The following is a 129,440-nucleotide window of genomic DNA, read 5'->3' on the forward strand; positions in this document are numbered from 1 at the left end:
AGGATTTCATCGCCACCTTCCAGGCCAAGCGCCCGGCCGCCTGGGTGGACCTGACCATCGCCTTCGAGGCCCGCAAGCGAGCGGCCACGCCCTCCCCGCGCCACCCCCCTCAACATCTCGCTGCCCTTCTCCTTCGTCGACTTCTACCGCCGCCAGCGCGGGCCACAACGTGGAGACGGCGCTCAAGCGGAGCAGGTGACTTGAGGCGCGCGCCCCCCCCCCCATGACTCCCCCGGCAGCGGGGGCGGGACCGGGGGCCAGTTCCCGTGGAAGGTAACAGTCTACTACTGGTGCCTGCCGACGGAGCCTCGCCCGGAGCTGGAACTCGCCGCGGCTCTGGGCTTAGCGCACAGCGGGCCCGTCCGGGGGGCGGGGCGGTGCCCAGGCCGGTACTCAGGGGATTCACCTTCTTGCCCCCCCCCAGCTGGCTGCTTGGGGCACAGGGGCGGCGCGGGGGGCAGGGAGCGGGGTAGGATGCAGCGGCCGGGGCCCAGAGCCAGCCAGAGGGGGCGGAGCTGGCGCTGGGGGGCCCCAATGCAGGGCCACCAGCCATGAGCCGATGGCGCGGCAGGGGCCTGATCCGGGGCCTTGCGGGACAGACTCCGGGTCCCCGGCCGCCCCAGCCCGCCCGGGCGAGGACGCAGCCGGCTCCCCCGTTGCTCTGGGTGCAGGTGTGAGCGGGGCGGCCCGGGGGCCCCAGAGAGTCACCCCCCTCCGCTCTTGTGCCCCCAGCGTGAATTTTGTGAAGTGGTCCTCCCAGGGGATGCTGCGGATGTCGGCGAGGCCATGAACGAACCTGTTCCAGCCGACCGTCAGCCAGATCATCCGGCACATCGGTGGGTCCCCGGCCCTGCTGCGCCCCCCTCCCCCGGGCCCTGCTGCGCCCCTCCCCCGGCCCCTGCTGCGCCCCTTCCCGCGGGGCCCGATGCAGCCCGGGGCCACAGAGGCCCCTCCCCCGGCCTTGCTGCGCCCCTCCCCCAGCCCTGCTGAACCCCTTCCCGCAGGGCCCGATGCAGCCCGGGGCCACAGAAGCCCCTCCCCCGACCCTGCTGCCACCCCTCCCCCAGCCCTGCTGAACCCCTTCCCGTGGGGCTCAATACAGCCTGGGGCCACAGAGGCCCCTCCCTTGGCCCCCGCTGCGCCCCTCCCCCGGCCCTGCTGAACCCTTTCCCACGGGGCCCCGATACAGCCTGGGGCCACAGAGGCTCCTCCCCCAGCCCTGCTGAACCCCTTCCCGCGGGGCCCGATACAGCCTGGGGCCACAGAGGCCCCTCCCCCGGCCTTGCTGCGCCCCTCCCCCCAGCCCCTGCTGCACCCCTTCCCCGCGGGGCCCGATACAGCCCGGGGCCACAGAGGCCCTGACCCCCGCTGCGCCCCTCCCCCGACCCTGCTGCGTCCCTTCCCCCCGGGGCCCAGTACAGCCCGGGGCCACAGAAGCCCCTCCCCCGGCCCTGCTGCACCCCTCCCCCAGCCCTGCTGCGCCCCTTCCTGCGGGGCCCAATACAGCCTGGGGCCACAGAGGCCCCTCCCCCGGCCCTGCTGCGTCCCTTCCCCCGGGGCCCAGTATAGCCCGGGGGCCACAGAGGCCCCTCCCTCGGCCCCACTGCGCCCCTCCCCAGGGCCTGATCCAGCCTGGGGCCACAGAAGCCCCTCCCCCGGCCCTGCTGCACCCCTTCCTGAGGGGCCTGATAAGCCCCTCCCCCGGCCCTGCTGCGCCCCTTCCTGCGGGGCCTGATAAGCCCCTCCCCCGGCCCTGCTGCGCCCCCTTCCCGCGGGGCCCCATCCAGTCCCTCGCCCCCACTCCATGGATTCAGGGGGCCTTTTTGCCTCCTTCCCCCTCCCCCAGCTCCTCCACGGGCAGCAGTAGCGGATCCCCCCCCCCGTCCTGCCCCCCTGCCCATGGAGACGTTCCAGCCCCCCCTCTCTCCCCTGCAGACGCCCTCCTGAAGAAGCCGGAAGTCCAGGGCATCAAGTTCCTGTTCCTGGTGGGGGGCTTCGCCGAGTCGGCCATGCTGCAGCACGCTGTGCAGTCGGCCTTCGGCAGCCTGTGCCGCGTCATCATCCCCCAGGACGTGGGGCTGACCATCCTCAAGGGGGCCGTGCTCTTCGGCCTGGACCCCACCATCGTGCGGGTCCGGCGCTCGCCCCTCACCTACGGCGGTGGGGGTGCTCAACAAGTTTGTGGAGGGCAAGCACCCCCCGGAGAAGCTGCTGGTGAAAGGAGGGGAAGCACTGGTGCACGGACGTCTTCGAGAAGTTCGTCGGCGTGGACCAGTCCGTGGCCCTGGGCGAGGTGGTGCAGCGCAGCTACTGCCCGGCCCGGCTCGGCCAGCGCAAGATCATCATCAACATCTACTGCTGCGCCACGGACGACGTGGTCTACATCACCGACCCGGGCGTGCGCAAGTGCGGCACCGTCAGCCTGGAGCTGGACGAGCCGGACGAGCCGAGCCGCCGGCGGGAGATCCGGGCCAGCATGCAGTTCGGGGACACGGAGATCAAGGTGGCGGCGATGGACGTCAGGACCTCCAAGACGGTCCGAGCGGCCATCGATTTCCTCTCCAACTGAGGCCCCGAGGGACAGCTCCGAGGCTGGGAGGGGGTGGGCGTGTCCCCTGCAGCCATCGGTCCCTCGCCGCCGACCGGCCGGTTCCACGCCACACGACGCAGCCACTTGGCCCCCTCGGTAACAGCCACACCGGAGGCGGAGAAGCTGTAGGTGGCCAGGGAGCGATGGGTCATGGCCTCACAAGCCTAATCCAGCCGTGGGGACTCCATGGTCTTCACTGGGACCTCGGCTCAGGGGCCCGGCCGTGCGTTTAACGACCCTGCCCCACACGTACTCCACCAGACGTGTCCTGAATTCGCTCGGTGGTGCCACAGCCCCGCCCTCTGCCACTGCACCGCGAGGCAGAAACTCTGTCCTGCAGGGACACCCCGAGGCAGTGGGGACCCCGAGAACCACTGAGCGGCCAGACTGGGTCAGATCAAAGGTCCGTCCGGCCCAGTCTGGTCTGCCGCTCGCGGCCAACGCTCCGGGGGAGTGAACAGAACAATTGCTGAGTAATCCACCCCGAGTTTCCAGCAACTCTCAGCCAGTGGCACCCCACTACCGCTGGCCAGTGTCCCCCATGGAAGTGTCACCCTCTGTGTCCACGGAGTCACGAGCCCCCAGCCTCTGGGGGAAGGACGCGCCGAGAGGAGGCCTCCGGCCACACCCGTCTGGAGCTTCCACGTCGACCCTGCACCCGGAGCTGGAGATCAGCTGCGCCGCTGGCCTCGCCGATTCCACGTCCGTTTTGAAATAACCCGCAATTCCGAGAAGGCCCCAGGGTCCCGGAGAGGGCGGAGCAGCATGGAAAGATGGGGCAGGCGGTCCAGACGCGGAAGAGCGGGCTCCCGAAATCGTGCCGCAGCGGAGACGAAGCCAGCCGGGGCCTGTTCTTGGCTAGTGTTAGCGTGGGGACGCGCCCTCGGCCCGCGAGGGATCTCCGAGTCTGTGGCCGCCCGCCGGGTGCTCCTTAGCAGGACGCCAACCTGGGCAAGGAGAGGCAGAGCCAGGCTGGGCGGCCGGCTGGTGGGCTCTTGGGGACCTCTGCTGTGGCCCAGCTTTGGAGCCATCTCTTCCGTGCCAGACCCCCGGGGCGTCCCTCTTCCTCCAGGGGAGCCGGCAGCTTCTCCCCCTCCTTACGCTGAACCTGTGAGCCTGCCGCGCCCCTCCACCCGGCAGGGCCCACCGAGAGAGGCTGGAGCCACCGCTGCGCCCGAGGCTCTGGCTGACTTCTGTGCTCGTCCGGCGCCACCCGGGGACAGCCACGGAGCGCGGGGACAGCAGGGCTCTTGGGCCACTGGCAGAGCACAGGGCGCCCCGGGGTACGGTTTAGCGCAGCCCGGCCTCGCCAGCCTGGGGGCCCGGCCCTTCGTGAGCCCAGTTCAGGTGGGGCCTTGTCTCCGCCCGCAGCCAACACAAGCGCCCCCATGGCCCCTCTCCCGGCCTCTCTTCCCCAGCGGGGCCAACCCGCCCCGCTCGGCTGCCTGCCGGGGGGCCCTCCGTGGGCCCTGGCTGCTAGGGCTCAGTGTGCGTGGATTTGCAGGGGCCGTGCCTGGCGCTCCCTTCACGTGGGCCCTCAGCGGCTGGTGCCATTCACATCCACGTCCTCTGCAGCCAGAGAGCTGTTCCCCCCCCCCCCCCCAACACTGCAGCACACGGGGGAAACTGAGGCACGCAGCTCCTGCCAAAACACCTGAACCGGCGAATGAACATTCTGCGAGCCAGCAAGTTCCCCCCCCCCACAAGGCCAAGGGCAGGCACCGCTTTCCTGGGCAGCCGCAGCCCCAGCCAGGCTCCCTGGGGGCAGAAGGGGGAGGTGCCAGGCTGATACAAATTCATCTCAACGTTACTGGGGCGGGGGGCAGCTGGGCAGGGAGGAAACGTCTTGATAAATTTCTCCGTGTTTTGTACCCGCAAATGTTTATTTTTGTATAGTGCGTGTAACCCCCCTGCCCCGGCGTGAGAGCCGCGTGCTCTGTCCCCCCCCGAGAGCCGCGCGCTCTGCCCCCCCCGGAGAGCCGCACGCTCTGTCCCCCCCCGAGAGCCGCGCGCTCTGCCCCCCCAAGAGCCACGCGCTCTGCCCCCCCGAGAGCCGCGCGCTCTGTCCCCGCCCCCGAGAGCTGCGCGCTCTGTCCCCCCCGAGAGCCGCGCGCTCTGTCCCCCCCCGAGAGCCGCGCGCTCTGCCCCCCCCAAGAGCCACGCGCTCTGCCCCCCCCGAGAGCCGCGCGCTCTGTCCCCCCCCGAGAGCCGCGCGCTCTGTCCCCCCCCCGAGAGCCGCGCGCTCTGCCCCCCCGAGAGCCACGTGCTCTGCCCCCCCGAGAGCCGCGTGCTCTGCCCCCCCGAGAGCCGCGCGCTCTGTCCCCCCCCAAGAGCCGCGCGCTCTGTCCCCGCCCCCGAGAGCCGCGCGCTCTGTCCCCCCCCGAGAGCCGCCGCTCTGTCCGCCCCCCCGAGAGCCGCCGCTCTGTCCGCCCCCCCGAGAGCCACGCGCTCTGCCCCCCCCGAGAGCCGCATGCTCTGTCCGCCCCCCCGAGAGCCGCGCGCTCTGTCCGCCCCCCGAGAGCCGCGCGCTCTGTCCCCCCCGAGAGCCGCGCGCTCTGTCCCCCCCCGAGAGCCGCGCGCTCTGTCCCCCCCCCGAGAGCCGCGCGCTCTGTCCGCCCGAGAGCCGCGCGCTCTGTCCCCCCCCCGAGAGCCGCGCGCTCTGTCCCCCCCCGAGAGCCGCGCGCTCTGTCCGCCCCCCCCCGAGAGCCACGCGCTCTGTCCGCCCCCCGAGAGCCGCGCGCTCTGTCCGCCCCCCCGAGAGCCGCGCGCTCTGTCCGCCCCCCCGAGAGCCGCGCGCTCTGTCCCCCCCCCGAGAGCCGCGCGCTCTGTCCGCCCCCCGAGAGCCGCGCGCTCTGTCCGCCCCCCCCGAGAGCCGCGCGCTCTGTCCGCCCCCCCCGAGAGCCGCGTGCTCTGTCCCCCCCCGAGAGCCGCGCGCTCTGTCCCCCCCCCCCGAGAGCCGCGCGCTCTGTCCGCCCCCCCGAGAGCCGCGTGCTCTGTCCCCCCCCGAGAGCCGCGCGCTCTGTCCCCCCCCCCGAGAGCCGCGCGCTCTGTCCGCCCCCCCGAGAGCCGCGCGCTCTGTCCCCCCCCGAGAGCCGCGCGCTCTGTCCGCCCCCCCGAGAGCCGCGCGCTCTGTCCGCCCCCCCGAGAGCCGCGCGCTCTGTCCGCCCCCCCCGAGAGCCGCGCGCTCTGTCCCCCCCGAGAGCCGCGTGCTCTGTCCGCCCCCCCGAGAGCCGCGTACTCTGTCCGCCCCCCCCGAGAGCCGCGTACTCTGTCCCCCCCGAGAGCCGCGCGCTCTGTCCCCCCCCGAGAGCCGCGCGCTCTGTCCCCCCCCGAGAGCCGCGCGCTCTGTCCCCCCCCCGAGAGCCGCGCGCTCTGTCCCCCCCGAGAGCCGCGCGCTCTGTCCCCCCCCGAGAGCCGCGCGCTCTGTCCCCCCCCGAGAGCCGCGCGCTCTGTCCGCCCCCCAAGAGCCGCGCGCTCTGTCCGCCCCCCGAGAGCCGCGCGCTCTGTCCGCCCCCCCGAGAGCCGCGCGCTCTGTCCGCCCCCCCCGAGAGCCGCGCGCTCTGTTCCCCCCCGAGAGCCGCGTGCTCTGTCCGCCCCCCGAGAGCCGCGCGCTGTCCCCCCCCCCGAGAGCCGCGCGCTCTGTCCCCCCCCCCCCGAGAGCCGCGCGCTCTGTCCGCCCCCCCGAGAGCCGCGCGCTCTGTCCGCCCCCCGAGAGCAGCGCGCTCTGTCCCCCCCGAGAGCCGCGCGCTCTGTCCGCCCCCCGAGAGCCGCGCGCTCTGTCCCCCCCCCCCGAGAGCCGCGCGCTCTGTCCCCCCCCGAGAGCCGCGTGCTCTGTCCGCCCCCCCGAGAGCCCCGCGCTCCGTCCCCCCCCCCGAGAGCCGCGCGCTCTGTCCCCCCCCGAGAGCCGCGCGCTCTGTCCCCCCCGAGAGCCGCGCGCTCTCTCCGCCCCCCCGAGAGCCGCGCGCTCTGTCTGCCCCCCCCGAGAGCCGCGCGCTCTGTCCCCTCCTGAGAGCCGCGCGCTCTGTCCCCCCCCGAGAGCCGCACGCTCTGTCCCCCCCCTAGAGCCGCGCGCTCTGTCCCCCCCGAGAGCCGCGCGCTCTGTCCCCCCCCGAGAGCCGCGTGCTCTGTCCGCCCCCCCGAGAGCCGCGCGCTCTGTCCGCCCCCCGAGAGCCGCGCGCTCTGTCCCCCCCGAGAGCCGCGCGCTCTGTCCCCCCCAAGAGCCGCGCGCTCCGTCCGCCCCCCGAGAGCCGCGCGCTCCGTCCCCCCCCGAGAGCCGCGCGCTCCGTCCGCCCCCCGAGAGCCGCGCGCTCCGTCCCCCCCGAGAGCCGCGCGCTCCGTCCCCCCCCCGAGAGCCCGCGCGCTCCGTCCGCCCCCCGAGAGCCGCGCGCTCCGTCCGCCCCCCGAGAGCCGCGCGCTCTGTCCATGCCGTGAGGCCGGGTGCGGCCGCCGTAGCGGGTGTAAGTGCCATGCGGCTCAGGCGGGGAGTGCGGGGGCCAGGACTGATGGGGGTGGGCGGGGCTTGGCTCCAGGGGCGGGGCCTCAGGCAGAAGGGGCGGGGCTGGGGCGTGCCTTCTCCAGCTGGGCTTTCACCCGCCACCCATGCCCTCTTCCCGCCTGCTTCGCGCCAGGGCAAAGGGGCCCCAGCCAGAGCCTCTGCGCTAAGCCAGGCTGAACGGTGGCCCCCGCCGTGGGCCCTTCCCCTGCAGCGGGGCAGAGGGCAGAAGGATCGGCCCGGGCGGGGGCCAAAGAGGAGCCACCCCCGTCTGGAGGGGGCGCGACGGGAGGCGGGCTGGAGCGGGCCCCTGCCGGCTGTTGGGAAAGGCCGATCCGGGTTGCTACAGGACAGGCCCGAGGAGAGGAAAGGGCAGCCCCGGGGGGGGGGGGGCAGTTCGGGGGCCCACTGAGCTCTTCCCTTGGGCTGGGCCGGGTCCCCTGCTCTCACCGTCTCCTGCCCCGTGTTCCCAGCGGGAAAGGCGGGTCCCATAGGAGTCCTCTCCCAGCCCCCCAAGGGCCATCCCGTGCAGAGCGGTGCCCACGGCAAACCGCCGGGCGGTCCCAGGGCCCAAGGCAGCGACCCAGCTCTGGCTGCGTAGGGCGACAGGGCCCCGGCGGGCGGACTCGGCCCCTAGCCGGGAGCAGGAGCAGGGCAGGAAACCTTCCCTCCCTCTCCTGCCCGGAGCGGAGCCACGTGGAGTAGCCTGCAGGTTTGTGCTGGTAAGGGCCTCCCGCCAGAGCCTGCCTCTAGCACCCCGGCCCCTCCCTTCCCCAACCCTCTGCCCCCTCCCGCACCCATACCCCCTCCCCGATCTGGCACCCCAATCTCCTGCCCCAGATCACAATCCCCTCCTACCTCAGTCCCATCCCAAAACCCCAGTCCCCTGCCCTAGGCCACAACCGCCTCCTTCACCCAAACTCCCTCCCAGACCCCACACTCCCTCCTGCACCCCAAGCTCCCTCCTGCCCCCCATCCCAGACCCTGGAGTTCTAAAATCCTGGAGTGGCCCCCCCATCCAAAATGACTGCCCACCCCCGCTCTAGTGAAAGCAGACCCATGAGCAGCAGGACAAACGAACCCTGGAGAAAGTTTTACTCCGAACAGACCAACTATTGTTTTCTTTTTCAAACGGAAGTTTATTATTTTCTTTTATAGTTTTTTTTTTGTACTTAAAAAACCCACACGAACACTCACATATATAGGCACAGAAATCTTTCTGTTGCTTTCAGAACTGAACCACCGGTCCTGGTCCTGGTACCATGTGTCTGAAAAAACCCAAACCCGCTAGACAACATCTAAGGAGTGAGCACTCCGACTGGGCTTTTCCAAGGGAGCCTCCGACGCTCCTTGGGCCAGCCCAGGGTCAAGGCAAAATTCTGCCTTCGGACACGTGTGCGCAACCCCGCTGCGTTACGCAGGGTGCAGCCGGCGAGGCGGAAGGCAGAATTCGCCCTGACGGGACAGATTCTGCTCTCAGTCGGCAGGGGTGCGAACTTGGAGTTAACTCCACCGAAACCAACGGAGGCGAGCTGGAGTCTCCCACTGCGGGAAGGTGGAGTTAACTCCGGATTTGCCACTGCGAGCAGGATCAAGCCCCGGCCGTTTGCACGTCCCTCCTAAAAGATGACGGAGAATAAAACTGAATTGCAGCGGCGGCAGCAGAAAGAGAGAAGACACGGTATGGCTTGCGACGAGCGATTGCTCCTGGACCTCAGGAAGGCAACAGCGTCTGGAAACTCTCCTGAGACTCAAACAAACGAAACAGACAAAGCGGGTGGGACGCTCCAGTGTATTTAGCAGCCCTGGCACTGGGGAGCGGGGAAAGGATCAGCTGTTTGGTTTTTAAGTGGCAGCTGCAGAACCTGGGAGCAAGGCCAGAGGTGGCGATGGGATCATTGAAGAGAAGAAAAAATAACCAAGGTCTTAGGCGAAGGAAGAATATTCTGATCTGACAGACGGCCAGTAGGTGCCACTTTGCACAGGAGGCTGGACATGCATCGCTGGCCAGCATGTACAGACACACACACACACACACACACACACACACACACACACACACGAGTTTTAACACACACACACACACACACGAGTTTTAAGGCTGAAAAGATGACGAGAAACCCCACCCTGATCCATGACAGCCTTGGCTTTGCTCTCAGCTCTTCGCCCGAGCCATGACCCCACCCCACCCGCCCTTCCCACAACCCTTTGCAACGAGTGGCCTATGATTTGGTTGGCTCTTCGGGGAACGGGGGGGGATAAAAGCACAGCGCCCAGACCTCACAAGACAAGCTCCATTGGTAACCACAAAACCAGCGCGCTCAGGACCCTGCAGCCAGCGAACCATTTGCTTTTCGTCAACGTCAAGCTGAAATTTACAAAACGAAAAGGAGGGCGCGGCCTGCGGCAGCTAGTCAAACCCTTGCCACTCGCTCTGCTCCGAGTCGTACTCCAGCTCCGCCCCGATGCAGCGCACTCCTTCCAGCAGCATGGGGGTGCCGTGGTGGCGATCTGCAAGACAGAATGGCCTCCGTTTACACCGCGCACAGGCCGGATGCTCCCTTACAGCCGGACCCACCGGCCTCGGCACAGATCACGGCAATCGGGGGGGGGGGGGTAGGTGTGCAAATCAGCTTCCCAGGGGGGGTGGGACAGAGTCTCCCAGGGAGGCTGCTGCCGCGAACGTTCACAAGCATCTTCCTGTCGTTTTAGGGACAAGGGGAAAAGACATCTCCCTTTATTTGTGAATCGACGGGGCCTCCGCGTTGGGCCCCTCGGTGCTGTGCATTTTGCCTAGCAAGAGACAGTCCTGACCCCACGTGCTCACAGTTCCACCCCTGGAGATACCGACGAGCAGGTTAGACATTGGTCAGATGCAGATGGTGCTCGGCCCTGCCTGACCAATAGGGTTTGTTGGCATTAGACTAGCACGGAGGGGGAGGGGGGCAAATACCGGCCCACAGGCTGGAGCTGGTCCGCCAGGGTTAGCCCCTCCGCTAAATTTACCTGCATGGCTGCAGGTACCGGCGATCACAGCTCCCGGCGGCGGCGGATCGCCGTTCCCAGCCAATGGGAGCTGTCCTGGTCCGCGACACTTCCCACGGCTCCCATTGGGCGGGAACGGTGATCGCCAGTACCTGGGGCCGTGCCGGTAAATCTAGCAGCCGAAGCCCACCCGGAGCTAACCTGGGACCCCCCCCCGTGTTACTGCCCGCCCCGGACTAGCGCCTGTGGTTCTGGAGGGAGTTTCAAATGGTTTGTGCTACCCCCGTGTAATGAATCCGGCCCCGATTCGGGAAGGCCCACGTGAGCAGGTTATAACCGTACGTAGTTCTGGTCAAGTCCGGGGGCCGACGCGCATGCTTAGAGGGAGGCCCCTGCCTGTGTCACCCCCTGAATCAGGGCCCTACGTGGCAGGGAAGCAGCGCCCGATCATGCCACAGGGTCCGGACACTTTAGGGGCCTCATCTTTTATGCGGGTTTCCCCCCATTACCATTTCCAATCAACAAAACCGACCCAGACCAAGCCCTCTCGTTTCCCTAATTGCCAATTAATATTGAATTGCACACGCTAGGTCAGAACGAAACCACGGTTACGGGGCCTGCCTGGCTTTCTTACAAATGCGCTGCGTGGAATGCAACCTCACCGGAACGAAGGGAGGAGTCGTTTGGACACAGAGGTGAACGTAGCGAGCTCTATGGGATACGGGGAGATCTCTGAGCATTGCATCGGATCCGTTCTTCTCAAGTCTGAGACATGCACGGGAATTGAACGGCAGAGAAATTACTGTCGATCCGCAGGCTATTATTTGTTTCGACGACGTGCTGGTCAGGCCTCAGCTGGAGTCTTGTGTCCAGTTCTGGGCGCCACGTTTCAGGAAAGATGTGGAGAAATTGGAAAAAGTCCAGAGAAGAGCAACACAAACAAGGAAAGGTCTAGAGAACATGAGCTATGAGAGAAGGCTGAAAGAACTGGGTCTGTTTAGTTTGGAAAAGAGAAGACTGAGGGGACACGAGAGCAGCTTTCAAGCACTTCAATGGGTGTTACAAGGAAGAGAGAGAAAAATCGTTCCCCTCGGCCTCTGAAGACAGGACAAGAAGCAATGGGCTTAAACTGCAGCAAGGGAGGTTTAAGTTGGAAATTAGGAAAATCTTCCTTCCTGTCAAGGTGGTTACACACTGGAATATGTTACCTAGGGAGGAGAAATCTTCATCTCTGGAGAGATTTAAGAGCAGGAAGGCAAACACCTGGAAGGAGTGGTCTAACCATTACTTAGCGCTGCCATGAGCCCAGGGGACGGGACTAGATGACTTTCTGATGTTCTATCCAGTCCTATGGGTCTGACTCAAGGAAGCCAATTAAAATGCTAATTACATTTCTAGGAGAGCTGTAAAGCGAGGACCAAGGTTCTATTAAAACCCATTCTAACTGACATTTCCAAATTAGCCAACAAAAAAAATCATTGTACAGAATCCCACCGTCCCTCAAACGGCTACGCGCCGGGAGAGAGGCCGGCGTCAAGGTTCACGCGGCTCAGACTTACGTGGGATTTCGTTGAAAGGATCTTATTCACGACCTGGAAAATGGGGCGAGCCGCATGGTGGCAAAACCCAGCCATGAGACGATGTGAGTTAGAGACATAGATTCCAAGGCCAGACGGGCCCGCGGGGCTCCTCCAGGCCGCCCCGTCACACACACCTGCCTCCAAATGAGTCCTAGAGCAGGACTTGTAGAAACACGTCCAGTCTTCACAGGAGAGCTGTAAGTGGGAGAGGACCCAACGCAAGCCCTGGGCCATTACCCCAGGGGTTCGTTACTCTCACCATTAAGCCTTCGTGCCGTTTAGGGTACAGAGCAGAGAAAACGAAGGGTGGAACCTGGCTGGGTGAGGGCGAAACGCAATGGAAGAGCAAATGCAAACTAGGACGTGCCCAGCGCTGGCACTGGAAGGAACAATGTGAACCACTCAGGCACCAAAGCCAGCTGCACTCACTCAGCGAAAGGCCCAGGGTGTCCGTGCGGACGGCTGGCTGGCCAGAGCTGTGCAAACAGCGATGACGCAGGGGTTTGGAACGGGTCCCATATGAGGAGAGGTTAAAGCGACTGGGACTTTTCAGTTTAGAAAAGAGGAGACTGAGGGGGGATAGGATAGAGGTCTATAAAATCATGAGTGGTGTGGAGAGGGCTGATAAAGAAAAGTTATTTATTAGTTCCCTAAATAGAAGAACTAGAGGACACCAAATGAAATTAATGGGGAGCGGGTTTAAAACTAATAAAAGAAAGTTCTTCTTCACACAGCGTGTAGTCAACCTGTGGAACTCCTTGCCAGAGGAGGCTGTGAAGGCTAGGACTAGAACAGAGTTTAAAGAGAAGCTAGATAATTTCATGGAGGCTAGGTCCATAAAAGGCTATTAGCCAGGGGATAAAATGGTGTCCCTGGCCTCTGTTTGTCAGAGGCTGGAGAGGGATGGCAGGAGACAAATCGCTTGATCATTGTCTTCGGTCCACCCCCTCCGGGGCACCTGGTGCTGGCCACTGTCGGCAGACAGGATACTGGGCTAGATGGACCTTTGGTCTGACCCAGTACGGCCGTTCTTATGTTAGAACCTCCAAGTGATGGATACCAGAGCTGGTCAGGCCAAGCAGGTGTGCGCACAATCGGACACAACCAGGCAGCAGTAGAGCCAAAATTGCCCTCATGCTGTTCAGTACAGGACGGCGTGAGGGATAAGTTACTGCAGCGCTAAAGGGAAAGGTTCCAGAATGGTTTGCCAAGGTGCGGGAGCTGTCGCCGGTTTCATTTACACGGCGAGGGCCAAAAGCAGCGTTTGCCTTCTGCGCTGCCAAGTTTCAAAGCTGCGTGACGGCAATGTGCGGTGGTCAGCTTTAGGAAGGGCGACCGTACTGTTTGGTTCAGCGTTAGGAACACCCCCCATTCCCGAGGTGTTCGTAACTCTGAGGTTCTACGGCATTGCAATTCACCGGCCGTTTTTAACCGTCCAAACCACGCATTTCGGGCGGAACAAATTATTCCATTGCCATTTCAACCACTGACACGTTTTCAATGTACAGAGACCATGAAAAGTCGTTTCAAACTGAAAACATTGAAGAGACCGGTTGGACCTCCAAAAACTGGGGCTCGCTTGGCCATCAGGACCACAGCTGTTCCTGGACCACGGAGTCCTGGCTGGGGGCACCGGGGGCAAGCGGGCTGGCGCCCCGGTAGTGGCCCCGGGGATGTAGCAGTCCCAGTAGCAGAGGTGGGGCTGGGGACACGACAGCCCCATTAGCAGGGCTGGGGCTGTAGCAGCACAGCAGCCTGGTGGCGGGGGGAGGGGGAGGGGTTAGGGCTGGCAGTGGGGAGGGGAGGTGGGCTGGGGGGGCCGGTAGCGGGGTGGTTGGCTGCGGAAAGGTCTGTGTGGAGCGGAGTGGGCCACGGGCCAGAGAGTTTGAACCAAGAGGGGATGTGACAGAGGGGACAGAATAGAGGCGGGCCCAAGGGGAAGTGACCGTTCAGTGTTACACGAGAGGGGATGTCAATTCTGCTTTGGGGCACAAGCCAAATGCTGTCCAATAGGCCAGGTCTTCTTTGGGGGGGGGGGATCCTTGAGCTCGCTGGAACACCCCTTTTCTGCCACTGGAAACGCAGCCATGGGCCGGAGGAAGAGGGGAAAACTTTCTTCCAGCACTGCCCACCAGGGGGCGCTCCGCACCTCTCTGGGACGCCGCGGCCCCAGCCCGGCTGGGCGACGTACCGGCAGAGGAGAGCTGGGCAGCAGCCGCACACGCAGACCAGACACGCGAAGGACGTACGCACACGTGTGTCTGAACTAACAGGCCCGCAGCAGCCCGACTGGATCAGCTGGCTAGGCCGTTCACGGATCACCCGCCCCCAGCCCCCACGGGCTAATTCCGGCCCTGCCCCTCCCGTCACACAGGGCGGATAACACTCAGTCATCTGGGGAGGGGGCAATTCGGGGGCTGGGTTAAATCCGATTTACGTCTTCACATTGTAAGACATTTTTCTTTGTACAGACACAGCTGTTGGAAAGGAAATCTGAACATCTGAGTGTTAAGGGACCCAGCCTATTAGCATCTCTTCCACTATTCAACTCCAAATATCACCGCGTAACCGCGAGCCTCTATCAGAAAGCGAGCGCCGACGGGAGCTTGGCCACATAACGAATCCGGGAACACATCAAACTTCTCAGGCCACGCTCTGTGACTATGACACATTCGCTCAGGTACTGCGCTCGGGGCTTGATTTAATAACAATCAGTCTTAGAGGCTGGTCTGTGTTTAATTAAAGTCCAATTACCATCCGAACGCAGCTTGACACAAATCAGAGCCAGTAAGTTAATTCTGGAGTAAGTAAGCATCATGTCATTCGCCGTTTTCCAGCGCCCTCGAAATGGACAAGGAATTCATACCAATCTGAAACTGCTAGGCTGTGTGGTTGCTTCAATAGATGTATACGGGTATAATGCGCCCTTCTAGGTAACAAATATATCTACACACACACGCCAATCTAGTGGAAAGACTCTTTAGCTGTAAATGAAGATGTTTAACGGTTTATCAGCCAATACGGATGTTTCTTTAGGAAATAGCTGGCGTACCAACAGAAACGTTGATGAAAATTGATCCTTTAACTCAAGACTTCCATCTGGGTGATTCAAAGCACCTGGATTTAAATCAATTGCCCCTGCATTTAGGATGCACCCAAAAAGTTTGGGGGCCTGGCTTGTCTCCCGGGCCTGAGGGCTGTGGGGCTGCCCCACTTCCCACCCCAACGGGCAGCTCTAGGAGGCAAGGGCCGTTTTTGACTTTCTGGAGGCGAAACGGGTCAGCTGACAGGTGGCCGGGGCTAAGTCAGGCCCATCTCTGTGCTTCTGGGAACGTTCCCTCCTGTCCCGCAATTCTCTGCTCCCCGTGCCAACCTGCTGCCCAACCGTGCCAGGGCTAGCTGGGTGGCTGGTCGTTCCCCCGCAGCAAGATCTGCCCCGAAGCTGCAGGACTCCGGTTTGCATGGGGGCTTTGCAGTTTTATGGAAACCTGCCTCCCTGTGGATCTGCTCCCATCTGCGGAGCGAGGGCCTGGCTGCTGGGAGATGGCAGCCCCCGGCCCCCTCACCTCGCTGTGGCTCATGAACCCCGGAGCCACTGGCTTGCAGGCGCCTGAGCAAATGAATTTCCGGGGCCCTGCGCGATGTGGCCACAGGCCGGATATGGAGTCGGGGGCTGCAAAGGAGGCTCCATATTGGATCCTCTGCAAGGGACCCTCCCCCTGGCTCAGCCCGGATTGCACCGAGCCCCGGCTTCGCGCTACGCTGGCGCTGGACTGGGGCCACGGCCTCCCGCTGCGATGCCACTCGCCCGGTGCCTTGGGCCGGGTCTCAGAGACGCTGCAGCCGATGGGACTCAGAGCAGAGCCTGGCTGGGCTGGTTCGCAGGCTGGGGAAGGACCTTGCAGGGCTCCCTCCACAGCCTTGTCATCTCCTTCAGGAGCCATGCCGAGCAGGCAGCGATTTGCCCCCGGGGTCCCAAACCAGAGCCACCTTGCTGCCACTTCCTGGAGACTCAGGGGGGATAGGACAGAGGTCTATACAATCATGACTGATGTGGAGAAAGTGAATAAGGAAACGTGATTTACTCGTTCTCATAATACAAGAACTAGGGGTCCAAATGAAATGAATAGGCAGCAGGATTCAAACAAACCAAAGGAAGTTTTTCTTTACTCAGTGCACAGTCAACCTGTGGAACTCCTTGCCACAGGATGTTGTGAAGACCAGCACTTTAACAGGGTTCCAAAAAGAGATGGATAGATTCATGGGGGTTAGGTCCATCAATGGCTATTAGCCAGGATGGGTAGGAATGGGGTCCCTGGCCTCTGTCTGGAAATGGGTGACAGGGGAGGGATCACGTAAAGATTCCCTGTTCTGTTCCCTCCCTCTGGGGCACCCGGCGTTGGCCCCTGTGGGCAGACAGGACCCGGGGCTGGATGGATGGTTGGTCTGACCCTGTCTGGCCGCTCTGATGTTCTGATGCTAACGAGCCGCACGTCCCTTTGCCGCAGCATTACAGCCCAGGCAGGCAGCCCTGACGCTCAAGGCGCTGCAAATCCAGGGGAAGAACGCGGCCAAGGGTCCAGACGCCCCCAGCCTTCGTGGGGCTGGAGCCAGACACTCGGCCCCCGGAAAGGCACCGCGGCAGAGAGCAGGTCCGGGCAGAGTGTCCCACCACCAGCAGCCCTGGGGGCCCCTGGACAGGGTCTGCCCCACAGGCTGGGGGGCCGCAGAGGCTCACATGGATTTTCACAGGAGCAGCAGGCGGGTGGGAGCAGCATGGGGCCGTTAATAGGATGCTTCCAAAGCTGGGTAATGACTCTGAGGGAAAGGAGCGATTGCACTGGATCGGCGCCCGGCTGCATGATAACGAGCTTAAGGAGAGAGCAGCGCTAATTACACCAGGGAGACTGAAAGGGGAATCTGGGACAGAGCCAGCAGGTGGCAGCACAGAACCGGGACAGGTAGGAGACCCCATCGGAGGGGGCTGCTAGGGCAGGGAGCCCGCCTCACACTAACTACCCGCCCCCCTCCTCGTGCACGCCCATCCCCCTGGCCTCTGGGCGCCTCACGCAAGCTGGAGAGGAAACGTGTAGCTGTGGTGGGCACGGATGGCTGAACGAGTCCTCGTCTGGCCGCAAAAAGCCAAGCGGGTAAGTACGCGCCCCGCCTTCCAGATGGGGAAACTGAGGCACGGGCTGGTTTCCCACTGACCCAGTGCACCAGCGGCAGAGCCACGGACAAACCCCAAGTCTGACTCCTGGTTCTCTGAAGCCTGGCTCGCGCCATCGCCCCCGCTCACACCAGTCTGGAGTATTTTAGCGCCAGGTTCGGTGCTTGGGATTCCTTGGGCGAGCCCCGGGTGCGGTGCAGGGAGCGACTCACAGGGCCGACAGGCTGCTGGGATTGTTCCTGAGTTGATGAGGCAACATGGAAGTCACACGCGCACCACGGGGACGGGCCAGAAAAGCAACCGAGAGACAAGGCAGCAGGTCTCCAGGGCCAGACCGCCTGGCCCCGGTTCCCACCCCTTGCCACTCCCTCGGCGCATGACACACACTCCCTGAATGCAGAGTGACCTCCTTTCCCTCTGCTCGAGCCACAGCTGGCTTCCATCACTGCAGTGTCAACACAGCCTGCCACTCCAGAGTCACTCCGGAGTCACACCAGTTCAACCAAGATGCCAACATGCTGGGCGTGATAGCGCCCGGGGGCCTACTTACACCACAGGTACAACCCGCACCTTCACCGAAGTCACTGCTGGCTGACCTCTGTCACTGTGGTGTAAACACAGCCTGCAACTCTGGAGTCACTCCGGATTCACACCAGTTCAACCAAGATGCCACCATGCTGGGCGTGATAGCGCTTGGGGGCCTACTTACACCACAGTTACAACCCGCACCTTCACCAAAGTCACTGCTGGCTGACCTCTGTCACTGTGGTGTAAACACAGCCTGCAACTCTGGAGTCACTCCGGATTCACACCAGTTCAACCAAGATGCCAACATGCTGGGCGTGATAGCGCCTGGGGGCCTACTTACACCACAGGTACAACCCGCACCTTCACCGAAGTCACTGCTGGCTGACCTCTGTCACTGTGGTGTAAACACAACCTGCCACTCCGGAGTCACTCCGGATTCACACCGGTTCAACCAGATGCCCACAGGCTCGTCGTGATAGCGCCCGGGTACCCGCTGACCCCTCAGGGAAATCCTCACCTTCACTGAAGTCTCTGCTGGCTGACCTCTGTCACTGTGGTGTAAACCTACCCTGCCACTCCGGAGTCACTCCGGATTCACACCAGTTCAATCAGATGCCCATGGGCTTGTCGTGATAGCGCCCGGGTACCCGCTGACCCCTCAGGGAAATCCTCACCTTCACTGAAGTCTCTGCTGGCTGACCTCTGTCACTGTGGTGTAAACCTACCCTGCCACTCCGGAGTCACTCCGGATTCACACCAGTTCAATCAGATGCCCATGGGCTTGTCGTGATAGCTCCCGGGTACCCGCTGACCCCTCAGGGAAATCCTCACCTTCACTGAAGTCGCTGCTGGCTTTGGCCTCACAAGTGCTGCTAGCTCAGCTCTTTGAGAGGCTGGCGGAGGCGATTTGAAGCAGCCCGGTCCATCTCCATCAGTTCCAGCACAACACGCGGCCAGTCCCACTGCAGCTGCCCCCTCTGCGCCTGTCAGCGAACGGCAGAGACGTCGCGGCCTGTGGAACGCCCCTGCGGGTCTCCTCGCGGCACGGCGCATGGCAGGCCTGCGTCTGCGCTGGAAACCAGCTGTTTCCCCTGAAACCGGCCGCTCAGCTCTCCTCCCTGCAGATCGAAATCGCCCGGGCGCCCCAGCAAGCCTGGCGCTGCCTCCCCGTGTTGCAGATCCAGCCCTTCCAAGCCACGCAGGTCCGCTGTAGGGCTCTGACCCAGAGGCTGCTGCAGTCAACGGACCAGTCCCCAGACGCCCTGGCTCGCCATTCTTGCCCCGTTGGCGGCCGCACCCGGCCGTGATGCCAAGCGTCAGTGGCAGGCCCCAGAGCTGGAGAGCTGCCCTGCCCGCTGCTTCTTCAAGCCTCGTTTTCACAGCGACGGCTTGCAACCGAGTGTTACCGGGGGCGGTGGCGCCGGCGCCGCTGGGGCGGAGGTGAAACCCCATAACCCGCAGTGGGGCTGAAACCTCCTCGGGAATTCAAGAGGCGCTGCCGGGTCAAACACGCTCTGGTGCTAACAGCTTGGCCCTGGTAACCTCGGGGAGACGCTTTTAAACGCCCGGCCCCGTGCAGCAAGCCCGTTGGCACGTGCGTCAGCCGCATCGGGGCAGTGTGGGGGCGGGGAGCCGTGCCTGTCTGACACCTTCGTTTATTTCGGCACATGGCTCAGCTTGGGCAGCACAGTCGGGCCGGGCAGTTTCCCCTGCTCCAAGGGCCCATGTGGGGCGGGGGGACACAGAAAGGCCCCCATATGACTGGCCAAAAGCATTTCCATCCCGTGCCCGGCTCAGGAGGCCGGTGCGCACAGCAACAGCATACTGCTCGAGAATGCAGGGGAGCCATCGGGAAGGCAAAAACACAATTGGAATTGCAGCTGGCAAGGGATGTGAAGGGGAACAAGAAAGGTTTCTACAGGCCTGTTAGCAAGAAGGGTGATCTGGGAGGGCGAGGGGCCCTTACTGGACGAGGGAGGTACCCTAGTGACAGATGATGTGGGGTGTGACGCAGTGGGGGTACCTTGCTAGGGCTGTGGGCGACCTCTGCTGTCTGGAGCAAGACCCAGCAGGGAAAGGGGGAGTCATTATGCAAAGGGGGCTCCAAACTGGTCGGACCAGCCACCCCCCATGGGGAGAAACAAAGGAAGGTGGATGCTGCCCTGGCTGGGGGGCAGGGCTGGAGGAGAGTGAGTTAGTTTCTGTCTGGGAGCATGGAGGAAGCAGCCTCAGCTACAGGCTGGGGGGTTTAGAAGCCGAGACCCCCTTCCCTATATCAAGGGGGGCTGAGGCATCCTAGGCCTGCCCTGTAGCCTGATGACATCTGTGCTGTGCTGTATCCTGGAGAAGCAATAAACCACCTCTATTCTACTGGCTGGGGGAGTCTGTTCGTGCCATTCCGGGGGTGCAGGAGGCGGGGGACCCCAACGCGCCGTCACATGGGGAAAGCTGAAGTACTCGATGCTTTCTTTGCCTCTGTATTCACGGACAAGGTGGGCTCCCAGACAAACGCACTAAACGCAGTATGGGAAGGAGGGGGGCAGCCCTCGGTGGGGAAAGAACAGGTCAGGAACTATTAAACGTACACAAATCCATGGGCCCGGACTTAATGCACCCGAGGGTGCTGAGGGAGCTGGCAAATGTCATTGAGGAGCCTTTGGCCATTAGCTTTGAAAACTCGTGGAGATCGGGAGAGATCCCGGATGACTGGAAAAAGGCAAATGTAGGGCCCATCTTCAAAAAAGGGAAGAAGGATGAGCCAGGGAACTACGGACCAGTCAGCCTCACCTCAGTCCCTGGAAAAATCCTGGAGGGATCCTCGCGGAATCCATATTGAAGCACTTGGAAGAGGGGAAAGTGACCAGGAATAGTCACATGGATTCTCCAAGGGCAAGTGGTGCCTGACCAACCTGATTAGCTTCTGTGCTGAGGTGACTGGCTCTGTGGCCGTGGGGAAGTCGGTGGATGTGATAGACCTCGACTTTAGCAAGGCTTTTCATATAGTCTCCTGCACGGGGGCCCCGGCCGATCTCTGGCTCTGCTGAGGACCCCTGGCCAGGCCGCGGTCGCTCGCGGGGCCCCGCGATACCTACCCATGACCCGGGCTTGGACGACCACTTTGACACAGGCCCCGTCGTGGGTCTCGCTGGACAGCTGCATCTCCTCTCTCAGGACCCCCTCCTTGTGCGCGGTGTACTCGCACTTCACGCTGTAGCCTGCAAGCAGAGGGAACCAAAGCCAAGAGTCAGTAGCCAAGCCCCCGGGAGGCAGCGTCGCGCAGGGGTTAGAGCCGAGACCTGGTTACTCCGGACTTTGCCGTTGGTCCCGGTAGGGCCCCCTCTGGATGTCCCCCTCCATGCGTACCTTGCCCGCCGTGCGACAGGGCGCTGTGGCCCTCACACTGTGGTGCCTTTCCCCATGTGGGGGCCGCCGGGCCTGGGGCAGGCAAGCGGGAACTGGGAGGCAGTGCTGCCCAGTGGGTAGAGCATGGCCTGGGAGCTCAGCAGACCTGGGCTCTACCACTGGATCGCTGAAGGGACTTTCCCAAGTCACCCGGTGCCTCAGTTTCCCCAGCTATGAAACGGGGCTGGAGATGCCAGGTCTCTAGTACAGCGCTTGGCGAGCCAGGGGCGCTCTCTAGGCAGCAGCACGGGGAAGGAGCTGGGGGTGCAGAAGCTACAGGTCCCCCTGCCTGCTCTCAGACTGCCCCCAGCCGAGCTCAGCGCCACCCGCCCCAGAGCGCAGGAGCTCTGCAGTGACACCGGGCTGCGGGGAGGGAGAAGCTCTGCAGGGTGCCCTGCAGCCGGGCCCAGGAAGCCTCCCTCTAGTGCCTGGGCAGGCGCAGCCCATCCCCCCCAGCGCCTCCCATGAGCGGGGTGCTACAAACAGACCCACCTCCTTCTGCCTTTCCCAAACCTGCCTGGTCCACCTCCCTGCCCCCAGGAGCCTGGGGTCACCCATGTCCACACCCCGTGGACCCACAGCCCCCCGAATCACCAGACAGTGGCACGGAGCAGCCTCTCTCTTCCTCCCGTCTGCTGCCGCCTCCTGCTGGCCCCGTGGCAAAGCTCTGGGCATAGGGGAGAGGGGCAGGGTGGGGCAGGCCTAGCATGGGGGCTGTACCCAACTACAGAGCCCCCCAACCTCCATCTCCTTGTATTTCCTGATGCCAAGAGCCATTGATGGACCTAACCTCTATGAATATATCTTGGTCTCTTTTTAGCCCTGTTCAAGTCCTGGTCTTCACAGCATCCTGTGGCAAGGAGTTCCACAGGTTGGCTGTGCGCTGAGTGAAGAAAAACTTCCATTGGTTTGTCTGAAACCTGCTGCCTCTTCGCTTCGTGGTGACCCTAGTTCTGAAGTTCTGGGACCAGGCAGTGAGACACACACTGACGTAAGGCAGCTTCCGGACCAGGCCGAAGATATGGAACCTGAGGCGCTGGTTCTGCAAACTTTTCAGCACAGCCCCGCACACGACCGACACGCCGAAAGCCACCATTGCTCAGCGCGGTTCCCAAGCCCGACACCTCCTACCTGGGGAGGTGAGCTACGGCCCCGCTCTATTCACACAGGCAATTGCTACCTTTCAGAGCACTCTGAAAACTGAGCGGGGGCGGAGGAGGGGGGTTGTCAGCCCAGTGGGTGCTCCTTTCTTGTAGTCTGGAGAAAAATACAAGCCAGGAGCAAAACCCACTAACCCTTTTCATCCGAAGAAAGGCATTAGTCAAATCCCCGCTCACGAGAAACAAAGGAAAGCTGGAAGCCGAAAACGTGATCCTCTACAGGCAGTAATCTTTGCGAGGGACTCCGAGAACACTGACATTTCGGGAGGGGAAACCTACAATAAAAGCACATTCCCCGGGACTTCATCTGCGGAACAGAGCTCCAAAGCTCTGGCACTTCGGCTCATTGTCCTAGTGGGTTCAACTTTTCTATGCAACCATTTCAGCCTCGCGAAGCATCTAAATGGTTGCTGGGGGCAGGCGAAGAGACGGCGAGGAGATACCCAGCAGGCATGGGAACAGCCGCCATCGCCCCGGTGACGCGTTCGGGCGAGTGATTCGTAGCTCTGCCTGCATCTGGCAGCGTGTCCGACCCTCCGGCACACCCAGCTTAGGGGGAAACGCGCCTTTGGCTCCAGATGAATGAGGGTTAGAGCAACAGGCGGCTTTTCGTCAACGCGCTTTGCAAAAGGCTTTCCAGAGGCCCCCTACGTTGTGCGAGGTGTCAGATAAACACAGGGCAAGTCCCTGCCCCAGAGAGCTTGCAGTGGCAGGCACAGTGGGGCTGCCCCGAGCCGTGCACCGGGGAAGCCGGGAGTCCCCAGCTTTGGGCAGTGCATCCGGCGGGGCTGCCCCGAGCGGTGGACCTGCTATCCCCCGGTGAGCCAGCAAGAAAGCAGGGAGGTTTCGGTTGGATCCCTGGCCCTACTTGGCCCTCACCAAGCTGGAGAGGTTTCTGAAAAACCCCTCGGACTCCACGGCCACTAATCTCCGTCCGGGGAGATGTTCCAACCAGCCCTCCGGCAGCGCTCCCTGTGCGCTGGGCGCTTGTGCGGCCACTCAGGAGAGATTCAAATGCCACCCCACTCATTAGCAGAGCGCCCCCAGACAGGTTTTCCTTTCTATTGGTGGTGCACATACACACTTGTCTTGGTGCACATAGAAAATTTTATTCCGCACATGGATGAGAAAAGATTAGAGGGAACACGGCTCTGGCAACCCAGGCACCCAGCACTTCCAGACCTTCCCTCCCAAGCCCTGCATGAGGTGGGAGACCCCAGCCCACGACAGAGCTCCCCCAGGCCAGAACACAGAGCTCAGCAACAGGCCAGCTGTGGCCCATGCCACCCCGACTCCCTGGAGGGGCCAGTGCCGGGTTGGAGTTCCCACTGCTCCACGGGACTGGCCCTCCCCCCCCCCCCCCGAGAGCGCGACCGCCCACCCCAGCCCCGTCCTACCGGACAAGGGAGCCATTCTCCTCCAAGGGTGGGCATGGGGATGCAGGAAACAGCGCCAGGGGCAGCCAGCCTCCTTCTGAGCTGTGCAAGTCCCACTTTCCTCCCAGCCCACCCACAAGAACCCCACGAGGGAGCAGTGACTCCCCTTCCCCGCAGGCTGGAGACGAGACGGCCTCCCCGGGGACCGCAGACCTGCGGCAGGGATCCTGCGCCGATACGATGGGCACAGCATCGGCAATCCGGGAGCTTCCTTCCCGACGTGCCCCGCAAGAGCTACGGCTTGGGAGAACCTGGATCTGCAAGCCAATCGAAGGGGCCCAAAGCAAACCCTCCGGCCATGCTTCCAAGGAGCCTGTGGTTTCCTTCCAAGCCAGGCCGATCCCTTTCAGCCGCCCTCTGCTGCTATCTCCTGCACACAGAAAAATCAGCAGGACCGAAGGAAGATTCGGGATCCAGCTCTATTAAAATGAAAGCAGCCTCCGCCTCGGGTTTGAGGTGCAGAAGGGACTTGACCAGGGTTCCCGCTAAGCTGAGCGCTTGGGCAGGAGATTCAAATGCTGCCCAGTTGAGTAGCAGAGTGCCCACAGCCAGAAGCAGTCAGCAGCGTGTGTTTCTACTGGTGGTGCACATCCCCACATGCCTAGGTGCACAGAACAAAATTTATTCCGCACATGAATGGAAACATTAGCGGGAACATTGGACTTAACTAACCCAATGGAGCTGAAACTCGCCCAGCCCAATGGTGCTGTGGTTTTCTGGTTGTTATTGTAGCTGCAAATGTTTGACCCGTCGCTTTTCAAAAGGCACAACCCTTCCTGGGAGACAAGTGTCAGTGTGCGCACAAGTGTCCTGAGAAGAGCTGTGCGCTGTGCGTGTGCGCTCATCGGTCAGGGAGCACAGCTGGACGCACCACAGCTACAGCCCCCGGCTCAGGGCTCAGAATCACAGACGGACAGGCCTGGAGGGACCCTGCTGGGTCATCTGGTCCGGTCCCCTCCCCGCCCCCGACTGGGACGTGTCCCACATGCGCTTAAAAATCTCCAGCGATGGAGCTTTCGCAACCTTCTCCCAGCAGTTGGTTTCACGGCTTCACCTCTGGCAGGACACTGTTCAGTGCAAGGCGGGCGACGCCGTCTGGGGGCCAACACACAGAGGTTCTGCATTCGGCAGCTGTCCCCCCGCAACGGCCCTTCTCCCCGGCAGCCCGGCAGCGCACCGGCCAAGTCCACCCAGGCGCTGCCAGGAGGGCGGAGGCCAGACCCCGCGGCCGCACCTGCGCTCGGGTTCGCGGCGCGGCCCTGGAGGACTCTTGCTTGGTCGTCTGGCTGCAGCGCGAGGTGCTGAGCTGCAACCCAGGAATTCCACGGCCAGATCCCCACCACCGGCGCCCTAACTGCTCTGCAAAGGGGAGCGCCCGAGAGACCCCCAAGCCCTGTGCTGCTCTACAGGCCCTGGCCCCCGGGTCGCAGGAGGAGGAGGTGTCCCAGGGCTTTGCCCTCTCCACGGGATCTTTTCTCAGGGTGTCCCGAGGCCTGCGCGGGAGCCCTGAGACCTTGATCCTAGCTCGGTCGCAGCATTCGTTCTGCTGCTCTTTCCTCCGGCAGCCTGCGCGGACGTCAGGGGCGCGCTCTGGCCGCAATTGATACATTAGGAGCATTAGCAGGGGTGTGGTGAGCAAGACCTGACAAGTCATTCTTCCGCTCTGCTCTGCGCTGGTTAGGACTCAGTTGGAGTCTTGTGTCCAGTTCTGGGCACCGCATTTCGGGCAAGATTTGGAGACGGTCCAGAGAAGAGCAACAAAACCCATTCAAGGTCTAGAAAACACGAGCTAGGAGAGAAGACGGAAAGAACTGGACTTGTTTAGTTTGGAAAAGAGACGACTGAGCAGGGCCTGAGAGCGGTTTTCGGGTGTCACAGGAAGAGGGAGGAAAATTGTTCCCTTTGCCCTCTGGGACAGGACAAGGAGCAATGGGCCTAAACTTCAGCAGGGGAGGTTGAGGTTGGACATAAGGAAAAACTTCCTGCCTGTCTGGTTGGTGAAACGCTGGAATCAATTGCCTAGGGGGGTTGTGGAGTCTCTATTACTAGAGATACGTCAGAGCCGGTTGGACAGACGCCTGCCAGGGATGGGCTAGGTGGCAGGGGACTGGACTGGAGGGTCTCGCGAGGCCCCTTCCAGTCCTGGGGTTCTAGGACACTTCGCTCTCACCCACCTGCTCTGCAAAGGGCAAATCTAATTCCTCCCATTTGCATTGACGCAAAGGCCAGGAAGCAGCAATCTAACCCTCCGGTCTGGCCTGTGCAACGCTGGCCAATTTCCACCAGCAATTCCTGCCTCAGATCCGACAGCTTGTGGCTGCGTGAGCACGTCTCCCCCCAGCCCCCGGCCTGCCCAGCGAGCTGTTCCGCTCCTGAACTCCCCGGCTGCTAAAAGCTGGGACGTAGTCCCAGGGCAATGCTGCTGTCTCCAACGTCCGGCCAACGGCTCGGTCTTGTGCCTTCGCGGGGTAGAGTAAGAGCCCTCGAGGGTGGGCGGGTTCCACAGGAACCGGAGGAGCAGCAGCGTTTCGGCAGGGTGAGGGGAGCGTGGGCGAGAGACTTGGCCAACAGGGGCCCAGCCTGTCCCTGCCTGTTCACTCTCAGTGTCGCCTCTCCAAGCCAACAGCACCTCGGCAGGGCCTACCCGCTGGGCCCCGCACGCCCCAGGGCAGGGCTTATGGGAAAGCAGCGAGGGGCTGGGCGGGCCAGGGCCGGGGCGTCTCAGAACGTAGGTTCTCCTCCCGGCTGCGCACGGGGCCCCGCGGGGGATGGGCTGAACGCAGAACCCTTCGCTAATCCCTTCACACTTCGCAAACGAGGTTTAGAGAACGACAAACGCGGGCTTGGGGGGAGGGCTAATCCCGCTTACCGGCACTGGCGGCTCACCGCTTTCCTTCCCAAACGGCAGACCTGCAAGCGGCCTGTAAGGAGGCCTGTGACGGTGTCACCTCCCGCCCCGTATGAAATTGACCTATGGACACGAATACGCGTAACCCGAAGATGCTTTGGCCCAAATCCCTCATGCGCCCCGTCCGTGTTAACGCCCAGCCTGCTGGCTCGGGAGGTCTGATCACAGTGCCTGTATCGTTCTTGTGGGCAGCATTGGGGACATGGCGAACGGGAGGGTTTATGGTTGAAACGTGCCAACCGAAGCCATCCAGGGGGTTTCCCTCCCCGTCGGGGCATCACCGGCAAACAGCCTCTTTTGTCCTGTGAGTCTCAGCAGCGGCTGGCCTGAGGAAGTCACATGACCACCCCACCTGGTGAGGTCTGACCAGGTAACTGTCCATAGGACTGTCCAAGGTCCTGCCCAAAGGGGAATCTATTAAAGGACAGGCCGCTGCTGTCCCTGGGTCTGTGGAGGGCGCGTCGGCCCCCAGGGAAGGGACCAGAGCCCCCGGTTTCTGTTCTTTGGAATCTCTAACCTACTTTGCTCCACCTGTTTTCACCGGCAGCCGCTTCAGTCCCATCGCTGGGGCTTAACAGGGTCACTGTGATTTACCACCCAGCCCAGGGTAAAGGGGGGCACGTTCCCCTGTTCTGTGCTACGGGGGCTCACCCGAATGATTCCTTTGGGCTCTGATCCCAGTGGGGACACGGTTTCCTCGGCAGTGGGGCCCCCAACTGCACTCTCCTCGGATCTGAACAGGGTCAGCGTCTGTGCTGCTTGTCGGGGTGGCTCCACCCGGCAGGAGATGCAGGATGCGGCCCCCCAGCTTATGCCGGCGTCTGCCGAAGAGCGAGCGCGGGGCCAGTCGGCGGCAAGGGAAGCACGCGCCTCTGCGCTTTGCTGGAGCGGGGCCGGAGTTCTGAGCCTTGACGTGCAGCACTAACCCCAGTCCCCGGAGCATGTGCTCGCCGCACGGCGGGGTGATGAACCGTGCGGTGAAGCAAAGGGGAGAAAGGCTCAGATGCTAGCTAAGGCACAACGAGGCTTTTCCTCCCAGGGCAGATGCTGCGGAGGAGAAAGCTCTTGCCCCCGAGCCCAGACCACGCGGAGGATGGAGAGAAAGCCAGTGCCGGTGAGAGGGGAAGAGGAGAACAAGAATGAATTGGGAGAGAAATGTGGCCAAGGCACGTAGGTGACATACAGGACGTGGAGAACTCAGAGCCCTGGATGGGTTTCTCTGCACAGCCATACAGGGCAGCGCGACTGTCCCAGGTTACAACTAAAGCATAGGACTAAGGGACTTGACTAAGGTCACCTGGGAAGCCTGTGGCAGAACAGGATTTAAACCCAGATCTCCCAAGCGATAGGGAAATCGTGACAAACGAGGGAGCTGGCTGAGAACAGGGTGTCTGTGCCTGACGCATGCAGACCCCCTCCTCCCAGGCCTGGGACTCACCGTTTTCCATTGCACCTCACTGCTGAGCTCACCAGCGGTTCGCCCTTAACTTCAGGGACGACGCTCACCAGAGACGAGTGGGAGGGGTTTGGACTGGCCCGCACCGGCCCAGCTGCTCTGTTCCGTGCTCGCCAAGCTAGGAGCGCTCCCAAGTGGTTGGAGCAGCTGACCCCCGAGGTGGGGAACCAGCTCCCATGGGGACAAAGGACCATCACAAGCCTCTCGTTCTGCGCCGCAGGCAGGTGGCTTTTCTCCAGCCCCACGGCCAAGTGCACGGCTGGCCGGGAGCAGGGTAAGAATCTCAGCAGAGCCCAGTGACAGAGCATCCAGCTCTCCTAAGCCCCGTCCCACCCCTCTGCCTCGCACTGCTACTGCTGGGGGTGGCTTTCCTGCAAGCGACCCTGCGCGGTCCAAGGCAGCTCGGCTGCACGCCCCCGTGGAGGTGGCCTCGGGCCGGGAGCCAAGAGGCTGGAGTTCTGGGGACGGAAGTGCTGTGTTTCCACCACCGCCCGTGCCTCGGTTTCCCCAGCCGTACGATCGGCTCACAATGACCTGCCTTGATAAGCACTTCCAAGCGATACGGGGCACGGCCCTGCTAGCAGAGCCGATGAGCTGGACTGGCAATGGGAAGTCCAGGAGGGCTCCGTGCCACTTGTTCAAAGCAAGAGGCGGGAAATAACCGACGTCCAGTTCTGCGGCTCTCGACGCCCCTTCTCGGCGATCAGCACGGGCCCGGCGGGTTCGCTGGGTGGCCTGCGAGACATTCTGGTTACCGTCGCCCACGCCCAGGGATGCCAGATTCGGCTGGTTTCTGACCGTCCTACCGGTACTGCTAACGCGACACAGCCAGGGCCGGGGAGGGAGGCGTGTGCGGATTGCACACAACATGGAGAGAGCCAGGCGCTCCCTCCGAGCCAATCCCAGCGCTACCACGATGCAATCTCCCCCTCCCCCCTGCACATTCGAGGCACACGAGCACCGTCGGCAACACCCATCCCGGGAGCCGGCTCGGACACAACAATCTGGCAGCCCCCTGAGGTGAAGGAGGGTCACTTAGAAGCCTTGGTTGCCCCTCTCTGGTTTTCGTTCTGACCCACGGCCAGGTCATAAGAGCAGAGTAACGGCCAGGCTGGGTCAGACCGTGTCCAGCCGGCCCAGGGTCCTGTCTGCCGACTGTGGCCAACGCCAGGTGCCCAGAGGGAGTGAACCGAACGGGGAACCATCACGTGGTCCCTCCCCTGTCCCCCACCTCCAGACAAACCGAGGCCAGGGACACTGTCCCTACCCATCCTGGCTAATAGCCAGGGCTCCACAAACAGTGTAATCTGCCCGTGGCGAGTAGATTACACCCGGAAGAGCTGGTGCGGCGCGATCTGCGCATGCGCAGAGCACAGAACCGCGCAGCTGGCAAGCCCTGCTAAGAGCCATTGACAGACCTAACCTCCATGAATCTATCCAGCTTTTTTTTTAGCCCTATTCAAGTCCGGGTCTTCACCACATCCTCTGGCAAGGAGTTCCACAGGTTGACTGTGCGCTGCGTGAAGAAACACTTCCTTTGGTTAGTTTTAAACCTGCTGCCTATTCATTCCATTGGGTGACCCCTAGTTCTTATATTGTGGGAACAAGTAAAGAACTTTTCCTTAGTCACTTTTTCCACACGTTTTATAGCCTGCTATCCTAGCCCCACTTAGTTTCCTCTTTCCTAAGATGAAAAAAGTCCCCGTCTTTTTAATCTCTCCTCATATGGGACCCGTTCCAAATTCCTCCTCATTTGTGTTGCCCTTTATCAGTATTCATTGTCAACATCAGCAAAACTCGATGTTCCTCTTTCTGCGCCCACGCCCCGCAGAGTTTGCAGCTGTACAAACTGCCTTTAGATGTAGAAACCCCTCTGCCTGTCAAAACCCAGGCGATTTACCAATTAACTGTGCAGACACTCGGTCCCCCGGCCTGCCTGTGCCAGCTTCAAAACCTCCCCTTCTCCTGCCCCAGCCATCAAAGCCCGGCTGGGGCCAGCCGCTCGCGCTCTGCAGCCTACGCAAGCCCTCGGCTGCTTGTTAACGATCCCCTCTCCCCCCAGCTCATCTCCGATTCCCTCAGACGCCGGCGGCGGCACAGCAGGCGCCCACGCCTGGGCTGCGGGGGTACGACGGAGCGCCCAGCAGCACCACGGTTCAGCGCAGCGGGAGCAGCCGTCCCCCGACGGGCTTTAGGGTTTGCTCCCAGGCGTTTCCCGCGGCCGCGTCCTCTGAGGGGCCGGGACCGAGCTGAGGCTACGCGACAGGGCCCCGCACGTCAAGGGAGGCGCTCCGCCTTGTCCGCTCCTGGGTGGCGGCCTACGGAGCAGTGCGGAGCCAGGCCGTCGTGCTGCTCCCCCCCCAGCGGGCTCCCACAAGGCCTGAGGGGCGAGAGGGGCCCGGCTGACCCACGGCGAGTCTGCGTCGGCACGGCGTCTGGGCCGTCCCCGGGCCGGCGGCTCACGGAGCCAAGGCGGCCAGACATGGGTCTCCCTGCAGTCCTCTCGAGCCCGAACCGCCGGGCAGGTTGGCTTTTGGGGGGGGGAGTCAAGCAGGGCCAGGCCTGCAACCGGGCCTGGCCCCGGCCTGGGCTCCGTGGGAGCATGGGCTGGGTGGCCAAAAGGGGCCTGTGGAGCCTGGAGCGCACAGCCTCCCACAGGGGGACAGGTAAGGGCCCCCCCATGAACAAACAGACCCCCCCAGCCAAGCAGACCGCATGGGCTACTCTCCCCAGCAACCCACGTGGAAGGCCTGGGGCCAAAGAGCTCACCTGGCAGCTGCCCCCAGCACGAGTGGGCAGAGCCGAGCCGGCGAGAGACCAGCCCAGGCCTGGCAGGACGGAGGGACAGGCACGGCCGGGTGGGGATGAGGGTTTCCTTTTGCATGCACCCTCCGGCATCCCTCCATGCCCGTGCAACCGACGCCAGCCACAACTGCTCAGCGGCTTCTCCCACACCGTGCCAGGGCAGCACGCTGACAGCAGGGAAGCCACAAGTCCCTGGGATGCAGGAACAGCTCCCTTTGAAGGGCACAGTCTGAGGATCCTTTCGGGTTAGTCCTAAGCCCGGCCTGACTGAGTGAGACAACGGTCCCTCCAGCCCCGTGTCCTGTCTGCCCACAGAGGCCAACGCCAGGGGCCCCAGCGGGAGTGAACCGAACAGGGCAACCGTCGACTGATCCATCCCCTCTTGTCCTGTCCCAGATTCTAGAAGCTGTAGGTTTAAGGACAGCCAGCACATGAGGTTACATCCCTGACAATCTTAGCGAGTAGCCAACGACGGACCTACCCTCCATAAACTTCTCTAATTCTTTTTTGAACCCTGTTATACTTTTGATCTGCCCAACATCCTCCGGCAAGGAGTTCCACAGGTTGGCTGTGCGTGGTGTGCAGAAATACTTGCTTCTGTTTGTTTGAAACCTGTCGCTTATTAATTTCATTGGGTGACCCTTAGCTCTTGTGTTACGGGAAGGGGTAAATAAGACTTCCTTATTCACTGTCACCACATCAGTCATGATTTTATAGACCTTGATAACCCCCTGAGCCATCTCTTTTCTAAGAGGAACAGCCTTTGTAATATTTTCTCATGTGGAAGCTGTTCCATGCCCCTAGTGACTTTTGTTGCCTTTCTTGGTACATCCTCCAATTCGAATATATCTTCTTGGGGATTGGGAGAACCGGAATTGCAGGCAGTGTTCAAGGCATGGGAGTGCTGTGGACTTGTACAGACACTATATATTTTCTGCCTTATCTACCCCTTTCCTAATGATGTCTAACCTCTGACAGCTGCTGCACACTGAGTGGATGTTTTCAGAGAACTGTCCACAATGACGCCAAGATCTCTTTCCTGCGTGACAACAGCTAATTTAGACCCCATCATTTTGTACGGCTAGTGTGCATGACTTTACATTGATCAGCATCACATTTCTTCTGCTCTTTTGTTTCTCAGTCCCTCGGTTCTGTGAGTTCTCTTGGTAACCCTTGGCAGTCAGCTTTGGATTTAAACGTCTGGAGCAGTTTTGATACGTCTGCAAATTCGGCCACCTGGCTGTTCACCACTTTTTCCAGATCAGTTACGGATATGGGGAATAGGATTGGTCCCCGCATGGCCCTCCTGGGGACGCCACTAGTCACCTCCTTCCAAAAACCGACCATTTATTCCTACCCTTTGTTTCCTGTCTTTTAACCAGTTACTGACCCATGAATGGATCTTCCCTCTTCTCCCCAGCTTCCTTTGCTTAAGAGCTTGTGGTGAGGGACCTAGTCAAAGGCTTCCTGGAAACCCACGTCCTTTGGATCTCCCGTGTCCACATGGACTCACTGACAACTTCCAAGAATTCTACTGCAAGCTCTGGTTTCACAACCGCCGCAATCTACTAGCCGGGCAGATGACACCCTTCCCCGGCTGGCCGAGCAAGCCTATTCCTACCCCAGGCATGTGCAGGCTGATGCCCCCTTACTCGAGGAAGTCATCCTCTTGCCCCAGCCCCTCCTCTCGAGCCTAGGAGACAGCTCCGGCCAGACGTATATGGGTGTGTCTACACTGCGTTCCTCTTTCGAGAGAGGAATGCAAATGCAGCCGTGTGAAATTGCAAATGAAGCACGGCTTTGAATTTCCCGCCCTTCATTTGCATAACTGCGTCCGGGTGCTATTTCGAAATACCCTATTTCGGAAAAAGAAACGCTGTGTAGACACGGTGATGTGGAAGGAAAACCCTCCTTTCCAAATTACCCTTACTCCTTATAAATTGAGGTTTAAGGGTAATTTCGAAAGAAAGGTTTGCTTTCAAAAGAACCGTGTCTCGACCGTTTCTTTTTTCGAAATAGGGTGCCCGGACGCAGTTATGCAAATGAAGCGCGGGAAATTCAAATCTGCACTTCACTTGCAATTTCACTCGGCTGCATTTGCATTCCTCTCGAAAGGGGAACGCAGCGTAGACACACCCATAGAGACCACGCCCCAGTGCGGAAGGCAGGCAGGTGCCTTTTCCTCTGCCACCGCTCCCAGACGTGCCTCTGCCGGCCCCCACTTGCCCGGCCCCACCTCCCAATCAGGCACCAGGACAGCAGAGAGGCGTTCAGGGCAGCTGGGAATCACAGGGTCTTGGAGTCGCCAGGCTTGCCCTTGGGGCCCCCAGGGCCGGCCAGGGAGAAGGGGGGCAGTGCGGGGGGGCACTTACCTTCAGACACCGGGGTGACGCTGAGCACTTTAAGGTTCAGGTTGGGAAGCGGGACGGCGCAGACGTCCTTCCCCAGCCTCTGCACGGGGGGCAGAAGAAAGGTGATTTCGTATTTGTGCAGGATCTTCAGGAACCCCACCTGGAAGGGGGAGAAAGCAGGAGAGTTGGAGGGACACCCTGCCATCGCCCAGGGCGCTTCGCAGCACGGCCCACGGCAGGACGGAGGTAACCCGGCACCCGCAAGAGAGGGACGGGACCCACGGGAGGGGGGAGGGGGGGACGACTGTAGGCCTATGTATTACAGCAGCCAACTGAGATCAGGCCCTCACGTGTCCGGTGCTGTACAAACACCCAGTGAGCGACAGGGCATTTCATTTGGTGACCCCTAGTGCTTATAGTGTGGGAAGCTTGGGGGGAATGGGAGAGCTCAGTGGTTTGAGCATTACCTTGCTAAACCCAGGGTTGTGAGTTCAATCCCTGAGGGGGCCATTTAGGGATCTGGGGCAAATCTGTCAGGGATGGTGCTTGGTCCTGCTGTGAGGGCAGGGGACTGGACTCAATGACCTCTCAAAGTCCCTTCTAGCTCTAGGAGATGGGTGCATATCCCAGCCTTGGAGACTCTGCAGCTCTCAACAGGAACATAAGAACAGTCAGTCCATGTCAGTCCATCTAGCTCAGTGTCCTGTTTACCGACAGTGGCCAATGCCAGATGCCCCAGAGGGAAGAGAACAGGAAACCATCATGTCATCCTTCTCCTGTCACCCATTTCCAGACAAACAGAGGCTTGGACACCGTTCCTACCCAACCTGGCATTAGCCACTGATAGACCTAACCTCTAGGAATCTATCTAGCTCCTTTTTTAACCCTGGTCTTCACCACATCCTCTAGCAAGGAGTTCCACAGGTTGTGCACTGGCTGAAGAAAAACTTCCTTTGGTTTGTTTTAAGCCTGCTGCCTATTCATTTTATTTGGTGAGCCCGGGTTCCTATATTGTGGGACTAAGTAAATAACTTTTCCTTATTCGCTTGGAGAAAGGAATACAGTGGAGAAAGGAAGGATTATTACTGCTATCGCACCAAAAGGAAACTGAGGTACAGAGTCCCACAGCAGAAATAGAAGTCAGATCTCCAGCCACCCAGTCCAGTGCCTTAACCATGAGACCACCCAAAACACATAGAACAGGGGACCAGGAGTTTTCACCCCCTTTCATCCATCAACTCAGCGTGGCCTTTGTTGCCTTAGTTTCCCCCTCTGTGGGCGCAGGGCTCTGAGGGCTACCCCGTTAGTGGACTAGCTCCATGGACGTCCATACGGTTTCTTTTGAAATTTCTGGAATTCCCACCGCATGCAACTGACGAGGTGGGTCTTTGCCCACGAACACTTATGCTCCAATAAATCTGTTAGTCTATAAGGTGCCACCAGACTCCTCCTCGTTCTAATTACAACTCAGTTCACCCTGCCAAACCAACTGCACTTTGGAGAGCGGAGGGGTGATGGAAACTTGGGTCTCTACAGAAAAGTCTTTGACCACCATGAAGAAAAAAAGGGGCTTTTCTTGGGATTTTTTTCCCTGTCACCAAAAAGTTTCCCAAGCAGCAGCAGGGGAGGAGGGAGAGGGGGTGGAGTCTCCATCCCTAGAGGTGTTTAAGTCCCGGCTGGACCAAGCCCTGGCTGGGCTGATTGAGTTGGGGTTGGTCCTGCTCTGGGCAGGGAGCTGGACTGGATGACTGCTGAGGTCTCTGGGGCTCTAGGATATTTTATAGCCCTCGACCTCGTCCCCCTAGTCCTCTCCTTTACAAGATGAGCAGCCCCAGAGGAGCGATCTCTTCTCACGCGGAAGCGGTTCCCGGCTCTGGCTGATTGAGTTGTCCTTTTCCAGCTCTCATCTCTCTTCCTGGAAAGGGCTGCTCAGACCTGCTCCCAGTTGCCGAGACGGGCGCACCAGGGACTCAGACAGGGGCATTCTGATATTTTCTGCCTTGCTCTCTATTCCTTCCTTAGCGGTTCCCAAGCGCCTGGCCTCTCCTCTGGCGGGCGCTGCACACGGAGGGGATGTTTTCAGGGAAGGAGCTGCAGTCGCGCCGGGATCTCTGTGTGGAGTGGGAGCAGCTAATTGAGAGCCCGTTGTCTGCGTGTGCAGCTGGATTCTGTTGCCAATGTGCGTTTCCTTGCACTTACCAACAGTCACTTTCATCTGCCAGCGTGTTGCCCAAGCACCCAGCTGCAAGGTCCTTCTTGTAGCTTTTCCCAGTCTGCTGTGGACTTAACTATCTCCAGTAACTTTGCGTCAGCTGCAGATTTTGCCACCTAGTTCTTTAGCTTCTCTTCCAGATCCTTTACGGCCGTGGTGTCCAACCAGCTCTGAAACAGCAGCCACTGGACCCCCCGTGTCCGCCTGTCGGCTGGCACACTCAGAGAATTCTCAGACAGGTCAAACCTCTCTGGTCTGGCAGCATTTGTGGTCCAGCAGGACCAGGGATGTCACTGGACCATTGGCACCCCAGACCAGAAAGCCCCAGCAGACTTCAGCTGGGAGTCCGGGGCAGAGGGCGGGTGGCTAGCAGCCCTGGAGACAGGGAGCAGAGTCCAGCTGTCAGAACCTGGCCAGCAGCCACCAGGGCCAGGAGCGGGGCTGGGCCACCAGCCAGGAGGGGAGCTGGCCCGGATACCAGAGCTCTGACCTCCCCTGGTCCAGCAAACTCCCTTGCTCAGGACCGGTCCGGTCCCAAGGGTGCCAGACCACGGAGGTCCAACTTGTGGCCCGGTGAGGCACGATTTGCCTTTGCTAAAGCTGCGTTCACTCTTCTCCCAACGAAGCGCGTTCGTCCAGGTGTACGATAAACCCCCCGGTTCCACCAATCTGCTGGGTACGGCATTTCAGCTCGAGGGCCTGTCACTAGCAGGATCGGCTCTGGAGCCTTTTTTAGAAGTAGTCCTTCCTTAGCGACCCTACACTTAAATCCGGGCGGAGGCGGATGTAAGTGGCAGGTTCCACACCCAGGCGGTAGCTCTGCCATTTCACGTCTGCACTGTCAGAACTCCGGGGCGAGTCCCCTCTGGGCCTGGTGCCACATTCCCGTGAAACAGATCGGTCTGGCCCAAAACCTCCTCCGCTGGCACCTCAGCATGAGATGCCCCTCAGACGGCTCGCCTAAGTCAGTGGTCCCCAACGCGGTCCCTGTGGGTGCCATGGCGCCACCGGGGCATTTATGTGCGCCCGCCGAATGATTTGGGCTGGCCCCACCCCTGGTGCATGCACGGTGCCGGCCCTGGGCACGTGGCACGTGGGCGGCCTCTGCCCTGGGCGCGCGGCGCATGCGCGGCCCTGCCCCCGGACGCCTGGCGTGTGAGCAGCCCCACCCCGGGCGCCCGGCAGCCCCGAAAGGTTGGGGACCACTGACCTAAGTGGACGGCTGAAGTGTGGGGCTCTTCTCACGCCCCCTGCAGGGAATTCAACTCGCTTCTCCGAAACAGCCTTGTTCTCCTTCAGGGCCACGTTAGCACCTGGGCTGCCCAGGGAGGCAGGGCCTACCGGGCGGATTTCCGGCTTCTGAAGCACTTCGGAAAACCTTTGCCGTTAATCTGTGTCGTCGGCTTGTCGCCTGCACAGTCTCGTTCGGGCGGCCTCCGATTTCTCCGCCCGACATGCCAGCGTTTGCGCTCCTATTTTCCTCACTAGGGACTGACTTCCCGTTCGCCCAGGATGCCCGGCTACCGCTACAGCTAGAGCGGGAAGCTACATGCCCCTGGTGGGACCGTGTCTGGGGACCCAACCGGGGCTGAGGAAAGCACCTCCCTTCCCCCGTGTGCACAAACCACCCAGCATCTCACGCCAGGGACCCTCTAAGCCACGTGGCCACGCAGCTGCCTCGTAAGCCCCACGCCGGGGACCAGGCCCACTGGGCACGGAACTGCCATGGCCTCCTCTCCTCGAGCGTGGCAGCTCCTTCCCACATCATCTCCACACTGGTGCACGTGACAAAATTCATTCCGCACAGGGGCATACAAAATGAAAGGGAACACTGACCCGCTCCAGACTCAGCACCAAAACCCAGGCCTGCCCCAACTCCAAACCGTGCTCCTCGAGGCAGATAAGAGTCGGAATCAAACCATCGAGCCCACAGTGCCATTGCCAACAAGGCCTCATGCACACTAAACCCCTCTCCACACTCCCGGGCCAGGAGCCTGCTAGCCAAAGGCTTCTGAAGATGTGCCAAGGGGAAACTGAGTCAGGTTAGGAAGGAGGACAGCCGAGCAACCAGCAGCTGCAGAACAGCCCCGCCAGGGCAAGCTGGAAGAGGAGGCCTGCACATTGCAGAGGGCACTGACTCCATGCCCCGTACTCAGAGAGCTCCTTCCCCTCTGCTACGCTCCCCGGGCTGAGCCTGTCACTCGGCCGTGGGTTCCTTGCTGCAGAGAGACGGGGAGACCAATCGCTGCGGGTCTCAGCAGGCAGCGGGGAAACAAGTGAGACTTCAGGATGACACAGGCCGGGGAATCTCCCAGGATTTCAGCAGCAAGCCCCAGCTCCGGGCTGGGCTGCCGCAGGGCTTCTAGAAAGTCACTGGAAGATCAGGGCCGCGATCAACTACCCACAGCTCAAAATCCTGTCTCCTCTCCAGCGCAAGCCTGGCTGGCTTCCGCCTCCAGCTGCTCCCCCTTTCCCAGGCGGGTCAGAGCCACTGCCAATCAGAGGCTCTTTAGAGAAGCTGGACACGCACGAGTCCAGAGGGCCGGATCGGGGGCGGAGTTGGCTGATGTCACTGCAGAGCCTTTGGCTATTATCTTTGAAAACTCATGGGCTGTGTCTAGACTGCACCCCTTTTCCGTAAAAGGGATGCAGATTAGACACAGCGCAATTGCAAATGAAGCAGGGATTTAAATCCCCTCCGCTTCATTTGCATAAAAATGGCTGCCGCTTTTTTCCGGCTCGGAGCTTTGCCGGAAAAAAGCGCCAGTCTAGACATGGATCTTTCAGAAAATAAAGCCTTTTCCGAAAGATCCCTTATTCCTAATGGCGCTTTTTTCCGGCAAAGCTCCGAGCCGGAAAAAAGCGGCAGCCATTTTTATGCAAATGAAGTGGGGGGATTTAAATCCCCACTTCATTTGCAATTGTGATGTGTCTAATTTGCATCCCTTTTACGGAAAAGGGATGCAGTCTAGACACAGCCATGGAGCTGGGGAGAGATCCCGGATGACTGGAAAAAGGCAAATGTAGGGCCCATCTTTAAGAAAGGGAAGAAGGACGAGCCAGGGAACTACGGACCAGTCAGCCTCACCTCAGTCCCCAGAAAAATCATGGAGGAATCCATTGTGAAGCACTTGGAAGAGGGGAAAGTGACCAGGAATAGTCACATGGATTCACAAAGGGCAAGTCGTGCCTGACCAATCTGATTAGCTTCTGTGATGAGGTGACTGGCTCTGCGGACATGGGGAAGTCAGTGGATGTGATAGACCTTGACTTTAGCAAGGCTTTTGATACGGTCTCCCACAATATTCTTGCCAGTAAGTTAAGGGATTGTGGATGGGATACATGGACGGTAAGATGGATAGAAAGCTGGATAGACTGTCGGGCCCAATGGGCAGTGATCGATGTCTGGTTGGCAGTCGATATCAAGCAGGGTGCCCCAAGGGTTGGTTCTGGGACCAGTTTTGTTCAACATCTTTATGAATGACCTGGAGGAGGGGATGGATTGCACCCTCGGCAAGTTTGCAGATGGCACTAAGCTGGGAGGAGAGGTAGAAACGCTGGAAGGCAGAGATCAGGTCCGGAGTGACCTGGACACATTGGAGGTTTGGGCCAAAAGTAATCTGATGAGGTTCAACAAGGAGAAGTGCAGAGTCCTGCCCTTGGGACGGAAGAATCCCAAGTATTGGTACAGGCTGGGGACCGACTGGCTAGGAAGTTCTGCAGAAAAGGCCCTGGGGGTTACAGTGGATGAGAAGCTGGAGATGAGTCAACAGGCGCCCTTGTAGCCAAGCAGGCTAATGGCATATTAGGGGGCATTAGGAGGAGCATTGCCAGCAGATCCAGAGATGTCATCATTCCCCTTTATTCAGATGTGGCCTCACCAATGCTGGGGTCTTGTGTCCAGTTCCCCCACTACAGAAAGGATGTGGACGCATTGGGGAGGGGCCAGCGGAGGCAACCAAAATGATTAGGGGGCTGGAGCACATGACCGACAAGGAGAGGCTGAGGGACTTGGGTCTATTCAGTCTGCAGAAGAGAAGAGTGAGGGGGGATTTGAGAGCAGCCGGCAGCTGCCTGAAGGGGGGTTCCAAGAGGCTGGCGAGAGGCTGTTCTCAGTGGGGCGGATGCAGAACAAGGAGCAATGGGCTCAAGTTGCAGTGGGGGAGGTCTACACTTTTCCCTAACATCCAACCATTTCCCTAGGAGGGTGGTGAAGCCCTGGAAGAGGTTCCCTGGGGGGGGGGGGAATCTCCATCCCTAGGGGTGTTTCAGTCCCGGCTGGACCAAGCCCTGGCTGGGCTGATTGAGTTGGGGTTGGTCCTGCTTTGGGCAGGGGGTTGGACTCCGTGACTCTTCCAGCCCTAGGATCATGACTCCTGATGGAGGCACTTGACTGCAATCCAGCCACTTAGAAATCTTCTCTCAGAGCAACTCGAGAAGCTGTTTCAGGAAAGCACAGAAGCCAACCCACACCCTGTTCCTCGCTTCTCTTCGCAGGCTGCAGGGTGTGAAACGCAGACAATGTAACATCCCCCCCGGGAACGCCCAGCCAATACCTCTCTGCCGTGCCGAACTGGGGCCAGATCCACAACGGGCGTTGATCGGTGCCTATGTGCTCAGCCGAGGGCCTGGCCCGAAGGGCACGTGCGTGTCTTTCCAAACACAGGGAGGCTGCTCTGTGGTTCAGTGCCACGTGCACCAGCCGGCACCTGAAACGGCCTCGCCGGACACGCGCATGGCCCAGTTACCCACAGGAAGAGCCAGTCTAGAGGAGATCAAATGCCCTTTGAGGGAATGGAAAAAGCCTTCCGGTCAGCCTTTCGTGCCCGGAGGGGAACAGAGGGGAGTGAAGAGCGTGCGGGAAACACAAAGGCAGCGAGCGCCTTTCCCTTTCCACCCTGCGGAGCTGATGCTTAACGAGAGCGGCATCAATAATACAAGACAGAACAAGAGCAGCAATCAAGCCATTCCCGGCCCCAAACTTGGATAATTGGTTTGCATTTCCCTCATCTGAACGCGCCGCAAGCAGCCGTGCCGTGGGCACCAAGAGATAAATACGCATTCGCCGAGCGCCCCGGCAAAGCCTTCTGCCGCTGGCAAAGGGGGCAGACCCGGTGCGCCCCAAATCTTCCCCGAGAAGTGAACCAGAACACAAAGCTCGTCTCAGCGGACAGCCGAGGGGGGAGAGGCAGCGGGGCAGAGAACAGCCGCAGCAAACGGGGGAGGGCGCATGCGGCACTTTGGGGAGGAAGTGAGAGGCGGAAACACCACAAACAGAGTTTAAATTTAGGCCAATGATCCCCCCTCCCCCAAACAAACCACCCCAACCCCTGGACGAATACAAGCAACAGCGGCAGGAGTCCAGCGGCAGAGGGGCTGGCGAGTTCACTGCACCGAATGCAGCACGCACGACCCCGGCCTCAAGGCCGGGCGGCCAGGTGGGAACGCAGCCCACGCGGCTCACGGCTCGGTCACACCTTGTGGTCCCTGGTGGCGCGAAGGGCGGCTGAGGGGGGCAGGGAGGAGACTCTCAGGGACACGGCAGAGAAGCCCCCCCCCCAGTCTGACAGCGTCTGTGCTGCTGAGCAGGGTGCAAAGCTCGGCAGGCGACCACCTGGCTGGAACGGAGAAACGCGCAATCGGCAGAGCCCGCAGGCTCCAGGCACATGAGCGCAGGGAGCGAAGCTGCCCAGCCCCGGGAGAGCATCTCGCTTGGCCGTGGCCCTGAGAGACGGGCGGCCGCTCCCCAGCCGCGGCCCCACCCGGCTCCTTTCACTCACGGTGGGAGACACAAATCGGCACCCGGCTCCGCTCCGCCGTACTTGCCCCAGTGTCCCTCCCCTGCCAGCGCCCTCGCACAGCCGCCTCCTTGCCTGCATGATCGCCGTGCGCGCAGCCCTGCCCTGCCCGCGCTGCAGCCCCTCCTGCCAACAGAATCCCGGGGACTGGTGTACGCGGAGCATTGCTGCCCCTTCTCCGCCTGTCCCCCCGCCGCGAGCATCACTTCCAGGGTCTGGGAGACCCCGAGTACCCGGCAGGCCCGGCCAGCTGTAACTCAACCCATAACTGAGAGAAACACCGGCAACTCCGCCAGGCGGGCGCGCCTTGGAACGCTGGCACAAAGCGGGACATTCCGCACGGCGCTGACGCCGCTCCGCAAAGGCAGGGATTAAGGAGAGCTGGCACAGGCAGCCGCTGGCTCACAGCCCTCACCCCCTGTTACGGCTGGAAAACCGGAAGACCGTCCGTCGTATTTCGAGGAGCGAGTGAATCTTCCCAGTTCTCGTCTCTGCAGACTAGAAAACGGGCTTTGGCCTGCTGTTAGCAAGGGAAATTCCCAGCCCGCTCGCTCGCTAGAGACAGGCCGTGCCCAGTGGGGGGGTGAGCTCACGGCATAGCTTAGATAAACTTCGGGGTGGCCGCGCCTGCTTTTGGCTTGCTTGGCTTTCTTCTTTAGCACAGAGTTCGTTGCTGCTTCTAGGATTTTGTGCACAGGCGAGGTATGGCTTAACATTGCCAGCGCCTTTTGGACTTCCCGAAGGACCGGGAACTGTACAGAGATGCCTCGGACATGGCGGGAGCCCATCCCTTGTGAGCCGGAGTCCCCGCAAGCCAAAGGGATGCTGAAAGCCTTCTCTTGCCTTCTCTTTCTATATCCTCTAATAACCCTTGTATTTATTCGCATTCAGCGACGTGTGTCGTCTTGGTTCCCCTCCGAACCTGAGAGCAGAGTCTGGCTGGCCCAGCCTCTGAAGTAAAACACCCCCAGACCAATCTGGGGGGTGGACCGTGCCAGAGGGAACCCACTGCTCCCCTTCGACTGGCCGGGGGCGCCGAGGGCAGCCTGTGAGCTCGGAGCGCTGTCGGGGCAGCAGGCCTGGCCCGAATAAAGGTCAGTTCGTACCCAGCCGCCCTGAGAGGGAATGCAAGCAAGCCCACGGAAACCTCGTAGCAGGAAGCTGCAGACGCTGGGTCGCAGGCTCAGCCCTGCCACGTAGAACGCCTCATTGCTCAGAGCCGGCCTCTCCGCTCCCCGGCCCCACGCCATGTTGTCAGCTCAGGAAACACCTGACACCGTCTCCCTGGCGGGGTCACGGGCTCCCCCATGCCAGCGGTCTCTAAAAAGAACCCGAAACCCTTAAACACAGGCAGCCCCGTGGCACCTTGGAGCCGGGCACATCTCTAGAGTCCCACGCGCTTTCGCCAGCGAACCCCACTTCAGAGGAGACGATCTGGAGTGGAGAAAAAAAGAGGGGGCTCTCAGAAGCTCCTGGAAGCCATAGGGTGTCCTATGGGCGCCCCAAGTACCTCAGGAGTTGAAGGAGACAGACATTTATCTAGGAGGCCAACACCGACCACACCCAAATGGATCGCGCTTCGCGTCAGTGTGACATTCCCCTTTGGGCAACACACACAGGCCCGTGGGGTGCGTCCACCCACAGGCCTGCTCGCGGCCGGGAGGGGTGACTTTCCCTTCAGTGAGCACATCAGTCGCTGGGGACTGGAGCCGCACAGACAGAGCCACAAAACTCAAGCACAGCCAGATCCTTTCATTACCGAGTCCTCATGATTGATGGTGAATTCAGTGAGTCTGGGGGGACCTCCAGCCATCAGACAGGCTGCCCGACGAAGATGGGGAAAATGGCTTTTACATACACACACACTCCCTAGTGCTTGCAATCCAAAAAGCCCATGTCCCAGATCCCCAGGCCAGAAGGGACCCTGACCACCAGCCTGGCCTCCTCCCCATCACAGGACAGCACGCGCCCGCTTACCCCGCAGGGAACCCAACAACACGCTGTGGCGGTGCGTCAGGGTCCCCCGTAGCGGCACGGACAGACTCCCCCAGCCAGTAGAACAGAGGGAGTTTATTGCTTCTCCAGGATACAGCACAGCACAGATGTTATCCGGTTCCAGGGCAGGCCTAGGATGCCTCAGCCCCCCTTGAGATGGGGGAGACTGGGCCCCTAAATCCCAGCCTGTAGCTTAAGCTGCCTCCTCCATGATCCCAGACAGACACTACCTAACTAACTTCCAGCCCTGCCCCCAGCCAGGGCTCCACTCCCCTTCTTCCCATTGTTCCGCTCCCTGGGAGATAACTGGTCGGACAGGTTCGAAGCCCCCTTGCATAATGACTCATCCCCTGCCCTGCTGGGCCGTGCTGCAGACAGCAGCCAGTGGAGGTCACCCACAACCCACTGCCCAGCATAGCAACCAGCAAAGTACCCCCCACTACGTCACACACACGTTTGGCCAAACAGACTTCCCGAAGGGCTGCCGGTCTGGGTGTGACGACTGGAGAACTGGCGGGTTGCTTGCGTGGTTAATCGCCCTCCCACCCCCGGGACAGACCTCTGCCTTAGTGCAGACCTGAGGCTGTCTGGCCTGGACTTCCAGCCGGCGGTGCGGGCTCCGAAGAGCCCTTTGGAGTCTGGGCTTTTCCGCCTGTGACGGCCCACGCGGTGTGAGCAAGACACCGCTCCGGTTTCTTTTCGCATGGCTACACAGGCGGTGCTCCTCCCGCCTCTCGCTAAGGACCCTGCGTCCATTTCTCCTCTTTGCTATTTTGCAGACAGAGGCACAGAAGGGGACGTGACTCCGGGGTGAGCCAAGCCCAGCTCTTCCCTCTCCACCCCTCACCCTACACACCAGCCCCCGCCCTTCTCCCTGCTCTGCACCGCCCCTTGTTCTCCTGCCAGCAGATCCTTGTGAAACCTGCCTGACGAAGGCGGCTGCAGATCCCGTCTGTTCAACCGGGAGGTGAGAAAGAACAATCAGATGTTGGGGTTGCCTCTGCCAGACAGACAGAGACAGACAGACAGACAGCCGCCTGCCTCTGCGTGACCTCAGCCAGAAAACTGCCAGGCTCCAAGTACGTGCCTGCTGATTCCTCCCCAGCCCCAAGACCACTCCATGCCACCTGAACCCTGAGCCTGCCAGCTGAAAGCAGCTCCTGGCGAGGTTCTAGAGAGGCAAGTAACTGAGCCAGCCAGTTTATCACAGATCCCTGAACAGAAATCAAACCCCCGCCAGAGAAAAACCCAGACCACGCAGACCGCTCCGCCCCAGTCTGGCCACCGGAGGATGCTGCGCCAGACGTCTTAACACTGGGCACCAAAAGTGGCCAGGTTTCGCCAGGAGCAAAACAGTTTTCCCCTGCAAAGAACGGCGCTAGTACCAGGGCATTGTCTGCCGGAGCTACAGCACAAAAGCCCTTTTAGAACCAAGGGAACAGAAAGGCGGCGGGGTCAGAGAGAGGAGAGAGACGGCAGAAATAGCACGAGGATAAACCACATCTTGCCGCGCGACTCCGTGGGCCTCAAACGCAGCAGACAGTCTATTTTCACCTACTCGGTCTGCTCACAGCATCTCATTATGGGAGCACTGGCAATATGCGGGGACTTCTCCTGTCAACCCAGCTGTCTGGAGAGAAGAAAAAGGAGGAAGAAAGTTGAGCAAGACACTAGAATTAGCCCCCCTACGCCTTGGAAACGGTTGTGGGGCCAGAAAACCAGCACAGGCCGGAGGTGCAGACTGGGAAGCTCTGGGTTCAAGGTCCCATCTCTGCCCCCGATACCCTGCGTGGCCCTGGGCAAGTCACTTCAGCTCTGTGCGGGAGCGTCCATTAGACAGCGGGGATAGTGCTGATCTGCCTTATTCTCCAGGCCACCCTGATGCTCGTGAGATCTCAGCGGCTCTGGCAAGGGAGGCCACACCGGGGCAGCCCACACGGCGCACGAAACCCAGGCTCTGCCTCCCAGCCGCACGCGAGCCAGTCTCATTCCGGACCAAGGACAGTGCTAGCGGGCCGGGTCATTGGCAGGGTGGGCACAGCTCAAGCAGCGGCCCCATGTCAGACGCACGGTGCTGTGTGGACACAACAGGGGTCCCACACCCGCAATGCAGGAGCGCGATGCAGCGTGGGCGCCCAAGGGCAGGCTGGGAGCCCCGGATCTGCAGGGCAGCGTGGGCGTAGCCAGGGGAACCTGCGTAAACGAGGCAGCTGTCACCGAACAGACCTGGAAACAGCCGGAGACGAGACTGTGACCATGGGGCCTCTCCCCAGTGCTGGCCCCTCCCCCCAGCCCAGCTGGCTCTCCGATTCCGGCTTCTCACACAAGGGGGCAAGAGAGACGGGGCAGCCCCCGAGGGCGTCTATCACACGCACCGAGCTAGTGCCTAAATCCCTTGGACTCCCACCGGGCCTTGGGCTGAAGGCGCTTTTGAGAACGTTACCTATTAGCCGTGCCCTGCCAGTAACCGCAGCAGCGTCGCTAGCAGCCGACAGTCCTAGCCCCCCGGGGCACTGCGAGCTAGAGCTCCAGTCTGGGGTACCCTGGGGATGAGGAGCCCTGGACGGTGTTTCTAACTTCTCCACATGCTGCTCCCAAAGCAGAGCCAGCTGGCCAGTCTCGTTCCCCAGGCCCCCCCCCCCCCCCCCACTTCCGCTCCCAAAATAACCCCGGCGTTTAGTTAGGTCTTGATGACACCGAGCAGCAAGGGAGAGACTCAGGGCCCCTGCGATTGTTTTCCAGCTCTGGCCCTGAAATCACTGTGTGGCCTTGGGAAAGACATTGGTGCCTCAGTTTCCCCTCTCAACCAAGTGCATTAATTTCGATGGAAGAAATGGATCCAGCAAGTGAAACCATTTACATGTCGACTGCTTTTAACCAAGAACCAGGATTCGGTTTCTAAGGACCTCAGCCCACTCACTACCACGGTGAACACACCAGTGACGTGTTTAACCCTTCACTAACGCGACAGACAAGGAGGGGAACCAGGCAGAGTGTGTGCCAGGCAAAGTGAGTCAGGCTTTCATTTTCCCGCCGCGCCTTGTCCCCTTTCGCTACCGTGGGTCTTTGGCAGGAAAACGCCCCCCTGCCATACACTCCCCGGCACTGAAAACAGGGACCGGCCTTCCGGGGCCAGGAGACACATGCAGCAGCACTGGGCGGGGCTGTTCAAGTCCAGACTTGCCAAAGAGGCACAAGAGAGGAGGGAAAAGAGCAGCAAAGACAGACGAGGCAGCTGCTTCTGCCTCGGGCCCAGCACAATTTTCGGCCAGTCCCAAACCTGCCAAGCAGCGGGCGGCTGGTACAGGCATTGCTTTCAGCTGCCTCTTCGGTGCACAGCAAGGATGCAAATCACGGAGCCGTGGCCGGCTAAGCCAGGCTCGGACTACCCAGAAGGCAGGAGGAGAGGGGTGTCTCAAGTCTGGTGCCCCAACGCACACAGGCAGGGCCCGAGAGTCAGGAACGGTTTTGCATAACAATGCAGATTACGCCTGGGACACGAGACCCCGTCAAGACACGGACCAAGCGGCCTTGTACTGGGACGTGTTTCTGATCAGCGAAAAGTACAGCTGCAGCCATGGAACCGTCAACCGCACACACAGCAGCAATCCCTGAGCAGCAGGATAGACCCCAGATAGGATATTGGGCATTTGACGTGTCCTGCCCAATACAGAATCCATTGGTAAATCGCATTAGAACGACCACGTCTCGCTTTGCCATGAATTGGGCTTAGTAAGAACAATCGGTGGGAGGGAACGGGCAGGGTCGACTCGCAGGTCCTGCTCGATGTGACTAGAAGTGATGAGGCCCGTCACACCGGCGGCCCCGTGCGTGGGAAGAAACGGAGCCACGCCCCCCTGCCTGGCACGGTGGGTAGCATACGGGTGAAGTGTAAGTGAATTGGGCTTTATTATTGTACGTAGCAGATCTTTTAGTAAGTGCTTTTGCATGGCTTTGCTGCATTCACTGCTTTCGAGGGGATCGTATGGAAGGTTTCAATTGTGTCGTAATTGTGCTAAAGGCTTGTCAGACTAAGTTAAACAACCGTATGAACGGCTTCCGTCAGAAAGCGGTTCAGTAGCCCTGGCGTGTCCTGGTTTCCCGTGGATCTAAAATCAATCGCCCCCCACCACAACGTCCACACTGCAGAAGGCCGACCCACGGCAGCTGCAGACTCAGGCGTGCACCCCGGGGCTGACGGCAGGCGTGTCAAGCCCTGCACGGATACAAACGTTAGATCCACCCCCAACCCACAAGCACAGGCCATGGAGATGGGTTTGCAGCCCTGCCAGCTGGGGCGTTTCCTGCGGCGCTGACGTACCCGTTCGGGGTGGGGAGACACCTCTCGGCCCGGGGATGGCTGGGCTTTCCCCAGAGCCGGCAGATGTGGCAGTGAGCCCTGGTCCCTCACCCTGCCCCGGTCACGGCGTCTCTCAGGACCAGGACAATTCCCAAAGGCGGCAGCGGCCGGATGCCGGGGACCAGCACGGGGAGGGGGGTTGGAGCTCGCTCCTTCCTGCTCTCCTCTCTTTCGGCCAGACTCCTCCGCCACAAATTTGTCTCCTCTCGTTTTTTGTTCAGGCCTGTAATGGAATCGGCAGCCCCACCCTGAGCACCGACACGGGGAGGAAACCGTCTCCCGGCTGCGACCACGCAGCCAGTCCTGGAGGCAGCAGCCAGCTAGCAACATGGCCACAACCCTGCCCCAAGCTGCTTCCAACAAAACCGCCGGGAGACTCAAGGGGCCGGCAAGCCCCAAAGTGAAGGGCTGTCAGGGTTAATGAGAACATCAGAACGGCCAGACGGAGTCAGACCAAAGGCCCCACTAGCCCAGTGTCCTGTCTGCTCACAGGGGCCAATGCCAGGTGCCCCCGAGAGAGGGAACAGCACGGGGAATCATCCAGTGATCCCTCCCCTGTCGCCCGTTCCCAGCCTCTGACAAACAGAGACTAGGGAAACCATCCCTGCCCATCCTGGCTAACAGCCATTGACGGGCCTAGCCTCCATGAATCTATCTAGTTCTTTTTTGAAGCCTGTTAAAGTCCCAGTCTTCACAACATCCTCTGGCGAGGAGTTCCACAGGTTGAAAGTGAACTGCAGGTTGAAAGTGAACACTTACTTCGGTTTGTTCTAAACCAGCTGCCTATTCATTTCATTTGGTGACCCCTAGTTCTGGGGTTAGGGGAACAAGTAAATAACTTTTCCTTATTCACTTTCTCCACAGCGGCCATGATTTTATAGACCTCTAGCATATCCCCTTTAATCGTCTCTTTTCCAAGCTGAAAAGTCCCAGGTTTTATTAATCTGTCTTCACATGGCAGCCCCCTCCCCCCCGCATGTAAATGTGTAACCACTAGAATTTCCAGAGGTTACACATTTACACTGTTACTCCTCCTGCAATGAGGTATAACAGTTAAGGACTTAGTTCGGATTAACTTTAAACTGCCGCGTGTAGCCGCGGGCAGTTCGTTCAAACTAAGGAGGATTTAAAAATGGCGGCTGGACGGGAAAATGCAAATAAAGCTCGGGATATTTAAATCCTGGGCTTCATTTGCAACTCCGGTTGCCTGATTTGCCTACCTAGCTCGAATTAACGAGCTAGTGCGGACATGCCCTAAGTGATCCAAGGGGGAAGAGTGAAAAGTTGTGAACTTCCAAGGAGAGGACCAATAGCAAGGGGCTCAAACTGCAGCAAGGGAGGTTGAGGTTGGACAGTAGGAAAAACTCCCTGCCTGTCAGGGTGGTTAAACACTGGAATCAATTGCCTAGGGGGGTTGTAGAATCCCCATCCCTGGAGAAACCCGTCAGGGTGGTCTAGCTCTATTATGTGGCCCTGCCACGAGGGCAGGGGACTCGACCTCTCGAGGTCCCTCCCAGTCCTACAGTTCTATGACGACATGGGCATTCGTTGACCCAGCCCCTAAGCTCTTGGGAGAACCCCCGGGGGGTTTATTACGGGGAGGAAGGGGCTCGTGCTCCCGCCGGCTGGTGACACGCACCGAGCGCCGGACTTGGCCAAGGCGGGGAGAGGACGCGCAGAGAAGCTACAGGTCTCTGCGGCTGCAGCGAAGCGTTGGCTCGGCGGCGGCTGGAAGTCACCATCACGCTGCCACACAACCCCCGAGAGGCTCCTCGTCTGGACGCGCTCCAGGAGTCAAGGGCAGAGGGAGTCAGGCCAGTAGCTCGCCGAGCTAGAAACAGCAGCTGCCTCTTCCCGACTCCCCGGCCGCGCCAACGCTCGTTTCAGAGCGCTCACGCTACGGCCACCTCCGGCGGGGCAGCTGGTTTCTGCCGGCCCCGGGAGGCGCGTCGGGCCGGGGGCTCGCTCCCCGGCGACTCAGAAGCAGAGCCCCCAACGGCTGCCAGAGCGAAGGCTTTGGAGGGCACGTGTACAGCAGCGGGCACACGGCACAGCCGGGCACCAGCCCGTTTCCAGAGACGACAAAATGATTCAGCTGCCCCCACCCCAACAGCAGCCTCTTCCCCTTGGCTCTGCCGGCGTCCGGGGGGCTCTCAGCCCTGACCTCGGGGGGGCAAGAAACCTCTCGCGGGCCGGATCCAGCCCACGGACACCCTGCCGGGACCCTCGGGCAGGCAGCAGCCGCTGGTTTAAGCGCAGGGCTGCTCCGTGCGCCTGAGGCTTCCTGTGATCTGCCTGCTCCCAGCCCAACCCTCAGCCCCTACGGGCTGGAAACAACCAGCCAATCGGAGCGGAGAGATTGGCCTGGGGGTGGGGGGGGCGAAGGGGCTGAGAGCCACGTGGAGGGGGCAGCCTGCAGTCTCAAGTGAGCCCGCCTGCCTTGGGGTGCTGCAAGGCTGCTGGCCAGGAGACACTTAGGTATCCCCCTCCCCCCCAGCCAGAGCCTGCCTCTGGCCCCCCGCCCCTCCTGAACCCCAACTCCCTCCCCCAGGTCACCCTCCAAACCCTCTGCACCCCCCGCCCCAGGCCCTGTACCCCCTCCCATGCCCCTCCCCCAGGCCAGGGTCCGCTCCTGCACCCCCACACCCTTCCAGAGCCTGCACCCCAATCCCCTACCCCAGAGCACAGCCCCCCTCACCCAAACCCCCTTCCAGACCCCACACCTTCTCCTGCACCCCCACACCCTTCCAGAGCCTGCACCCCAATCCCCTACACCAGAGCACAGCCCCCCTCACCCAAACCCCCTTCCAGACCCCACGCCTTCTGCTGCACCCCCACACCCTTCCAGAGCCTGCACCCCAATCCCCTACCCCAGAGCACAACCCCCCCCTCACCCAAACCCCCTTCCAAACCCCACACCTTCTCCTGCACCCCCACACCCTTCCAGAGCCTGCACCCCAATCCCCTACCCCAGAGCACAGCCCCCCTCACCCAAACCCCCTTCCAGACCCCACACCTTCTGCTGCACCCCCACACCCTTCCAGAGCCTGCACCCCAATCCCCTACCCCAGAGCACAACCCCCCCCTCACCCAAACCCCCTTCCAAACCCCACACCTTCTCCTGCACCCCCACACCCTTCCAGAGCCTGCACCCCAATCCCCTACCCCAGAGCACAACCCCCCTCACCCAAACCCCCTTCCAGACCCCACACCTTCTGCTGCACCCCCACACCCTTCCAGAGCCTGCACCCCAATCCCCTACACCAGAGCACAGCCCCCCTCACCCAAACCCCCTTCCAGACCCCACACCTTCTCCTGCACCCCCACACCCTTCCAGAGCCTGCACCCCAATCCCCTACCCCAGAGCACAACCCCCCTCACCCAAACCCCCTTCCAGACCCCACACCTTCTCCTGCACCCCCACACCCTTCCAGAGCCTGCACCCCAATCCCCTACCCCAGAGCACAACCCCCCCCTCACCCAAACCCCCTTCCAGACCCCACGCCTTCTCCTGCACCCCCACACCCTTCCAGAGCCTGCACCCCAATCCCCTACCCCAGAGCACAGCCCCCCTCACCCAAACCCCCTTCCAGACCCCACGCCGTCTCCTGCAGCCCCGGCCCTTCCCCCGTGCGCCCTTCCGCACCATCCCAGACCCCGCCCGCCCCCGAAGAGCTGCCCTTGCCCGCTTTCCAAAGCCTCGGCGTGGCCCCCCCCCGCCCTACCTTGACCAAGAAGTCGCCGTCCTTCTCCTGGGTGACCATGACCACGGAGTCGTGGAGCTTCTCGTCGAAGTGCACGTGGGAGTGCGCCCCTTCCACCGTCTGGCTGGCGGCGAAGCGGACCCCGCCCGCTTTCGGCTTCGTGCCTGCCGGGGAGAGGACCGAGCAACGGGTTAGCCCGGGGCGGCCACAGGGCGGCCGCGAGACCGAGGCACCCTCCAGGCGACGACCTGGGCCGGGAGCTCCTCCGGCACCGGGCTCCGAGTCTCGGACGGGGACCGCAGGCTCCGGCTTCCTAGGACAGTGACACCGTGGCCCCGCAAGTCCTGCAGGATCGCTGCGGCAGGGCGAGTCTAGCGCCGCGCTAGGGCCAAGTGGGGACCCTGAAAGGGGACGATTTTTCTTGCTGCAACTCCTCTCGGCCTCAGCGGGGGGGGGGGGTTCAGCATCTGACTCATCCCAAATTGATGCCATGCACCCCCTTCCCCCAACCACCATGAGAAACAGGCTCTTCATATGCCCCCCAGGTTCTCCTCTGCTCCCACCACCACCATCCCAAGCAACCTCCCACCTTGCTAGGCACAAGGCCACGTCCCCCTCCCTCGGAACCACTGCTTAACCCAGCCGGGCAGACTCCGCGCCGAGTCCTTCCGTGCCAGCTCCGCCCGCATGCCAACGCCAACAGCTTCCTGCAGCTCCCCCGCCCTGGAGGTGCCCACCCCCGGCCTGCAAAAAGGGCAACCTCCATGTCCCCCGCTTCCTCGGCATACCGCCCCTGCAGACGCAGCCCTGACCTGCAGCCATGGGCAGAGACGGTCGCTGGTCAGCCTGTGACCCATCTCAGTTGCACCCAGCTCTGGGGAAGCTGCCCCGTATCAGCGAACAGCCGGCGGCACAGCCGGGCTGCACCCGTAGCCGTGCGAGCAGATCACTAGTGCAATGACCCAGGGCACAGAGCGGGTCACGAGAAGACCGGTCGAAGGGCTGGTGCCGTTTACACCAGCGCGGGGGGAGCGGTGCCAAGCTGCTCACGGCCACATGGGTCGCTGCAGAAATCCGGGGGGAGGCGGGAAGGAAGGGCTCCCAGGCCTGTGCCGGGCAGGTCAGAACGGTCCCTTCGTGCCCCCAAATCCCCAGTCTCCGTCGCTCCCGCTGGGAGGCAGAGCGGGCGCGAGTCTGAGCGGCACACGAGAAAACCGACACTTGCCACGAGCCCGTCCAATCGCAGCCCTGCCCCGCGCGCCCCGTGGTGCTCCTGCCACAGAGTCACAAAGGCCCCGCCACGCCGAGCGCCCGCGCAGCAGGCCCAGCGCTATTAGCGGCTAATCCACCAGCGCCTGTGCCAAGCGCAGCCCCCACGCCCAGGCTGGCCAGGAGGCCCCGCGGTGTCATCGCCAGCTGTAAAAATAAGCCTTTGTTCGGTTAACTACGCATCCCGGCGAGGCCGCGAGCACAAAAGGCCACGGGGCCCAGGAACAGAGCCCTGCGCGGCTGGGCCAAGAGAGCTGCGTGGATTGCCCCGGTGGGGGAGGAGGGCGCCAACGCGGAATCACGCAACCGAAAAACCAGCCCCGCGCCAGCAGCTGAGACACGCAGGGGGAGCGCTCGGACGCTGCATGGAGCCTGCCCAGGACCCGGGGCCTCAGAACAGCTCCCCGCCCAGACGGACTTTCCTGCCTAGGGATTGGCACTGTCATGGCTGCACGTCCACCCAGCTCCAGCTCCAGCCTCTCCCAGCGCCAACAGGGCTACCAGGCCTGCCGTCCCTGTGCCTCCCGGGGCCCAGCCCACCGCTTCACCCAGCACCGTCCAGATCCGGAGGGAACGGCGATCGGGCATGAGCAGCCTAATACCAGACATTACTGGTCACCACCAACCAGGCAGGGCCTAAAGCAGGGGGCTGGCCAACCCCGAGACACTGCCAACGAATGATCCCAGCCTATCCCGTCCCCCGCTTGGCCCCCTCAGCTCCCCAGCATACTGGGTACGGCTGGTGGGATGTGTACACATGAATAGGGGTCCGGGATAGTGGTAAGGGGTCTGGTAGAGCAGTAAGGGGTCTGGTGGAGCAGTAAGGGGTCCGGGATCGCAGTAAGGGGTCCAGTAGAGCAGTAAGGGGTCCGGGATCACAGTAAGGGGTCTGGTGGAGCAGTAAGGGGTCCAGGATCGCAGTAAGGGGTCCGGTGGAGCAGTAAGGGGTCTGGTGGAGCAGTAAGGGGTCCGGAATCGCAGTAAGGGGTCCGGTAGAGCAGTAAGGGGTCTGGTGGAGCAGTAAGGGGTCCGGGATCGCAGTAAGGGGTCTGGTGGAGCAGTAAGGGTTCCGGGATCGCAGTAAGGGGTCTGGTGGAGCAGTAAGGGGTCCGGGATTGCAGTAAGGGGTCCGGGATCGCAGTAAGGGGTCTGGTGGAGCAGTAAGGAGTCCGGGATCGCAGTAAGGGGTCTGGTGGAGCAGTAAGGGGTCTGGTGGAGCAGTAAGGGGTCCGGGATCGCAGTAAGGGGTCCGGGATCGCAGTAAGGGGTCTGGTGGAGCAGTAAGGGGTCCGGGATTGCAGTAAGGGGTCTGGTGGAGCAGTAAGGGGTCCGGGATCGCAGTAAGGGGCCTGGTAGAGCAGTAAGGGGTCCAGGATCACAGTAAGGGGTCTGGTGGAGCAGTAAGGAGTCCGGGATCGCAGTAAGGGGCCTGGTAGAGCAGTAAGGGGTCCGGGATCGCAGTAAGGGGTCTGGTAGAGAAGTAAGGGGTCCGGGATCGCAGTAAGGGGTCTGGTAGAGCAGTAAGGGGTCTGGTGGAGCAGTAAGGGGTCCGGGATCGCAGTAAGGGGTCTGGTGGAGCAGTAAGGGGTCCGGGATCGCAGTAAGGGGTCTGGTGGAGCAGTAAGGGGTCCGGGATCGCAGTAAGGGGTCTGGTGGAGCAGTAAGGGGTCCGGGATCGCAGTAAGGGGTCTGGTGGAGCAGTAAGGGGTCTGGTAGAGCAGTAAGGGGTCCGGGATCGCAGTAAGGGGTCTGGTGGAGCAGTAAGGGGTCCGGGATCGCAGTAAGGGGTCTGGTGGAGCAGTAAGGGGTCTGGGATCACAGTAAGGGGTCCGGGATCACAGTAAGGGGTCTGGTGGAGCAGTAAGGGGTCTGGTGGAGCAGTAAGGGGTCTGGGATCACAGTAAGGGGTCCGGGATCGCAGTAAGGGGTCTGGTGGAGCAGTAAGGGGCCGGCCACAGCAGGCGCTGCCCTTGAAGCGTGTTTCCCCCTTTGTCCTCCAGCCTAGAAAGATGGTCGCACTGAGCGGCGTTGGAACGTCTCACTTGCTCTGCGGGAATATTTGCAGGGGCCGCGCTCTCCCCCTCCCCGTGCGCGGCTGAGGAAGACAGCGGGTAAAGCTGATTCAGCCAAACCCCAGGAAACACGGGCGGGGATAATTGTGTTCAACACCTGCTCATTCGTATTCACGGCCTGGGAGTTCACTTTGCTACACGAGGGTTTCTGTAGAGCAGCGAGAGACACGTGAATTAACGTTGTCACGGGGGCCAAGCCCCGGCCGCTGGGAACGGTGCGTTGGGGTCCGAGGGGAACGTGCGTGGGCGGGATAAGGCAGGGTCGTGCAAACGCCTCCTCCGCCCGCCCACAGAACCCCCAGCCCACGCTAACGGGGGGCACGGTCGTGCAAACGCCTCCTCCGCCCGCAGAACCCCCAGCCCACGCTAACGGGGGCACGGTCGTGCAAACGCCTCCTCCACCCGCAGAACCCCCAGCCCACGCTAACGGGGGCACGGTCGTGCAAACGCCTCCTCCGCCAGCAGAACCCCCAGCCCACGCTAACGGGGGCACGCTCGTGCAAACGCCTCCTCCGCCCGCCAGCAGAACCCCCAGCCCACGCTAACGGGGGCACGGTCGTGCAAACGCCTCCTCCGCCCGCAGAACCCCCAGCCCACGCTAACGGGGGCACGGTCGTGCAAACGCCTCCTCCGCCAGCAGAACCCCCAGCCCACGCTAACGGGGGGCACGGTCGTGCAAACGCCTCTTCCGCCAGCAGAACCCCCAGCCCACGCTAACGGGGGGCACGGTCGTGCAAACGCCTCCTCCGCCCGCAGAACCCCCAGCCCACGCTAACGGGGGCACGGTCGTGCAAACGCCTCCTCCACCCGCAGAACCCCCAGCCCACGCTAACGGGGGCAGGGTCGTGCAAACGCCTCCTCCGCCAGCAGAACCCCCAGCCCACGCTAACGGGGGCACGCTCGTGCAAACGCCTCCTCCGCCCGCCAGCAGAACCCCCAGCCCACGCTAACGGGGGCACGGTCGTGCAAACGCCTCCTCCGCCCGCAGAACCCCCAGCCCACGCTAACGGGGGCACGGTCGTGCAAACGCCTCCTCCGCCAGCAGAACCCCCAGCCCACGCTAACGGGGGGCACGGTCGTGCAAACGCCTCTTCCGCCAGCAGAACCCCCAGCCCACGCTAACGGGGGGCACGCTCGTGCAAATGCCTCTTCCGCCAGCAGAACCCCCAGCCCACGCTAACGGGAGGCATGGTCGTGCAAACGCCTCTTCCGCCAGCAGAACCCCCAGCCCACGCTAATGGGGGGCACGCTCGTGCAAACGCCTCCTCCTCCGCCCGCAGAACCCCCAGCCCACGCTAACGGGGGCCACGGTCGTGCAAACGCCTCCTCCGCCAGCAGAACCCCCAGCCCACGCTAACGGGGGGCACGGTCGTGCAAACGCCTCCTCCACCAGCAGAACCCCCAGCCCACGCTAATGGGGGGCACGCTCGTGCAAACGCCTCCTCCACCCGCAGAACCCCCAGCCCACGCTAACGGGGGGAACGCTCGTGCAAACGCCTCCTCCGCCAGCAGAACCCCCAGCCCACGCTAACGGGGGGCAGGGTCGTGCAAACGCCTCCTCCGCCCGCAGAACCCCCAGCCCACGCTAACGGGGGGCAGGGTCGTGCAAACGCCTCCGCCGCCCGCAGAACCCCCAGCCCACGCTAACGGGGGCACGCTCGTGCAAACGCCGCCTCCGCCAGCAGAACCCCCAGCCCACGCTAACGGGGGGCACCGTCGTACAAACGCCTCTTCCGCCAGCAGAACCCCCAGCCCACGCTAACGGGGGGAACGCTCGTGCAAACGCCTCCTCCGCCCGCAGAACCCCCAGCCCACGCTAACGGGGGGCACGCTCGTGCAAACGCCTCTTCCGCCAGCAGAACCCCCAGCCCACGCTAACGGGGGGAACGCTCGTGCAAACGCCTCCTCCGCCCGCAGAACCCCCAGCCCACGCTAACGGGGGCCACGGTCGTGCAAACGCCTCCTCCGCCAGCAGAACCCCCAGCCCACGCTAACGGGGGGAACGCTCGTGCAAACGCCTCCTCCGCCAGCAGAACCCCCAGCCCACGCTAACGGGGGGCACGGTCGTGCAAACGCCTCCGCCCGCCCGCAGAACCCCCAGCCCACGCTAACGGGGGGCACGCTCGTGCAAACGCCTCTTCCGCCCACCAGCAGAACCCCCAGCCCACGCTAATGGGGGGCAGGGTCGTGCAAACGCCTCCTCCGCCAGCAGAACCCCCAGCCCACGCTAACGGGGGCACGCTCGTGCAAACGCCTCCTCCGCCCGCCAGCAGAACCCCCAGCCCACGCTAACGGGGGCACGGTCGTGCAAACGCCTCCTCCGCCCGCAGAACCCCCAGCCCACGCTAACGGGGGGCACGGTCGTGCAAACGCCTCCTCCGCCCGCCAGCAGAACCCCCAGCCCACGCTAACGGGGGCACGCTCGTGCAAACGCCTCCTCCACCCGCAGAACCCCCAGCCCACGCTAACGGGGGGCACGGTCGTGCAAACGCCTCCTCCGCCCGCAGAACCCCCAGCCCACGCTAACGGGGGCACGGTCGTGCAAACGCCTCCTCCGCCCGCAGAACCCCCAGCCCACGCTAACGGGGGCACGGTCGTGCAAACGCCTCCTCCGCCCGCAGAACCCCCAGCCCACGCTAACGGGGGGCACGGTCGTGCAAACGCCTCCTCCGCCAGCAGAACCCCCAGCCCACGCTAACGGGGGGCACGCTCGTGCAAATGCCTCTTCTGCCAGCAGAACCCCCAGCCCACGCTAACGGGAGGCATGGTCGTGCAAACGCCTCTTCCGCCAGCAGAACCCCCAGCCCACGCTAATGGGGGGAACGCTCGTGCAAACGCCTCCTCCTCCGCCCGCAGAACCCCCAGCCCACGCTAACGGGGGCCACGGTCGTGCAAACGCCTCCTCCGCCCGCAGAACCCCCAGCCCACGCTAACGGGGGGCACGGTCGTGCAAACGCCTCCTCCGCCCGCAGAACCCCCAGCCCACGCTAATGGGGGGCACGCTCGTGCAAACGCCTCCTCCACCCGCAGAACCCCCAGCCCACGCTAACGGGGGGAACGCTCGTGCAAACGCCTCCTCCGCCAGCAGAACCCCCAGCCCACGCTAACGGGGGGCAGGGTCGTGCAAACGCCTCCTCCGCCCGCAGAACCCCCAGCCCACGCTAACGGGGGGCAGGGTCGTGCAAACGCCTCCGCCGCCCGCAGAACCCCCAGCCCACGCTAACGGGGGCACGCTCGTGCAAACGCCGCCTCCGCCAGCAGAACCCCCAGCCCACGCTAACGGGGGGCACCGTCGTACAAACGCCTCTTCCGCCAGCAGAACCCCCAGCCCACGCTAACGGGGGGCACGCTCGTGCAAACGCCTCTTCCGCCAGCAGAACCCCCAGCCCACGCTAACGGGGGGAACGCTCGTGCAAACGCCTCCTCCGCCCGCAGAACCCCCAGCCCACGCTAACGGGGGCCACGGTCGTGCAAACGCCTCCTCCGCCAGCAGAACCCCCAGCCCACGCTAACGGGGGGCACGGTCGTGCAAACGCCTCCGCCCGCCCGCAGAACCCCCAGCCCACGCTAACGGGGGGCACGCTCGTGCAAACGCCTCTTCCGCCCACCAGCAGAACCCCCAGCCCACGCTAATGGGGGGCAGGGTCGTGCAAACGCCTCCTCCGCCAGCAGAACCCCCAGCCCACGCTAACGGGGGCACGCTCGTGCAAACGCCTCCTCCGCCCGCCAGCAGAACCCCCAGCCCACGCTAACGGGGGCACGGTCGTGCAAACGCCTCCTCCGCCCGCAGAACCCCCAGCCCACGCTAACGGGGGGCACGGTCGTGCAAACGCCTCCTCCGCCCGCCAGCAGAACCCCCAGCCCACGCTAACGGGGGCACGGTCGTGCAAACGCCTCCTCCGCCCGCAGAACCCCCAGCCCACGCTAACGGGGGGCAGGGTCGTGCAAACGCCTCCTCCGCCCGCCAGCAGAACCCCCAGCCCACGCTAATGGGGGGCAGGGTCGTGCAAACGCCTCCTCCGCCAGCAGAACCCCCAGCCCACGCTAACGGGGGCACGGTCGTGCAAACGCCTCCTCCGCCAGCAGAACCCCCAGCCCACGCTAACGGGGGGCACGCTCGTGCAAACGCCTCCTCCGCCCGCCAGCAGAACCCCCAGCCCACGCTAACGGGGGCACGGTCGTGCAAACGCCTCCTCCGCCCGCAGAACCCCCAGCCCACGCTAACGGGGGCACGGTCGTGCAAACGCCTCCTCCGCCCGCAGAACCCCCAGCCCACGCTAACGGGGGGCACGCTCGTGCAAACGCCTCCTCCGCCCGCCAGCAGAACCCCCAGCCCACGCTAACGGGGGCACGGTCGTGCAAACGCCTCCTCCATCCGCAGAACCCCCAGCCCACGCTAACGGGGGGCACGGTCGTGCAAACGCCTCCTCCGCCCGCAGAACCCCCAGCCCACGCTAACGGGGGGCACGCTCGTGCAAACGCCTCCTCCGCCCGCAGAACCCCCAGCCCACGCTAACGGGGGGCACGGTCGTGCAAACGCCTCCTCCGCCCGCAGAACCCCCAGCCCACGCTAACGGGGGGCACGCTCGTGCAAACGCCTCCTCCGCCCGCAGAACCCCCAGCCCACGCTAACGGGGGGCAGGGTCGTGCAAACGCCTCCTCCGCCCGCCAGCAGAACCCCCAGCCCACGCTAACGGGGGGCAGGGTCGTGCAAACGCCTCCTCCGCCCGCCAGCAGAACCCCCAGCCCACGCTAACGGGGGCACGGTCGTGCAAACGCCTCCTCCGCCAGCAGAACCCCCAGCCCACGCTAACGGGGGCACGGTCGTGCAAACGCCTCCGCCCGCAGAACCCCCAGCCCACGCTAACGGGAGGCAGGGTCGTGCAAACGCCTCCTCCGCCCACAGAACCCCCAGCCCACGCTAACGGGGGGCAGGGTCGTGCAAACGCCTCCGCCGCCCGCAGAACCCCCAGCCCACGCTAACGGGGGCACGCTCGTGCAAACGCCGCCTCCGCCAGCAGAACCCCCAGCCCACGCTAACGGGGGGCACCGTCGTACAAACGCCTCTTCCGCCAGCAGAACCCCCAGCCCACGCTAACGGGGGGAACGCTCGTGCAAACGCCTCCTCCGCCCGCAGAACCCCCAGCCCACGCTAACGGGGGGCACGCTCGTGCAAACGCCTCTTCCGCCAGCAGAACCCCCAGCCCACGCTAACGGGGGGAACGCTCGTGCAAACGCCTCCTCCGCCCGCAGAACCCCCAGCCCACGCTAACGGGGGCCACGGTCGTGCAAACGCCTCCTCCGCCAGCAGAACCCCCAGCCCACGCTAACGGGGGGAACGCTCGTGCAAACGCCTCCTCCGCCAGCAGAACCCCCAGCCCACGCTAACGGGGGGCACGGTCGTGCAAACGCCTCCGCCCGCCCGCAGAACCCCCAGCCCACGCTAACGGGGGGCACGCTCGTGCAAACGCCTCTTCCGCCCACCAGCAGAACCCCCAGCCCACGCTAATGGGGGGCAGGGTCGTGCAAACGCCTCCTCCGCCAGCAGAACCCCCAGCCCACGCTAACGGGGGCACGCTCGTGCAAACGCCTCCTCCGCCCGCCAGCAGAACCCCCAGCCCACGCTAACGGGGGCACGGTCGTGCAAACGCCTCCTCCGCCCGCAGAACCCCCAGCCCACGCTAACGGGGGGCACGGTCGTGCAAACGCCTCCTCCGCCCGCCAGCAGAACCCCCAGCCCACGCTAACGGGGGCACGCTCGTGCAAACGCCTCCTCCACCCGCAGAACCCCCAGCCCACGCTAACGGGGGGCACGGTCGTGCAAACGCCTCCTCCGCCCGCAGAACCCCCAGCCCACGCTAACGGGGGCACGGTCGTGCAAACGCCTCCTCCGCCCGCAGAACCCCCAGCCCACGCTAACGGGGGCACGGTCGTGCAAACGCCTCCTCCGCCCGCAGAACCCCCAGCCCACGCTAACGGGGGGCACGGTCGTGCAAACGCCTCCTCCGCCAGCAGAACCCCCAGCCCACGCTAACGGGGGGCACGCTCGTGCAAATGCCTCTTCTGCCAGCAGAACCCCCAGCCCACGCTAACGGGAGGCATGGTCGTGCAAACGCCTCTTCCGCCAGCAGAACCCCCAGCCCACGCTAATGGGGGGAACGCTCGTGCAAACGCCTCCTCCTCCGCCCGCAGAACCCCCAGCCCACGCTAACGGGGGCCACGGTCGTGCAAACGCCTCCTCCGCCCGCAGAACCCCCAGCCCACGCTAACGGGGGGCACGGTCGTGCAAACGCCTCCTCCGCCCGCAGAACCCCCAGCCCACGCTAATGGGGGGCACGCTCGTGCAAACGCCTCCTCCACCCGCAGAACCCCCAGCCCACGCTAACGGGGGGAACGCTCGTGCAAACGCCTCCTCCGCCAGCAGAACCCCCAGCCCACGCTAACGGGGGGCAGGGTCGTGCAAACGCCTCCTCCGCCCGCAGAACCCCCAGCCCACGCTAACGGGGGGCAGGGTCGTGCAAACGCCTCCGCCGCCCGCAGAACCCCCAGCCCACGCTAACGGGGGCACGCTCGTGCAAACGCCGCCTCCGCCAGCAGAACCCCCAGCCCACGCTAACGGGGGGCACCGTCGTACAAACGCCTCTTCCGCCAGCAGAACCCCCAGCCCACGCTAACGGGGGGCACGCTCGTGCAAACGCCTCTTCCGCCAGCAGAACCCCCAGCCCACGCTAACGGGGGGAACGCTCGTGCAAACGCCTCCTCCGCCCGCAGAACCCCCAGCCCACGCTAACGGGGGCCACGGTCGTGCAAACGCCTCCTCCGCCAGCAGAACCCCCAGCCCACGCTAACGGGGGGCACGGTCGTGCAAACGCCTCCGCCCGCCCGCAGAACCCCCAGCCCACGCTAACGGGGGGCACGCTCGTGCAAACGCCTCTTCCGCCCACCAGCAGAACCCCCAGCCCACGCTAATGGGGGGCAGGGTCGTGCAAACGCCTCCTCCGCCAGCAGAACCCCCAGCCCACGCTAACGGGGGCACGCTCGTGCAAACGCCTCCTCCGCCCGCCAGCAGAACCCCCAGCCCACGCTAACGGGGGCACGGTCGTGCAAACGCCTCCTCCGCCCGCAGAACCCCCAGCCCACGCTAACGGGGGGCACGGTCGTGCAAACGCCTCCTCCGCCCGCCAGCAGAACCCCCAGCCCACGCTAACGGGGGCACGGTCGTGCAAACGCCTCCTCCGCCCGCAGAACCCCCAGCCCACGCTAACGGGGGGCAGGGTCGTGCAAACGCCTCCTCCGCCCGCCAGCAGAACCCCCAGCCCACGCTAATGGGGGGCAGGGTCGTGCAAACGCCTCCTCCGCCAGCAGAACCCCCAGCCCACGCTAACGGGGGCACGGTCGTGCAAACGCCTCCTCCGCCAGCAGAACCCCCAGCCCACGCTAACGGGGGGCACGCTCGTGCAAACGCCTCCTCCGCCCGCCAGCAGAACCCCCAGCCCACGCTAACGGGGGCACGGTCGTGCAAACGCCTCCTCCGCCCGCAGAACCCCCAGCCCACGCTAACGGGGGCACGGTCGTGCAAACGCCTCCTCCGCCCGCAGAACCCCCAGCCCACGCTAACGGGGGGCACGCTCGTGCAAACGCCTCCTCCGCCCGCCAGCAGAACCCCCAGCCCACGCTAACGGGGGCACGGTCGTGCAAACGCCTCCTCCATCCGCAGAACCCCCAGCCCACGCTAACGGGGGGCACGGTCGTGCAAACGCCTCCTCCGCCCGCAGAACCCCCAGCCCACGCTAACGGGGGGCACGCTCGTGCAAACGCCTCCTCCGCCCGCAGAACCCCCAGCCCACGCTAACGGGGGGCACGGTCGTGCAAACGCCTCCTCCGCCCGCAGAACCCCCAGCCCACGCTAACGGGGGGCACGCTCGTGCAAACGCCTCCTCCGCCCGCAGAACCCCCAGCCCACGCTAACGGGGGGCAGGGTCGTGCAAACGCCTCCTCCGCCCGCCAGCAGAACCCCCAGCCCACGCTAACGGGGGGCAGGGTCGTGCAAACGCCTCCTCCGCCCGCCAGCAGAACCCCCAGCCCACGCTAACGGGGGCACGGTCGTGCAAACGCCTCCTCCGCCAGCAGAACCCCCAGCCCACGCTAACGGGGGCACGGTCGTGCAAACGCCTCCGCCCGCAGAACCCCCAGCCCACGCTAACGGGAGGCAGGGTCGTGCAAACGCCTCCTCCGCCCACAGAACCCCCAGCCCACGCTAACGGGGGCACGGTCGTGCAAACGCCTCCTCCGCCCACAGAACCCCCAGCCCACGCTAACGGGGGCACGGTCGTGCAAACGCCTCCTCCGCCCACAGAACCCCCAGCCCACGCTAACGGGGGCACGGTCGTGCAAACGCCTCCTCCGCCCGCAGAACCCCCAGCCCACGCTAACGGGGAGCAGGGTCGTGCAAACGCCTCCTCTGCCAGCAGAACCCCCAGCCCACGCTAACGGGGGGCAGGGTCGTGCAAACGCCTCCTCCCCCCGCCAGCAGAACCCCCAGCCCACGCTAACGGGGGGCTGGGTCGTGCAAACGCCTCCTCCCCCCGCCAGCAGAACCCCCAGCCCACGCTAACGGGGGGCAGGGTCGTGCAAACGCCTCCTCCTCCGCCAGCAGAACCCCCAGCCCACGCTAACGGGGGCACGGAGCAGCCGTCTCAGAGGTGCTGGGAGCAGCCCGGACTGGCCATGCAGGAGTCCCACGAGGCTGTAGATGCCCCGCTCCTTGGCCCCCCAAGCTCGGACTCTCAGTCGTCTCCGGCCTGGGCTCTGCTCCTCGGACCTGCTGTCGGGGAAGGGGCAGCCACTGCCCCACGGAGGCCACTTTCTACCAACAGCAGCTGAGATATTTTGGTGGCGGCAGGAGCAGCCACTGAAGCCTCCTCCCCCCAACACTTTGCCCAGGCCAGAAGCACGTGGAGCAGCCTGGGACTGCAGCCTTCAGGCTCCTGCAGGGCTGCTGGCTGGGAGCTGCCTAGGTAAGCGCCTCCCAGCCAGAGCCTGCCTCTGGCACCCCCCCACTACCTGCCCCAGGCCACCACCCAAATCCTCGGCACCCCTTTCCCCCAGGTCACAACCCGCCCCCCGACCCTGCCCCCCCCCTAGAGCCCCTCCCTCAGGCCAGAATCCTCTCCGGCACCCAGACCCCCTCCTGGACTCTGCACCCCAAGCCTCTGCCCCAGATCACACCCCCCCTTCACCCAAACTCCCTTTCGGACTCCACGCCCCCTTCCGCACCCCAGAATCTCGGAGTAGCCCCCCCATTCAAAATTATTCCCACCCCTGGTCTAGGCCTCCACTTGGATGCCCTGCAGACGCGGCTCTAGTGTACAAAGCCCGGATGCTGCGAACATCTCGGGTGGCCAGGAAACGCCGTCCCCTCCTGGTGGACAAGGACCTGGCCTCAGGCCGGGGTCCCCTCGCAGACGGACTCCCCGGCGATACGGTCACCCCAAGGGCTGCTTGGTGCCCCGCGGCAAAGGGCTCGCTACCCCTCACCCCGACTACCTCTCCACACAGCTGTCGTGACCCTCCTCTGTCAGTGCCAGGAAGGGCTCCAGGGAGAGCCGGCCATTCACTGCGCGCTGAGCGCTCGGTCTCGCCGCCACCGAAGGAACGAAGGGCACTTTCCGGCACGGTGCTGTACAGTCGGTAACCAGAGGGACGCCCAGATAACACAGAGGTCCACTTGCTCCCGGCGCCTAGCATGACTGGAGCGCGACGACGTCAAACAAGGGACGGTTCAGTGGCATCGGAGCGAAACCCGAGGCGCAAACGGCCACGAGGCCGGGACGTCGGCACGGCCGGGCGGAGGAGCGAACGGACAGTAAGCGCGGCGGGTGTCAGGAGAAGCCAGACGAGCTGTTGGTTTCCCCACCCCGAGGGAGCAAAGGGCAGTGTTCACCACGGTCCGTGAAGGCCGGCTCCTCGGAAGTGGCCTTCGACAAAGATTGTAACCGAGGACCCGTCCCTCCCCAGAAAGCTTGTTAAACTGGTTTCGTTTTGACCAGTTTGGGTCTCTCTTCTCTCTGCTTCTCCCGCTCAGCTCTCTGGCCTTTGCCAACAAACTCGTCTCAGTTCTGCCTGCTCATCTAGTCGAGGGATGCGGGCACCGCCAGCTGAGCTGGTGAGGAATCTGCCTCTTTGGAGACAGTGGAGGTGGCATTCCCGTGGGCTGGATGTCGCGCGGGGGGCTTGTCTGGGGAACGCGGGCACCGACATACCCCACGGGTGGCCCCCCAAGGCCGTGCCTGGACTGGCAGAACCCGAAGGGCTTGCTTGGCTGGTGGCAGACGGGAGCGGCGGGCAGCTGCCGCACAGTTTAGCACCAATGAATTCCAACCGGGCTAAGGCAGAGCGGGAACAGGGACAACCTGCAGAACCAGCTGGGCACAAAGCCTGCAGCGGCTCGGAACGCCGGGTCCCACGGAACAGCCTGTGCGCCTGGGTTCCTACAGAACACTCACTCGACGCCAAGGTGTGGGGCCTGGGGATCTAACAGAGCCTGCTCTGGGATGATGATCACGGTTGATGCGTTTGCCCCTCTACCCACGGGGCGCTCGCCACAGCAAGGGGAAGGCAGGTGTGACGGCGCGTTGGGGGTCCCCCGTCTCCTGCACCCCGAACTGGCACAAACAGGCTGCACCAGCCGGTGGAATAGAGGAAGTTTATTGCCTCTCCAGGATACAGCACAGCACAGATGGAATCTGGTCACAGAGCTGGGCTAGGATGCCTCAGGCCCCCTTGAGATGGGGGAGACTGGGCCCCTAAACTCCAGCTCCTCTCCCTAGGCTGTCTCCTCCATGCTCCCAGACAGAAACTAACTAACTCCCTTCCAGCCCTGCCCCCCAGCCAGGGCAGCCTCCACCTTCCTTTGTTCCTCTCCATGGGGGGTGTCTGGCCACTGGTTTGCATAGTGACTCATCCTGTTTTGCTGGGTCGTGGTACCCACGGCAGCCAGTGGGGGTTACCCCAGAGCCAGCAGCATAGAAACCAGCCAGGTACCCCCACTACGTCACAGCAGGTCAGTGGAGGAGACGGAACTTTCTCGCGGGCTGGCTGGGCCGAGGCAGGGAAACGAACGAAGGGCCCTCGCTACCCTCCACACTTCTCCAGGTCTCTTCCCTCCACACAGAGCAATGCACATATCAAAGGAGACATGCAAAGTGCTCCCCTTAGGCAGGAACAATCCGTGTCACACACGCAGAACGGGAAGCAGCTGTCTAGGAAGGATACGGCAGAAAGGGATCTAGGGCTCCGAGTGGACCACAGGCTAAATATGAGTCAGCGTGTGATGCTGCTGCAAAAAAAGCAAATATGATTCTGGGAGGCATGAACAGGAGTGTGGTGAGCAAGACCCGAGGAGTCGTTCTTCCGCTCTGCTCTGCGCTGGTTAGGCCTCAGCTGGAGTCTTGTGTCCAGTCCTGGGCACCACATCTCAAGAAAGATGTGGAGAAATTGGAGAAGGCCCAGCAAAGAGCAACTCAAATGACAAAAGGTCTAGAAAATGCGAGCTAGGAGGGAAGACTGAAAGAATTGGGCTTGTTTAGTTTGGAAGGAGAAGACAGAGGGGGCATGAGAGCAGCTTTCAAGTACCTAAAAGGGTGTCACAAGGAGGAGGAAGAAAATTGTTCCCCTTGGCCTCTGAGGACAGGACAAGAAGCAAGGGGCTTAAACTGCAGCCAGGGAGGTTTAGGACAGTTGGAAAAACTTCCTGCCTGTCAGTGATGAAACACTGGAATCAATTGCCCAGGGGGGTTGTGGAATCTCCATCGCTGGGGCTACTGAAGAGCAGGTGGGACAGACACCTGCCAGGGATGGGCTAGCCGGTGCTTGGTCCTGCCGTGAGGGTGGAGACTGGACTCAGTGACTCTCGAGGTCCCTTCCAGTCCTGGGGTTCTATGAAAGCAAGAGCCTAGTGCCACAAAACACGCCGTGACTCACTCAGCTCCCCGGGGAGCGAGGAGAGGCGAGCGTGAGCCATGTGTAATTCACGTCAGTCTCTTGCCGTAACGCACGCCGATAGTATGGTGATGAGGCTGGTACGAGAACCTTCCGAGCTCCGCTCCTCTCTCAAGATAGCTCAGTCGTGACTCTAGCCACCAGCTCAGCCGCAGCGAATTACTGCGGAAACAAGAGCCCACAACTTCCTGCCTTCCTCTCCCCCGTCACGAGGGGGGGGGGGGCTTCCGTTGCTAGGGCAGACCTCTGCCCGCCGCCCCTCTGCTCGCGAGCGCCCCGCTCTCCGATCAGTGGCGTCCCAGCCGGCACCTCTCCTCAGCCACCAGCCCGTCGCAGGCCAGGCAGTGTTTGGAGGAGATGCGGCCACGCCAGCGAGTCCCACGGCGAAGCAGAGCAAACTGCGTACGGCTGGCTGCGCTCCGCGGCCTCCAGGCCTCGTCAGGCCCAGCACTGAAGAGAATCCGGCCGGCCCTTCCCCATTTGCTCGCTTGTGTCCTTCCACACCACAAGGGCACTGCTGCCGTCACCTTCCGCCCAGAGGAGCCCGACTCAGCAGCAGCTCTGACCTGACTGCCGAGCCCCGGATGCCCGCAGCGCAGAGTCCAGATGGGCCCGGCATCTGCAAAGCCTTGGGCCACTGCCAGCTGCCCCCGCGTCAGGCCTGCTCTGCAGGCACAGCACTGGGCAGCGCCTCAGAAACAGCTGGCTGACAGGGTGTGGGGAAGGCTAGCTCAGTGGTTTGAGCATCGGCCTGCTAAACCCAGAGTTAGGAGTTCAATCCTTGAGGAGGCCATTTAGGGATATGGGGCAGAATTGGTCAGGGATGGTACTTGGTCCTGCTGTGAAGGTTGGCACTGGACTCAATGACCTTTCAAGGTCCCTTCCAGCTCTAGGAGACAGGCAGCTCCAGTCACGTAACCCTGAGCTGCCAGAGGCAGCAATGAAACTATTTGGCCCTCCCGGGGTCTCAAGCACAGCAGCCGCCAGGATACTGTGAAACCGAGGTGCTTTCAGACCCTCTGGGTCATGGCTCCGGCTCTCCAGCTGAGGAGAGGGGTGTCTACAGAGCTTCCTAGAAACACGCCAGGCTGTTCCTTTCTGTGGCGCACAGCCCCTCTGCCCGAAACAGTCGGCCAGCACCTGTGAGGGGCGGTGGTAGGAGGAACAACACCCCAGGAAGAGGCAACAGGCCAGAGCTCCCCGTCCTCACAGGAGTTCCAATGCCTGACTCCTTTTGGGGTCTAAATGCTTTGGAGGGTTTGGCTCCCAATGTGGAAAAGCATGCCCAGCGGTTCGGCCACCACCCCCTCACATCGTCCAATCAGAGCAGGCAGGACCCTTGATTGACGGCTACGTCCCTTTTCCGTAAAAGGGACGTGACTTAGACGTATCGCGATTGCCAATGAAGGGGGGGGGGGGGGGGATTTAAATCTTCTCCTCTTCGTTAGCAATTGCGATACGTCTAATTCACATCCCTCTCACGGAAAGGGACCCGCACCCCTTTTCAGCAAGCCCCACCGAGGGCTCAGGGCTGCAGGTGAGAGCTCTCGCCACGCCCTGAGTCGCCCGGGCCCCAGCACCGACCGAGCTGTCGCAGCCGGGAAACAGGGCCCCCTCCCTGTCCCCAGCAGGGGATCACCTTGCCCCTGCCCCACCTTGAGCCCCCCCGTGCATCCTTCTGAACCCAGTCTGCACCCCCACCAGCCCCCCAACCCTCAGCCCAGAGCCTGCACCCCAACCCCCAGCCCAGAGCTTCTTCCCTTCCCTGCACTGCAGCCCATGGCCTGCACCCCCACCTGCACCCCAGCCCAGAGCCTCTTCCCTTTCCTGCACCCCCACCTGCACCCCAACCCCCAGCCCAGAGCCTCTTCCCTTTCCTGCACCCCCACCTGCACCCCAGCCCAGAGCCTCTTCCCTTTCCTGCACCCCCACCTGCACCCCAACCCCGAGCCCAGAGCCTCTTCCCTTTCCTGCACCCCCACCTGCACCCCAGCCCAGAGCCTCTTCCCTTTCCTGCACCCCCACCTGCACCCCAGCCCAGAGCCTCTTCCCTTTCCTGCACCCTCACCTGCACCCCAACCACCAGCCCAGAGCCTCTTCCCTTTCCTGCACCCCCACCTGCACCCCAGCCCAGAGCCTCTTCCCTTTCCTGCACCCTCACCTGCACCCCAACCACCAGCCCAGAGCCTCTTCCCTTTCCTGCACCCCCACCTGCACCCCAGCCCAGAGCCTCTTCCCTTTCCTGCACCCTCACCTGCACCCCAACCACCAGCCCAGAGCCTCTTCCCTTTCCTGCACCCCCACCTGCACCCCAGCCCAGAGCCTCTTCCCTTTCCTGCACCCCCACCTACACCCCAACCCCCAGCCCAAAGCCTCTTCCTTTTCCTGCGAGATGTGGGGGAGCATTCGCAGCCAGCCCCCCGCGCCGGCCGACCCCCGAGATGTGGGGGGGCATTCGCAGCCAGCCCACCCCCCGCGCCGGCCGACCCCCGAGATGTGGGGGAGCATTCGCAGCCAGCCCACCCCCCGCGCCGGCCGACCCCCGAGATGTGGGGGGGCATTCGCAGCCAGCCCACCCCCCGCGCCGGCCGACCCCCGAGATGTGGGGGGGCATTCGCAGCCAGCCCACCCCCCGCGCCGGCCGACCCCCGAGATGTGGGGGGGCATTCGCAGCCAGCCCACCCCCCGCGCCGGCCGACCCCCGAGATGTGGGGGGGCATTCGCAGCCAGCCCACCCCCCGCGCCGGCCGACCCCCGAGATGTGGGGGGGTATTCGCAGCCAGCCAGCCCGCCCCCCGCGCCGGCCGACCCCCGAGATGTGGGGGAGCATTCGCAGCCAGCCCGCCCCCCGCGCCGGCCGACCCCCGAGATGTGGGGGAGCATTCGCAGCCAGCCCACCCCCCGCGCCGGCCGACCCCCGAGATGTGGGGGGGTATTCGCAGCCAGCCAGCCCGCCCCCCGCGCCGGCCGACCCCCGAGATGTGGGGGGGCATTCGCAGCCAGCCCACCCCCCACGCCGGCCGACCCCCGAGATGTGGGGGGGCATTCGCAGCCAGCCTGCCCCCCGCGCCGGCCGACCCCCGAGATGTGGGGGGGCATTCGCAGCCAGCCCACCCCCCGCGCCGGCCGACCCCCGAGATGTGGGGGGGTATTCGCAGCCAGCCCGCCCCCCACGCCGGCCGACCCCCGAGATGTGGGGGAGCATTCGCAGCCAGCCCGCCCGCCCCCCGCGCCGGCCGACCCCCGAGATGTGGGGGGGCATTCGCAGCCAGCCCGCCCCCCGCGCCGGCCGACCCCCGAGATGTGGGGGGGCATTCGCAGCCAGCCCACCCCCCGCGCCGGCCGACCCCCGAGATGTGGGGGGGCATTCGCAGCCAGCCCAGCGTGATGCTGCCTGGCTTTCTGAGCCAGACAGCCACACCCGGAGCGTTCTCCACGTCAGCCCCTCAGCCTCCTGCCTACTAGGCCCTCTAGGGGCCGCGGGCCCCCCATGAACCGCGGGGCGGATGGAGAACATTAGCAGGAGAGGGTCCTGGGGGGCTCGGTTTGCACCTGCAGCCACATGCCCTGGCTTCAGGGGCCCCTCTCGGGCACCCCCAGAGCTTCCGGGCAGGCAGCGCCCAGTTCGGCCACAGCCGGTCCCAGCGGCTCCCAGCATTGGAGCCCGGCTAGTTAAACCCACGTCTTTCCCAGGCCAGCGGCCCACACGACTCCCAGCGGCTCAGGCCGGAGCGTCCAGCCAAGCAGCCTCGGCCTGCCTGGGAGCCAGCCACATTGCGGGAGCCGTGCGGATTCCTAGAGAGCTCTGCTCCCGCGCCCGGTCACGTCCCGGCGCCAAGGGGCCTGGCCCAGGGCGGGAGGCCCCGGGAAAGGGGCTGCCCTCCCCTGGGAGCTGGGGAAGAGAACACGGGGGGGGCCAACCCCTCCACACTGGGCTTGGGGGGGGGGTTCGGGGGGGGGGGCGGAGATTGGGCTGAGAGCTTCTCCTCCACCCGCCCCGCTGCCCTCCGGTGTCAGGACGGCGAGAAGAGGCGGAAACCACAACCCAGCAGCGTCCCTCCCGGCCCCCCCCCCTCCCCCAGCGCAGAGGGCCAGGGCCAACGGCCCAGTGACCCCCGGGACACCTCTGCGCGCCGCACCCGGGGCCAGGCAGCACTGGCGCACAAGGACGGGGGGGAGCCACCCCGGTACCCGAGCAGGCGCACGCCGCAGAGAGGGGGCCGCAGCCCGCCGGTCACAAGGGACGAGGGAGGGACGGTCGTGCCACCGCCCCCAGGCCGGCTCTCCCGCGCACAGACCCCGGTCCCCGGGCGGCAGGTTTGCTCCCCACTCCCAGGCGAGGGCCCAGGCAGCAGCCCTGCCCGAGGCTCCCCAGCAGCCACGTTCTGAGACCCGCCCGGCGCGGTGCATCCAGAGTCGCCCGGCCACACCCGGCTCCCCTCTGCCTGGCACAGAGAGGAACCCGGCCCCACGGGCCTGCCCCCAGCCACTCCCCAACCGGCTCCCTACCCAGCCCCGAGGGGCCCGGCGCCCCCCTTGCCTCTGCCCCCGGCTGCTTGGCACGGCCCCCGGACAGGCAGAGGGTCCCCCCGACACGCCGCTCAGCGAAAGGGGGAGAGACGGCCACCTGACTCCCTACTACACTCCCCCCTCGGTCCTAATGGATCCATCCTCCCAGCCTCCCTGGCAGGCAGGCCACTCACCCCACTGCACAGATGGGAAACTGAGGCAGGGCGCCTCTCTCTGCCATGCCCAGGTCAGACTGGGAGTGGTGGTGCAGCAAGGACGTGAACCCGGGTCCTAGGTCACGCCTTCTCCACCAGCCGCTGCGCTCCACTTCCTCCCGGGAGCCAGGCGCAGAGGGGCGCAGCGAGGGCCGGCGGCCGGCGACTGCGTGTGCAAGGAGGGCCGCCAACCCGCGAGCGCCGGGCTCCGGACGCTGCTTCCAGCCACTTGGCCGCAGCGGGCGTCCCCAGCCCCAGCCAGGCCCGGGGGGCAGCCCCTGGACTGATTCCCACCCCGGCGGGCTGGGAAGACTCAGCTGGCGTCCCACACCCCAGTCCCCTTCCCTTCTGGTGGGTTCGCCCCCGAAGTTACCCGGCGGCCAGCTCTTCACAGCTCCGCAGACAGACCGGGTCAGGGCATGCTGGCTGGAGCAGCGAGCAGGCCTCCGCGGCAGCGTAACCAGCGCCCTACGCAGTGCTAGGGGGCCCGGGGCACGGGTGGGGCAGTCTCCCAGGGGCCCTGGCCACTGGTGGGTCTCAAAAAACCCAACGGGCACTGCACCAAGGCCTCTTTAGTCGGAGTAACCAGCTGCACTGCACACGCGGCCACAGCTCGCCCGCTGCGTGCGGTGAAACGCCAGCCCTGCTCCGCCCCAGAGGCGGCTGCATTTCAGCAGTGGGAAGGGGTCCCCAAAGGTGGAGCGCCTTGGGATCTGGCAGGCAGTGCTACGCTCCCGCAGGCCCAGCCCCCAGCCACAAGGAAAAGGCTCTGGGCTGGGATAAGAGACTTGAGCCAGTCCCTGCCTCTGCCACTGACTCCCTGCATGGCCTTGAGCCGGTCACTTCATCTCCCTGGCACAGCGCGGCACGCACAAGAGGCGGCGGACATGCCCCTTGTCTGCACTGGCAGCCCCTGCCACGGGCGGGCGCGGCAGAGCCCAGCACAGCGGGGCCCCTGGACACGCGGGCAGCAGGGACAGCACTTCGCTGCCCTTCCCCAGGCGATGGGGCCGCACTGAGCTCAGGGGAACGGGGCCTAGAATCCGCCCAGCCCGGTGCGAGGGGGAGCCCAGTGAGAGTCAGCAGGCGATGGTGGAGAGTATCGCACTGTGCGTCTCTCACGCCTCCGGGGGGGGGGGGGGCGGCCTTGGAAGGGGAGAAGCTGGCCAATGCCATGAGCCAGCGTCCCCTCCCCTGCAGGGTCCTCGTGAGTCATCACCTGCGACCACTGCCCCGCACAGCCCCGCCCTGCCCAGGGCAGCGTCCCACAGCCTGGCCGGGCAGGGCTGAAATGGGGCCCAGCAGGCTCCTCTCCCCTGGAAAGGGGTGGCCAGGACGGAGCTGGGGGGAGGGCAGAACATGTATGCAGCAGAGCACACGGCAAGCTAGTAACTACCAGCCCCATCTCCAGGGGGGCAGGGACCCCCCAGCTCTCTCCCCATCCATAAGCCCCCCCACTACGTGAGGGGATGGAACCCCCCCTTCCGCCCCACACAAATGCGGGCTCAGCACTTCCATGGGAGGCCCCCCGGATTCCACGCGCCCCACGAGGAGACGGGTCCTGGCCGGAGACAGCGGCAGAGCCTCCGTTCCACCCTGCCTACGGCTGCCTCCCCTCCCCGGGCCCCTCCCCGCGGGGGCAGTGCCGGGCCGTGCGAGCAGCCAGCGGCTGGCGAGGGGGGGTTTCTCTTTCACCCAGGGAGCCTTGGGGGTCTCAACACCCAGGGGCCACAGCAGCCCGAGGGTCTCCCCAACCCTCCCCCCAAAGCGCCAAGCGGCAGAGGCGCACAAAGGCAGGGGCTCCGGCAGCCCACCGCCGGGAGAGAGCCCACGGCCGGGCCGCCCGCTGGGACAGCGCTCCCGAAAGCGGAGGGGAGCAGCCGTGGGCGGCGCGGAAGGTTCCCGGGCCCCTTGCTCAAAACGGGCCACGTGGGCCCCAGCCCGAGGCCGGGGCAAGGAGTGAAATTCAGGCTGGGCACACAGAGGCCAGATAGCCCCCCCACCGGCTCTCCAATGCCGGCGTCTCGCCCCCCGGGCGCAGGGGCACAAGCAAAAGGCAAGGGACTGCCAGGCCCCTGGCAGGGCACGGGGAAGCCGTTTGGCAGAGACACACGGCAGCTGGCGGCCCAGCACAAGGGGACTGAGACCAAGCCCCCCTCCCCCCGCACTGCCCGCGCCCTCGGTGGATCGCCCCGGCGGAGTGCGGCGCCGCACCACGCGCAGGCAGCCGGGACCCAAAATGCCACCGGATTCCCCGGCTCCCGTGGAAGCGGCAGCTGCCCTAGGGGGGCGCGGGAAGCCCAGCCCGGAGTCCCGCCCGGTGGCTGGGTCAGTCTCGGCAGCCCCGGCGCCCGGCTCCCCGGTGCCGGGGGTGGCATGTGGCCTGGCACGAACGCAGAAGCCAAGTTCAACTTTCCAAGCCAGGGCCGGCGCCGGGCTCGTGGATTCCCGTCTGCAGCCCTGCCCGGAGCCCGCTTTCCCCGAACAGCCCGTCAGCGGGCACGAGCCGCTGGGCACTCACCCTGGTTCGCTGCAGCCATCTGTCCCCCGCGCGGCGACACCTCACAGGAGCGGGCAGGGCGCCATCCTCGGCGGCCGCTTCTGGGGAAGGGAGGGGCAGAGTTAGGGGGCGGCAGGTGAGCAGAGGCAGAGCCAGCGAGCTCCCCACGGATCGGATCGGATCGCTGGCTGCGGGAAGGGCTTGTACTGAAGCACTGCGCCCGATCAGTGCCCGGGAAGGCTTCTCCTGGGTCCTAGAGCCTGACGGGGCAAGGCAGGCAGGAAACCCAGCTCCGGCTGCGGGGACAGGAGCAGAATGTGCCCTGGAAAAGCCAGTCTCCCAGCTGGGCCTTTGGCCCTGGGAGGTCCCGGTCCCGCACCCGTCCCCACAGACCCGTCCCCACCCCAGGGGTTAACGCTTCGCTCGCCCGGAGAGATTCCCTGCAGCGTGGCGGACTTAGAAGCTCCTCCACGTAGCAGTCGGATAAACTGCCGCCTTCGGCGCGGGAGCTGTGATCCTCGGGGCACGCTGGGCTTGCTCGGGCACTCGGCACCTCAGCACTCAGCCCCGGCTCTGCCACTGACTCCCCCGGTGCCCCCCACGGAGTCACTTAACCTCTGGGTCTCAGATCCCAGGAACACCCTTCCCTTCTCCCACCCTTTGTCTCGTCTGCTTCAAGTTTTGGGGCAGGCGCTGCCTCTTCCTCTGCCTCTCCCTGACGCCCTGCGCCGGGGGGCCCTGATCTTAGCCGAGTCCTGGCGGTGACCGCAGGGCACATTGCAAACCGGCCGTGTGCCATAAAGGCAGAAGCGCCGCCTCGTTTGCTTTGAAAAGAAAGGGCAGCAGGAAGGTCCGGCGCAGCAGGCAGCTGGGAGACAGAAGACTTATTCCCAGCCGCAGGCTTGCCGGGCAACCCTGAGCAAAAAGCTCCGTGCCTCAGTTTCCCCATCCGTGCCTTGGGGACGATGCAGAGAGCCCTGACTCCCAAAACACCAGGCTGTAGGGCTAAGCGCTGCGAAGCAAGCCCCGAGCTACGCTACCGAAGCAGAGGAGAGCGAGACGCCAGAGGCAGCCGGTGAGAGTCCCAAGTGTCCTGGCGCAGATGTACCCCCGGAGATGCTGTCAAACCCCAGCCATGAAACAGCCCGTTTCCCTACCGCTTGTCCCCCCGCAGCCAGCGAGCGGTTCATTAACACTCTGAACGTTCCAACGCTTCTCAGAGTCACCGCCCAGCACAGAGCGTCCTCCTCCCAGCACACGCTGCGGCTGGAAGCTGTTTGCAGACACGTCAGAGATAAAAATAGGGCTTTGCCTCCGTGCTCGTCAGATCTCCCGGCTCCCTGCTCTGCCCCGCGGATGCTGCAGCCCGTCCGTGCCCTCGTGCCGGACAAAGCACCCAGCCCCGCCGGCCGCACGAGACCCCGGGCAGAGCCACCGCCGGCCTGGCCCTATTCCCACAACACCCGCCCTCGGGCACAAGCCAAGGCCGAGCCCGGCCTGCCCAGGGCTAAGGAGGGGGGTGGTGCTGTCCTGGTCCCTGCCAGCCCCCAGTGCAGAAGAGGCACCGTCGCAGCCACACGGAGCAGCCTCGTGCTCCGCGAGATGGACAGGAGGGACCTAGGCCTGCTCGGGGCGTCCAGCGCTCCAGCTGGGAGCACAGTACAGCAGCCCCCCGCCCTGAGACAGACCCTCTCCAGGACGCAGCGGTACCCGGCCATGGGCGACATGGACAGCAAAGGGGATTCTCTGGACACCCCCCAGGCCCCCTTCTGCCCAGTGGAGAGGTCACCAGCACGGCACACTCCTGGCCTGGCCGAGGCAGAGATCAGAGGGGTAACAACAAGCAGCCGGCGACGACCCGCTCCCAAAGCGCGGCGAACTTCCCCAGGGCTCAGCGCGTCCCGAGAACGAGCCGCCCGGACCCCCGGCCACACGCCCGGGAGTCCAGCCGCCGCTGGGCGTCCACCACCCGCCACACCTCGGCCCCAGGCCGCCCACCTCCCGGCCCCGCGGCCCCAGCTCTGAGCGGACGCGCAGGGAGAAGGGGAGCGCGCCGGCGAGGGTAAAACCAACAGGGACATCACGGCATCTGCGGCAAAGGCAAAACAAACCTCCCGCACTGCCCGCTATTCTGCTCTGCGAGCTGCCTCGGCCGCCCCGCCAGGAGCCCCGTGCCCGCCCCGCCAGCAGCCCCGCGCCCGCCCGCGGGCTGGGAAGCGCTGTTGCGCACCCCCGCCCGGGCCTGGCTCCATCCTTCGTAATGAAGCGGAGGCAAATACACGAGCCCCCCCCAATGTGAACGGATCCGGGCCCCCAGGCGGGGGCAGGCAGCAAAGGACATGATGCCCTGGTCACGGCGACAGACAATACCCCGTCGGCGAAGCCCGCATCCCACGCTCCCTTGGAAAATGCAGCAGGCGGCCCAATCCTCAGGCCCTGCGGGTCCCCCCAGCCAGCTCTCCGCAGCCTGGCCGTGCTGGGAACCTCCCGGAGTCAGCGGTCACCAAGCCCAGCCACACAGGAGGGCAGCCAGCCTCCCGGAGCCCGCCCGGTCCGGGCACAGCACAGACGGCCCGCGGGCATTCGCACGGCCCCCTCCCGGTCAGCGCCCAGGTGCGGCTACTGGCCCGTGCGGCAACCTGTGGCAGGGTGCATCACGACCCCGGCTCGCCCGCCTACGCCTGGCCGGAGCGGCCATCCCGGGGGGCAGGGACTCCGGCCCTCCTCCGCTGCCAGACCCTGCACAGCAAGGGGCACCTGCTCCCCCCCCAGGCCCATCTGGGTCTGCCCTTCAGCAGCAGGGCCGAGGGAGAGGGAGCGAGGCCCCGGGCCCAGCTGATGCTCCCGCGTGGGCACGGCCCCGGCTCCCAGCCGAGGGCTCATGCTGAACCCAGGCAGGACCCATGTGGTGCCGGTCGGAAGTGGGAAATGCTCTGAGGAGCTGGCCAAGGCTCACAGCCCCCCGCCCGAGAGCTACGACCCCGCAGGGCCCCAGTACCAGGGAGGCACCATGGCCAACGTCTTGTCACCGCCTGGTCAGAGAGCCCCAGAACAGGAAGGGGCTTCGCGAGGGCCCCAAGGCCAGTCCCTGCCCCCACGGCAGGACCAAGCACCCTCCAGAGCAGCGGTTCCCAGCCGTCGCCAGACGGGGACCCGTTCTGACAATTCAGGAAGACTTGGTGAGCCAGGGCAAGTCAAAAACGGGGAGGGGGGGGGGCAGAGCCACCTGGGGAGACACCCGGCGACCCTTCTGAAATGTAATGGCGACCCGGATTGGGTCCCGACCCGTAGGTTGGGGAACCCTGGTCCAGCCCATCCCTGGCAGGTGTCTGTCCAACCTGCTCTTCGATATCCCCAGGGATGGAGATTCCACAACCCCCCAGGCAACGGATTCCAGTGTTTGACCCCCTGACAGGCAGGAAGTTTTTCCCAATGTCCAACCTAAACCTCCCTTGCTGCCGTTTAAGCCCCTTGCTGCTTGTCCCGTCCTCAGAGGCCAAGGGGAACAATTTTTCTCCCTCCTCTTTGTAATGCCCTTTTGGGGGCTTGCAAGCTGCTCTCATGTCCCCCCTCAGTCTTCTCCCTTCCAAACGAAACAAGCCCAATTCCTTCAGCTTTCCCTCACAGCTCATGTTCTCTAGACCTTGAATCATTCTTATTACTCTTCTCTGGACCCTCTCCCATTTCTCCACCTTTCTTGAAACGTGGGGCCCAGAACTGGACACAAGACTCCAAGTTTATGTCTACACTGGCGGCTTCTTGCGCAAGAACATCTTGCGCAAGTGTTCTTGTGCAAGAACTCTTGTGCAAGAAAACGTCCACACGGCCATGTGCGAGCTGTGCTTTTGCACAAGAGCGTCCACGGCCCTGTGGATGCTCTCTTGCGCACGAAAGCGGTAGTGGCCATTTTAGCCACAGGGCTTTCTTGCACAAGAAATCCCTGCCGAGCACCCACCCTGCCCTCTTGCGCAAGAGGGCTTATACCTGTCTACTGTGTCTACGCCGTACTGGAAATTTCCTTGCACAAGAGCGGGCGGGCAGTGTAGACGCTCCGCAGATTCTCGCGCAAGAAGCCACGAGTGTAGACGTAGCCCAGTTGTGGCCAAATCAGCGCAGAGCAGAGCAGAGCGGAAGGACTTCTCGCCTGGAAACTCCATTCTCCCTCCTGGAAAATGCCGAGCTGCAGCGGCCCCTGCGTCCGTCCCTCCAGGCAGCAGGACTACCTGCCTGTGTTTGAAGCTGCTGGCGCAGAAAGCGCTGCCCGCCTTCTCCAGGGTGAGTTCCACACTGTACCGTGGCGCCCTGTTCTGGCGATTGAACAAGGGGTGCACAGGGGAGCCCCCAAAGCTATTCGAGGGCTGGAGAAAATGCCGCAGCACGAGAGACGGGAGGAGCTGGATCAGTTTCTCGGACAGCTCACGAGGGACGTGAGAACAGGGCAGCGACCTGCACGGGGAGAGGATTCCCAGCACGAACACGCACGCTCGCCTAGCACAGCGAGGCACAACAGGAGCCAGGGGCCGGAAGTAGATCCCAATTAGGATGTGCATTACCCAAGCGGGGGACTGACCTTTGGAGCAGACTCCCAAGGGAGCGGGGAGTCTCCGTGTCTCCAGGCCCGCGCTGGACGTTAAACTCCTCCAGCAGTAAGTGGGGAGAGGTCAGTCGCCTGTGATATTCCGGAGTCAGACTGCAGGATCCCACGGCCCCGGCTGGCTTCCATACTAGATACAGATCTATGGCAACTCCTGTGTCACCGTCTCCAGTGGGCGGGCCGGAGACATACTCCACTTGTCCCATAACGTCTTGTCCCTCACCGATTTGCTTGCCTGGGAGTTGCAGCTCTTGCCCTCACCCGCACAGACGGCACGGCCAAGGCCACGGCCATGCGATCCCACTGGAGAGAGCTGGCCTGCGATCCCTTCGCCACAGCAGGAGGACAATATCCAGCCTTCTCATAAGAACATAAGAACGGCCGGACTGGGTCAGACCAAAGGTCCATCCAGCCCAGTAGCCTGTCTGCCCACAGTGGCCAGCACCAGGTGCCCCAGAGAGGGTGGACCGAAGACAATGATCAAGCGATTTGTCTCCTGCCATCCCTCTCCAGCCTCTGACAAACAGAGGCCAGGGACACCATTTTCTCCTCTGATCCCAGAGGGAGCTGGGGGGGAAAAATCCTTGCACACTCAGGGCTCCTTAAACGGCCAGCGCGACGCGGACACCGAATGTTTCTGGAGTCCGGCGCCGCTGACGTGGGGCCTATCTTGGAAGAGCCCCCTGGATCTCCTGGGACCATTGGAAAAGACGCCCTTGAAAGTCACATGCTGGCACAGCATGACCGAAGGGGCAGGCCACGACCGGAGGAGCGCGCTCAGTTCCGGCGGGCCTCTCTCGAAGGGTCAGAGCCGCGGCAAAGGAGAGGCAAGCGACCAGCCAATGAAACAGGGAAACACTTCCCTACGGAGAGGCTGCAAAGGGAATTCTTGAGGGAAGAGACGCAGAGAGGGCCATAGCAGAGGGACCCAACCGATTTTCCACCTAAGCAACCTTCGTCAATGGCACCTTCTCTATCCCACGGGTGTGCTCCCTGGACATACCCACAAAGCATCTCATTTCCCCGACGCTGCGCACTCCGGCTGGGCCTCTCAAGCCAGCACAGCCGTGGAGAGGGAACTAGGCTCCATTCGATGGATAGCTGGGGCTGGGCCCGCTGTGGGCGGGGGGCTGCTCTCCACGGCTCCGGAGCTCTCTGCCCGCCCGGGGATCCTAGGGCTCCCCCAGGCAGCTCGACAATTGATCCTTCATCTCCACTTCCAGCAGGGACAATCCATTAGCTCTTGGCAAGCCCTCTGGAGCCGGTCTGCAGAGTCTTCGCGCCGCTCGCGGTGCTCCAGAAGGAAGCGAGCCAGCTCGGCGTCTGGTCCCAGCCCCAGCCGGCAGGGCCGGCGATTAGAGAAAAGATTCAATTTGTTGTAAACTGAGCACTTCTACGGCAATGGAGAGGCCAGACAGAGCCCCGTGGGGGCAGCGGGACGGACTCGCTTCTCAGAGCAAGCGCACGTGGCTGCAATCGGATACTAACGGGGGGGGGAGCGGGACAGGTTTTAAACCTCCGAACGGGCAAGCTCCTTGGATTCCACGGCCACTGTTCTGACAGCGCAGCCAGCTCCAGACCTCCGGGAAGGTGAAGTATTTCACCAGGTGCGATTCAGCAGGGCCGGGAGCTACCCCGCACTGCGGCTCTGCAGTTTGAAATGCAGGAAGGGCCGGGCGGGCGGGCGGCTCCTATTAAACCCCGATTAAACTGCAGAGCCGCAGTGGAGGTGGGTCCCAGACCTGGTGCAAGCCAGGGTCCAGCAGCCCCTCTGTTCACGGCCAGCCCAGGCCGGCTGTGGGCAGACGCTGCTTAGCAGCAGCCTCCCCTGCCCCTCCTGCTACTGCCTCTGGTAGAGGCAGCAGTGTGTGTGGTGGGGGGGGGGGGGAAACGAGGGGGCAGGCAGCACCACGGGGACAGTGCTGAGCAGGAACCAGCTTTTAAGCCGGCTCTCCCCGGCACCAGCACCGGCTCCTGCTTCCGCCCCTTGCTGCCTCGGATACAGAAGCAGCGGGGGGCAGGGGATGACCAAGGAGTCGACTAGATTAACCGATAAGCCCAGGCCTGAGGACTCAAAATGCCCCCCGGCTGCTGGTGCTCCCCCCCCCCCCCCCGCAAGGTGAATCCCACACACTCGGTCCGTGGGACGCAGGGGGGCCCTGGCCCATCACACAGAGCCCTACAGGCGAGGAGTTCTGTGGGGAAAGGGCCGTCCCAGCCAGCTGCGGCAGGGACAGGCCTACATTCGAATGGCCGGCCTTCCGCCCCTGCAACAGCAGGGCGCTTCGGTGGGGGGAGGGGGAAGCAGTGTTTCTATTGCCCTAAAGCAAGGGCAGTCACGAGCCGCCTGGGTCGGTCACAGGGCAGGCAGAGGGGCCTAGTGGTTAAGCCCCTGACCCCCGAGACAGGAGAAAGGGTCCTGCTCCTTGGGGCAGGAACAGTCCGAGGTGTCTGTACAGGGATGACGCCAGTGGGGCCTCAGCCCAGCTCGGGAGGGAAAACTCGCACAAAAGCGACCGTGGCAGCGGCCACCCGGCCACAGGGAACTTTTCCTGCCTCCGCTGGGTCCGTCCAATGACGCCCACGCATCCGCCAATAAACCCAATAGCCCGGGCGGGATGAAACAAAGTGGCCGCGCTGGAGGTCAACACCGGGAGAGAGACGCAATCCCGAGACTGGCTGTGTCAGGCCGCTGAGGCTTTGTCCCTGCAGGCGCCTTCCAGAAAAAAAAAATCAAGCCTTTTTCTGTTTTTTCAAAGGCTCGTGAAAGGAGGGCGCCCCCCCCCCCCCCCGAGGTTACGGAGGCAGCGGGAGATGCCACGTTCTCTGTAATTGGAGAGCCATTATTTCCCACTTCCCAGCATCCTCGCCCGGGCGGCTCCAGGGTGCAGGTGCGCTACTCACACGAGAGGGGGTGAATTTACAGACCCGCGGGAATTGGCCCAATTTAAAACGCGACCGGCCCCACACAGCTGTAGCTGCACAGCAGGGAGCGACTGGCCTGGGGAGAGGGAGGGCGGGGTACGGGCACAGCGCTGCCTTATGGCTCCGTGGCTTTGCTCTCCCTTCCCGCTCTCCCTCCGTGCCGCATGGCACCCCCCCCCCAATAACTCACACAGCACTTAGCCGTTTCATCTGTTTTCAATCAGCTAAAAGCAATCCAGCTCCAGTCTGGTTAGGCAGGCGGCAATTACCCGGCAGCGGCAGGAGAGAAGTCGGGTTGCAAAGGGAAGAGCCGATCGCCCTGGAGATGGGAAAAGCGCCCCACGTGCTGGCTTGGGGGGGACTTCGGTCGCAGGGGCTGCCCGCCCCAAGGCTCTTGCAGCACGAGGGGAGGCCGGCGAGGCGGTCGGCATAGGGACAGCACAGGGGCCTTGTCCCCGGCTCCCGCTACAAGCCAGAGGCGCTCCGAGGGGAGGGACAGGAAGCCTTGCTTGGTGACGGGGGCCCGATCGGCAAGGCATGGAACAGGCACCCACAGAGCCCCAGGGGCCCTGTTCCACATGGAGGCACGGCCACTGCTGCTCCGAGCCCCTGCAAGGAACGGCCAGGCCCTGCAGGACGGCTGCCGGAGCGCGGGGCTCTCTAGCCGGACGCAAGGAGGCTTCCTGTGGTCAGACAGGTGGGTCTGCTCTCCCCCGTGCTGCTGGGCGCACCCCAGCCAGGGATGCGAGTCTCAGTGGGGCTGGGGAGAGACCGGGCTTGGTCTAGCCCTGTGCAGTAGCTCAGTGGGGGGGGGGGGGCAGGGTGCTCCCAGCTGCACTAGGGAGCTCAAACCCACCTCCACCTGCAGGGTGCCCGGAGGTGGGTCCAATCCCCCCCAAAGCAGCCATGCAGGGGAAGAGCAAGTCCTGGCCCTCCCCAGCCTGGAGGGGACCAGCAGCACGGTGGAGCCCTGCCCCCCTGCCCCGTTTCACAGCGGGGCGGGTCTGGTTTCACCAGCCAGGCCGTTTGAGTTTGGTGGGGCCCTATTCACGGCTCATCCTCACGCCCCTCTCGTGGACCCCGGCAAGACCATTGACCCTACCTCGCCGAGGCAGGCCTGGCGCCCCGAGAGAGGAAGGGGCTTGTCTAGCCCAGGGCAGGAATGGGAACCCAACCTTCCTGAGCACCCTCCGAGGCCTGCCCTTCCTCCTGCCGACTCCCCCAAGGCGCAAGGGCCAGAGGGGGCACCACCCCCAGGCCTACACACCCGCCCGTCATTCGCCTTCGCCACCCCCACCCGGCCTGGCCGAACGCCTGAGCCCGCCCCCAACGCATGCGCCGGTGGGGGGCTGCTGCAAGCAGGTGACGGCTTTGCTCTCTGCCTTGCTCCAATGAAAAGCTCAGCTGGGCAGAGCCGAGCACCTCCGGAGAGCTGGGCACGAGAGGGTTTCAGCCTGTTGTAACCACGCCGGTCCGGGCCTGGCCTATCCCGCCGCCCCACAGCTCACTGCGCTACCACAGCCGGCTCAGTGCTCTCGGCTGCCCCGGGGCCCCGCCCTGCAAGGCTGTGGCACATGCTGCCCCTCGGCACGGGGCAACAGCAGCTTCGTGGTCACCTCAGCAGGCCGTGGGCTCACGCCCGTTGTCGCCTTTCACAAGTGGCCGGCTGTCGCACGACCGTGGGGGGAATGAGAACTAAGGGGCGGCTCTTGGCCGCTGGGTCTAGCTCTGCTCATGCTTTGCGTCCGTACTGCCCGGGGGAGGAGGCCAGCCTCTGTCCCCTCAGGGAAAGCGCATGGCCAGGCCGGGCGGGAGGGCCAGGCAGAGGCACAGACGGCCCCGGGCTGGCGAGGACGGCGCGAGCAGCAGCTGCTCCGTTTGTCTCTCAGGAGGCGGCGGCCTGGCTGGCACGGCTCAGGGGAGAGCGTGAGAGGAGACGGAAGACGGAGGTGGCCTTGTCCTCGTAAACCCTCGCCCCTCATGCTGTGCTCCGGCCGCTGAGCAGAAACGCTGGGGTTTCGGGAGGTCACATGGCAGCGCCCCACAGGGAAGAGGCAGGCGCCTGAACCCGGGCAGAGCTGAGGGAGAGAAGCGATTGGTCGAGACAGGACAGCACATCTGGGGCTGCCAAATTCCACCCCAAGGCGGGCGAAGGCAGGAGGCCGCCCAGCAAAGACACAGAAGGCAACTAGACCCTTAACTGAGACAGCAGAGTAGGGGACATATTTGAATAGTGTCACATTTGCCAACCAGCATCTTTTAGAGACACACACACACACACACACACACACACGCACACGCACTATAACCTGAAGTATTTTCATTTGTATGCAAAGCAGAAAGGCATTTCCACTCTGAAGAATTAGCTCTTTTACACTCAAACTTCTATGAGCAGGACTGGATCTAGCACACTGCTCCCGGCGTGGCCCGACCCAAAAAAACTTTACAGTCGGGGAGCGGGTGGGAGAAGAGAGGAGAACGTGTGAAGCTACCGACAGACAGGCCGTGCCGATACGGGTGAAACGAAGGATGTCTGCTTACCACGCGTAACCCTGGCGCCTTTCGGAGATGGGACACCAGCTCTGGGATGGATTAAGACGATTCTAAGTTTTCCATTTTAAAATACGCTTACAATGAAATCTGAATGTAACACAAAATATAAGCACATAAGAACGGCCGTACTGGGTCAGACCAAAGGTCCATCTAGCCCAGTGTCCTGTCTGCCCACAGTGGCCTATGCCAGGTGCCCAGAGAGGGTGGACCGAAGACAGTGATCAAGCGATTTGTTTCCTGCCTATGTCAAGGCCTAAACTGATTCTGCACTCTGACAATCCGGAGAAACCTCGATCCAAAATCTTTGAGTGGGTGGCTCCTTTTCTCATTCCGGAGAGCCTGGAAAGGGTACAGGGGCAGAAGCGGCTGTCAAAGCTCCTGGAGGATCAGACAGAGATGCTCAGGACCCACCTTGTCTGGCAGGCTGCACACATCCGCGCAGGACTCCCCTTGCAGCCAGGACCAAACCATGGTTCACGCTTCCCCCAAGCTCCGCCGACACATTCCTCAGGTGTTCTCCGCGCCTAGGGGCTGGTTTCACAATGAAGGCCGGAGCTAGCCCAGCTGCGAGAGCCCTCCCAGACTGCTCCTCAGGCATGTGGCCCATCTGAGCCAGAAATTATGTTCGGTCTTATTGTTAAACGTGAGGCTTTGAAATAAAACGAGTCTTTCTGTGTGGTGTTGACATTCACACACAGTGGCTATTGGTAAGACTATTTGCTCAGTACAATTAATGCTCAGGAAGCAAGTACAGAGGTGCCACTCAAGGTGGAAAGTCAATATTGCATGGCCAAATGCATGACCACACGTTACTGGGAATCATTGTAAAATGCTCCTTCAACGCCTCCCTCATTCCCCTAGGCACCTACTGTGCCCCTCTAATTGGCCCGGCTTCTGGCTGCCCAAAAAGCAGCAGCCAAGCGACCAGCCTCAGCACTCCTCCCCAGGGAAACTTTTCCCTTTTCGCTTCACAAACACTACGCAGAGCACAGCAGGCCGCAAAGAAAACCATGGGAGTATTTTCCTCCCGGAGGTCTTCACTGGCCAAACAGGCAGCACCAGCAACATTTTAATCGGCCAAAGACCCATTCAACAGTCGTTCAGCACTTACTGAGCCTGTGCCTGACGCATTCCTTCCTGCTGTCCAGCCTCCCAGCGTAAGGCTTCCGGGAAGAAGAGGTAGGTGGGAATCTCCAAGGATCACGACAGGCATTTCCACGTTCCTCCGTTGGAATCTTCTGGTCTGGAGAGAAAGTCCCTGCTGGCAACTTTCGATATAGTCCAGTGATCCGGGGGATGTGTGCATCACGCACCTTTTCTGACCACTCTCCGCTGATTGGCTCTGGTGGAAGGTCTACACTGCCCCTTGATCTGGGGTAAACGGCTCTGGGGATTCACCAGCATATGCCAACCATGCAGAAGTAGCCCCTTCAGTTGATGTATTCTCTCTCAAGATGGTCTGGACCCCCCACCCCCATGTAGAGAATCCCATTGCATCAGAGCCTCCTATTCCCTGCACTTTACCCAGAGTCACAATCCTTCATCGCAGGAGGCGATACATGGCCTGTGCGCTTACAGCGCCCACCGTGGACTTCCCAACTCCAGACTGATTTGCAGCTGACGAGTAGCAGCCTGGAGCTGCCAGCTTCTCTACAGGGATCGCCGCTCACTTTTCGCATTGTGGTGTCCTCGTGCCGCCGTGAACACCGCGCACGGTTCTGGGAAGGTGGCTTGGCACACCCGGAAGTTCTGCCGCTGTGCAATGTGCTTCAGAGCGTAGCCACCAGCACTGACGTCACCAGCTGGGAAGCGGAGAGGAAAAACCTGCCATGGCTACAGATCATGAAAAGACCCTCTTGGGGGGGATCTTCCAATAAATCCCTGTGTAACTGCCTCCAGGCGGATTTGAACCTGGGACCCCTGAACTGGAATGTAGGAGCCTCTATCCTCTGAGCTAAAAGCCAGCTGGCTCCCAGCCCCTGCTGTCGAGGTCTCTTGATCTTAACTGTTGCTGTGGTCTAGGTACCACTTGCAGTGCTCAGTAACCACACTAGGCGTGTGGGTTACACCTGCACCTCTGGGTTAAAAAAAAAAAAAAAAGGAGCAGATACCCAACGTAAACAGCACAACAAATAGATCCAAGGGATGACTGCCAGAATGAAACGACGTTATAAAAAGAGTCCTTGGGAGTCTGACTTTGAAGATGAATGTGGACGTGTCAGAAGAAGGTGGATCAACTGGTTAGGAAACGACAGTTTTCCCCGGTCTTATGCTGCTAGTGGGCCCGGATGCGGCTCCCCAGGGTTAGCTGTGGCCACGTATTGCCCACCCCGACTCAGACATCCTGTTCTACTGGATGTCTGGAATTATTATTATTATTTAGTGCTCAGTTTAAATCAAGCTTCCTATTTAAAATACAAGTTTTATTGGGTATTTAGGGATTTTTAAAAAAATGTTAAAACTCATAAACTGCTAGATAGATATGTTGCCAGAGACAAGGACTCGGAGATTTAGATAACCCTACAGATTTTCTTATTTTCCCTATAAAAGTGGGTTTTAAATTAATTATATCTAGTCAGTGGTACAGCTAAAGTAGGAAGAGTCATCCATTTAAAAGGCCTTGTTTTATATTATTATAGCAGCACACTGGATAATGAGAGAGAATGACTTTGAAAAAGCAGCATTCTATTTCAGGGTCCAGCAAAGACGTAATGAACATCCACCACACAAAACATCTATAGCTTCAGAGTCATCTGCTGGTACCGCCAGCAGCGCTGCAGCTACGCACACTTCACACAGCACAATATTCGTGCGGCCCTAGGCACCTGCTCTGCTGGCTACCCCTAGTGACCGTTCTGGCTTTTAATCTACCCCTAATGACCAAAAACTGGCTCTTGTGGCTCAGGTGGGCTGGGGAATTGATGGCAAGTTGGGGGGAGGCGGCTCAGAAGCAAAAACGTTGAGCGCCCTGATTTATGCCATTGATTCTCCTTCTCGGCTTGTTCAAAACAAACATTTCATCGATATGGTTCAACCATTACGATCACGCTACCTTGCTGGGTGCAGGGCAGGAGATGGAAATTGAACAGCGTGAATAACCATCGACAGCCAATGTGGTAATCTGGGTTTTAGTGGGTGGCCCACTGTCCACAGTAATTCAGTAATTTGTGAGACAGCGGGTTGAGCTCTGTGGCGTAGTTCTCAACTTTCTTTGCATTGGCGGACTCCTAAAGTTTTCATAGGCGGGTGTGGAACCTTTGGAAATCTGTCAGTATATAGAGCTGAATTCCGGTCAGTCCATTTTCAGTCTTTCACAGACTCCTTCGACAGACATATAGAGTCCGCAGACCACAGGCTGAGAACCACTGGTCTACTGTACAGAAAAACTGATCCATCCGGAAATTCCCGTACAGCAAAATTAAGCAAGAAAAAGGAGAGATTGGGAACAGAAATCCAAGTGTCACATGCATGGCTTTGTCACAGATGCTGCTGCAAACACAGTAAAGAGTAGACAAAACCTAGAAGCGGGGAACCTGAAAGTTATAAGCTAGGGCCCAATGCTCACCTGACACAGCTTTTAGCCCAAGCCTGAATTCCATCTCTAAGAATGAAGGAAAATGCAGCTGAAATTGAAAAGTATTTCCATGACAACCACTAAGCTTCAGCGTCACTGAAAAGAGCAGGAGGATCTGAACTAATTTCCCCCCAAGATACACGATGGGCTTCAGCAGCTGACGGTTGTTGAGCTGTTTACTAAGAACTGGTCCATCCTGATGACAATTTGTGGAGCAACCTTGTGCCAATAGAGGTGGTAGAACGATCACAGCCGAAGTCACCAACAGTGGACTGAAAAGAAAGGTGGAAGATTTGCCAAACATACTGAAACCTGCTTCCACACCATGGCCCAACGGCAGGAAGATTGCGGGTGCACTGGTGATGCTGCTGACATCTGGAAAGAATCCTGGGAAACTGCGAAGAGAGAAACACCCAACACCAGTCGGATCATGGGCAGGAAAGAAGCAGATGGATCAAGCACTTATTCCACCTCATTTTCTCCCCAGTATTTTCCACTCCAAGTAGCAGGGTAACTGTGGAAGCAGCAGCTGCTCAGATATGGGCACCTAATACCCGCAGTCATCCAACTGTAATACATTTCAGGAATAGAGGTGACCTAGTCACGCGATACAGGCTTGCTGGTGATGTTTCTAAAAAGCCACCGCACTGAACCAGTGGAATCATTAGCTAAGCACCTGGAGCCAGAGTTCGACAAATGCTAAACCAGCTTTTGACAGACAGAGGAAGAGGATCTCCCTCACTTGGACTAGTTTGTTCCAAGTTGAGAACGGATTAGGAATTGAAAAGGCAGACTGTCGTCCAGTCTATTAACACGAACAAGGAGGGACGGGATGAGATCTACTAGTTTTAAAAGCCTGAAGTAACTTTGGAGACTGTTGTCTTGTTTTCAATAGACTCAGGCAAGTGGGAACTTTTAAGTTCCGGTCACTTTAATTTTGGCGTGTGAACTTTTTCCCTGGATAAGCTGAAATAATCAGTTTAATTCAATGACAAGTTTATTCTTCTGTTTATATTTCATATTTATAGCTACATGATTTCTTATTTTGATGAGAAATGTACGTATCCAAAACATGCAAGGTTCCTTTCTTTAATAAAAAACACGTTATGTGCGGTTTTTAATTACATTCCAGTTTGTATCCTAATGGAGCTTGATACAAATCAAGGGCAAAAGTTAATTATCCAGTAAACAAGCAATACATCATTCAGCCTTTTCTAACAGACTAAACATGTCCAATAATAACCTGAAAAAATAAAGCTGTATAAATGCTTAACTAACTGTATAAAAGGTATTCCATTTCCTCCAGAATAGCAAAAAGATGCACCAAATCTAGCAAAGATTTTACTTGGCTCTAAATCAACATGAGCAGGGATACTCAGTTTTGGAAGCCCCGGGGGCCACAACGATATTCACAGCACGTGCCGAGGGTCGTAACTTAAGTGTGGTTGTATAGACATGCAAGTATATATGCAAATCGCTTCTTTCCCACAATGCCCCAGCGCTCCCAGCACCTCCTCCATGGGGGCTAGAAATGCCAACACCCTGTACCCGACTGTTCCAGGCAGCCCGTCCGCTTGCGTCTTTCAATGCTCACCCCACCTGGGAGACGCCTCGCCGCTGTGGAGCGTGTCCCCCGTGGAGGCCACGTTCAAAGGATCCCATCCATGGGCCATGCGTTGAGCCCTGCGTAAACCAAACCGCGCCGCGGGCCGCATGTTGAGTAGCCCTGCTTTAGAGGTTCCATCGACCGAGAATGCACCTCTTTTTAGGAAGTCTCCGACGTACAAATGGAAATGTTGATTTAAATTGAGCCTGGGAGATTCAAAGGGTGATTTTAAAATGGCTGAGTCCCCTGCCTCGTGCGTGGGCACTCCCACTCCGCAGGAATGCTAGACTGACAGCCCTGGAGCCCAACGCTGCTTTGGGTTCATTGACAGAGACACCCCCAAGCAAGGGCAACAGCTGAGTCTGCTTGCCCCACACTCCCCTCGCCCTGCACATACTGGCACCCTGCCCTAAGGGGAGCATCTGCTCGTGAAGCTGGCTAGAGCCCTGCACGGATAGAACATTTTGCACCCTCATCCCCGTCTCTATCCGTGGCTGTGGATACAAGGCGGACGTCTGCGGCTGTGCAGGGTGCTGAAGATGGTGATGCCGAAGCTGGCAGTGCTTCGCGCTGGGGTGGCCCCCGTCACGGCCCAGGGCTTTGTCGCGCGAGGTACCGAACGCACAGAGCACACGCTCCCCGCCCCCAACAAGCTGCCAACGTCGGCAGGGCAGAGAGCACCGTACGCAGCAAGCCAGACGTGTTACACGTCTCCCCCCGAAGCCAATCCACACCGGACACCAGCTCCCTGCAGCCCCAGCCAGGGCCCCCGGTTCCATCCCCGCTGACGGAGGCAGGCGCAGGGGGACACTTTGGGCCAGCGACTTGAACGGACAGGGGCTTCCCTGGAGCCAATAACCCAGACAGTCAGCGCCGCCCCTGGAGGCTGCTGCGCCCAGGCGGAGGCCTGGCACCCGGGCGATTTACACCAGGGCAGCTCCGGCAGCTCTCCGAGGGGGAGGCCCTGTCGCATGCCTCTACGGGCCGGCTTTTAGCCTCCGGATCCTGGGAGCAGCCCTGTTCATACCGACCAACCCCGCAGCCGGGATCATCGCTCCTGCCTCTGGCTGGCCTCTCTCTGCTCCCCAGCAGCCGGCCACTAGCCGAGGCCCGGGAGGGTTATTATAGAAACAGACACTGGGTGAAACCGACAGACAAAGTAACCCCCCTGGCGGGACGCCCGTCTAGCCCGGACGAGGGCTGCTTGTTCATGCCCCGCCATTGCAGCAGGAGAAGGGGGGCGACTCTGAACAGCCAAGCTGGCACAAGGCCTGATCGCGGGAGCCCGGGGGAGGGTCCCTGCCAGCTGCAGGCCAGACACGCCTGGGGAGGTTTACAAAGATTGGCCTTAGAATCAGGGTGGGAGGCACCCAAGGGAGAGGTGGGATTCTCACACGCCCACCAGCCGGCGGGCCAGCGACTGGCTCGCTCCAAGAAGGGGCTGGGCTCTTGCTAGCTGTCCAAGCCCATCACCGCAACGTCTGAGCACTTCTCCTCCAGCACCCGCGGGACGCAAGGCAGCGGCCCCACCCCAGCGCACAGCTGGGACCTGAGGCACCCAGAGGCTACGCCAGGTCTACGACACAGGTATTCCCAGAGCCCAGAACTGGCCCTGGGTCTCCTAAGCCCTAGGCCTGCCTCCCTGGAGCTTCAGCAAGGCCCCCCCTTGGCACCTCACAGCAGACAGCGACAGGCATCACCCCACCCCACGGAGAGACCAGCATGGAAAGCAGTGCAGCGGGGCACGGCGGGCCGGGGGAGCAGGCGGGGAGGGAAGGAGGCGGGGGCAGGCGGGCCGAGGGAGCAGGCGGGGAGGGAGGGAAGGAGAGGGGGGTGGGCAGGCAGCGGGAGCAGGGAGGGCGGAAAGGAGGCAGGGGCGGGCGGGCCGAGGGAGTAGGCGGGGAGGGAAGGAGGTGGGGGCGGGCGGGCGGGCCGAGGGAGCAGGCAGGGCGGAAAGGAGGCGGGGGTAGGTGGGCCGGCCGAGGGAGCAGGCAGGGCGGGAAGGAGGCGGGGGCGGGCGGGCCGAGGGAGTAGGCGGGGAGGGAAGGAGGTGGGGGCAGGCGGGCCGAGGGAGTAGGCGGGGAGGGAAGGAGGTGGGGGCGGGCGGGCGGGCCGAGGGAGCAGGCAGGGCGGAAAGGAGGCGGGGGTAGGTGGGCGGGCCGAGGGAGCAGGCGGGGCGGGAAGGAGGCGGGGGCGGGCGGGCAGCGGGCCAGGGGAGCAGGCGGGGCGGGAAGGAGGCAGGGGCGGGCGGGCAGCGGGCCGGGGGAGCAGGCAGGGAGGGAAGGAGGCGGGGGCGGGCGGGCAGCGGGCCGAGGGAGCAAGCGGGGCGGGAAGGAGGCGGGGGCGGGTGGGCAGCGGGCCGGGGGAGCAGGCGGGGCGGGAAGGAGGCGGGGGCGGGCGGGCAGTGGGCCGGGGGAGCAGGCAGGGCAGGAAGGAGGCGGGGGCGGGCGGGCAGCGGGCCGGGGGAGCAGGCGGGGCGGGAAGGAGGCGGGGGCGGGCGGGCAGTGGGCCGAGGGAGCAGGCCAGGGCGGGAAGCAGAGTGTCAGGATCCGAGGAGGCGCTCGGAGGGACAGGAAGGAGCAGAAGGCACAGACTAGGGGCGCTGAGGGGGTGAAGGGCAGGGGAACCGCCCCGGGGGCCATGCCGGGCTCACTCCTGTCAGGCTTCGGGCCCCAGCAGCGGCCTTGCTGGGCAGGGGGCACTGAGCACAGGGTGCTGCCCCGACCCGCTTTGCACGGCGCTGAACGGGGGACAGGGGCCCGCACACGCCCAGGTCGGCCGACCTGCCGGAGCAGAAGCCAGCAGCGTGGCCATGTCCACAAAGGGGGTCTGCTTCCCCGAGGGCCACGGAGCAGGCCAGCTGGGAGGGTCGGTAACGGGGCAGCAGAACCTTCTGGGACGACAACCCTGAATCTCCAGCCGAAGTCGGGCCCTCCCAGCAACCTGCAATAGCCGCCAACTAAGGCCAGCTGCCGAGCCACCTGCCCTCCTGCTGACCTCCTACTCCAGGCTCGTTCTCCCAGACCCCCACCTCGGTTTGCCCAGCTCATCGGCGCACCACACCTGCGACCTGGCACTCCGGTCGTAGGCTCTCCAGGGCCAGCACGGTCTTCTCCCGCCCCGGGGACGTACCGCGCCTGGCACCGGGGCCCTGCTCCGTGGCCTCAGCGGAACCGCCCTAGAAATAACCCTCTCTGGGCAGCTCAGACACGACGCATGCAGGACGCCCCACGTTTCCAGCAACCGGGGAGCAAACTGCAGAGCGGTGGGGGAAGGGCCCAGCCAGGTACCCAGAGGGTGAGACCGCCCTGGCTCAGGGCATGGGCGCCAACCCAATGAGTGCCTGAGAACAGACAGTGGCTGGCAGGAGGCACTTGGGGGAGGAGGCAGAGGGGGTGGGAGAAGCAAGGCAGCGAGGGGCAGAAAGAGATGCTGCGGTGGGGGAGGAGGTGCTGACGCGCAGGGAGAAACCTGAGTCAGCACCGGTGGGTCAGAGCACGCGTGTACACCCAGAGACACTCACCCGCCCACTGCCCCTTGGGAGGAAGATGGTCTCCACGCCCAGAAGGGCCAGGGCTTCTCTCCATCCCACCCGGCTCGGTTCTGTTTCCTAGCAAGGGAACCTCTGCCTGGAGGAGAATCCCAACTCACGACAGGGCTGACGGTGCCTGCGTGGCTGAGCCAGCTCACTGGTCCGTGGTCAGCACGTGGGCCCCATGCCTGCAGCGCTGGCCCCACGGGGTGTCCTGACAGAGGCAGATCAGGGCCACAGCTCGGACCCTAAGTCATCCAGGGGAGGAAGAGGCTGGAGGGGAGAAGAGAAGCGGCAGAGAGAGGAGTGGGAAGCAGGGGAGGGAACACCGTGCAGCGAGACGCCTGGCACAGGACACACACGGGCTGAGGAGATAGCGAGGCAGACGGCGACAGACTCAAGAAGCGGGGGAGGCGTCTTCTTGCCTAAGAACACGACGTGCAAGGAACATCACAACCGGCCTCTGCAGCAGGCACATGCCGGCCCTGGCGCTCTAGAACGTCTCTCCAAGTCTAGCCGACTTGGGAGGAAGTGGAGCAGGACAGAGGTCTTGTGCCGGGTGGGAAGGGGACAGACCACGCCACGAGCACGGGGCTCCTCTAACCCGCTCTCGCCCAGTGCACCGGCACAGTTAATGAAGACCTTTCGCAGGCGCTTGTGCGTCATGGCGGGCTCTGCACACACTTCCTCCGAGCACCGCAGCACGCTCAGCAGAGAGGGCCTTCCACCCCGGCCGGACCGACAAAGTGAGGCCGAGGAAGGGGAGGGGCTTGCCAGGAGGCGGTGGCAGAGGTGAGAGCAGAGCCCAGACTTCCTGACCGCACAGCACAACGCCTGGATTTAATCACCTTAAAGCCACCGATAGAGACGTGGGCCCCAGGACTAGGCATCTGCTCGCCGACCCTCCTAAACAAGCAGGGAGGATGGAGACGGTCCTGTCCCCCTATTTCTGCCTCCTGAGAAGCCAGCCAGCCAGCCTAGCAGCACCCGTCCTGGCCCCTGCTCCCTCACTAGGGAGGCAAGCGAACAGTCGACTAGCCGATAAGCAAAAACTTACTGGATAAGTCGACCAGTCCCTCAACTAGTCCCTCCCCCCCCCCCCCCACTGCAAGGGAGGGAGGCAGGAGTTGGTGCTTGGGGCAGCCAGCTCCCCCCAGCAGCATCTCCGCAGGGGGCAGGGGAAGTAGGGGGTGGCAGGGCCCAGGCATGAGCCAGGCCAGCTGATTCCCAGCTCACATCGGCTCCGCCCCACTGCGGCTCCCCTGCTTATCGACTAGTTGATGGAAAATCCATCAACTAGTCGATTAGTTGATTAAACTACATTTAACATCCCTATGTTAAAGGGCAACTAAAATGATCAGGGGTTTGGAACGGGTCCCATATGAGGAGAGGCTAAAGAGACTGGGACTTTTCAGTTTAGAGAAGAGGAGACTGAGGGGGGATATGATAGAGGTCTATAAAAGCATGAGTGGTGTGAAGAGGACCAATAAAGAAAAGTTATTTATTAGTTCCCATAATAGTAGAACTAGAGGACACCAAATGAAATTAATGGGTAGCAGGTTTAAAACTCATAAAAGAAAGTTCTTCTTCACACAGCGTGTTGTCAACCTGTGGAACTCCTTGCCAGAGGAGGCTGTGAAGGCTAGGACTAGAACAGAGTTTAAAGAGAAGCTGGATAAATTCATGGCGGTTAGGTCCATACAAGGCTATTAGCCAGGGGATAAAATGGTGTCCCTGGCCTCTGTTTGTCAGAGGCTGGAGAGGGATGGCAGGAGACAAATCGCTTGATCATTGTCTTGGGTCCACCCTCTCTGGGGCACCTGGTGCTGGCCACTGTGGGCAGACAGGCTACTGGGCTAGATGGACCTTTGGTCTGACCCAGTACGGCCGTTCTTATGTTCTATCCCTCACATGTCCTTCAGGTGGGAGGGGGGGTCACATTACTAGATTTTGAGGGGAGCAGCCAGATCACTGCTGCACCCAAGGGGGGGTTGCCCCAAAACTGGTACAAAGGGGGCCATGTGAGGTGTCAAACGAAAGCTTCTACCGATTCTGTATCTGCTCTTCACATACCGGTAGAATGGCTGTGTGTGGAGTTAGGGATCTGTAATCTGTGGTAAAACTGGAAGTTTCTCTGTGTGGGACTGAGCAGTAGATGAAGGATGCTCAGCCTATGGACATGCTAATGGGCAAGTCTCCATAGAACAACAGCCCTCCATAGCCCAAGGACACCCCTCAAGAATGGGGACTGATACCTAGGGGCTACCAGCAGGGGACACAGGGACAGGCCACGGGCCAGGTGGCCTGCTGCAGCCAAGAAGAGAGGTGGAAGGAGGGATAAACAGGCCATGTGGCAGCCTCCATTTTGTCTTCAGATCTGCCCCGACCCCAGATGCAGCCTTGCAGGGAATCACGAGCTGGGAAGAACTGCGGACCCATCCTGACGTAGGATATACATCAAGGGCTTTTAAGCCAACAGCTGTAACATCTCTGCTAGAGCCTGCATGGAGAACTGGGCGATTCGATGCATATAACGTACTATTCTTTAACAACCTCACTCTCAGGCTTTTCTTTCTCTTAGTAATAAACCTGTAGATGGTAGATTCTAAAGGACTGGCTCAGCGTGATTTGTGGGTAAGGTCCGGGGTGTAAATTGACCTGGGATCTGTGGCTGGTTTCTTGGAACTGGACAGAGCTTGTTGGGGGTAGGTGAGATTGGACTCTCAAACCCCCACCAGTGTATGAGGCCCAGGGCCATCTGGGGCAGGGATATTGCTGGGATGTCAGAGGGGTTTTGCTTGTGAGGCTTCTGGCTGGCTAGGCAGGCAACTAAAGCGCTCCGGGGAACTGGTTTGTGGCCTATTTGGGAGGGTCTCCAGTCTGGGGGCTGTAAGGAGCCCCGAATTTAAGCAATTCACTCTCAGCTGTGACCAGACCCGGCCCGGTGCGTCACAGGGGGGCAGCCCGGTACTGGCGGAGTCAGGCCAGCAGAGCAGATAGCCATTGCTTTCACACCACCGTGCAAGCTCTCGGGGAGGGATGTGAAAGTGTAACCGTGTAATCGGTTAACGTTCACAGTTACAGGGAGGCTCCCGCTTTGCACGGGGAGCCGAGAGCCGCTGAAGGTTACTTAATTGCATGCTACAGCGTCCCTAATCTGGGGGATTTGGGGTCAGTTCCCACCTCTGCCCCACACTCCTGGGTTGGGCAAATCACTTCGTCTCTGGGGACTTGGATTCACTCTGTAAAATGGGACTCCTGAGTCCTGACCCTTTCTCCTCTCTGCAGATACACGGGGCGTGCGCCCAACCCCTGGGGCAATGGGGCCTAGAGCTGAGCTGGGGCGTTGGGGGCCACTTGGGTCTACTAATAAATAACCCCTAAGGGCTGTGTGGGGAAGGCTAGCTCAGTGGTGTGAGCCGTGGTCTGCTGAACCCAGGGTTGTGAGCTCAATCCCTGAGGGGGCCATTTAGAGATCTGGGGCAAATCTATTAGGGATGGTGCTTGGTCCTGCTGTGGGGGGCAGGGGACTGAATTCAATGACCTCTAAGGTCCCTTCCAGTTCTATGAAATTGGATCTCTCCATATATTTAAAAGGGACCCTGCCGCCCGCCCCCCCCCCAGTCACTTACTGCAAACCCAGCCTGGCCAGTTGCTGCAGAGCAACCCCTTTGCCCAAACCTGCTGGCAGATTTTGTTTGAAAGAGGCAGAGCTCCAGCCGCCTCGCGCTGGAAGATGCACCAGGACCCCAACGCAATGCCGGCGACAGTCCAGGCTGGCCAAGCACGCGGGGGAAACGCAGGCTGGGAGGAAGTGATCCGGGGCGAGGACACAGCAGCCAAACTCCTAAGTGCATCTGCGTGCTCTTTAATAGCTTGCTCCCAGTGGGCCAGGTTCAGTCAGTCCGTTGAGGGAGTAATTCTATTAGCCGGTTGTTAATTATGGCCAGGGAGCCTCTCCCTCTGAAGATGGGCAGCTGAGACACTGTATTAACCCATTTTGGGGGTGCAGTAAGAAAGGCGGCCACAGACGGGTGCAGAGGGCCCCAGAGCAGCAGCTGGAATAGTAGCTCAGTCCTCGGGGGTTTATTAGTAGACCCAAGTGGCCCCCAACGCCCCAGCTCAGCTCTGGGCCCCATGGCCCCAGGGGTTGGGCGCACGCCCCGTGTATCTGCAGAGAGGAGAAAGGGTCAGGACTCAGGAGTCCCATTTTACAGAGTGAATCCAACTCCCCAGAGACAAAGTGATTTGCCCAACCCAGGAGTGTGGGGCAGAGGTGGGAACTGACCCCAAATCCCCCAGATTAGGGACGCTGTAGCATGCAATTAAGTAACCTTCAGCGGCTCTCGGCTCCCCGTGCAAAGCGGGAGCCTCCATGTAGCCGTGAACGTTAACCGATTACACGGTTACACTTTCACATCCCTCCCCGAGACCCAGCCCGGTGCCTGACCCGCAAACCCTCCCTCTACAAAGGGACGTGCCAGGCAGCAGCGTAGCGCAGCAGTTCAATGGCCACGAAAGGGTTAATCCAATCCCAGATGTCTCCAAGTCACAACCAGGGTCCCAGTGGTCACTGGCCAGCCGGTAACAACAAGAGCTGACAGCCAGGCTCTGTCTCATCCCCCTGGGGGGGCGGGTCCTGCCACTCAGTCCAGCCCGGGTCTCCAGCCGCTCCTCCATACTCACAGCTCCATTACTCTTATAAGGGGGCCTGCAACGGGTCATGGCCCGTTTGCTGGCCCCCGGCACGTAAGTCAGGTTTGTGTTCTTGCTTTTCATGCTCCAGATACAGCAGGAATGTCAAGGCGACACCAGTGGGGGTGTGGGACAAACCGCACGCACCTCCCACTTAGCCTTTCCTTCCAGGTTCTCAATATTTAACAACAAGAGCTTTGCTCCAAACTGCTTATTAGGCACTTGAGTTCGGCAAATGCCAAGAATTTTAAACCATCTGCATTAAAATCACTTTCCCACTTCACCCGTCCAGTTGGCTTCCTTTGTGACTTCTACATCTTAAGTCTCCTCAATTCTCCCGAATTCCAGACACTTTGTCGGGAAACCTGAGACCCGAATATCTAACCAACAGGAACTCAAGCAGCCTGAAAAAACTCGTATGGCCCACAATATGCAAAGCACCACAAAGGGAGAGGAAAGGAATTTGTCTCGCTGCAAAGGTCAAAGCCATTAGCTATCGAATCTGCCTTTCTGCTCTATCCTTATCTCAGGCAAACCCAGCCCTGGGGCAACATTAGCCAACCAGATCCCGTACCGACATGCCTGCCCTGCCTCGGCTCCAGCCTGCTTCACCCAGCGGCAGCCGAACGGTCCCGTCAGAACGTGACAGCAGGAGGGGGCCTGGCCCGGGAGCGCAGCTGCGGGGACATGACTGGCAGGAGCCACCTGTCCGCGATTAGAGGCGTACGTGCTGCTGCGGCGCTGGCCGCCGACCCGACACGGCATTCTCCGAGAGCAGGCAGGCAAGCGGCACGGCTCACAACTTCACAACGCCCTCTGCTAGGGCTGTGGAGGGTACAGCCGGGGCCAGGGAAGGACAAGCGCTCCTTGAAGAACGCATCAGGCGGGTTAAATCTGTGGGTGTAAAATCCCACTGAATGAGTTAGCCGGTTAATCATTACGTTTAACCAGCTGACTGATTAAACCGAGGTAGACAAAGGGGGCGGAGGGTGCCGTGGCCAGGCTGGAGTGGCCCCCATGCCGGGAGCAGGAGGTAGGCTGCCGCTAAGGGTGATGCTCCCGGGGTAACCGGTTACCGTGCACATCCCTAGGTACACGTCTGCCTGCGCGCTCAGCGCTAGCCTGTTCGGGGCTGGCACTGGGGCCGGGCGAGTCAGAAGGAGCAGGGCTCCCTGCCACAAGGAGCTGGAGAGTCCCTGGCGGGACTCCAGCATGTTCTCACCCTCAGACGGCTGTTGAGTGGCTGCCATGGACGGCTACTCAGCCCAGCTCCCAGCACACAAACGGCCTCCCCACCCCGAGACTGGGGGTCGGGCCCTACCAATCCACCGTCCACTCGGGTCAATTTCAGGGTCGTGGGATTTTTAACGTCGTAAATATCACGAGTCGTGCTCTTGAAATCTGCCCTTCCCGCTGCTGTCGTTGTGCGGGGGCCTGGCTTTAGGGCGTTACAGAGAGTCACGAGGTTATCGTGGGGGCGGCGCGGTGCAGCTGCCCTTCCTCCTGTGCTGCTGCTGGCAGCGGCGCTGCCTTCAGAGCTGGGCCGCTGGAGAGGCGGCTGCTGGCTGGGAGCTGGGGATGGTATTGCCACCCTTCCTTCCGCTCTGCTGCCGTCACCGCTGGGCCCCAGGTCAGCAGCTGCCACTCTCCAGGCACCCGCCTCTTCAGGCAGGGCAGACGTACGGGTGGCCCCATCCGTAGCCTCGCAACACCCCTGCAAGTCCCTTTTGGGGCAGAGAAACCCGGGGCTCCCCCCACGCAGTCTGTGTAGCACAGAGGCCAGCGTGTACAGTCCACAGCACGTTTTCATGGCTGGGAATTGGGTGAGGGCCTAGCTATCGGCACTACCGGCAGAGCACATGGGGCGGGAGCCGGCCATCGAGCCGAGAGCTCTCCAGTCACCGGCTCAGGAGGAGGAATTGTCGCTTTCTCCTCTGCCCTGCTCCTGGGGAGCGGCCCCAGCGCTCAGGTCTCAGTGCGGCTCAGCCAGCGCCAGGCTCCAGCATGGAGGCCGACAGCCAGCGCTACTGAAATGTGTCAGCAGAGGGCAGGGAGCCTAGAACTGACCCGGATTCCTTCCGAGCAGCCTTGGACAAGCCAATTCTCTTCTCCAGGCCTTAGCCTGGCCAGCCCCAGCGCTGCGGGAGCCGCGGGCTGGAGCTCGCTGCAGGAAGCCTGCCCTTGTATCAGACCCCTCCTGGCGAGCTGCAGCAGGCGCCTCATGGCTGTTTCCCAAGCCTGCCTCTCTCGGGGGAAGCACCTCCCGGAGCGCGGTGGCAGGCACCCGTGCACGTGCAGTACCTGGCGGGGCACTTCCCCTCCAGGCTCGCCGCCTCGGACTTACAGCCAGAAGAGTCACTAGAGCAGCAGGCACTGCGCTTTGGGTGCCCAAGGTTGCAGGTTCCATCCCTGCTGTGACCCAGGGAACCCTTGGTGCCAACTGGCAGAGGCCCAGGGGGCTCAAGAGGGACTAACGGAGGAACAGTTCAGGGCAGCACGTGAGAGCCTGCTGGCCGTTTGTCTCAACGAGATGTACGTACAGGGAACAGCCAAAGGTTCTGCGCCTATGCGGGAAAGCCTGCTCTCAGGAGAGACGGAAAATCCTATTTCAGTGGTTACAGTGGGGTGGATGGGGAGGCCGCTCCAGGAGGACTGGAGCCCGTCCAACTCCTAACAGACACATGCTAAAGAGAAGAAAGTTTGCTTAGGCCAAGGTGCGAGCAACCCTGGGGGGAAAGGAGTCTTGGACCTGCTGGGCACCTGCTTAGGCACAGGAAGCAGCAGAGACATGGACCACCGGGCAGGCTGGGGTGCTGCCGCCCTGTGCCGTACGTGCTGTGTCATCACCCCATCCAAGACACTGAGGGAAAGGATCTTTCCAGCCACTGGCTCATGAAGCTGCGAGGAAGAGGAGGCAGGAAGGCAGCCTGCAGCCAGCTGATGTGAATCCAACGCTGGGGGTTACGATTTGAGAGTCCAGTAGCCAGAAGGGAATGGACCGGCCAGCGTGCATGGCAGATTCCCAAGAGGAATGCTGTAGTAGCCCAGGCGTGTTGTAAGACAGATATTCTGGTAGGACGCTGCTGGCTCCACTCCTAGCCCTGCATTCCCAACCCCGTGCCCATAACAGTGCAGGTGACCTTCATCTGCCGGGGCCTGCAGTTTGGTTTCCCTCAGCTGTCACAGCACAGCTCTCTGAGTGCCTACGTGGCCTGCGCCGCTGCAGCAGTTAAGCCCCAATTTATCCACAACACGAGAGCGCCCATTCGGCACTCACAGGAGATCCGTGACGGTCAACTTCAAAACCAGGCCAGCAGAACCCAGGCCATCCCGCTCCCAGTCCCCTGCGCTAACCACTGGACCAAACAGCCTCTTTCCAATCACAGATTTCCCACACGCACAAGCAAACACCTGGTACCCTAGTCTGCCATGGAACACGGAGTAATTTCTAAAAGACTGCCTGGGGAAAGAATTCAAGCTGGGAATGTTGAATTAAAAAAAAAAAAAAAAAAGGATAAAATTTAGCATCAGAACTACCCATAACACACGTTTCTAATTGCAGGGTATTTGGGTCAGTCAAGTTCTGCACAAAGGCTCCATTCTCCCTCTCGGGCAGAAGATAATCCACTTGTAAAGGAGGGAATCTCTTCAAACCCTTTTCGCTTTGCTCAACGACCTTCAGTGCATATTTCCATCAGCTTTCAGCTCCCTCCTCCAGCCTCCGCACTGGCTAGAGCGGCAGGCTTTAGCTCCCCAATAATGCCCCTCGCATGGCTCCCTTCCCCCTGCTGATTTATGTGCCTTAGTCTCCGGGAGACAGAGCGGGTGATTTTAATCATTAGTTTGTAATAGCAAATGTAAACAGCGAGCCGGGGAGTCTGCGCCGCCTCGCGCTTCTGCCGCAGCGGCCAGGACGGCGATCCTGGGAGCAGGGCACAATTGCAGAACATGATCCATTTACAACCACTGCCGTGCCCCGCCACCTGCACCCGCCTTTGCACTGCGTGCGGCGTTAGCCACGCCGGACAAGGAGCCCTGCGGCACCTTGGAGACTGGCAGATTTACTAGGGCATCAGGCTGCGCAGGGAAAGCTGGGGATGACACGGTGTAACCAGCATCCTAAACGGGTGAGGCTTCCCAGTAAAGGTGAGCCGTGGGCAGGGGCTGTTCTGGAGCAGCCTCTGCCTGTGGGGAGGGGAGGGGGCTCTGTCATCCCATCCCCCCAAGAGGTCCCCAGCACCACTCCTGCCCCAGTCATTGGGAGCAGCGTGGAGGGACTCCAGTCCCAGCCCAGCGACTCCGACCGTGCAGGACAGGTAGGTGGCACGGAGACATCGTAAGAAACTAACCAGCGTGCTCATCGGCAGCACTCACCCTCACCAGTGGGAAGAAAACAAGGGCAGGTCTCCACTGCAATAAGCGACCCACAAGGGACAGACTCAGGGCCTGGGCCCAGCCGCAGTGACTATCCATCCCCAGGGCTAGATTGATCCCCACGCCCTGAGCCCCGCCAGCCAGGGGTCAGAGACTCAGAACTGCCTGCAGGTGTGTTTTTGTGATGTAGATGTACCCTGGAGTTGAGGGCTCCCTTTCAGCCTTAGAGACTTTAACCTGCTTTGCTTCTCAGACGCTCTCAGACTAGCCCACAGGCCCCTCTGGCCCGCTCGTCCGTGACCCTGCCCGATAAGACCTGCTTGCCCCCAGCTCTAACATTTAAGAACGTGAGACCGGCCACACTGGGTCAGACCAAAGGTCCATCCAGTCCAGTACCCTGCCTGCCAACAGTGGCCAGCACCAGGTGCCCCCGAGGGAGGGAACACAACAGGATCCCTCACATGATCCCTCCCGTCACCCACCTTCAGACAAACACAGGCTGTATAGGCTCCCCCTATCCCAAAAGTGTCCCCAGTTCCTTATAAATCTAAATCCCTCCTCCCTACACCATCGTCTCATCCACGCAATGAGACTCTGACGCTCTGCCTGCCTACCTGGCCCTGCGCATGGAACTGGAAGCATTTCTGAGAACGCCACCATAGAGGTCCTGGATTTCAGTCTCTTTCCTAGCAGCCTAAATTTGGCTTCTAGGACATCTCTCCTACCCTTCCTTATGTCACTGGTACCTACATGTACCACGACCACCGGCTCCTCCCCAGCACTACACATAAGTCTGTCTAGATGCCTCAAGAGATCCGCAACCTTCGCACCAGGCAGGCAAGTCTCCATACGGTTCTCCCGGTCATCACAAACCCAGCTATGTTTCTAATGATCGAAACCAACACCTACCTTTTCCTAATGGCTGGAGTTCCCTCCCCCGGAGAGGTATCCTCAGTGCGAGAGGATCCCACATCATCCTCTGGAAGGAGGGTCCTCTGCTCCCGTTGACTGCTCTCCTTCCCTGAGCCTTTCATCCTTAACAGCGCAGGGGCTGTCTGACCGGAGGTGGGACAGTTCTACAGTGTCCCGGAAAAGCCTCATCTGCCTTCCTCCGCTCCTCCAGTTCAGCCACCCCGGCCTCCAAAGCCCGTATGTGGTCTCTGAGGGCCAGGCGCTCCTTGCACCGAATGCACACACACGCCACCCGCCCACAGGGCAGGTAATCACACAGGTGCAATGAACAGGATAGCCCCCACTCTGCTGCTGGGCGTCTGCCTGCCTGCCTGCCTGCTCTCCTACGGCTGCCAAGGTTACAGATAGGGTTTTCATTGAAATCAGGACGTTTTGGTTTTAGCGTAGTGTAAAAGTGTTAAAGAATGGCAAGTGGACCTCAACCCCTTCCAACTTCCCTTCTAAACTCCCTCACAAACTCCCTGTTAGCTGCCCCTGGTCGCTTACTAATGGGCTTTATAAAGCCCTGGCTAAGGCTTGACCAATGAACAGAGGGGTCTAGATTTCAACCTTCGGTAAGAAGCTCGCAGCTCCCGACTGCCGGCCACAGCACACGGTCCTCCACACAAACAGCTCAGCACATGAATCTTCCGGACAAACACACACACACAAGCTCAGCAGTTTCATTCAGGCAACCATTTACAGGGGAAGGGGGGGGGGGCTACTGCATCTTAAATGGGCTTTAGCAGAGCCTGATAATAAGCGAAAACTAAATTATCCCCCTTTCTAGATAATCACCCATTGGATCTGTGCCAGCTTCTCCAGACTGGAGATAAGGGGCCCATTTCAACCAAAGGAGTCGTCATTATTCATAAACATGATCGTTTCGCCTCCAGTGCATCCAAATAGGCTTCGCTTTGTGTGCGTTCCGATCTGCAAGGGCCCAATCCCTGACATTACATCCCTGGACAACTGGGTGTTTAGGGACATGTAAGCCAGAGTAATCATTTGTCTGTCTAGATGCTCCACACACACACACACACACACACACACACACACACACACCCCTCTCGTGAACAGCTTGTGAGCTCACCGCACACACACACACACACACACACACACACACACACACACACCCCTCTCGTGAACAGCTTGTGAGCTCACCGACAGTGCAATCCACGGCTCAGAAAGTGAAAGATGCAATCTGCCCGCAAAGCAAAGGCCAGCAGCAGACAGGGGAGAAGGGGCAAAGCCCAGGCCAGAAGCCCAGCGCCCCCTGCTCCAGGGAACGGGAAAGGTGCTGGAATTCCAACCAGGGCATTGACCATGACGGTGAATCATTGACCATGAGGAGCTGCACCTTTCCTACCAGCCTCTGGCAAGTAGCTAGCTCAGCCCTGAGCTCCTGCTTTGTGATGGAAGAGAAAGGCCTCTCCCCATATCGATAGCTTTGGAATGGTCTCAGTGGGGGAGATGCAGAACAAGGAGCAATGGGCTCAGGTTGCAGTGGGGGAGGTCTAGGTTGGATCTTAGGAAAAACTCTTTCCCTAGGCGGGTGGGAAGCGCTGGGATGGGTTCCCTAGGGAGGGGGTGGAATCTCCATCCCTAAAGGTGTGTAAGTCCCAGCTGGACCAAGCCCTGGCTGGGATGATGGAGTTGGGTTGGTCCTGCTTTAGGCAGGAAGCTGGACTCGATGGCTCCTAAGGTCTCAGCCAGCCCTGGGGTTCTATGAATATGGGGCAGGGGCAGAGAAGGGGTAAAAGAAGAGGTCTGATACTCGACCCTGTGTACAGTATCCCCCCTCTGCCTCTGATTTCAGCACCTCCTCCCCCCAGACAGCTGATGTGCTTCTTACAGCTTCTGCAGATCAAGCAGCAGCTCAGCACGTCTGACAGGATTCCTAACTGTTATTTCCCTGGGGCTCACAGCTGCCGTAACTGTCCAGCATCTGGCTTCGCTCACGCTGCCGCACCTTGAGAAAGATCGGCAGCAGCACTAGCCCGTACTCGACGGGTTCTCTCGGTCCTCGCCACAGATCCATGTTCATTCTGTGTCTCTGACATTCCCAGCCCTGTATTTGACACTGGCAAGCAGGAAGTTTTCCCTCGCGAGTAAACCGAGGTTGCAGGAATTAGTCGAGCATGACAGTCTGGCCTTCATGGCAGCCACGCTCAGCCTAGACTGGAGACAATCCGCACAAGCAGGTGTCAGCGCCTACGTTCACACGCAGCGCTGAGCCGAACGCACCCAAAGCAAGGGCCACGGGCAGAGCTCTGAGCAGATACAAGCTCCGTATCCCCCCGATCCACAAGTGTAGCCCACGGATACCTGCAGGGCTCTAGTCATGGGCACAAGACCGACACCGCAGCCTTGTGAGGCAGCATGAGTGCACAACAGGGGCAGGGAGCCGAGATTCTTCGGGGCTAGGTACAGCACAGAATCCAGGTGCCAGAACTAGCTGCTTCAGAGGAAGGGCCAAGAAACCCCCCAGCAGGCAGACTACCACGACCTGCCTCCCCATGAAGGTTTCCCTCCCAACTCCTGACAGTGAGAGCAGCAGCTTACAGCCCTGCACAGGAACATGACCTCTGCAGCTCTGCATTGTCTTGTTAGCCATGCAAATGTCCTGGCCCTTTCGGTGGCTAAACTCTTTGCCACCACACCATCCAGTAGCAGTGAGTTCCACAAGGCTTCACTGTGTGAAATTTGTTTTCCTTTTACCAGCAATGCATTTCCAGCCTTTTCAGTTCACCGAACACCCCTTTGCTTGTTTTGTGAGACAGAGAAAAGACACGCTCCTGATCTACCGCCACTAGACATTACAGACTTATCATTCACCCCCTTTCCCAGGTAAACCAAGGCAGGCTCCTCAGTCTTTCCTCACAACGATTTTTTTCCAGGTCTTTGACTCCTATATGATCTCCCTGTCCCACGGATAGCTACCCTTAGATACGGCACATCCCTTTGTGCCTCAGTTTCCCACTCTGTTAAATGGGGATCTCAATCCTGACCAACTCCATGGGGTGAGGTAGGAAGTTTTCCAAACAAATGGTTATTGGTCTGCATGAGATGGGGGCGTTTTACTGCTAATATCAGCCCAGTTTTATTGTTGTATAAAAATTCGGTGAACATGCAGCTAGACTCCTTGATTTTAGGGCCAGAAGGGACGGCTGTGATCTACTCTGGCCCACGTAACAGGCCAGAGAAGCCACCCTGGGGTTTCTGAATCATGCTAGAACTTCATTTTCAGCGAGGGCTCATCTTACAGAAAGGCATCCGAGCCTTCACTCAAAGACTGCAAGTGAGGAGAACCCACCAGTGGGGCACAGTGCAGCCACCCCCGCTACTCCCCCCCGACACTGCTGCCTCTATAAAGGAAGCAGCATGGGGGGGGCGGGTGGCACCACAGAGCCAATGCTGGGGGGGGCCCCCACCGGCTTTTAAGCCAGCTCCCATTCCCTCCCTTGCTGCCTCTGTGGCAGAGGCAGCGGGGGTGGAGGGAGGAAATGCGAGTAGCCTAGACTTATCAGTTAATCGCAGCAGACTACTTGTTTACATCCCTTGCCAGAACCACCCTATCCGGTCTGTCAGCACCTTCAGAGGTCGGCTGTCACATGCACACCCGCCCTAGCAGAAACTGGGTGGTACACACAAGCAGAGGGCACTGAAAGGTCATTAATGGCCATGTATAGGCAGACCGCACTGTGTGCTCGACTAGACCAGGCATTGCTGAAGAGCTGAAGCATCTCTTCCTAGGGATAGTACGCAGCACTATCCACCCTCGAATCTCAGCCACCCCAGCCAGACTCCACCAGCCCCCTTCCTCAAACTTCCCTCCAGCCTGGGGCCGGAGGCAGCTCTCCCTTGTTCTACGCCCAGCTCCAGCACAGCACAGCACAGACACCCTTCTGGGGCCCCGGGGACCTGAGAAGGGGGGCAGTGAGATTCAGCCTCCGGGTTGTGTTGTCTTTGGCTAGACAGGTACCAGCCAGAGACAGCACCAAACATGAGTGAGGGCAGGGTCCTGGTGAGACGCCCCCCTTGATCTCCAGCTGTGAGAAGCCAGAGGGGCTGATGCAGGTAGCAGAGTGCAACCCATGAGAACTCGTCAAGCACTGTACTGCATTCCCGCATGGGGCCTGCCAGCATCTGAGAAATCAGGAAGTATCATTCCTCCCTCACACCCCCCTCTTGGCAGCCAGAAGGGAGAATCGCTCTCACCCTAAAATGCAGCTGCCCTGGGAGAGGTATGTGCTACTGTCGCCTTCTCACAGGCTGCATTGTAGGCTCCTCTTCCCTCCCACATAGCTCCCATACCAGCCTCAGAGATCCCGGTCAGTTTCACAGCCACCCACTCAGTGCCCAAGGGGCCAAGGGCCCAGTGAAAATCACTAGCGACTTCTCCAAGGCCCTTTGGCGGAGCCCAGAGCAGCACCAGGTGCCCTGGAGTTGTCCATCAACAAATGCAAACAGATTGCCCCGCACCAGCCCGCGCTGGGAAGTTTCTCTTCCTGACAAGAAGGGCTAGAAACACATGGCGCCATTGTGAGACACACCGAGCACCCGCCCGCCAGGTCCCCCACAGCTGGGCGCCCGGGAAGCATCGGGCTGTTTAAGCCAAGAGAAGGAGAGCTGAGGGCAGGCAGAAGCCAAGGGCGCTGACACAACTGTCCAACTTGGACCTCGCTCCTCCAGCTACGATTCCCGCAGGCTGGACAGAGCCATGGCCGCACCGCCTCCCACCCCGCAACCAGCCAGGCAGAGCTCCCGCCCTGCTCCATGCCCCCCATCACACCCACCCCGCAACCAGCCAGGCAGAGCTCCCGCCCTGCTCCATGCCCCCCATCACACCCACCCCGCAACCAGCCAAGCAGAGCTCCCGCCCTGCTCCATGCCCCCCATCACACCCACCCCGCAACCAGCCAGGCAGAGCTCCCGCCCTGCTCCATGCCCCCCATCACACCCACCCCGCAACCAGCCAAGCAGAGCTCCCGCCCCGCCCCGCCCCATGTCCCCCCCCATCACACCCGGCCCCCCGCAACCAGCCAGGCAGAGCTCCCGCCCTGCTCCATGTCCCCCATCACACCCACCCCGCAACCAGCCAGGCAGAGCTCCTGCCCTGCTCCATGTCCCCCCCCATCACACCCGGCCCCCCGCAACCAGCCAGGCAGAGCTCCCGCCCTGCTCCATGTCCCCCATCACACCCACCCCGCAACCAGCCAAGCAGAGCTCCCGCCCTGCTCCATGCCCCCCATCACACCCACCCTGCAACCAGCCAGGCAGAGCTCCCGCCCTGCTCCATGCCCCCCATCACACCCACCCCGCAACCAGCCAAGCAGAGCTCCCGCCCCGCCCCGCCCCATGTCCCCCCCCATCACACCCGGCCCCCCGCAACCAGCCAGGCAGAGCTCCCGCCCTGCTCCATGTCCCCCCCCATCACACCCGGCCCCCCGCAACCAGCCAGGCAGAGCTCCCGCCCTGCTCCATGTCCCCCATCACACCCACCCCGCAACCAGCCAGGCAGAGCTCCCGCCCTGCTCCATGTCCCCCCCCATCACACCCGGCCCCCCGCAACCAGCCAGGCAGAGCTCCCGCCCTGCTCCATGTCCCCCATCACACCCACCCCGCAACCAGCCAGGCAGAGCTCCTGCCCTGCTCCATGTCCCCCCCCATCACACCCGGCCCCCCGCAACCATCCAAGCAGAGCTCCTGCCCTGCTCCATGTCCCCCCCCATCACACCCGGCCCCCCGCAACCATCCAAGCAGAGCTCCTGCCCTGCTCCATGTCCCCCCCCATCACACCCGGCCCCCCGCAACCATCCAAGCAGAGCTCCCGCCCCGCCCCATGTCCCCCCCCATCACACCCGGCCCCCCGCAACCAGCCGAGCAGATCTCCTGCCCCGCTCCATGTCCCCCCCCATCACACCCGGCCCCCCGCAACCATCCAAGCAGAGCTCCCGCCCCGCCCCATGTCCCCCCCAATCACACCCGGCCCCCCGCAACCAGCCGAGCAGATCTCCTGCCCCGCCCCATGTCCCCCCCATCACACCCACCCCGCAACCAGCCGAGCCGAGCTCCCGCCCCGCCCCATGCCCGGCCACGGGAAGCAGGCGGAGGCTGCACGCCGGGCACGGTGACAGGCGCTCGCGGAAGGGCGGGCGGAGGGACCCGGCAGAGCCTGCCCGGCCCGGGGGGGGGGGGGGGGACGGGACCCGCACTCACCTCTTCCCGCGCGCCCGGCCCCGCGCCGCTCTCCGGCTCCCGAGGTGACAGAGACACGCCCCCGCCTGCTTCCATTGGCCCGAGATCAGCCCCGCCCCTCGCTCGCTCATTGGCCACCGCTGTTCCGGGGTCCCTCCGCATAGGCGGGCGCCGGGGGAGGGACCGAAAAGCACAGGGGAGGCGGGGCGAGGGGTTAGGAATGGACCAATGAGGAGCCCGAGGGGTGGGAATGTGTCAGTCCGTGGCTGAGCCCCGAGGGTCCTGCATGTGCTTCCCTGGGACCCGGCTGTGCTGCTGGGGGCTCTCGCCCTGGGGCTGCGGGCTGGGCCCCTTCTGCCCCTCCCCTTTGGCCTGGACCCGTATCCTGGGGCCTCGCTGCCCCCCTTCCACCCATCCTGGGACATGCCTAGTCCCTTCCTTCCCATCCCCCCTTTCTCCCCCTTGGCCCAGCCCCACATCCTGGAACTCTGCTGACCCCCTCCCACCACTCTCATCCCCCACCCCTTCCTCTGCCTGTCCCCCCTTTCTCCCCCTTGGCCCAGCCCCACATCCTGGAACTCTGCTGACCCCCTCCCACCACTCTCATCCCCCACCCCTTCCTCTGCCTGTCCCCCCTTTCTCCCCCTTGGCCCAGCCCCACATCCTGGAACTCCTCTGCCCCCCTCCCACCACTCTCATCCCTCACCCCTTCCTCTGCCCGTCCCCCCTTTGCCCAACTGCCCATGCCCCTTCCTCCATCTTCACCCACTTTCTTCTACCTGTCCCTCCTTTGCTCTCCTACCCACCCCCTCCCACTGTTCTAGCCCCACTCCTTTGTCCCCCATTTCTCCCCCTTGGCCTAGGCCCACATCCCTGGGCCCAGCTGCCCCCCACCCCACTAATCTCAGGCCACCCCCACCCTCTTCCTTTCTCTTTACACTTTTTGCCTCACTGCCCATCCCTCTTCCCCATGCTAACCCTCTTCCCCTACCAGTCCCCGCTTTGCCCCATTGCCCCCAGTCCCATTCATGCTCCTTTCTGTCCCCGACTCCTCCCCCGTGGACTAGGCCCACACACTTCGGCCCACTAACCATCTCCCTTATCCCATCCCCACAACTCCCTTGCCCACCTCCACCACCCTCTGCTCTCCTCTCTTCTTGGCCTTGGGTCTATTGCCCAGCTACGCCTATCCTTCTACCCCATCCCATCACCAGCCCCCTTCCTGTCCCCAGTCCCCTCTAGCCATGCCGTTGAATTCAGACTGAGGTCTCCACTGCAGACAAGTGGGCATCTAGCAAAACTGGAAAAGACCAAGCAGTCCCTGCTGAAGTGTATCCTGAGTGGTAGTGCACCCCTGTGTCAGCAAGAGCTTACAGCCATACTGGGCACAACTACACGTGTGCCCCACCCCCATGCGCCCAGCCTCACCTATCCACACATTCACCTAGGCTACGTCTACACTGGCCCCATCTTCGGAAGGGGCATGCTAATTTTGAACTTGGGAATAGGGAAATCCTACTTTGAAGTAGTGTAACCCCCAAGGAGATTGCTTGGATTCCCGGGGCTTTGTCTGCTGGCAGCTCAGGGAGAGGCACTCTGAGTTTGCCTTGGCTCCCCCTCCCTACCAGGGCCAGAGTCTGCCTGGCAACCCACAGGGAGTGAGATGCCCCTCCCAGGGGGAAGGAGAGACCATTGTTGAGGGGAGTCTGGAGCCAGCCAGGAAAAGGGGAGGACTGAGTGTGTGGGAGCTAGTAAGCCCCAGGCCTGCATGCAGGGTTCCCCCTGAGAGCTAGCCTCTAGGGACCTGAAGGCAGGATCCCTCAGCTGGGTTTATGTCTCCACTGTTGATTCCCAGTTGTGGAGTTTGCTGGGAGGCTTCCCCAGCCAGGCGGAGTTGGCTCTCCAGCTCCCTGGGTGAGAGAGTGCACTGCATGGTCAGCTGGGCTCTAGCAGCAAGTTCAGGGCTGCTGCCTGCTGTGTGGGTCTGGAGGCTGGCCTGGGAGGCTATAGTTTTGAATTTTGGTGCAGTTGTGTGGTCTGCATCTTGAGCCCTGCACCCCTTCACAGTGAGGGGAAATTCTGGGACCGAAGCAGCCTGGTTCCTGCTTGAAGAGGACCCCTGTGAGAAGAGAGCAGCCCCTTTGCAGAGACTGAGTCATCTCTCAACCTGAGGCTCATTCATGGAGTGTGTGAGTGCACCAATTTTTAGTTAGTAAGTCAGGGAATTTGTTTGGGGATTTTATTACCAGCAGCCTATTAAACTGTGGAGGGATTTGCTGCCTTCTCCCATTTGTGAGTCCTTTGGGCTGTACTGGACCTAGTCAGCCCCACTGCTAAACCTCTGCAGAGAAGGATTGTGTGGTCAACAGTCATCAAGGGCCCCAACAAAGTACGCGTACCAACGGGACACTAACTTCACAGTTGCAGGGCACCGGTGACCCTAAAAATAATGTTTTACCCTGTTCTGTTATAATTGTCTCCTGTTTAATATAATTGTGTTTATTATAGTGTATGTGTTTGTGTTATTTTCTGGGAGTCTCCAACTATCTGGCGAATACGTGGGGATTATCCTGGGCTAGAATTTTCCTCCCAAGCTGCCCTGGCAACCCTGCTAGGAAGGAGTGAGGGGGGTGGAGGCACCGCCAAGTACATCAATCAGAAAGAATAAAATTGAGTAGGTGGCGGGATCCAGAAGAACCCAGACCTATCCATCCGAACCTGAAAGGAGATTGGCTCTAAAAGAAGGTAACCAGGTGGAGAGGGGGCGCTACATTGGAGGCACCGCTGGGATCCCGTCTTTTAAACTCATACCTTATATACACTCCTGCTGTCTTCCTGGGATATTAAGTAAATTCCCAGTATGGATTATCAGAAAAGGCTTATAGCTTGGTGTGAGCTGGAGGGAGCTGACCCTGAACGCCACTTTCTGCTCACTAATGTACCCACTGAATGGGAAATTAGACAAATTGAAGATGAGATTGCTAATGTCAGAGAATGGGGAACCTGTGTGGTTCGGAGTCAGATGAAAGCACAAGGGGAAGCTACTTTATCTCTTCTTGTAGAGAGCAAGATTATACTGTCTACTGTAGTGACTCCCCATGTAATTCTGCCAGATGGAGAGAAGGACGGATGGAAGGTGACCATTCAAACACAATCACGTTTTCCCTCCCCATCTGCCCCACCATCTGAAACTAATGGTTTTCAGTCCAAATTGGGGAACTTCCTTATGCAGGAAGGGAAGACCATGACTGAATTAAGGACTCTTTTGGGAAGTAGTCCTGTGCCTCCTTCCAGTTCTACAGACCAAATAATTTTTGCTATGGGAAAAGCAATAGGGGAGTCCATAAAGACAGCATATGAATCAGGCCCTTACAGAAAACTGAAGTTCTTTTCAGGCATTAAACCTGTGCCTGTAGGGGAAGATGACTATGACACTTGGAGGCATCAACTAAATCAGGTGATGCAGGAATGGCAATGTAGTGAGGCTGAAAAGAGGAAACGTGTGGCAGAAAGCCTGCGAGGACCTGCAGGGAATGTAATCTGTGCATTAAAAGCCAGCAAGCCTGCTGCCACTGTTGATGACTATCTCTCGGCGATGGAGGATGCCTTTGGGAGCCTAGAGACTGGGGAAGACCTCTACTTTCAGTTTCGATCCTGTTACCAGCATTCAGGTGAAAAACTATCTTCCTATCTTCACAGATTGGAACCATCCCTTCAACTGTGCATCCGCCGTAAAGGCACTGAAAGGAGCAAGGAACACCGAGTACGACTAGAACAGGTCATACGAGGTGCCATTTATGATGATTTTCTAATTATGAAATTGAAACTTGCAGACCGATTGGACAGTCCTCCAGAATTCCACCAACTGCTGCGAGAAGTCCGGGAGGAGGAGGAAAAGAGAACGGTTAGAGAGAGGAATAAGATCTCAGTGAGCCAGACCGTTGGTCCTCAGAAACTGAAGGATGACCTTTGTCTGCCTACCACTGAAGACCTCCATCAACAGCTCAAAACCCTGACAGCACAGCTCACTGAATTTATGACGAGTAAGATGCCTCAGGGGTCACCTAGCGATATTCTTCCACCAACTTTGACAGAAAGGAAGTACCCTCCTTTTCACCCAGGGAGAAGGGACCCCAACAGAGAACCTGTAAAGAAAACCTTGGTGACCCTCCCAAGGAACAAGAGATTCTGCTACCGATGTGGCGAGGATGGGCACATTTCCACCCAGTGTGACAACCCAAGGAATGAAGAGAAGGTAGCGCAACGAAAAAAGAAGCTACAGGGAAACTCCCAAGGATCCCAGTAATGGAGCATACTGGGAGCCATTACAGTCAGAGCTCCACTAAGTTGTGTTATGAACAGCCTTCCTGGAGCCCATTCCCAGAAGGATTGATAGGCCCAGCAGCGGTAGTTAATGTGATGGTAGAAGGGATTCCCTGTAGGGCCCTGCTGGACAGTGGATCTCAGGTCACCATCATTACTAGAGAATTCCATCGGCAATTCCTCCCTCAAGTGAAGATCCATCCTCTAGAAGGATTGGCAATATGGGGCCTTAGCAATGCTAGTTACCCATACGATGGATATGTACTAGTGACTTTACGTTTTCCTGCAGAACTGGCTGGATGTCTCCAGGATTGTGATACTCTGGCTTTGATTTGTCCTGAGACACAAAATTCTGATGGCATTCCCATATTGATTGGAACCAACAGCAACATGTTCCAATCTTTGGCCACACTTTGTGGTCGTTTGGGCCAGAAGACCCCAGATGTGGTTCGCCCTCCATGGAGAGAACTGACCCTGGGCTCATCCACAATGCCTTCTGACCATGATAGCTCTGACGATGAATCTCTAGGGAAAGTAGTAAGAGTATCCAAAGCTGTTCTGTCCATACCCCCACATGGTGAGATTGACTTGAGGGGAAAACTTGAGAAGCACAGTAGCAGCCTTCCTCATACAGTAATGATGGAGTCCTCTGATGGAGATAACCTCCCTAGTGGTCTGATGGTTCTGAGAGGTTTATTGTCCTTACCACAGCTGGAAGAAGCTGGCATTATGGTCAGAATACGAAATGAAACCAACCATCCCATAGCCATCAGGAGAGGAATGGTATTGGCACGATTGTATAGAGTAGAGAGTGTTATGAGCCCTGCAGCTGCAGCCAGAAAGCCCTGTAAGGCATTGGATCCTGATCTTTTTAATTTTGGTGATTCTCCTGTATCTCCCAGTTGGAAAGACCGGTTAAAAAAGCAGTTAAGCGAGAGACCTAATGTGTTCTCCACTGAAGAATGGGATGTGGGGTGTGCCCTTAACGTGGAACACACCATTTGTTTGGCAGATGACAGGCCTTTCAGGGAGAGGTCCCGAAGACTGGCACCTGCAGACATTGAGGATGTGAGAAAGCATATCCAAGAACTATTGGAAGCAGGAATAATTTCTGAATCCCGTAGCCCCTATGCATCCCCCATTGTGGTGGTGCGGAAGAAAAATGGGACTGTGCGCATGTGTGTGGACTATCGCACACTGAATAAAAGGACCATCCCAGATCAATACACTGTACCTAGGGTAGATGATGCCTTAGCTTGCCTAGCAGGAAGCAGATGGTTCTCTGTCTTAGATTTACGAAGCGGCTACTACCAGATCCCGATGAGCTCTGAAGACAAAGAGAAAACAGCTTTCATTTGTCCCTTGGGATTCTACCAGTTTGAGAGGATGCCCCAAGGTATCTCAGGAGCTCCTGCTACATTCCAGCGTTTGATGGAGAAGACAGTGGGGGATATGAATTTGTTAGAAGTGCTGGTGTATTTGGATGACTTAATTGTTTTTGGGAAAACTCTGGAAGAGCATGAAGCTCGACTAATGAAAGTGTTAGACCGCCTGGACGCTAGTGGGTTGAAACTGTCACTTGATAAATGTCAATTTTGTCAGACCCGAGTAAAATATGTAGGCCATATTGTGTCAGCAGAAGGTGTGGCGACTGATCCCGAGAAGATTGAGGCATTAACCACCTGGCCTGTACCCAAAGACCTGAAAGCTTTACAATCTTTCCTAGGCTTCTGTGGATATTACCGCCGATTTGTAAAAAATTACTCCTCCATTGTGAGACCGCTCACCAATTTGACAAGGGGATACCCCCCAACGTGGAAGAGATCACCCCAACATAAGCTTGCAAGTCCTAATGAGAGGTATTTCAAGGTGAATGAACCATTTGGAGACCGTTGGACAGAGGAATGCAACAGCGCTTTCCATGCCCTTATTGAGAAACTCACCACTGCACCAGTGTTAACCTTTGCAGACCCTACCAAGCCCTATGAACTACACGTAGATGCCAGTCTTGATGGATTAGGAGCAGTTCTCTATCAGAATTATGAGAATAAATGGAAACCTGTGGCGTTTGTCAGTCGAGGGTTGACTGCCTCTGAAAGACACTATCCCGTGCACAAACTTGAGTTTTTAGCTCTCAAATGGGCTGTTGTGGACAAACTTCATGATTATCTATACGGAGCGACCTTTGTAGTAAAAACAGATAATAACCCACTTACTTATGTGCAGACCACGGCTAAACTAGATGCTACTGGTCAGCGATGGATGGCTGCCTTGGCTGCTTATGACTTTAAGCTGCAGTACCGTTCGGGTCAAACCAATGCAGACGCAGATGCATTGTCCCGTCGCCCTCATAACCCACTCGAGGAAGAGTCTGAGTGGATGGAGATACCATCTCCTGCTATTCGTGCCACCTGCAAGGCTGTAATAGGAAAAGTGCAGTCCCCTTATGTAAATGAGGAAAGATATGCTGACACACTGGGGTTGTCTGAGAAGGCTATACCTACCATTTATGCAAACCTCGTTGGGCTAAAGACTTTTGAATTGCCCCAGTTAACTCCGACTGAATTGAGAAGAGCTCAGTGGAAAGATTCAAATATTGGACCTGTGCTGGAAGCTGTAGAAAAGGGTGAAAAACCCGTCTCTAAGGCTAACTTTTCCCCCGGCACAATTCTTCTCTTAAAAGAGTGGGATCGTTTAGTGATTAACAAAGGTTTGTTATTCCGGACCACCCAGACTGTAAGGGGCCATGTGCGGAAACAACTGGTCTTACCCCAAGAATACCAGGAGATGGTGTTGAAGTCTCTGCACGATGATCATGGTCACTTGGGGGTAGATAAGACTTTGGAACTGGTCAGAGATCGGTTTTATTGGCCCAAAATGACAGCATCTGTGGAAGACCACTGCAAATGGTGCTCTCGGTGTGTTAAGCGGAAGACTCTGCCAAAAAAGGCAGCGACTATGGTGAACATCGCTACAGATGCACCCATGCAATTGGTGTGCATTGACTTTTTGTCATTGGAGCCTGATAGAAAGAACCACTCCAGTATACTTGTAGTTACTGACCATTTTACAAGGTATTCCCAAGCATATCCCACAAAAGACCAAAAAGCCAGTACAGTGGCCAAAATTTTATGGGACAAATTCTTTGTACATTATGGTTTCCCGGCCCGAATGCATTCTGACCAGGGAAGAGATTTTGAAAGCAGACTAATTCGTGAACTTACAAAAACCCTGGGAATAAGGAAGTCCAGAACCACTCCTTACCATCCCCAGGGAGATCCACAACCGGAGAGATTCAACCGGACTTTGCTAAACATGTTGGGAACACTACATCCATCCCAAAAGACCAGATGGAGTGAGCATGTCAGTTACCTTGTGCATGCTTATAACTGCACTAAAAATGAGTCCACTGGGTTTTCGCCTTATTATTTAATGTTTGGCAGAGAAGCCAGGCTACCAATTGACTTATGTTTTGGGATATCCTCTGATGAAGCTAGCGAAACAACTTATCTCCAGTACATTCAGAGTCTCAGGCGTGACTTGCGGGAAGCTTACAGACTGGCCTCCCAAGCAGCCACAAAAAGCAACCTTGCTAACAAGCAGAGATATGATAGTCGGGTCCGTGAACAGGATCTGCAGGTAGGAGACAGAGTCTTAATCCGAAATCTAGGTCTCACTGGAAAACATAAATTAGCTGACCGGTGGAATGCAGACACCTACATAGTGGTTGATAAGCTACCAGACTTGCCTGTATATCGCCTTAGGATGGAAAATGGAAAAAATGTTTGTAAGACTATTCACCGAAACCACCTCTTGCCAGTGGGGCAGTTAATAGGTGAAGAGAAAAATAGTGAATGTGGTTCCTCCCGGCGACCCATTACTCGTTCAAGACTAAGGAAGAAAGTTCCTGCAGAAAGAACCCTTACTGCACAACTTGAATCTGCTGAGGAGGCAGACAGTGAGTCTTTAACCTCCTCTGGAGAAAATGATCCTCATTCACAGAGTAGCAGTGAAGAGGAATTCTTCCCCTATTATCCAATACCTCCTATGCTTCATGAGCAGCTATGTGAGGTAGAAACTGTTAGAGAGGGAGAATCTGAGCCTCCTCTAGCTCAAATACTTAACCCTGAAGCTGCACCCTTTGTACCCCCTCAGTCAACAATACAGCATGAAGAGGCAAGTGGTTTACCAGCTAGGATGGTTCCACCTGTAGAGGATGTGGGAGAAGCCATGCAACCTGCAGAGAGGGAAATCATTGATTGTCCTGCAGTCATTACTGCTGAGAACCCTGAGAATGAAGAAGCTCCTGTACTTCGACGTTCAGAACGAGAGCGAAAACCTGTACAGAAACTCACCTATGATGTCCCAGGGTCCTCCACCTCTGTCCCTCTGCATTTAGTAAATAGATGGGTGCGGGTGGCCTATTATTGTTTGTGTCTGATAGTTAACAATGGAGACTCCAAGGTTAAGTCATTTATTTAAATATAGTAAGAATGTTATTAATGTAAATTGAATAACAATTTAATGTTTAAATTAATATTGTATGTGGACACAGCAATACTTACTTATTGGCTAATGATATTTATTGTCAACTAAACAATGTATACTATTACCTGATGGAAAGGACCTTGCATGTTTGTGTTGTGGTTAAATGACCCTTGCCGAGGACGGCAAGAACTTTCGCACAGGGAGAGTGTAACCCCCAAGGAGATTGCTTGGATTCCCGGGGCTTTGTCTGCTGGCAGCTCAGGGAGAGGCACTCTGAGTTTGCCTTGGCTCCCCCTCCCTACCAGGGCCAGAGTCTGCCTGGCAACCCACAGGGAGTGAGATGCCCCTCCCAGGGGGAAGGAGAGACCATTGTTGAGGGGAGTCTGGAGCCAGCCAGGAAAAGGGGAGGACTGAGTGTGTGGGAGCTAGTAAGCCCCAGGCCTGCATGCAGGGTTCCCCCTGAGAGCTAGCCTCTAGGGACCTGAAGGCAGGATCCCTCAGCTGGGTTTATGTCTCCACTGTTGATTCCCAGTTGTGGAGTTTGCTGGGAGGCTTCCCCAGCCAGGCGGAGTTGGCTCTCCAGCTCCCTGGGTGAGAGAGTGCACTGCATGGTCAGCTGGGCTCTAGCAGCAAGTTCAGGGCTGCTGCCTGCTGTGTGGGTCTGGAGGCTGGCCTGGGAGGCTATAGTTTTGAATTTTGGTGCAGTTGTGTGGTCTGCATCTTGAGCCCTGCACCCCTTCACAGTGAGGGGAAATTCTGGGACCGAAGCAGCCTGGTTCCTGCTTGAAGAGGACCCCTGTGAGAAGAGAGCAGCCCCTTTGCAGAGACTGAGTCATCTCTCAACCTGAGGCTCATTCATGGAGTGTGTGAGTGCACCAATTTTTAGTTAGTAAGTCAGGGAATTTGTTTGGGGATTTTATTACCAGCAGCCTATTAAACTGTGGAGGGATTTGCTGCCTTCTCCCATTTGTGAGTCCTTTGGGCTGTACTGGACCTAGTCAGCCCCACTGCTAAACCTCTGCAGAGAAGGATTGTGTGGTCAACAGTCATCAAGGGCCCCAACAAAGTACGCGTACCAACGGGACACTAACTTCACAGTTGCAGGGCACCGGTGACCCTAAAAATAATGTTTTACCCTGTTCTGTTATAATTGTCTCCTGTTTAATATAATTGTGTTTATTATAGTGTATGTGTTTGTGTTATTTTCTGGGAGTCTCCAACTATCTGGCGAATACGTGGGGATTATCCTGGGCTAGAATTTTCCTCCCAAGCTGCCCTGGCAACCCTGCTAGGAAGGAGTGAGGGGGGTGGAGGCACCGCCAAGTACATCAATCAGAAAGAATAAAATTGAGTAGGTGGCGGGATCCAGAAGAACCCAGACCTATCCATCCGAACCTGAAAGGAGATTGGCTCTAAAAGAAGGTAACCAGGTGGAGAGGGGGCGCTACAGTAGGAATAAGAGATCCTCCGGAAAAGGGCTTTATTCCGGAGGATTGCACCAGTCTAGACGCTTTTTTCCGGCTTTTCCCCAAGACGGAAAAAAAGCAGCGGCCATGTTTATTTAAATCCGCGGGGGATATTTAAATCCCCCGTGGATTTCCCTATTCCCAAGTTAAAAATTAGTATGCCTCTTCCGAAGAAGGGGCCAGTGTAGACGCAGCCCTACTGTACTGCCACCTCTGCCAATACATTGAGCAAAGGGGATTCAACCTTTCCACCAAACCCCAAAATGCCACTGCAGCGCCCCTTCTCCCATGAGATCAGCCCATCCCTAAACACCCACAACTACCCCCTCAAATGTTCCCCCCGCCCACATCAGCTCAACTTAGATCCAGCAAAGAAAAACAACACAACAGACTATGACTGAAGGCGGAAGGTACAGAACTTCAGAGGGGCAATAGGATGGAATTTGTTAACTGTCTGGCTAATTTAACGGTTGGAACAATTTACCATGGACTGAGAGGGGTTCTCCATTTCTGACCATTTTTAAGTCAAAATTGGATGTGTTTGCCAAGGACACACACTAGCTCAAACAGGAATTAATACAAGGACAGTTGGGAAGGAGCGGGCCGCTGCCTCAGTGAGACACAGGCTGGCAGTGAGGGAGATGGCGAGGGAAGGGTGGGAATGAGCGGGGTGCTGCCTTTGTCGGGCAGAGGCTGGCAGTCAGGGAGATGGCGAGGGAAGGGTGGGTTATATTAACATGGATTTCCTTGGACAGCCATATGTTAACAGGCATTTCCTGCAACAGTTTCATGTTTGTTGCCGGAAGAGATCTAGGGGTTATAGTGGACCACAAGTTGAATATGAGTCAGCAGTGTGATGCTGTTGCAAAGAAAGCAAACATGATTCTGGGCTGCATTAACAGGTGTGTTGTGAGCAAGACACGAGAAGTCATTCTTCCGATCTACTCTGCGCTGGTTAGGCCTCAATTGGAGTATTGTGTCCAGTTCTGGGCACCGCATTTCAAGAAAGATGTGGAGAAACTGGAGAGGGTCCAGAGAAGAGCGACAAGAATGATGAAAGGTCTAGAGAACATGGCCTATGAGGGAAAGCTGAAGGAATTAGGTTTGTTTAGTTTAGAAAAGAGAAGATTGAGGGGGGACATGAGAGCCGTTTTCAGGTATCTACAAGGGTGTCACAAGGAGGAAGGAGAAAACTTCTTCATCTAGGCCTCTGAGGACAGGACAAGAAGCAATGGGCTTAAACTGCAGCAAGGGAGGTTTAGGTTGGACATTAGGGAAAAGTTCCTAAGTGTCAGGGTGGTCAAACACAGGAATAAATTGCCCAGGGTTTGTTCTTCAGTTCCCATGGCTGGAGACCTTTCACTCGAGGAGACAGGAATTTACAAGGGGCACAGAAAGGGGCAGGTTTCAACTTAAAACTGCAGAAGACCCGAGAAACAACCTAAAAAACACTTTAGGGAATATTCCAGAACCTCCCCCTCCCGCCTCTCATTGCCAGTCTGTGCCCCACAGACAGCGCCCCACTCTTCCCACCCTTCCCCCGCCACCTCCCAAACTGCCAGCCTGTGCCCCACACAGACAGCGCCCCGTTCCTCCCCCCACTACCCCAACCGCCCTGTCAGCCTGTGCCCCAAAGAGACAACGCCCCACTCCTCCCCACCCCTCCCCCGCCACTTCCCAAACTACCAGTCTGTGCCCCACAGACAGCGCCCCACCCTTCCCCGCCACCTCCCAAACTGCCAGCCTGTTCCCCACACAGACAGCACCCCACTCCTCCCCACCCCTCCCCCACCACTTCCCAAACTGCCAGCCTGTGCCCCACACAGACAGCGCCCCGTTCCTCCCCCCACTTCCCCAACCACCCTGTCAGCCTGTGCCCCAAAGAGACAGCGCCCCACTCCTCCCCATCCTTCTGCCGCCACCTCCCAAACTGCCAGCCTGTTCCCCACACAGACAGCGCCCCACTCCTCCCCACCCCTCCCCGCCACCTCCCAAACTGCCAGCCTGTGCCCCACAGAGACAGCGTCCCACTCCTCCCCACCTCTCCCCGCCACCTCCCAAACTGCCAGCCTGTGCCCCACAGAGACAGCGCCCCACTCCTCCCCACCCCTCCCCGCCACCTCCCAAACTGCCAGCCTGTGCCCCACAGAGACAGCGTCCCACTCCTCCCCACCCCTCCCCACCACCTCCCAAACTGCCAGCCTGTGCCCCACACAGACAGCGCCCCACTCCTCCCCATCCTTCCCCCGCCACCTCCCAAACTGCCAGCCTGTGCCCCACACAGACAGCGCCCCACTCCTCCCCATCCTTCCCCCGCCACCTCCCAAACTGCCAGCCTGTGCCCCACACAGACAGCGCCCGGTTCCTCCCCCCACTTCCCCAACCACCCTGTCAGCCTGTGCCCCAAAGAGACAGCGCCCCACTCCTCCCCATCCTTCCCCCGCCACCTCCCAAACTACCAGTCTGTGCCCCACAGACAGCGCCCCACTCTTCCCACCCTTCCCCCGCCACCTCCCAAACTCCCAGCCTGTGCCCCACACAGACAGCGCCCGGTTCCTCCCCCCACTTCCCCAACCACCCTGTCAGCCTGTGCCCCAAAGAGACAGCGCCCCACTCCTCCCCATCCTTCCCCCGCCTCCTCCCAAACTGCCAGCCTCTTCCCCACACAGAGAGCGCCCCACTCCTCAGCACCCCTCCCCAGCCACCTCCCAAACTGCCAGCCTGTGCCCCACACAGACAGCGCCCCACTCCTCCCCACCTCTCCCCCACTAGCAGCCTGTGCCCCATAGGGACAGCACCCTGCCCCTTCCTCCCTCCCCTGCCACCTCCCAAACTGCCAGCCTCTGCCCCACACAGACAGCGCCCCACTCCTCCCCCTCTTCCCCGCCACCTCCCAAACTGCCAGCCTCTGCCCCACACAGACAGCGCCCCACTCCTCCCCACCCTTCCCCGCCACTTCCGAAACTGCCAGCCTGTGCCCCATAGAGACAGCACCCCACTCCTCCCCACCCTTCCCCGCCACTTCCCAAACTGCCAGACTGTGCCCCATAGAGACAGCACCCCACTCCTCCCCCCTTCTCCTGCCACCCCCTGACAGCCTGTGCCCCACAGAAACAGCGCCCCACTCCTCCGCACCCCTCCCCCGACACCTCCCAAACTGCCACCCTGTGCCCCACACAGACAGCACCCCACTCCTCCCCCCTTCTCCCGCCACCCCCTAACTGACAGCCTGTGCCCCACAGAGACAGCGCCCCACTCCTCCCCACCCTTCCCTGCCACCTCCCAAACTGCCAGCCTCTGCCCCACACAGACAGCGCCCCACTCCTCCCCACCCCTCCCCCGCCACATCCCAAACTGCCAGCCTGTGCCCCACACGGACAGCGCCCCACTCCTCCCCACCCTTCCACCGCCAGCTCCCTAACTGCCAGCCTGTGCCCCACACAGACAGCGCCCCACTCCTCCCCCCCTTCCCCGCCACCTCCAAACTGCCAGCCTGTGCCCCACACAGACAGCGCCCCACTCCTCCCCACCCCTCCCCGCCACCTCCCAAACTGCCAGCCTGTGCCCCACACAGACAGCGCCCCACTCCGCCCCACCCCTCCCCCGCCACCTCCCAAACTGCCAGCCTGTGCCCCACACAGACAGTGCCCCACTCCTCCCCACCCCTCCCCCGCCACCTCCCAAACTGCCAGCCTCTGCCCCACACAGACAGCGCCCCACTCCGCACCACCCCTCCCCCACCACCTCCCAAACTGCCAGCCTCTGCCCCACACAGAGAGCGCCCCACTCCTCCCCACCCCTCCCCCGCCACCTCCCAAACTGCCAGCCTGTGCCCCACAGAGACAGGGCCCCACTCCTCCCCCTCTTCCCCGCCACCTCCCAAACTGCCAGCCTGTGCCCCACACAGACAGCGCCCCACTCCTCCCCACCCTTCCCCCGCCACCTCCCAAAATGCCAGCCTGTGCCCCACACAGACAGTGCCCCACTCCTCCCCACCCCTCCCCCGCCACCTCCCAAACTGCCAGCCTGTGCCCCACAGACAGCGCCCCACTCCTCCCCACCCTTCCCCCGCCACCTCCCAAAATGCCAGCCTGTGCCCCACACAGACAGTGCCCCACTCCTCCCCACCCTTCCCCCGCCAGCCCCCAAACTGCCAGCCTGTGCCCCACAGACAGCGCCCCACTCCTCCCCACCCGTCCCCCGCCACCTCCCAAACTGCCAGCCTGTGCCCCACACAGACAGCGCCCCACTCCTCCCCCCCTTCCCCCGCCAGCCCCCAAACACCAGCCTGTGCCCCACAGACAGCGCCCCACTCCTCTCCACCCTTCCCCCACTACTTCCCAAACTGCCAGCCTGTGCCCCACACAGACAGCGCCCCACTCCTCCCCACCCCTCCCCCGCCACCTCCCAAACTGCCAGCCTGTGCCCCACACAGACAGCGCCCCACTCCGCCCCACCCCTCCCCCACCACCTCCCAAATTGCCAGCCTCTGCCCCACACAGACAGCGCCCCACTCCGCCCCACCCCTCCCCCGCCACCTCCCAAACTGCCAGCCTGTGCCCCACACAGACAGCGCCCCACTCCTCCCCACCCTTCCCCCGCCAGCCCCCAAACTGCCAGCCTGTTCCCCACACAGAGAGCGCCCCACTCCTCAGCACCCCTCCCCAGCCACCTCCCAAACTGCCAGCCTGTGCCCCACAGGGACAGCGCCCCACTCCTCCCCACCTCTCCCCCGCCACCTCCCAAACTGCCAGCCTGTGCCCCACACAGACAGCGCCCCACTCCTCCCCACCCTTCCCCCGCCAGCCCCCAAACTGCCAGCCTGTGCCCCACAGACAGCGCCCCACTCCTCTCCACCCTTCCCCCACCACTTCCCAAACTGCCAGCCTGTGCCCCACACAGACAGCGCCCCACTCCTCCCCACCCCTCCCCCGCCACCTCCCAAACTGCCAGCCTGTGCCCCACACAGAGAGCGCCCCACTCCTCCCCACCCCTCCCCCGCCACCTCCCAAACTGCTAGCCTGTGCCCCACAGAGACAGCGCCCCACTCCTCCCCACCCTTCCCCGCCACCTCCCAAACTGCCAGCCTGTGCCCCACACAGACAGCGCCCCACTCCTCCCCACCCTTCCCCCGCCACCTCCCAAACTGCCAGCCTGTGCCCCATACAGACAGCGCCCCACTGCTCCGCACCCCTCCCCCGCCACCTCCCAAACTGCCAGCCTGTGCCCCACACAGACAGCGCCCCACTCCTCCGCACCCCTCCCCCGCCACCTCCCAAACTGCCAGCCTGTGCCCCATACAGACAGCGCCCCACTCCTCCCCACCCCTCCCCCGCCACCTCCCAAACTGCCAGCCTGTGCCCCATACAGACAGCGCCCCACTCCTCCCCACCCCTCCCCCGCCACCTCCCAAACTGCCAGCCTGTGCCCCATATAGACATCGCCCCACTCGTCCCCACCCCTCCCCCGCCACCTCCCAAACTGCCAGCCTGTGCCCCACAGAGACAGCGCCCCACTCCTCCCCACCGTTCCCCCGCCACCTCCCAAACTGCCAGCCTGTGCCCCACACAGACAGCGCCCCACTCCTCCCCACCCTTCCCCCGCCACCTCCCAAACTGCCAGCCTGTGCCCCACACAGACAGCGCCCCACTCCTCCCCACCCTTCCCCCGCCACCTCCCAAACTGCCAGCCTGTGCCCCACACAGACAGCGCCCCACTCCTCCCCACCCTTCCCCCGCCACCTCCCAAACTGCCAGCCTGTGCCCCACACAGACAGCGCCCCACTCCTCCCCACCCCTCCCCCGCCACCTCCCAAACTGCCAGCCTGTGCCCCACACAGACAGCGCCCCACTCCTCCCCCTCCTCCCCGCCACCTCCCAAACTGCCAGCCTGTGCCCCACACAGACAGCGCCCCACTCCGCCCCACCCCTCCCCCGCCACCTCCCAAACTGCCAGCCTGTGCCCCATAGAGACAGCACCCCACTCCTCCCCATCCTTCCCCGCCACTTCCCAAACTGCCAGCCTGTGCCCCATAGAGACAGCGCCCCACTCCTCCCCACCCTTCCCCGCCACCTCCCAAACTGCCAGCCTGTGCCCCACAGAGACAGCGCCCCACTCCTCCCCACCCCTCCCCGCCAACTCCCAAACTGCCAGCCTGTGCCCCACAGAGACAGCGCCCCACTCCTCCCCACCCCTCCCCCGCCACCTCCCAAAATGCCAGCCTGTGCCCCACACAAAGAGCGCCCCACTCCTCCCCACTCCTCCCCCGCCACCTCCCAAACTGCCAGCCTGTGCCCCACAGAGACAGCGCCCCACTCCTCCCCACCCTTCCCCCGCCACCTCCCAAACTGCCAGCCTGTACCCCACAGAGACAGCGCCCCACTCCTCCCCATTCTTCCCCGCCACTTCCCAAACTGCCAGCCTGTGCCCCACAGAGACAGCACCCCACTCCACCCCACCCGTCCCCGCCACCTCCCAAACTGCCAGCCTCTGCCCCACAGAGACAGCGCCCCACTCCTCCCCACCCCTCCCCTGCCACCTCCCAAACTGCCAGCCTGTGCCCCACAGAGACAGCGCCCCACTCCTCCCCCGCCACCTCCCAAACTGCCAGCCTCTGCCCCACAGAGACAGCGCCACACTCCTCCCCACCCCTCCCCGCCACCTCCCAAACTGCCAGCCTGTGCCCCACACAGACAGTGCCCCACTCCTCCCCTCCCTTCCTCCGCCACCTCCCAAACTGCCAGCCTGTGCCCCACACAGACAGCGCCCCACTCCTCCCCACCCCTCCCCCGCTCCCTCCCAAATGTTCTGCCTGTGCCCCACACAGACAGCGCCCCACTCCTCCCCACCCCTCCCCCGCTACCTCCCAAATGTTCTGCCTGTGCCCCACACAGGCAGCGCCCCACTCTTCCCCACGCTTCCCCCGCCACCTCCCAAATATTCTGCCTGTGCCCCACACAGACAGCGCCCCACTCCTCCCCACCCCTCCCCCGCTACCTCCCAAATGTTCTGCCTGTGCCCCACACAGGCAGCGCCCCACTCTTCCCCACGCTTCCCCTGCCACCTCCCAAATGTTCTGCCTGTGCCCCACACATAGGGCGCCCTGCTCCTCTTGGATTTTCTCCCACCACAGCTGTCTCAGTACGTCCCTATGGCCGCTGCAGACAGGCCCCTTCTGCTCCAAAATGTTTCCCGTCCCCTTTGACAATTTGACGATTTGTGCCCGAGCTCTGCGGGGTCCAAACCCTCCCCCACCATCTCCCTGTGCCCCTGTGCCCCGGGGGGCGGTGGCAGAGCCTCCGGGCTGCCGTGTGCAGGGCGGCTGGTTCTCCCGAAGGGCCCCAGTCTGCCTCTCTTACCCGACTGCGGCATGGCCTAGCTGGGCCTCTCCAGCCACTTCTCCCTGGCCCAGGGGCTGCTGCCTTTTCCACTGGGCTCGTTTCAGAGGGTGCCTGCAGAGCAGTGTCATGATGTTGACGAGCTGGTCAGTGACGGGACAGGCTCGGCGACCCGGGCATGTTGAGCTTGGTTGGAGGCAGGGTTGGCGTACTTCTGGACCCGAGAGTACACCGGCTTCCCTTCCCCCTTCCCCCCCTACCTCCCACCTTAACCAAGCTGTCCAGCTCAGGGTCACCTGGATCTCCCGCAGGGCAGGTGACCGGGGGAAACACCTTCGGGGTTTCTCCACCTTGAATGCGGCGTGGGGTTGCTAAGACTTGTCTTTGGGGCTTCGGTCTCGCTAGGCAGGACTCAGCCGATGGCACGTACATAAACCCGGCTCTTGTCCGTGCTGGCTTCCGAGTGTTGCGCACTGCGCCTCGCGTGTGTACGAGTGTGGAGCACACGTGCCGCCATTCCTTCCCTGCGGTGTGCACATCTTCACTAGCGCTTCCGGGCCTAGAGGGGAGGCACATGACTACGGTGGAGCCGTCGGTCCACCTGGCCGGAGCATCATGACCAGCAGTTTAAGTGTGCTGTCCTAAACTCTGTTGCCAGGGGAGGGCGCCCCTAGATTTCCTTGGAGCAAGTTAATGGAACAGCCGTCGCTCTATCTCGGGTCTGGTCGCCCTTGGGCAAATGGCCAGAGCGATTACTGCTGCTCCTCTGCCTGGGTTGACCTGGTGGCCAGTTTGGAATTGGAAATTTCTCAGCTTTTTTTCCTGTGGTTGACTTGGTGGCCAGGGAGTGCTGGGCTTGTCCTGGTGGCCAGTCAGAGATGGAGTTGACCTGATGGCTAGTTAGAGCTGGAAGGTTGACCAGGGAGAACTGGAGTTGACCTGGTGGCCAGTCAGAGCAGGGGTTGACCTGGTGGCCAGTCAGAGCTGGGGAGGTTGACCAGGTGGCCAGGGAGAGCTGGGGTTGACCTGGTGGCCAGTTACAGCTGGGGAAGTTGACCAGGTGGCAAAGGAGAGCTGGGGTTGACCTGGTGGCCAGTTACAGCTGGGGAGGTTGACCAGGTGGCTAAGGGGAGCTGGGGTTGACCTGGTGCCTAGGAAGAGCTTGGGTTGACTTGGTGGCCAGTTGCAGATGGGCTTGACCTGGTGGCAAGTCAGAGATGGGGTTGTCCTGCTGGCCAGGAAGAGCTCAGGTTGACCTATTGGCCAGGAAAAGCTGTGTTTGACCTGGTGGCTAGTCAGAGCTGGGGAGATTTACCTGGTGGCCAGGGAGAGCTGGAGTTGACCTGGTGGCCAGGAAGATCTTGGGTTGACCTGGTGTCCAGTTACAGCTGGGGAGGTTGACCAGGTGGCCAAGGAGAGCTGGGGTTGACCTGGTGGCCAGTTACAGCTGGGGAGGTTGACCAGGTGGCAAAGGAGAGCTGGGGTTGACCTGGTGGCCAGGAAGATCTTGGGTTGACCTGGTGGCCAGTTACAGCTGGGGAGGTTGACCAGGTGGCGAAGGAGAGCTGGGGTTGACCTGGTGGCCAGTTACAGCTGGGGAGGTTGACCAGGTGGCAAAGGAGAGCTGGGGTTGACCTGGTGGCCAGTTACAGCTGGGGAGGTTGACCAGGTGGCTAAGGGGAGCTGGGGTTGACCTGGTGCCTAGGAAGAGCTTGGGTTGACTTGGTGGCCAGTTGCAGATGGGCTTGACCTGCAGGCAAGTCAGAGATGGGGTTGTCCTGCTGGCCAGGAAGAGCTCAGGTTGACCTATTGGCCAGGAAAAGCTGGGTTTGACCTGGTGGCTAGTCAGAGCTGGGGAGATTTACCTGGTGGCCAGGGAGAGCTGGAGTTGATCTGGTGGCCAGGAAGATCTTGGGTTGACCTGGTGTCCAGTTACAGCTGGGGAGGTTGACCAGGTGGCCAAGGAGAGCTGGGGTTGACCTAGTGGCCAGTTACAGCTGGGGCGGTTGACCAGGTGGCTAAGGGGAGCTGGGGTTGACCTGGTGCCTAGGAAGAGCTTGGGTTGACTTGGTGGCCAGTTGCAGATGGGCTTGACCTGGTGGCAAGTCAGAGATGGGGTTGTCCTGCTGGCCAGGAAGAGCTCAGGTTGACCTATTGGCCAGGAAAAGCTGGGTTTGACCTGGTGGCCAGTCAGAGCTGGGGTTACCTACTGGTCAGAGATCAGGGTTCACTTGGTGGCCAGCAAGGGTGGATGAGAGTGCCGCGGGGCCTCAGGCAGCAAAATTTCGCAGGGCCCCCCCTTTAATACAGCGCATGGGCGGGGCCTCGGAAAGCGCGGGGCCCAGGGCAGCCGCCCTGCTCGCCCTGCCCTAAATCCGCCACTGGTGGCCAGTCAGAGATTGGGGTTGACCTGGTGGCCAGAGTGAGTTGGGGTTAATCTGATGGTGTTAGAACTGGTGGTGTTGACCTGGTGGCCAGGAAGAGTTGGGCTTGACCTGGTGGCCAGTTAGAGATAGGGTTGACTTGGTGGCCAGTCTGAGATAGGATTCACCTACGGGCCAGAGATCAGGGTTCATTTGGTGGCTAGAGATTGTGGTCGACCTGGTGGCCTGTAAGAACTGGGGTTGACCTGGTGGCCAGTCTGAGATAGGGTTCACCTACTGGCCAGAGATCAGGGTTCATTTGGTGGCTAGAGATTGTGGTTGACCTAGTGGCCTGTAAGAACTGGGGTTGACCTGGTGCCAAGCTGGGGTTGACCTGGTAGCCAGTTAGATCTGGGGGGTTGACCTGGTGACCCCTGAGATGTGAAGTTGATGTTTTAGCTGATCTGAGCCAGGGTGGATCTGCTGGCTGGTTGGAGCCAGGGTTGTCCTAGACATTTCTGCCTTTTTTCGATGGAGTCAACCTAATACCTGGACTGATTGAACCTGAGAACTGATGTTGGAAAAAGGATTGAGTGCACCTGGCAGAGCCTGAGACCAGTAAGGGGCAGCCTCCCCCACTGGAGCCCCCTGCAGGGACCGGATTAGCAGCAGGTCCCTGGACAAGGCTCCACAGGCACCTGCATCCGTGAGGCAGGTGGAAAAGTGGCAGCTGCCTGCTAGCCTGGCCAGATTAGTGGCTTGTGAGTCTCACCTTGTTCACGCTGCAGTCGGGTAAGAAAGGCAGAGTCTGGCCCTTCGGAGGAACCATCTTCCCCATTCATCACAGCCCAGGTGCCCTGCCCCCGGGCTACCAGAGGCCACCGGTCCCACCATGTCCTGCACCTGCTGGGTGCTGGGACTAGTAGCCTCCTGAAAGGACCAGATTAAAGGATCAGGGTCT

The 129,440-nt window shown here is 61.1% G+C and overlaps 3 protein-coding genes across 11 annotated transcripts in view; 2 read left to right on the forward strand and 1 right to left on the reverse strand.

Annotated features, from left to right (window-relative positions):
* LOC102445302 (heat shock 70 kDa protein 12B-like) overlaps window positions 1-812 on the forward strand; it is a 48,739-nt gene extending 47,927 nt beyond the window's left edge. The window contains exons 11-12 of the mRNA XM_075931081.1: window positions 1-195; window positions 733-812. The exon at window positions 1-195 is cut by the window's left edge and continues 66 nt beyond it. Of these exons, the coding sequence (XP_075787196.1) occupies window positions 1-195; window positions 733-737 (200 nt within the window). The 3' untranslated portion in view covers window positions 738-812. The remainder of the gene's footprint in view (window positions 196-732) is intronic.
* LOC142829730 (heat shock 70 kDa protein 12B-like) lies at window positions 787-2,569 on the forward strand. Its single transcript, XM_075931126.1, is given in 4 exon segments — window positions 787-811; window positions 1,936-2,159; window positions 2,161-2,223; window positions 2,225-2,569. Coding segments are annotated over 4 exon segments (657 nt in total).
* A 5,626-nt stretch (window positions 2,570-8,195) lies between these two features.
* On the reverse strand, window positions 8,196-108,648 carry ADISSP (adipose secreted signaling protein). Of its 9 annotated transcripts, none has more exons than XM_075931082.1 (6): window positions 108,524-108,648; window positions 73,519-73,598; window positions 50,954-51,096; window positions 32,885-33,023; window positions 20,438-20,560; window positions 8,196-9,593 (listed from the first exon to the last, which is right to left on the reverse strand). In XM_075931082.1, exons 1-6 carry the CDS (start codon window positions 108,631-108,633, stop codon window positions 9,493-9,495), a joined length of 696 nt encoding a protein of 231 aa, XP_075787197.1. In that variant the 5' UTR covers window positions 108,634-108,648; the 3' UTR covers window positions 8,196-9,492. The 9 variants fall into 9 exon arrangements, with proteins under 9 accessions (XP_075787197.1, XP_075787202.1, XP_075787200.1 ...); XM_075931087.1 differs by lacking the exon at window positions 108,524-108,648 and adding an exon at window positions 108,355-108,407; XM_075931085.1 differs by lacking the exon at window positions 108,524-108,648 and adding an exon at window positions 102,260-102,399.
* Between the last annotated feature and the right edge of the window lie 20,792 nt (window positions 108,649-129,440).

The sequence above is a fragment of the Pelodiscus sinensis genome, chromosome 5, assembly GCF_049634645.1.
Source record: "Pelodiscus sinensis isolate JC-2024 chromosome 5, ASM4963464v1, whole genome shotgun sequence".
NCBI classification, from domain to species: Eukaryota; Metazoa; Chordata; order Testudines; family Trionychidae; genus Pelodiscus; species Pelodiscus sinensis.

Bases quoted from the DNA above. Each gene is read 5' to 3' on its own strand.
- ADISSP (XM_075931083.1), bottom strand. From the start codon at position 78,297: ATGGGACAAGTGGAGTATGTCTCCGGCCCGCCCACTGGAGACGGTGAC. The intron at 20,561-32,884 runs GTAAGTGCCCCC...CTCTGCTTGCAG, and splicing joins CGTCACCCCGGTGTCTGAAG to GCTACAGCGTGAAGTGCGAG. The intron at 9,594-20,437 runs GTAGGTATCGCG...TCTGTCTTGCAG, and splicing joins CGTCCAAGCCCGGGTCATGG to ATCGCCACCACGGCACCCCC.